Source organism: Labrus bergylta, chromosome 11 (assembly GCF_963930695.1).
Source record: "Labrus bergylta chromosome 11, fLabBer1.1, whole genome shotgun sequence".
Classification (NCBI taxonomy): Eukaryota; Metazoa; Chordata; class Actinopteri; order Labriformes; family Labridae; genus Labrus; species Labrus bergylta.
This window is the reverse complement of record NC_089205.1, coordinates 15,636,227-15,747,784: the sequence shown is the minus strand read 5'-3', so window position 1 is coordinate 15,747,784 and position 111,558 is coordinate 15,636,227. Positions and strand designations below refer to the sequence as shown.

At 39.8% G+C, this 111,558-nt stretch overlaps 5 protein-coding genes and 1 long non-coding RNA gene across 8 annotated transcripts; 3 read left to right on the top strand and 3 right to left on the bottom strand.

Annotated features, from left to right (window-relative positions):
- Positions 1–3,106: 3,106 nt before the first annotated feature.
- On the top strand, positions 3,107–7,421 carry cryba1a (crystallin, beta A1a). The gene is made up of 6 exons (XM_020639382.3): positions 3,107–3,398; positions 4,427–4,493; positions 4,661–4,779; positions 5,824–5,965; positions 6,298–6,440; positions 6,856–7,421. The coding sequence occupies exons 2-6, from the start codon at positions 4,455–4,457 to the stop codon at positions 7,001–7,003; spliced, it is 591 nt and encodes a 196-aa protein (XP_020495038.1). The 5' UTR covers positions 3,107–3,398; positions 4,427–4,454; the 3' UTR covers positions 7,004–7,421.
- Positions 7,422–8,956: 1,535 nt separating this feature from the next.
- On the top strand, positions 8,957–27,333 carry cpda (carboxypeptidase D, a). 2 transcript variants are annotated; one of them, XM_020639310.3, is made up of 21 exons: positions 8,957–9,764; positions 10,816–11,063; positions 15,094–15,236; positions 15,377–15,546; positions 15,980–16,389; positions 16,515–16,706; positions 17,539–17,706; positions 17,929–18,038; positions 18,256–18,358; positions 18,858–19,000; positions 19,089–19,258; positions 19,366–19,668; positions 19,860–20,055; positions 20,239–20,374; positions 20,537–20,683; positions 21,455–21,547; positions 21,682–21,743; positions 22,370–22,501; positions 22,669–22,854; positions 24,936–25,038; positions 25,245–27,333. In XM_020639310.3, exons 1-21 carry the CDS (start codon positions 9,115–9,117, stop codon positions 25,469–25,471), a joined length of 4,092 nt encoding a protein of 1,363 aa, XP_020494966.2. In that variant the 5' UTR covers positions 8,957–9,114; the 3' UTR covers positions 25,472–27,333. The 2 variants fall into 2 exon arrangements, with proteins under 2 accessions (XP_020494966.2, XP_020494965.2); XM_020639309.3 differs by having other exon boundaries at positions 21,679–21,743.
- Positions 27,334–29,775: 2,442 nt separating this feature from the next.
- Positions 29,776–49,310, top strand: gosr1 (golgi SNAP receptor complex member 1). Its single transcript, XM_020639391.3, has 9 exons — positions 29,776–29,916; positions 30,381–30,492; positions 32,713–32,800; positions 33,876–33,983; positions 34,104–34,195; positions 38,213–38,287; positions 46,129–46,158; positions 48,336–48,418; positions 48,709–49,310. Exons 1-9 carry the CDS (start codon positions 29,883–29,885, stop codon positions 48,831–48,833), a joined length of 747 nt encoding a protein of 248 aa, XP_020495047.1. The 5' UTR covers positions 29,776–29,882; the 3' UTR covers positions 48,834–49,310.
- Positions 49,311–52,027: 2,717 nt separating this feature from the next.
- On the bottom strand, positions 52,028–68,626 carry trarg1a (trafficking regulator of GLUT4 (SLC2A4) 1a). The gene is made up of 3 exons (XM_020639307.2): positions 67,623–68,626; positions 54,835–54,961; positions 52,028–54,190 (listed from the first exon to the last, which is right to left on the bottom strand). The coding sequence occupies exons 1-3, from the start codon at positions 68,037–68,039 to the stop codon at positions 54,183–54,185; spliced, it is 552 nt and encodes a 183-aa protein (XP_020494963.1). The 5' UTR covers positions 68,040–68,626; the 3' UTR covers positions 52,028–54,182.
- Positions 68,627–70,838: 2,212 nt separating this feature from the next.
- aipl1 (aryl hydrocarbon receptor interacting protein-like 1) lies at positions 70,839–87,039 on the bottom strand. Of its 2 annotated transcripts, none has more exons than XM_065960744.1 (6): positions 86,931–87,039; positions 74,765–74,944; positions 73,013–73,201; positions 72,661–72,837; positions 72,138–72,279; positions 70,839–71,742 (listed from the first exon to the last, which is right to left on the bottom strand). In XM_065960744.1, exons 1-6 carry the CDS (start codon positions 86,961–86,963, stop codon positions 71,543–71,545), a joined length of 921 nt encoding a protein of 306 aa, XP_065816816.1. In that variant the 5' UTR covers positions 86,964–87,039; the 3' UTR covers positions 70,839–71,542. The 2 variants fall into 2 exon arrangements, with proteins under 2 accessions (XP_065816816.1, XP_020495042.1); XM_020639386.3 differs by lacking the exon at positions 86,931–87,039 and adding an exon at positions 76,930–77,153.
- Positions 87,040–91,126: 4,087 nt separating this feature from the next.
- On the bottom strand, positions 91,127–107,562 carry LOC136180530 (uncharacterized). The gene is made up of 3 exons (XR_010667150.1): positions 106,718–107,562; positions 105,888–106,000; positions 91,127–97,703 (listed from the first exon to the last, which is right to left on the bottom strand). It is a non-coding gene; the product is annotated as an uncharacterized lncRNA (long non-coding RNA).
- Positions 107,563–111,558: the final 3,996 nt, after the last annotated feature.

Genomic DNA, 111,558 nt, shown 5'->3' with positions numbered 1-111,558 from the left:
AAAAGATATAAGATCAAAGAGAAAAGAAGAAATATGTCATTAAGCAAAAATATTGAAACAAAATATATTAGAATATATTATCCTCAAATTTGGCAATTAAAGATTAATAATCTGCTCTGAGTGCCTGTCAGTATTATAGTGCTCTTAAATCCCTGACCTCACAGTCACAGTCACAATTCCTGACAGACACAGATTTACTTATTGGTTTTGCTGAGTCAAAATTGATTTCTTTTAATAACATCCCCCTCTAGAACGTCTTCCCAAGGAATTTAGGCTCACAGTTTTCTGTATGTGTGTGGCACAGCCCCTAGCTGCCCTGGCAACTACTAGTAGGGGTGCTGTAGTGGCTAAATCAAACCATAACACACCTTAACACTTCAGCCAATTTTAACTGAGATGCTTTAGACATATTGTAACTTATCAATTATTCTAATATTCTTATCTACTAATTTTCACAAGATCATCTAGAAATTGACACACTTTTGTGTGTCATCTGTTTAAGTATGGTAAGAGACGTTATGATATTCCAAAACTCTGCAAGCAGCAGCATGTATATATAAAAATAATTGGTCCAAGAATGGATCCTTGGGGAACACCACATGTTATTATTCTATGCTCAGATTCATAATTACTGAAGAACACAAAATAGTCCCTGTAATGGAAGTAGGATTTGAACCAGTTCAGTACCAGAAAGTTCTACCCATCATTCCAGTATGTCAAGTAATATGTTAATTGTGTCAAAAGCAGCATTGAAATTCAGTTAAACTAAAACTTTGACTTTTTGAACTCTTCAAATTCTACATGAGTACATAGATGCACAGTTGACATAACTTTTTTTTAACCCACAAATGGAATTAGAGCCCATTTGTCTTGTGGTCCAGATTTTTTAAGTAAAAAAAAGATGCAAACTGTGTTGATGTTTCACTTCTAGGTTATAGATGCAAAGTCTCTCTTTATAAATCTTGGAGTCTACAGGCTCTCTACTGAGCTGTAGCTAATATGGCTTTCCTCAAGGGCGCCTTTTTCTTATCAGACAATACCCTCTTCATGGGGGCAATGTTTTTAATAACACGTATAACTCTGCAAGATACTCATTGTAAGAATAAACAAGGTCATTGACAGGGGCTGAAGGCAAAGCTGGTGTGGGTTTAAAGCCTTTGTTGAATAATACACTGGTGTATTAATTAATGAAGTATTTTTTGGTTACCTCTGTTTTGGTTCTGCAGGTGTCAGAAGGGATACTAAATAAATCACATTAATGATCTAAAAGAGCCACATCCTCCACTACTACTTCAGACATGTTTAGACCATTAGTAATAGTTAGACCTGAAGTATGCCCCTTATTACGCTTACATGTTAAGAAAGTTCAAAATTGACCATGAAATGTAAAAGTTCTTTAGTGTTTGCATCTTTGGGGTCTGAATATCAAAGTCATTTACTATGACCACAAAGTAAGAATCAATGCACACAGCAGAAATGAGACGAGCAAAATCAGCAATAAAATGTGTATTTTATTTTGGGGGCTGTATGTAATGGTTATATATATTGCACAACAGGAAGACCGAAGTGTAACAAATTTCAAAGAGACATACTTTTCATATGATAACGATGATAATCGTTATAATAATAATGATGTTTGCTCTGGTACACATTATTAAATGATATAGGTAGGATGTAAGGTATGAATATATTTTCATAGATTGCTTAAACCTGTGTCACTGATTTGAATGCTTGCAAAACAAATTGTAGACAAATTCCATGATAACATAGTGGCTTCTGTCTGCTGTAGTTTAATGACTATAATGCAGATGTAAGATGATGGTGGAAGGTCTGTGGGCAAATACGCACAGTCTGAACTTTTAATTGAGTTATTCGAGCGTAGAAGAAAAATCCCTGCAGCAAATGTCATCTTTTGTTTTTGCTAATACAGAAAACAAGAACAAGATATCTGACATCTGAGCTATTTTAGACATAAAGAGCAGACACAGTAAGAAGAACAGAGACAAATAGATCAGTATCTCTTTTATTCTTTAGCCACAAAGAAAAAGAAACATACTTTACATACAAGAATTGTGCACCCCTACGGCTCAGTTTGAAACTTCTAGAGGAATGATTCTCAAATTTTCTGTGTTACCACCACCATATAGTATAACCCTATATTCTTGCACGTGTTAGCAATACATGCTCCTGGAACTTGTGTAGAAAAGCCATATCAGGATTTTACATGACTTCTTCAAGTTTTTCTCCCCTAAGACAACACTTCAATTTGTTTCCAAAGTGAAAATGACATATATTGAATAATTTATTTTCACATTTGCAAGTCATTCATTTGGGAAGAGGTAGATCAAAGGTTGTTCAATCATCATCCAACATCAACAACAACAAAACTTAATAGATTTAGTCATTTAATTTTCCATTATCTAAGGAAGTGTGGCTTTATAATGAGAAATTCATTTTGGACTTTTTTGTTGTACGGCTTCGTGAACTGCTTTAAAAACTCTAAACTTTACAGTAGGCTTGAGCGAAGAGCTTTGAATACTGACATTTTGAATCAAGGCGAGAAACAAGTGGGGATCACAGCTTTTGCTTAATTCTTGATAATCGACATTTCTTTACATACCAAAAAAAGAAGGGAATTTTAGGTCTACAAAGAGAGTTTAAGCTCACCAATACACCAATTGTTCCTGTTTAAATAGATTCTGTGTGAATGTGTTGGTTCCTTTGTACGCCCTGAATGTATGTGTGACGGCAGACTTTGCATGTCCGTCTCTGTGCATGACTGTGCATGTGCATGGCTGAGCATGTTGTGCACACATACTCACTCTGGAAGGAGAGTGAAGGAGATGCGTTGCCGGATCGAGGAAGCCATGACATTCAGTTTGTACACAGAGAGCCCAGCTCAGGGTGGAAACACCTTGGTAAGTAGTTTATTTTAGTACTAAATCAGCATGTTTATTTGACAGTCATTTTCAGTGTCTTTAATGATCAAGATGTTAAACAACAACAAAGAAGGCACAATATTTCAGTTTGTATTCAGACACTTTGAATGTGTTTCCATGTTTGTCTTTCCCTTTCCTTATGTGCAATGATCTGTTTCCTGGGCTAGGCTGTGCCAGGACTGGTGATCCAGCCCACTGGTCATGGACCATTTGTAACTTGTGCTTATCTACACTGGGCACGGTGCCCTCCATCCAGTCCCCCTGCAGCAAGCTAAAACCCAGAAGCTCAGAGCCGAACAATGACTGAAGCAGCAATGTGCTGACTCCTGCCCGGACCCACAGGCCCAGCTGCTTTTCAGCACCAGCATGTATAAATAGGTCCGTTGAGTCTGGGGTCAGGACGTCGTTTTTGTGGAGCCCCCCTGTGAGCACTGCACTGCTATTCTTTGGGGCGGTCAGGTAAGCCCTCCATCTGAATCTCATTCATCCTATAGATGTGTGCAGACCATTGTGGCTTTACATTATTGTGTCTTTTGTTCTTGTATTTTCTGCTGAGCCACTTGAATGTATGAACTGAGTTCAGATATGCAAATGCTAGACAGACTGACCTAGCATAGGAAGACAAAACAGCTTTGTGCCTCCATCATCGGCATGTGTGAGCGTACAGGGAGAAAGGTTTCCAACCCAAACATACTACATGTAAAGAAAAGTGTTCTTACATGTAGGTCAAGATCTTCTCTAATGCTGTATTAACAAAGTGCATTCCATAAGTGAGGATATAGAGTATAATAGCACAGGGGCGTTTAACTATGCATCGCTTGGCTTCAGATATTCAGAATACTTTGGACTGATATTATTTGGAGCCATTAATATTTGGCTGATTATCTTTGTCTAGATTGATAAAGCAAGTAGCTCAGACTCATACATTCCAACAAAGCAAATTTCAACAGGCTCCTAAATTCACTGGTTGATCATTAATGGAAATATACAAATACATGCACAAAATACAAAGTGCCGTAGATGGTCAGCAGTTAAGCGTACTCTGTGCCAGCTTGGACACAGACAAGTTGTAGACAAGTTTCAGAACTAGTTGTGTTGTTGGAGTCAAATGATCTCTTGTTTCTTATTACACTTTTCTTCTAAATACTGATCGTTAAAGTGTTGTGTAAAAGCAACATCACATTGTAGGGAGTGTTGCTGTCAGAATGACTGTGATTTTCTTTTCAATCAGCCTGAGACTTCTTCCTAATTACAACTGAGCTGAAATACAGTACCACCTCACTCCCTCCTATACGTAATTGATTGATTTATTGACAACAGGAAACACTGAATATATGCCTCCCACATGGATATTGATAACAAACATTTGCTCATTAAGACATGATCCAGCTTGCTTGGAGTTGTCGCAAGGCTGCGTTAGAACTGTGACCTTTAATAAGTCTTTGATTATGAATATAAATATGATTCCCTCACTCTCTACTCTGCAGGTAAATCAGTTTTGAGATCAACTGTAGTATGGCTCTAAATAATCCCAACCCACTGGGACCATGGAAGGTGAGTGGGATGGACTTGAGGATGCTTAACAAAAGAATAGTATATTTTTAATCTTAAATTCCTGCCTGGCCTGATGACGTCAATGATGTGTGTGTGTCTGTACACACATCAGTGTGGGAGCGTGGCATGTGCATACTACATGTATGCATTTGTGTGCTCTTCTCTAGATCACAGTGTATGACCAGGAGAACTTCCAGGGGAAGCGTCTGGAGTTCACTTCTGCCTGCCAGAACATCATGGAGTGTGGAGTCAACAACATCCGCTCTGTGAAGGTGGAGTGTGGAGCGTAAGTCAAACAAAGAACTATATTAAGGAACACTTTATAAATATGTTAATAAATTCAATATTTATTTGACTAAAGAATACAATTGTTCTGCCAAAATAGGCTCAAATAAACTATTAATGATGATTGAATTTAACCAATCAGTCAATAAAATTTTCCACCATGACTGGATGGGCCGAGAAAGATGGACAGAGGGAGAGACAGAAATAGATGGAAAGACAGACATTCAGACAGGGAGACAAGAACATAGGAAAAAGTACAAACAGCAACAACAATAATAACAGATAAGTAAGACTGCAAGATGCAAGCCGGCATCCACAACAACAATCCACATGAACTAGCTAGGAGAGCTGGGTGTGTCAAGTCCCCCGACAGTCTAAGCTTGGGGCAACATAAATGGCAGCTGGTCCAAGTCTGAACCAGCTCTAACTATAAGCTTTATCAAAAAATACATTTATAAACCAACTCTTAAAAATTGAGAGAGTGTCTGCCTGATTGGAATATAAATCCAAAGGAGATGGGCCTGCATGATAACTGGAGGCTATACCTCCCATACTACATTCAGAGACTTGGTAGGACTGTATTCTAGGAGCATAATGTTGTTGAGGTGTGCTATGGCACTATGAGCCTTTTACAGTAAGATATGGTGGTATCTGACCATTGAGAGCTTTAAGGATTTTAAATTCTGTTTTGGATTTTACCGGAAGTTAGTTCAGAGAAGCTAATATGGGAGATATTACATTTTCCTGGTTCTTGTTACTGTAGAACATATCATACTGCAGCATTTTGGAACAGCTGTAGAGTCTTTAGAGACTCAATAGAGAAGCATTTTTATCGATAATTGAAGTGATTTACCATTTAACACCTCAAATGCAGTGTATATGTAATACATATTTGTAATAAATAAAGATATGTAATAAAGATCTCTCCTATTCACAAAGAAAAATAAATACTAGGCCTTATATAGCAGGTTTAGGTACGTGCAAACTGGCTGTTTTTCCAGAGTCCTAATGGCTGTGTTAATGTCCCTCTATGTCTGTGATACAGCTGGGCAGGATATGAGCACTCCAGCTTCTGTGGACAGCAGTTTGTGTTGGAGAGAGGAGAGTATCCTCACTGGGAGTCATGGAGCGGCAGCAACGCCTACCACATCGAGAGGATGATGTCTTTCAGACCCATCTGCTCTGCTGTGAGTCTCCCCCTCCAAACTGTTTCCTGCTGTCTGACTTCTGATGTGTCTCACAAAAACATTCAGAGTTAAAATGTTCTAAATTTAGAGCCAACAAAGTACCTCAAGATAATAATAGACTTTAGTGCAACATGATCTTAAATGCAATACAAGTATTTGGATATCTCAGACAAATGAGATAAATTTGGTTAAAATTCTGTATCCTTTTTCCTGACTGGAATGCTTCCTTTTAATTCTCTGAGCTTTGCAAAAATGTTTGCTCTAACTGGTTTCTACAATACTAAAACATACAGTTGATGTTTGTCTTGTCATTTTGTATGCTGTGTACACAGAACCACAAGGAGTCTAAGATGGTTTTGTTTGAGAAGGAGAACTTCATGGGACGGCAGTGGGAGATAAACGATGATTACCCCTCTCTGCAGGCCATGGGCTGGGGCAACAACGAGATTGGATCAATGCAAATCCAGAGTGGCTCGTAAGTCCCATCTTCTGAATCAACATGGAGTGATTTTCAAAGGCTTCTGCCATTTCATTAACAATTGAGCTAAATGTAAACACCATAGAGCTCATAGTATACAATTATGTGTAAAATGTGTTTCGATACACATGAATATGTTGAGACTTTACACACTTTTGTTAAATTATAAAACTGTACTTTAAACTTCAAACATGTACAATATGCAGACAGAGAAACCATAACATAAATATTTGTCACTAAATAGCCTCAATTGATTGATATTTAGGCCTACAGCTTATTTCTTCTTGCATTTATTTTGAATCTTGCCTATTTTAAACCTAAATGCATTTAATATCATGCAGGCAACACACCCATTACCATGTAAACCACAGGCAGTATTTATCATTAATCACTGTTTCTTCTCTTCCCCAAGCTGGGTGTGCTACCAGTTTCCTGGCTACCGTGGTTACCAGTACATCATGGAGTGTGATCGTCATGGCGGCGAGTACAAACATTACAGAGAGTGGGGCTCCCATGCTCAGTCCTTCCAGGTGCAGTCGCTGCGTCGGATCCAGCAATGAGACCTGCAGCCTTCTCTCCAAACCTCCCGCTCTTTACCTCCTTCACATCCTCCACCACCACCTCCTCCTCCTTCTTCCTCCACCCAATCATTCCAAGCTTTAGCCAGCTGTATCAGATCTTAACCTACTAAGGCTGATGCTCCCTGGTGCTTCACAATTAAGATGTTTGCAGCACTTCTGTTTTGTTCTGTTGCCAAATGAGAAACAAAGAGAAAAAGCAACCGAAGAGAAGCCCCTGACTGATGCCCCACTGAGGAGAGAAGAAGAGGATGTTAAAGGCTATGTGTTGGCAAGGCAGTCATGTCACAGAGTCAGTGCTCCTCATATTTGTGGGTAAACATGGTGTGACCAGTGATCAATAAAGAGGGAACAGGCAACATGAAATAAACAGACAAACAAGAGTCTGTTGCTCTACTCATTGCTGATCAGTTGTGATTTATTCTTTGCTTGAGAGGTTTTATGATATAGGACACACACACATGCTTCACTTTTCTATTGGAGCCATTAGCTGTTATATTTTCATATATGAAAGTCATGCACACATTATGATCAACGTTTAGTCTGAGGTACTGGTTAATTATTGAAATAGTCTTGTAGTTTTCTAGTTTGAAAATCGTTAGTATATTTTAACAGATGCAGCATATAATTGATGAAAATGATGATCAAATTTGATTTAAATATTTTCACAAAAGTAGTGAAAGGGACTAGACACGGATTGAAAGCACTGATAAGAAAACATTTTCTGATGATTTTAAAATGTTTGTTTAGAGATACATTACATTCTGCATTATTTAGAGCTAACATATTTTTGGTAGCAAGTCTTTAAATAACAAAAAATACTCCAAACTTAAATCATTCAAGTGGTGTTAGAGGGTGGCATTGGGTAATATCAGTAAACTCGAGGGAAAAGGGTTCATTATGGTTAAAATCATTATAAAACTCTTCCTTATGACTCAATTAAAAAAAAAGGTTTTTAATAATGTGTAGGACATGTAATGTATACTTTGAGTAATGCAACATTAAATGGTTGGAAAAGCTCTACCCTGAGAAAAATGGTTAACGTCTAAATCAAACAGCTCAGATCATGAGGCTTTCCAGAGGATTTGAGTCATAAAACAAATATTCAGCAAATCTGACGAGTGAGTGTACAGTCTCAACCAGTCAGCTGCTTTCCCTTGACAAATAGTCCCTGGTTTGTTTAAACAAGGCTTTTTCATTTATTTACTTCCATTAAGTACATATAATGTGGCATTGCACAGCTCAGGTAAGCCAATTAAAACAAGGCAGTCTTAGATACACATGACACTGACAGAAAACTCTGATATCAGAGACCAGAGATTTATGAATATACAAATAAAGAAACAATTACAAAACTGAGGTTTATTTTTTTCCCCTGGCCTATTTAAAGGTGTACTATGTAGATTTGGTAGTGCAATTTGAAAGTTGGAGAAGTGAAACAATTCTATGCTTTATTTTCTGAACTAAATACACAAACTTTATTCAAAGGAAAAAATGGGCCCCTGGAACACTGTTTGGGGCTAAAAGCTACCAGGAGAGTAACAGTTTCACTGTTGCAGGCCCTCCACCATAACTTCTCGCATAGCATTTTATCTTCAAACAGTGTTTCAGGGACCAAATTTTCATCCGAGGACAGAATCTGTAAATTTCACCAACTTTCACATTTCTCTACCAAAACTCCACAGTGCACCTTTAAATCAGCCTACTATTTTTAATTCAAAGTAATTTAATGTCAAACACATTTAGATGGTTGTCCTAGGAATTTGTCATATTCAGATTGACTAAGGTATCGACAAAGGTCCATCTTGGGATGGATCCGTGTTAATGGCAGAAAATCGGTCAAAAAAAACAAAAAAAACAATCCAAAGTGGAACTCCTTGGATCCACCTTAAATATTTACGTCATCATGTTGCCCCGCCCCTCGTGAGGTGAACGGAAATAGATGCAAACAGGCAGGCCAGACTATCTCTGACAGCGAAAAAACCGTCTGTCGCTGGGGAGAAAAAACACTCATGAATTACTAGACCCTGTTTATTTGTTGTTGTCGTTTAGTGTAAAAGTCACGAATGGTGTCGAAGTAGAAGATAATCAACATGGTACACGCCTGGCAGCATTTCTTGACGACGCCGAAACTACGGGTGTCACTTTTCGTCTCTCTTTTCTTTCTTCTTGTCTCCCTTGGTGACGCCAGGACCCGCCGGAAACGAAGCGTCACCCCTTCAACGGAGGAAATAGTAGAAACTTACAGCAAATACTACAATTATGTTGAACTAACTGGACGGTTACAATCCCTAGCCCGGAGCTACCCTCACATAGCTGCCCTGTCTAGTGTTGGTCAGTCTGTGGAGGGCAGGGAGCTCTGGGTGATGCGGATCACCAAGGACCCCAACGCTGACGCACCGGGGAGACCAAAATTCAAGTACGTGGGGAACATGCACGGAGACGAAACCGTGTCCAGGCAGGTGTTGGTGTACCTAGTGGAGTACCTGCTGACTAAATTTGGGGAGGAACCGCGTGTTACTGAGCTCGTGGACACCACAGATATTTATATTATGCCCAGCATGAACCCTGACGGCTTTGAGAAGTCTAAAGAGGGGGACTGCAGCGGTGAAAACGGGGGTCGAAACAATGCCAAAGACATGGACCTCAACAGACATTTTCCTGACCAGTACGACGAGACGACTACCAGCCCAGATAAAACCCCCGAGGTTATGGCTGTCATCAGATGGATCCTGGAGAAAAAGTGAGTCTCCCTGGTCCTTCCAATAAACGCACTATGCAGGGTCTCCTCCCTCACAGTCCCGGCACCCACTATCCTCCCCTGTTTGACGACGTGTTGCCCTGAACACAGGCTGGAATGACTCCAGGCAACTTCACCCCAAACATGTTGATGTACATCAACAAACGGTGTGTGGGGAGAATAACAAAAGGGAATCATTTCTGTGCAGGGACACTACAGTGAGCTGAACTGAAATGACTAGTTACTTTATTTATTATTTAATTTAAGAAGCAACTACTTTGAGAATGTATTTTTGTATGCACATTTGCGCATTTAAAGGTGCACATTTCAAGTGAAGGCATTGCAGACCACTGACTGCTTTATGCTATTAGTCCTTGACACACGTCGACACACCCAGTCTGTATTGTATTAAAACTACTTATTAGCTGCAGCCCTAACTTGAGGCTCACATTAATAGATGAATAACTCAGTTTACCCTTTACATTTGTCTCTGTTGGTGCACTCATGTGGCTCATAGTAAAGTCAGCTAGAACTGCTCTCCTGGGACTCCATAGTGCTATGATGTGTCAGACTGAGGTTCTCTTGGAAGACTATAGTTCAACCCTGCGTGCACACAAATATTCAGCCCACTGAAGTGTCTCTGTCTGCACAAATCCAGGACTTATGTGTGAAAGGGGCGTCACATTTCTTTACAGTATTAATTTTGTTAAACCCAACTGCAGTGTTCTTTCTTCATAATTTCTTTGAAAGCTAGGAGAACAATTATTTACCATAATGATGTAAAAAAAACACTCACATACACGATGCACATTGAAGAAGGCCATTTTTCACTCACCATACTGTCTCTGAAGACTTCTTTGCAGCAAAGCATTCTAAAATGATTATAAGCCTATTATTAAGCCCAGACTGCTTGATGTTGTCGAACCACACAGGCATCTCCCAAATTTAGAATCTATTTTTTGCTCAGTCCCCTACCTGCTTTAGCTTTGAAGAAACAATCTCAATGTGTTTAATTTAGCGGTCCTCTCTCTAAAACGTGCCTTTGTCTCCCCAGATTCGTGCTGTCAGGCAACCTGCACGGCGGCACTGTAGTTGCCAGTTACCCTTTTGATGACTCAGCCTCGCACCAGCGACAGGGTCATTACAGCCAGTCAGCAGATGACAGTCTGTTTCGCCACTTGGCCTTGGTGTATTCACAGCATCATGATGTGATGAAAACCGGTCAACCAAACTGTCCTGATGCAATGGAAGAAACTTTTAAAGACGGCATCACCAATGGGGCGCAGTGGTATGACGTACCTGGTAAGAGGAACTCATTTTCATTGTTTTTAAGGCCTAAATCAGTGACTGAGGACCGATTCATGTATTTAGAAGCTTTGTTGTGTCTTTAAATGAAGACATACGGATGTGGGTTTGAACCTGTTCAAGGAAACTCACAAATAAGTGTTGCGAAAATAATTCTCTCTTGGTGTTGCAACACATAAGCTATTGTGATGGAAAGATTTTCTTCCACAATACAAATCAGTCTCTGCTGATTTCAAAATGCCGAATTTACTTCACAATGCAGCCTGATCACTGTTCATACCAAAGCTGCTTAGCGGCAGAATCAAGTAGACGTATTCTTTCATATAATAAGCCCAGTAAAAAGGCAATGTAAAGCAAAGTTCAGTGGTACTATGGGTATTATTACATTTCATATTGCAGGCAGACACACACCATCATTTTTAGTCTCACACTTGTCAGTTATTGAAACTCTAAGTAGGGTGGCCTGATTTTTAGGTTGGCCAGGTGTCAAAATGCTGAAAAACTGTAAGCACTTAAGCTCAGAGTGTTAGTCTGCCAGAGCTTGCATTTACTGAAAATGTTAGAGCAGCACAACGTGTGCCATGATAGCACCCTGCTTTCCCTCTGACCAATTCTGTATACACACATGTTCATTGATAAAGTGTCTCTTAGCACCGAAATCCAAAGATTTTTTTTAAACCATGAACTGCTCTTCATTCAGGTTAAGTTGTAAACAGCTCCGGTCCTTGTAACAAAGGCAGAAACTTGAGCAGCATACTGTCTGCTTTTCTTTTGTAGCTCTGACGGGGGTGGGGGGGAGGTTGTGATATTTGCAGCATCAGGTTACTACACCGTTGTCGTAGCTGGCATTTTCCTCATGTCAGATCCTCTGCTTGTCTTATTGTAAGCGTGTTGTTTCACAGGGTATCATAACACGCTTCTCTTTTATGTGTGTTAGACTTTAAGCCTGACCCTTACCTGATTTCTTCCATTTGTCCCTTTTATACTGGAAATTATGACATTACCTTTCACACTTGTTACCACCTGAAGGAATATAGAACTATAAATTATGACCAATGCCATGAGCTCACTTTCTTCCCTAAATGACAGAACAAGTTAGCTTGTTCTTGTGCTGATCTTCTTGTGTTGAATTGTTACCAAAATGTAGAAATACTGACTACTGAATGCTATTTGCACCCCTATTTGCAAACTCATAAAGCTTGTGTACAGGCAGAAAAAGGTTCAGTACTATTAAAGCTCTTAGAGCAAGACAGGCTTTGTATCTGATAAAGACAGACTGCAGAAGGTAAACCAGGTGAATGGACAATGCTCATGTCTGTCAGACTTGTCTCATTGCTCTGAGTGGACAAAAGGTCAGTGCTGCTAAAACTGGGCTAATGGCAGATGACCGAATCGGTCAGGACTTTGTGTGTCATAATGAGAGGCCCAGGCAAAGAGCCAGCACAAGGAGTCAGGAACAGATGCTTTTTTGTTTGGCAGTGAGGGCTTGAAATAATAATTCAGCATGAAATGTTATGTTGACTCTTAATCTCATGACACAGTCTAGCTGCGGAGCAATGTGACCTTTACTTTTGAACTGTAGATTTCTTTGATTTAAAAAAAAATGCAAATTGTGTTGTGAAAACTTTTTCTTGCTCTTTGACTCTGAAGACGTCCACTTTGTTTCCACAATATTTCATTGCCTTGAAGTTTTAACTGTTTAAAGGTCATTTAAACTGCAGACTTATTATTGCAATCTGATATATCTTTATAGATACACCTGACTGTGTTTAAAGATGCAAGAGAGCAAGGTCTAGAGGAGGGTTTTACAGACATGCAGTCCTATTGCTGTGATAATGTGAGACCCTGGATGTTCGTGAGAGCATATAGCAACACTTTCATCATGCTATGTCTTTGTAACATGCTTTAAGTTATATGATAGTTATTTTCATAAACAGCTTTCTCTAATCAGTGTTTCCCCTAGGTTTACAGCGTTAGGGGGGTGGGGACGAGCTGACATGCCGACACGACGACACAAACACTTGAAGGAATCTATTTCCCTGATTTCCGACTCTATCCACTATCCTATCCCTACAATAAAAGCACAAAAAGCCCAAAAATAAATCTTAAAAAATAAATAAATAAATAAATACATCTCTATATATATATATATATATATATATATATATATATGTATATTTAATATTATTTTTTATTTTTTATTTTTTTTACTTAACCTCCAGGGGGGGCGTTGGGGGGGCGGGCCGCCCAATATAATGGTAGGGGAAACACTGCTAATAATCAGTCTCAATGTCTGTTTTGAACATATGGCAGGTGTTGTTTGCACCACTGTTCCCTGCACAGCATGTTCTGCAACTTGATCTAACTGTGGCTCTATTGTCTGGCCAGTGATTTCCTGCTAAGTTCAGTGTGTGTCATTGGATCCGGGACATGGGCAGGATATTTAAAGTTGGGCGTGTGTGTGTGTGTGTTTGCCTTGTTCCTCAGCACAGGAGTTGTGTTTACTTTAGGGCAATGCTATTTGATAGAGTTTAAAGTACTTAAAAGTCACTTAGCACAGAGTGACGCTTGTGACCCGGAGAGAACAATTTAACGTTGACTACCAGTGGTAGACAGTCATTATGACAGTGGTCCACTGTCAAGATGTTAAGGCCAGGCCTAGATTTCCACACAGTAGACTAGGGTTTGTTTGCTCAACACTAGCAGGGGGCATTTTCCAACGGCTAAGTTGGGTTTGGTTAACATAGCGCCCTGATGACTCTGTCGAGGTTGAAACCATTAACGAATTACCTTGACACATCTATACACACCACCTTTTTTCAAGACGAGCTCAGAGGACAGGGTCCCTAGTGTCCTGTTTGTTTGCACCCACCATAGCATGGATGGATTACTTATATAATGAAGAAGCTCCTCCTGTTTTCTCAGACCTTAGTGAAATCAAAGAGTATAAACACTAAAAACTCAGCTGCTGTGACAGTGCTTTTTTATTTTTTTAATGTCTTCTTCTAAGTTTCCAGTTTCCAGTGAAAGCGCCCCTGCAATGATTCACAGAATTGAACAGCTGTGGTTTGACGATGGATGAATTAGAGAACTGCGTGTGCTCAGAGCCAAGGAGTTTACCACACCACAGCTTGCAGATTTTCTTCTTCATTTTTAAGCGATGCATTGTAGTTTCTGTACTGCATTTCCTTCTGTTTCACGAGTGAGTCAGTAATATGATTCTCAGGAGGATCTTATCATCAGGCGACCTCATGAGATTTTGTAAGAAGGGCTGAGGGATGGTCAATGCAATCAAAAAATTGAATCACATATATGACAATTCAAGTAATACTTGAATGTTGACCCTGTAAAGAAAACAGACATATATGTCTATATGTCAAGAAATATTCTTGGAGCGTTCATAGGAGTGTGCTCACACTATTGTTTATCAGTGGTGGTGTTTCATATCCTCCTTATTCTTCTGACCGGTGGGAGTCCTGTCGCTTTGCTGAAGTTATTTGTCAGTGTTTGTTTGATGAGCTCTTTCTTTTTGACTGCTACAAAGTAGCTATTGGTGGCTGCTTCATTGGGTTCCTTCCTGTGGCTGCTTAGCAGGCAGTCATGGCAACCCTCAAGCTGGGGAGGCTCTGGCTGCCTGCTGTGGCTCCACTGGGTTGGTCGGCCGGACAGCCTGCCATCCTGTGTCTTTCTGTTTGCCTTACTGAGGGGGGTTAGGTCGGCTAGCAAACTGCAGATGTCATGGCTTGATGCCACATTAAACACAATCTTTAAACGGAGGCACTGAGGAGTCAAAGAAAGGTGCAGGCCTTTCCTGGCTTAAGGTCTTTTTCTGTTAGTCCAGAGGCATGGCACATATGGGGGCCGCATTATGGGGCGCAGTGTAGGTTTTACACATGACTTCATAATTACGGTATGTGATTGACAAAAAAAAATGTCTGGCCTTACACCTCTCTTTTATAAAATATAGGTTTTAAAGGCCTTTGCCATTTTCACGACTTGTTTATTAAATTGCCCGTCTGTTGTCCAGGAGGGATGCAGGACTATAACTACCTCTACGGAAACTGTCTGGAAATCACCATGGAGCTAAGCTGTTGCAAATACCCACCTGCCTCTGCGCTCCAAAAGGAATGGGATCTGAACAGGGAATCTCTACTAGCCTACATTGAACAGGTAGGTTGATTTGAATAAGGAAACTCTGATTGTTCTTTATGTAAGAGTATAATGCCGTAATCAAAGCCTGCCTGATGTATTCAACATGTACTTTCTTCAGTTAATCTGTCCTTCTTAATTTAAATTCCCCTATCTTGCAGGTCCATATAGGGGTCCATGGCTATGTGAAAGAGGCCGTCAATGGCACTGCTCTCCCCAATGTCAGCATTGTAGTGGAAAGCATCCGCCACAACCTGACCACAGGAAATTATGGGGAGTACTACCGCCTCCTGCTCCCAGGAACATACAACGTCACAGCTGTGGCCTCGGGGTGAGACATACCATGAAATCACCCAGGCATAGCAGGTTTTCAGTTCAGAGTTTATGCATTCAATCAAATCATAAATTATAGTGCTTGATGCCTGTTGATCTTTGCTCACAACAATATAAAAATGTTACCTGGCTTTTTGACTAAAAAAACTAAATAGCTCAGTATCCATGTCACTCAGTTTTCCCCACAAGTGCTGCACTAAAGAAAGCAAAACAAAAGTGATTCCCCCTTGTGGTTAAAGAGTAACTCGTAGTTATTGAAATGAGAAAAACGTGTTTCTCAATTTCATAGTGCATTTACTTCCTCGTAGAGAGAAAAAAAAAAAGCTACACTAACCAGTTTTACCTTGCAGCATCTTTAGCTTTTAGTTTTGTCACTTCCTGGTTCAGTTCAAGGCGTGAAGTACAATACGTGTTCTGTCTTGTTTGCCCAGATACACACCAATGACGGTGCAGGGAGTCCAGGTCATGGAGGGCAAAGCCACAGAACTGAACTTCACTTTGGCATCAGTGGCCAGTGAGGCGGCAGGCAGCACAACTACCACCACATCCTCCATCACACCCACAAAAGATCTAGAAATCTCCACCACCGCCACCACCACATCTACCCACTCCTCTACCTCGACCCAGACCAATCACAGCCCTCCAGTGAAACCAAATGAAAAGGAGCCCATCCAGCCCATGGAATTTCGTCACCATAACTATGCAGACATGGAGCTATTCTTACGCAAGTACAGCAGCGAGTTCCCCTCTATTGTCCATCTTCACTCAGTTGGACGCTCCGTGGAAAACCGCGAGCTTTACGTCATGGTCATCTCCGATAACCCCACTGTCCATGAGCATGGTATGTCTTACACAGTTATTTGAAGAACTAACAGAGACATATATATCATTTTGTTTATGTTTTGTTAAAACTTTATCCATATGAAATATTCAATCTGACTTTCATTCTTTTTGCATCTCTGTCAGGTGAGCCAGAGTTCAAGTATATCGCTAACATGCACGGTAATGAAGTGGTGGGCCGAGAGTTAATGCTCAACCTCATTGAGTACCTGTGCCATAACTATGGCACTGACCAGGAGGTCACACAGCTGGTCAACAATACCCGCATTCACATCATGCCTTCTATGAACCCTGATGGTTACGAGGTTGCCAATGAAGGTAAGGGAAAGAGACACACATTCAGTACATTCACATGTTCACTTAAGTGTGGCCACAATAATAGCTTGATTAGGCCATGCAATTTGACTAATGCATCTTCCAAATATATAAGCATCAGAGGAGAGTTGATTTATTGACAGAAGTATGTATGCCTCCACTGTATTATGTCACTATATGCTCCCTTTCAGCTAGTTACTATTGGACCTTCTTCTGGTTTCCCTATTGTGTCACATACCAAACAATCCGCCTTGTCTGGCTTCCACATTTTACTGCATTCCATTTAATTCAATATGTTTAACTCCTTCAGCTGACACAACATAAACTGTGTGTCCTTGTCTGTCCAAAAATGGGTGGTTATCACTTTAGCATTTGCCATGTTGATGCCTTTGTCTTGTTACCCGGGTTCTTCTATGCATTTATGCTGCCCGACTTTCGAGTTAGAGCCTGGTGCAGGAAATGTGGAGCATGCGCAAGTATTTATTTAGAAAACAATAGAGTAAAGCCCCCTGAATACTATTAAAATACCACCTTTAACATTGGGGCATGTATTTTTTTTAGAATACAAGAGGTCACGTTTAACACAAGTTAAATGTATGTCTTTGGATAAATGGGGTTCAATCTTGCAATCGTGCACCATCTTGCTGTTCTTTCCAATAGAAAAGTATCACAAAGCATTTTCTCTTTCTACTCGTGATGGTACATGTTGTCGATAGCTGCTGAAATCTAACAAGAAGTAGACATGAGGTTTGGCTGTGTTTTTTTTGCCTCTTCTAGCAGATTAAAAATGAATATGTATTCCAACAACCAATTTTAAGCAATTATTTCCTCACAGGTGAAGTTAAGGGCTACAGAGGGCGCAACAACAGCAACAATTTTGACCTTAACCGCAACTTCCCCGACCAGTTTGTCATCATCACTGAGCCCAGACAGCCAGAGACAATAGCTGTGATGAACTGGCTGAAGAGCATCCCCTTCGTCCTGTCAGCAAACCTCCATGGAGGTACAGACCTACTGTGAACTCTTAGTGCCAATGATAGCAGTCTTAAGTGTCACAGCTACTTTTTGATATTTTGATGGTTACTTATTTTTTGTTAAATCACTTGTAAATATTATGAGATGAAAAAGTTTGGTTTTGAAGTTTATGCTCCATCTTTAGTGGATTACTGCGAGAGACCCAGTTTACACTGATTTGCTCTGCCTTATCTTTGTGTTGTTAAATGAGGTTCCTTGGTGGTCAACTATCCCTATGATGATGACAAGAAAGGGTGGAGTGAATTGAGCCTGTCCCCAGATGACAAAGTCTTTCAGCAGGTGTCCAGAGCATACTCACAGGTAAATCCACACTGTTTCTGTTGGATCTCTTTCAGTGCTGGGATAATTTCTGTATTTGGTTTCATGGTGTCATTGAAAACACAATAAATCCAAATGTGGAGTTAGGACTGTAAAAGACGCTGGCCTTTTTGCAAAGTCTGTAAAGCGATGATGATTGAAAAGTGGAATACAATAGTACTCATTGTTGAGCTTTCCTTTGTGTGTGATTTTCATGCAGGAGAATCCTGTGATGCACACTGGACACCCTTGTGAGGACCTGTACCCTGATGAATATTTTAAGGATGGCATCACCAATGGCGCCAATTGGTACAATGTTCCTGGTATGCACCCTTCTCATTCATTTCTTTCACAACAAAAATTACCCCAAGAACCTTGTTATATTTAACACTTTTAGTTGATTTGCATAGCCTTGAAAAGATTATTTTTTATTAAGCACCCACATCTGTAACATTTTCTTTTAATGCCTCAAAGAATTAAGATGTATATAAATTGATATTTATATTTTTTGTTGTTGTAAAATGTAATCAGTCTATTTGTTTACAAAAGACTATTCTCTCTAAAAAAAGTAATTACGCTACCTCAGTTTATGGCGTCTTCGATAAAGTACAGAATATTGCACCACTCTGCCTTGATAACCATGAGGGGGTGAAATGCTGGAAGCAAAACAGACTGCACTTTCCTTTATGATTATCATTTGTTTCTCCAAACAAAGGATTATGACTTTAGAGATCCTTTACCCACTTGAACCTCCTTCTTATGGCTTTAAATAAAGCTCTCATGTTTGAGACGGAGATGAAAGAGCACTTTTTTTTCCTCCAGGTGGCATGCAGGACTGGAACTACTTAAATACCAATTGTTTTGAGGTGACCATCGAGCTGGGCTGTGTGAAGTACCCCATGGCCAAAGAGCTGCCGAAGTACTGGGAACAAAACCGACGAGCCTTGCTTCAGTTTATACACCAGGTTAGTTATCATTAATCTTTACATTATCCAGAGCTTTACTATACTCAGCATTGCATCACCTCATCTATTTGATAATATCTGTCTGAAGGTCCACATTGGAGTCAAAGGCACAGTGTCTGACATCAGCGACGGTGAAGGAATTCCCAATGCCACCATAAGTGTGGAAGACATAGACCACAACATCAGCACAGCTCGTACTGGAGACTACTGGAGGCTGCTGGCACCAGGAACTTACTACATCACTGCCTCCGCCCATGGGTGAGATTTTGATTTCAGAAGGAACAAAAAACTTTTCCTGTTTCTAACTCTTTGAAAATGTGTTCCCTTATTTCCAGTGTTTCTTACTTTGACTTTCTGTTGTCCAGTTATAAATCCTTGAGGACCTACGCCAGTGTCTCCGGGGATGGAGTAGAGGTGGTGGATTTCAGATTGACACGTATACACTCGGACCCTAATGGCCACCCCTCTGAGGGACCCCAGCCCACACAGAACCCATCTGAGAAGGAGTTCCAGAGCTTAATCAAGGACCTCTCTCTAGGCCAGGGTTTGGAGCGGCTGATGATGAGCACAGCCACCGAGAGCAGCTTCCGCTACAGACGTTACAAAGAGCTTTCAGGCTTCATGAGAGGCCTCACTTTGAACTTTCCCAAAATAACTTCTTTACAAAGGTGGGCAGGTTTTATCTTCCGAATGTATCTGAACCAGGCTGCATCATTTCCTACTGAAGATACATAAATATTTGATGTCACACCTTCATACTTCTCCACCTTTTTTACTAAATGTAATGTTTTCCTGTTATGCTAAAATCATTTACTTTAAATAGTGACCAGTATTTTTTTTTATTTTCTTCTGTGTCCAGTTTGGGTCAAAGTATAGAATTCAGAACCATTTGGGCTCTGGAAATCTCCAACAGGCCAGCGGAGTCTGAGCCATCCGAGCCCAAGCTGCGCTTTGTAGCAGGGATCCATGGCAATGCGCCAGTGGGCACAGAGCTGCTGCTGGAGTTTGCTGCCTTCCTGTGTATCAACTACGGCAAGAACCCAGCCATCACCAGGGTGTGTATTCCCCTCAGAAAATATCATGTGTGTGGGCTGCACGTGCTGTGTCCATCATGAATTGACCTTTACTTTTAAAAAAGGCTGTATATTTTTCAATTAGAAATACACAGACGTCTTTCTCTGAGCGCAAGAACCAGTTCAGGTCAGGTAGGTCAGTAACTTTTAATTTCCCTCTTCCAGCTGATCAATGAGACCCGGATTGTCATCGTGCCGTCTATCAACCCAGACGGACGCGAGTTAGCTATTGAGAAGCAGTGCACATCCACTCAGGGCTTAAGCAACGCTCATGGAAAGGACCTGGACACAGATTTCTTCGGTCAGTTGTATCAATATGTGTTTGTGACAGACACTGGATAAGGATAAGAGAAGATTCAATCAGCTCTTGAGAATGTTACAAATAAATGTCTTAGCTTTTACAGCTTACACTAAAAAAAACAAACGAATTTCCTGTCCACCATTTGTTTTCTACCTGTTTTAGGCAATGCATCTCAGCGAGTGGTGGAGGCCCAGCCAGAGACCAGAGCCATGATGGACTTGATTCTAGACAAAGGCTACACTCTCTCTGTAGCTCTCGACGGAGGCTCCCTGGTTGCTACCTATCCTTATGACAAGCCTGTGCAGACCGGTAACACCGCAATGCAGAAAACTGCTTTCTGTTTGAATTAAGTTTGCCTTGTGCAATTTCACATGTTGAATATTATATGTATTAAGATTTAAGGGTATTTGATTGAAATGGAACCGATTTTAACACATCACACATTTGATGTTAGGAGTGGTGATATTTGTAATACGTTTGCCAGTCTAGCTGTATATCCAGCACACAAGTCCAGAGCAGTTGATCTTGAATGTATAACCTCAAACTGCACCTACAGTAAATTATTTATTGACTACCTTTTTTGAGTTTTTGTGGCATTTCATGAGCTCCCAAGAGGATGCATCCCTTTAAGTGGGACACTTCATTCATATTTTTGTAACATGAAGCCAGAATATGAACTTTGTAAACACACTCACTGTGCAGTGGGCACATTTTATTGAACTATTGGCGATTAAATGAAATTTGTTAAATGAAAGTTTTGGACCCAGGAGCTCAAGCGACAAAGACTCTTAGGTCTTTTCTTTAGCACCACCTACAGGAAGAATTTAGGTATTTTTAGCCCTGATTGCTTGGCTATAATATTAGTTCCTGTCAGTAGGGACTTGTGTTCTTGTTTTCAAACACTACACACAATGCCAGGATGCTACTTGTGGGGCTGTAGAATTTATATTTATTACATAAAACCTTAAGAAATGAAGTCACAATACTAATGTTGTTTCCTCTCAGCAGTTATTGATGTTTAATACTTCTTGATATTGCTTATACTTTACTGAGTGTTTCTTCTTTTCTTCATATTTCCAGTTGAAAATGAGGGAACATTGAAGTACTTGGCCAGTGTGTATGCCATTAACCACCCCAAGATGCACCTGGGGGACACTGGATGTTCAAATAATGGTCAGATTTTAGAATTTAAGCACCTTTGATGAAGCTTCAATAATCCTGTTATCATGAAACTTTTTGATATACACAATTTTTGTAGCAGATTACAGAGGTTTACAGCTTAAAGACATTTCTCTGTTGCTCAGTAGGCAACATCCCAGATGGAGTTATGAGGGCAGCAGAGAGACAAAGTCACATGGGGAGCATGAAGGTAAGTCTCTCCAATTTTTAGTGGGGTTTGTTTGTTTGCAAAATGTTTAGTATTGACAGCTTGACAAACAGTTCTAAAATGCTCGATGCTAACTTGGAGATGTTTGTTAATTCAAATGAGAAGTTAAGAAAAGCAAGTGCTATATCAGAGCATGATCCAGCCCATCTTACTGTACTGTTCCACCTGCTTCTTTTATTATGTTGCCTGTAAAAGACAAGGCCAAACTCAAACGCACCACAACCACAGCTGCCAGAATAATCGGTCTCCCCACACTCAACCTAACAGAACAACATCCACTGAACACTCACCTCACCCCACTTCCCTCAAGACAAAGGTACAGAGCAATGGGGTGCAGAAAGGCATGCCTTGGGAGGAGCCTGATCCCTGCGGTTATAGCGGCCCTAAACAAAAGGCCTCGCTGAACAGGCCAGAGTGGGAACTCTTGACTTTGTGTCTTTCTCTGTTTGTGCCATACTCTGTTTTCTGACTGTTCTTTGGTGGGACTTGTCTGATTGGACAGTAACGGTGCTGTGGAAAAGAATTTCCCCTTGAGGACAATAAAGTCTAAAGCCTAATAGAAGGCTGTGTGCCCCAGTCATGTTTCATGTGTCTATATGATGTTTCAGGACTTCAGTATGGACTTTGGCCACTGTCCTGAAATCACAGTGTACACTGGTTGCTGTTTTTACCCTCCTGCTGAACAGCTGGCCACACTTTGGGCCGAGAATAAGAAGGCTCTTCTCAGCATGCTGGTCGAGGTACGATGCTTAATGTTATCAAAACAATATAGAGACATTTAGCTTTTCTACATACAGTATAGATTTTGAACACTTGTTACTTGTAGTATTTCTGTAAGGTGTTTAAGATGATCATTTTACCCATGATCATATAGCCTAAAAGTTCCCTCCATGTCTACCCCATCCAGGTCCATAAAGGGGTGCGTGGCGTGGTGAGGGACAGAAGTGGAAAGCCTATTGTTGGGGCGATCATTGTACTGAATGGAGGAGTGAGAGTCTTTACTCGAGAGGGTGGATACTTCCGTGCACTGCTGGCTCCTGGTACCCACAACATTGAAGCTGTTGCCGATGGCTACCAACAACATCGTCAAGAGGTACACAGCTTTACTGTTTACATAACCTGTACTATGCTGGCCAGAAATGTACTGGCTTTGAGGAAGATGGCCACAATAGAATAGCGATGACAACAAGTAAACAAAACAAATGTGATTTATATTTTACATTGTGTTTTTTTTTTTATTTACCTGAGATTGTATTTAGACTTGTCCTTTAAACAAAGTTGATATCAGGTCATGACAATGTTGAAGCTTTGAAACAAGAATATCACATTGATGACAATACTGTGTAAATCAAGAGTTCTACAATATTTACTTCTGAATATTTTATACAAGTGTGGAACGCTCAGCTTTGCCCCTGTTGCAACAACCCATGCTTTGTCAAACGGCTGATGAGAATACATAAAAAAGATTCACATTTGTCTAAATGACTTAAGTGGTCGCTTGTCTTTTAAATAATTGTACTGAGGACCTTAGATACACACCCTTATTTAAAAGTCATTACTCACATAATTTTGCTTTTATAGTTTACTTGAAGAGAATTGATTGAAACCTTTGGAATCTTTTTTTTTTTGTTTGAAAGAATGAAATATAACTTCAGCTACATTACATTTCAAGAAAGACAACACAAATTAAATTAAGCATCAAGACACAGAAACAAAAATCAGGCTCATGTCATTGAAAGAGAGTCTGTTGGGGAACATCACTGTGGGCCCCCCTTACTGTCTATATTAATGAAAGGTGTAGCCCGGAGCACACAAAACCTCTCCAGCACCTCCACCTTCCCATCGGTCTGTTCTGAAATCTGAAGCGTTGGGTATGCCAGCTCTTTAAACAGATGTTCCTTAATGTTGCGGCCCAGCTCCACACTGTATGCTGTGAGCTTTCCGCATGGACTAACGAGCAGGGGATCCACCACAGAATGATATGTCTGCTGGTACTCTGGAACTGTGAAGCCGTGGATCAACAGAGGTCCTGCAGGCTGACTAGTCGAGGTCCTGTCTTCATTAGTGAGAACTGTGTCCCTGTGGGGCGGTTTGAGATCTGGAGGAACAGCAGTGTTTCTTTTATACCGGTCATCCAAGGGCTTCTGGGGGTCCACTTCATTCTGCTCGCACACAAAGTCCAAATGGCATGGTGGAGCAACCATGTACTTCCTCTCTTTAACAGTCTCCCCATATTTCTTAGGACATCTAATACTCTGCCTCAGGCCATAGGGACGCATTTCATTCCTCTGGAAGTTAGAGTGACATTAAGTTTAGATGTCTATAGAAGTTATTCTGTGTCTGTCTGTCTGTCTGTCAGAAAACAGCCAGCAAACCATAAAGATAAAGCAGAAGAGAGAGCAATTACAATCAAGACATGCACTTACTCTTTGGCAGCAGTTCTTTGGATGCATGTTTGTAAAACATCCCTGAATCTGGTCTGAAATCTTTTAACAGCTTTGGTTTTATCTGCATTTGAAAATGACACTGCATAAAAGAAAGACATTGTATTACTGTGACGAGAAATCAAACAGTTAACAAAAAACAAATCTCAGTTTTTGTGTGATTTACCTCTCAGACGAAAGCTTTTTTTGATTTTTTTTTTTTTTTATGAGCCAGTACCCATTTGCTATTTTAGACATTGATCACAACCTGCAGCACATTAAAGTAAGCAGTCACACCTGCAAATGAGGCTTGCTAATCAGGTGATTAACAGCCCCCATTACTGTCAGGAGCTTAAACACACGACTAAATGGATTTTGGAGCCATTTGGAGGAACAGCCAGAACGGATAAGAACATGAGGTAGAGCTTGAGGTTTTGTTTTTGTTGTTGCAATTTAACTGTAGTGAAAAGATAACTGCAAAAACTCCCTTTAAAAAAAAAAAACCCTTGTAAAAAAACAATTCAATTATTTACATTTTATTTAACTAACTAACACTAATCTAGTGCCTTTAACATGGGTTTTTTTCCCCATGACTGCAGCAGGGTATAAAAAGAACAGGAAATTGAATTATTCTGATACTTGATACATAATTTGAACTCTACCATTAGGAATGTTGCTGCTACCGAGTATTTAAATCTCTTAGTTTCAGGAAGGCATGGAGACTTCTAGACTCAGTTCTGTTGTGTTTCAGGTGGTGGTATTATCCTGTGAAGCTGCTAGCTCCATCATCATTGAGTTTGACATGGACAATAACATCTTTGGCCTGCCCAGGCAGTTTGTGGTGGCCAGTGCAGGTAAGGATGTTTATGAAAGACACTTTTGTAATACAAGAACTCTGCATAATTAAATTAGGGTCTAAGACTGTGTTCCAAGAAGTAGCGCCAACAACCTTTGAACAGTTAGCATGCTTTGTTAGTTTTAATGACTGAAGTCCTTTGAGAAAGTGCATGGATGAACATTTTTAAATCTTTAATTTGTTCTGTGTTCTTTCTCTTTGCAGCCGCCTCCATGACAGCTTTGGTGGTGACGGCATGCATCATCTGGTGTGTGTGCGCGGCCAAGTCCAACCGTCAGAAAGACGGATTCCACCGTCTGCGGCAGCACAGGGACGATTATGATGATGAGATCCGGCTCACCTCTATGGGCTCTAAGAAGTCACTGCTAGCTCACGAGTTTCAGGATGAGAGTGAGAGCGATGAGGAGACACTTTATGCCAACAAAATCTGAGGATCGTTGGGTTTTTCAGCTGTTGGTTGTTGTTTTTTATTCTGATCTCCCCCTTTCATTTAACCCCTGTTCAGTATGGAACAGGATGATTTGCCTCTTTTGAGAAATGAGTGCTAAAGACACTTTGTTCTATCACACCAACAAACTCTGTGATTCACCCACGCATCACTCAGTCAGTAGTGATACTCCAGTTAAAGAGTGTCCTGATTGTGTGAACTGAAGACCTGGCTTTCTTTACTGGAACAGAAGAAAGAGACAGAAGTAAGATGATTTAAAAACAAGGACAGAGTCATACATATTTTTGTCCACTGTGGCCTGCATCCGTCCTGGTTTTTGAGTCCAGCAGATTTTTAATTTCCGAGCCACATCCAAGTTATTTTATACCACTATCTGTCCTGCCCAGCTGAGGGATTCCTGCTGATAAGTCCAAATAAACTTTTCTTTGATGGGTGTGTAATGAACTCTGAATGGAAGTGCTAAATATCAAACTGTCTCCCCTCCAATATCATGCTTTTCTTTCAGTGCAGGATTGGAAATTAGAAATGTAATCTTGTATCTGAGGCAGCATTGCCACACTGAAATGTTTGAGCCTTTCGAGGAGACTGAATCCAATATTGTGCCTTGGTTTCTGTAAAGTCTACAGTCCACTCAGGCTGTAGTTTGTGACGGAGAGCAGCAGTACAGTGACTAGATAGCACTTGGTCATTCTGGAATGGTAATATGATCCATCCTGTACTCGGGTGGTAGGACAAGAGTTTAAAGTCTGCTGGGGTCCAACATTGCACTGCTTCCGTCCAGGCGACTCTGGGTTGGTCGGCTCAGTCGTTTCTGAGCTTTCCTGTGAGTAAAGTCATAACGAGAGCAAGCTTCTCAAAAAGCTTCGAATCATCAGGAAGAGCCTGTTACCAATGAAATGCTTGAATGAATCCCCCTTCTCCCTCCCAGGAGGTCACTCATGTTTGCATGGAGGTCACTTGCACTAAATAAAAAGAAAGGGTTGTCTCAAATCATTAGTCAGGAATAAAAAAAAAAATTACGAATCTCTAAAACCCTAATCATTAAAAGAATGTTTTTTTTTGTTTGTTAAAACTTTAGCTTTATTGTTGTGCAATCTGAAACTGTCTGTACATGGAAAGTAATCTAAATATCATGCATGTCAAATTCAATCTGTACCCTTTTTCTTTCTCATGATTTCTTACAATAAGGAATATGAATTCAGTTTCCATTTGAAGATGTTAAAATCCCCCCCCCCCCCCCCACTCAACATTGGTTTAAAGTTTAAGAATGATTCCTGGTTTGTCCGTCCATTCGTAATCATTGTCCAAAATGCTGATTAATGTCGCGCTAAGCATCCTCTATTAAATCACTGAAACTGCCAACACTCAAAATTGTCTTTTTCACATTAAACTGAATTAAAAAAGTTGCTCTAGATTATTAAAATCATGTCTCAAATTCAGAATGCTTTACATAATTTTCATGTGCAGTCGTATGAAATAATACACACTGGTTCATAATTTGTGTTGATTGCCACTAATGTTGAGAAGAGATTCTTTCCTTTTCCTTTAAAAAAATGCAGCTTTCGTCCGACCTGATATCTGTATAAAGAGACATTCTTTTTAAATTATTTTTCTGTCTCACACAGCTTCTTGTGGATGCCTGTATATGAAATCTGAGCGTGTGTCATGATCACACACGGTTGGTGTGGAAATTTTATAAACTGGAATGAGCTGTAAATAATGTTTGTCTAATGTGAATGGGGAAAAATAACTAAGAATGCACATGACAACACATTTAATCGAAACCTGTGTGTGATCTGAACAATTACTCATGATACACAATGAAATAAAACACCTCACAGCTTCTCGCTTCGTTCTTGTGTTGTGCTGCTCTTGTTTCAGACACATATTTAAAAGAGGCTGAATGAATGGATACATCTTAAAGGTACAAACAATATGGGTTAAAGAAGGAAAATCACTTGCTCTACATGTCTCAGCAAAGAATAACAAACGTCTTCACTCTAACCCCTTTGTATCCATTTTTAATTGCCAAAAATGAAGGTTCCTTGCAGTAGTTTAATTTAGAAATATTCATATTTTTTGAACTGGGTGTAAAATTTAGATTGGCTTCAAAATCTCTCTGAGGTCACCCATGCCACAATGTATTTTGTTTAAATTGTGGCAGCTGGGGAACCTGGGGGAGACTCTTAGAGTGTTGCGCCCGGAGGGTAGGCTCCAAAATGTCAGTAGCACTGGGTCCTAAAGGGATATTAGGGTGCAACCGATACAATGGCTTTTCCCTGATGTGTTGTTCAGAACTTATTATTTTACTGTCATGCCAAGTACACATCTTTTGTGAATACTCTGAGAAAATAGAAGACAATCCTTTCTGCTATTAGATTGAAGGCTTGAAGCTTGAGAAACAGCCTTTTTGTCAACTAATGTAGTAAATTGTGTCCTCTGCAACCAGTATTAAAATACAAGGAAGTTATAGCAGTTCTCCACCAGCTGGGGGCAGAGCAGTATAAAACAACTTAAGGTGGTAAATGAAGAAGACATCTGTCTCTTATACTTTTGAGTTACAGTGAAAAAGCAGAAGGTTGTATTCTGTTACAGCAGTTCGTTATCTTCGTTATCTGTGTGTGTGTGTGTGTGTGTGTGTGAGATAAGAAGTTTGCTTTGATCTAATTTGTTTTACTGTAATTCTTTGTTCATTTTCTGAAGAGTCACATTATATATGAGCTTTAATATACTGCATTTTCTTAAAAGCAATTATTCAACACATAATAAAAAGCCTAATCTAATTTCTAACCAGGTGTTACGGTGGTTATTGCGCTATGTACAAAGTCAATATTTCTCCAAGCACAGGCGGCACAGGTTCAAATCTGACCTGTGGCTCTTTTCCTGCAAGTCATTCCCCACTCTCTCTCTCTATCTCCCAATTTCTGACTCTATCCCCTGTTCTTTCTCTAAATAAAGGCATAAAGGCCCAAAACTAAGCCTTAAAAAAAAGTAGTTTGTTCTATATAAATGCATACAAAACACAAAGACATTTTATTTGAAAAACCAACAAGAATGATTTGATATTGCACATGTGAAATTGAGATTTTTTCAGGATATGCCACAGGCCATATGTACCACTGATAACAACGAATCCATCATGAGCTGTTCACTCAACTACACGTTTTATGATTCACCCTTAACAAATATATTTGAGAATCAGAATGAACAGAACTATATATAGGCTATGACTCTAGTTGTAAAGCTTGAGAGTTCCAGGAATGATATATAGTGAGATCATGACATCTAACTCACTCAGTGAATGAACTCAATAAGTATTGAGTGAGATGCCAACAGACTGCTCAAGAAGGCTGTGTCTGTTGTAGGCATGAAGCTTACCAGACTGGAAAAGGTAGCTGAGGCCAGAATACAGGCTAAACTGTTAACAATAATGGGCAACGTCTCCCACCTTCTCCACAACATGCTGGACAATCTGAGAAGTATGCAGAATGCTCATCCATCCATCACAATCAGTATGGTCCTTTACCTGGTCTTTTGTAAAGCGTCTGGAGATGTTATGAATTGGGGTTATACAATTAATGATTAATTTAATTGACGTATTTCTTAACATCAACCTGGCTGTAGGCCTATATGCTTCCACCGATGCCAAACCCACATACACTAAACTAGACACATTTTTTGCACCAACAACCAGATATATTTTACTTGAATGCCGAAACATTTGATATCTGACTATGACTTTGCATGAGGATCTAGCTAGGCCTATCTATCAATACAATTCCGCTAAACACTATGTTCCTGGTTGCTTCTGATGATGGGCTGGGCCAGGGGTGGGCAACTGGCGGCCCCCATCAACCCTCAACGTGGCCCTCAGGTCAATTTTTACACATCAGTTAATCAGGAACATGAAGAAAACATGACTAAATCTGCCATGAAATCATGAAAACCAGAAGTATGTCCATAATAATATTTGATCACTGGCACATGTTGAGTTAAACTGGAGACACAATTGACTGTAATCGTTTTTGTATACTACAATTTGGCCCTCTGGCAGTGAGAATTAAATTAATATGGCTCCTTGCTGTGACCAAAGTTGTCCAATACCTGGGCTGGGCAACTTATCTGACGGATCTGACAAGAAAAGTAAAGAAAGACAATAACTGATAATACTATTGCTGCTGTATCCGAATCAACAATGGTAGACAACAATACAATGTTCATGTTGTTTATGAAGCCGATGTGTTCTTTTCATGTGTTTGGCCTACATACAGTCTATTGGTTGGTACACCGTCGTGGTGGGAGATCCAGGTGGTGTGCTGCCTGAAAGGCTGAGTGACGTCTTCCCCTGACACGTGACGCAACCCGGAACTTGGTGACGTCCCAGAACAACAAAGATGGCAGGAATAGGAGGCAGTAACTACTGGGAAGGTAAGGGAGCAATATTTGACACGACAAACAGTCACCAGTAGAAGCACAGACCACAGCCCATATTTTGACATTTAATTTGCCAGTGTTTCCCGTCGTATTCGTCTCGTACACCCGCGTTTAAAACTCGTTACGTGTCTTTACAACGACGAGCTTCACACACGCTAGCTAACAACGCATCGCTAAGTTAACGTTACTCCCTTCAGCTTTTAAAACAAAACGTGACATCTGCTGCACACCTCACATGTCCATCGTGCCAGATGTCAAAATCATTTAGATGGTGATTAGTTAACACCGGTAATCTTTCATGTTGTCATAAGTTAGCTCGTTCAGGTTATCAAGGGTTCAGGTTAATCATGTAGCCATCGCCTCTGCTTTACAACAACAACAACAACAAAAAACAAAACACACACATGTAATTATGAATGCCGAAGTGTTAAATGTATTCGTGTGTGTCTGCGTCACAGATCTGCGAAAGCAGGCCAGACAGCTGGAGAATGAACTGGACCTGAAGTTGGTCTCCTTCAGTAAGCTGTGCACCAGCTACAGCAGCTCTAGGGATGGACGTCGAGGAGACACGTAAGATCATACTTTACGTCACGCCTCCACTGTACACAGTATAGAATAGAATATAGAATATAGAATAGAATAGATTAGAATAGAATTACTTTATTGATCCAAAACTGGGAAATTGTGGTGTTACAGCAGAAGGTTATCCAAACACACAATATGAGTAAAAAACACAATGTTAGCAAATCTAAACACAATATAATATTAACTACAAAGTAAACAAGTACTAAAAGATATCAAAAATAAGAATGTGAATATATACAACCAGGATTTCACTAAGCATTACTAGTCTTAAATAGGAAGATTAAATATGGATAAGATTGAATGTAAATGTGCTAAAACAGAGTTGTAAATGGACAGTGTTGACATAAGTTGAAGTGCATGAGTGCAGACATATTATAAGCAGAAGCTATACAATGTAACGGCGAGTAGACAGCCAATTGAAGTGAACATGAGTGCAGGGATGATTTGTAAATTTAAACATGTGCAGAACAGATTACAGTATGGAGAGACAGATATTATCATGATGACAGTTCTCTGCTCGCATGAGGTGAGCTGTTGTACAGAGTCATGGCCTTCGGTAAGAAAGATTTCCTGTATCTGTCCTTGTGACAGCGGAGTTGTATCAGTCTGTTGGAGAAGCTGCTCCGCTGTTTGTCCAGTAGGGTGTGCAGAGGGTGTAAAACCGTATTAGACAAAATAATGAGTAGGTTATCAGTCATGCAAGTCACAGGGTATTTTGAAGTAGAAAGAAAGATAGCCTGACTGAAAACTGCACAGATACCTCACGACAGGTCAAACCACTTGTAACTACTGCTGTACTTGGTGCAGGGACCTGTAGAGGATTTGATAGGGGCAGGTGCTCATATTCACAAATAGGCTTTTTTTTTTTGATGAAACATATACCCCTGGGATGGTATATTGTTGTGACACTGTTAAAATAACAGCGAAATGATATGTATTAGAACAAAGCCATGACTGAGAGGAAGCAATACAGTACATGACAGTTAAATAGTTATACATGCACATAGTGTATAAGAGCTGTTTCTGGAGTACAGAGTGTGTAGAACTGTTTTTTTAAGTGTCATTTTTACTTTGGCTCACTGCTAATACAGGTAGAAACCCTTTCTCAAAGGAGGAGGAGAAGAACTATTTTTTTTTGTGCCTTTAATATTGAGATGGTACAGTGGATAGAATCACTTTAACAGTGATGGGGAAATTAAAAAAATGACGCATTGGTCAAGTAACTATTACTATGTGGCAACTATTTAGTTTCATATAATAACACATGCTACAATACTAGAGCTTTGATAGCATTATACATTGTAGCTACACTTTCAAAAAAACAACACATGAATTATGTATTATACACTGGTTCATTGTTTTATTGATTTCAGATTTTAACTGTTAAGTTGCATCCCATAATCAACAGAAGCTCAAGCCCCTTATTTGTCTTTATGCACCTAACTGGGTACATCAATGTAGGAGGACTGGGGCCTAAGTGGGATGTGTCGTAACCTAGGTGTGATGGTTTAAGTGGTTATTTTAGAGCTAAAATAACCATGAAACTAATACAGTTTAATCTGACACTGCCTTGATATGATACCTTTCTGTGTACTACACAACAGGAAACAGAACTTCATTGGAATTTGGATCAATGATCTCATAAAACATACCATATACGTCACCTGTATAATAAGAGACAATCTCTAGTGGAGCATAACCCAGGTTTTAAGTGGCCTGATCTGTAGTGGTCTGTGGGCCTGGGAAAGTAGAAACAGGAAAGTGTTGGCTGTAGGAAGGAAGTGTTATGAACAATGCATTGAAGCTATACCAGTTACACAGTGTTGTTCAACAGTTACAAAATCCAATGGATAGATAAATATGAAGGAGAACTCCCTATAGAGATCTTATTCTTGAAACACTAGCACCTTTGTTTCTTTGGGTAATCAATGCTTAATCTATGTTAATTCTATAGCTTTGAGATTTAGCACACAATCAATATGATATTAAGGGGGTGTCAACTATGAAAAAGGATTGCAGTAGTAGTAAAGTAGTGCTGGTTCGATGCTCCATGCGAGAAACTTGTGATGGCTTAGTGAATTTACTCTGTCATAGTAAGTACATTACACATTTTTTTCTTTTTTTTAAATAAATGAATTACAAACAAAAGGCTTTAAGTCTGTCATCTTTCTAATTGCTCTTTGTTCTTTATTTTTCCTCATGAAGGTCAGACACCACCCCCTTGCTAAACAACTCCACCCAGGACAGGATGTTTGACACCATGTCAGTGGAGATTGAACAACTTCTGTCCAAAGTGAGTAAATTGTCATGGGCCAGTGGCTGTGGAAAAGCAGAGAGTCTTTAGAAAACAGCAGTGCTGCTTTATTTCAAGGCTCTTGTCTTTTAAGATGGAAGAGGGGACTGCAGGGTTCCACACAGGGCCTATACTACCAAGCGAGTTCAACATACCAAGTATATCTTCTGGTTATCTGGCCTAACTGATGCTTTACAACCGTGTTCACGTAAAAGAGGCAGCGTTTGCGTCATGTAATCTATCAGGCCGACGGTAACAAACAGTGCGGCATGGAGCCAATAAAAAACTGATATGAGAATACAGTTCAAAGCGATAAATAGACGTAATGAATGTAGGCTAATTTATTATTATGTAAAATTATATGGGAAAGACAGCGTTTTTGTCTGGTACAAAACACACTTAATAATAACGCATACAAATAATATTATTCACTTTTGATCATGAAGGGTACAATGCATTCACCCTAAGGTGTGCTGTATCATAAATCTTGAATTTACCTGAGTGTCATTTGGATTCTGTGCGGGATCCACCATATCTTTTTATCTGAAGGTTTACCTGGCGTCTTTTCTGTCCATCATTCACTCATTTTCTCATGAGTCTCATTCAGTCAAGCTCAGGATTGATTTTAAAATACTTCTGACTCTGTTTAAGGCATTAAATGGACTTGCCCCCGCCTACCTCTCAGAACTCCTATCCCCATATAAACTGGTGAGAGATCTTAGGTCATCTGCACAAAACCTTCTGTCACTGCCTAGATTGAGGACAAGGTGCAATGGGGATCGGGCCTTTTCTATTGCAGGACCAAAACTATGGAACTCTTTGCCCCCAGACATCCGTCTCTCTCCCACTTTTGGTGTTTTTAAAACTCGCCTTAAAACATATTTTTACTCAATTGCTTTTAATGTTCAATAACCTGTTTTTGTTTTTGTTTTTTAATTGTTGTTATTCTTGTCTGTTACTTTTTAATGCTTTGTTTCTGCAATGTTCAGCACTTTGGAGCAATCAATGTTGTGTTTAAAGTGCTGTATAAATAAAGTTGATTTGATTTGATTTGATTTTCTAAACTCTCTTCCAGCTGACTGGAGTTAATGACAAGATGGCGGAGTATACCAACGCCTCGGGAACAACTTCTATCAACGCTGCACTTATGCACACGCTCCAGAGACACAGAGACATCCTACAGGTTTGCCTTCTTAATCTTCTTTAGGTTATACACTCTTTCATTTATTTCTGTTGTGTAAAACCCCTTTGAACACCTTTTCTTCCTTTACCTCCTTAATTGTTTTCACCTGTTTGTATGCAGGATTACACACATGAATTCCACAAAACCAAAGGCAACTTCTTGGCCATCCGGGAAAGAGAAGACCTGCTCGGGTCTGTCAGGAAAGACATCGAGTGAGTATAAAGTCGGAACACTTTATGATTTCTTTTGCTATACAGCCAGTGTACCAGCATATGTATACAGCTTTCCAAAATTGGTCTAAATGTGAAAATATTTATAGCTTATCAAATATATTGACCGGCAAAGGCACAGTTAATGTGTTGGCAGAATCAGAATTCCTCTATTAATCCCAGGGGGATATTCAATAGAGCCAGCGCACTTTCTGAGTGTGTCACGGGAAACTGTACATGGTGCTGCATACAAAACAAACAATATGGTCATGTGATGCATTGCTTGTGTTTGATCTGGGCTGTGGCATTAATCACAGTACTTCCATATCGTCGGCCGTATTCCTCAGAGGGAGAGTTGAACCTTGACTTCCAGCTGGCATTCTCTTGAAAAATGTTTGCCATTAAACCTGAGATAATTCATTGCCTATTTGGCCTTGCATTGAGAAAGTGTGTCCTCTCCGCAGATTGGCTCAGTCGTGACTGAGTGTATTGAAATGAGATGGAGGCTCCCCCAGACCATGACTCTTGTCGTTTTTTTGTAATGGCTTATTGATCTGTAAGACGCAGCGGTGAACATACAGTGTGCTCTGCAGGATTCCTATTGATCCCCTTCCATCAAACTAATACGCAGATAGTCTTCAGATGCTTCATGGACGCTCCGTTGGTCTTGCAGTCACTTTATAGCATAACTTTGTCACTATCGGTGTTAGTTTCAAACTCCTTTGTTTGGTGCACATCTATATAATTAAAGGATATTACTACCAAAACAGATATGCAACCAGACATGACACAGAAAACTTAATAAAACAAAATAAAATATAACTTAAAGGGAAGATTAGATTGTCATGGTTAAGAAATGTGTTCCTTAAATCTTTTGGACAGGGACATTTTTCCCATTTCCCACATTTAACCATTAAAGCACACGTCTAGTTCAACCTAGGTTGTTGGTACTTCTATTACTAAATAAGTTTTTTTTTTGTTCTTTTAAATCAATCCTTCTTGGCTTTTACCAATGAAATACAATCTGTGTAAAAGCCATTGATCAACCTGTCCACGTATGATTTCAGGGATTTAAATACATACATACAGACAGCACACATCATGGTTGAGTGACCTGCTGCCCCTTTGCCCACATTGTATAGTAGTCCCTCTTTGGCACTAAGGATTTATTTATTATAACCCCACATTACTTTAATAACTGTTGTTGTTTGTATTCTTTACTTTCTTTTCTAAAAGGCTGAGCTTACAACTTTGTTCCTAAACAGCATTCTCTATACGCTTATTACAAATAAGAGCTTAAGATGTTTTATGTCTTATACCATTATTTTTTGTATTCTTCGAATTAATTTGTCTTAAAACTAGTTTGATCAATGCACCTCTAAGCCATTACAGTCTGATGATTATTTGAGTTGACAAACCGGCAATTTTATTTTAACACCCTGTGAGGTCAGCGCTACATGCTACAGTTCACTCCATCTTCTCATTAAATCCCAGTGTTAAGTAGTGCCACTGACCCTACTAACAGGCTCAGTGCTGATGAATGTAATGCATCTAAATGAGCCTAAGTTGTTGACCTGGTGTTCAGCCTAACAATGACTAATGTGCCCAGGGCGTCTAATGAGGGAACCATCTGAGCTAACAAGTAGACTAAAAGTCACGCAAACACTGCTGCTGCCCCTTTGGCTGACCTTCACTTAGACCTGGGGTCATGCTTTACATGCAACTATTTCTTTTGAGCAATTCCCCTCTTACCTTCTTCATTGATGTTTTGCTTGGGACGTTATAAGAAAGGACTTAAAAATGTATTAAAGCAACTGAAACAGCCTGAAGTCTAGCTACCTATTTTTAAGACTTAAATGTGGAGCCTGTCCTGTTCCTGACTTAGTTAGTGATGGATGTTTATGCAGCATCTAAACCTTTGAACAATTTTGTCATCTAGAGGGCAGTAGAGATCTTGAGTATGGTGTAATCCTGGGGCTGTTCACTGTACATTTTCATGTGTATCACTGTTGTTTACGCTGCGCACACACAAAATCCATACTGATTAAAAGAAATAGTGCGCACTGTCTCATTTGTACCAACACCTAAATTAGGAAAATGACACCCTATCAAACACTGTATCAATATCTTTCACTTGGTCAGCAAAACATACACACGCGCAAACACACACACAGCTGCATTCATAATAATAGTAGCGCAGAGCCCCCCCCCCCCCGCTCCTGTTTGATTCTAAATGTCAGCAACAAAAATGACAGCCAGTCTGTGATTTACATTGGTGCCCTTTTAAAAAGCCTTGCTGGAGTGATGAAGCTGGCTGTCAGCACAGTCAATTGTTGCCCCACAGATGCATCAGTACTGCTGGTGGTGTGGCCAGTTCATGCTCAAGGCAGCCACTTTGGCATGCGTACTGAATATAGTATTCCCATTCAGAGGCTTTTGATGGCACACATGGGAAAGGAGCAGGCACATTTCTTCTTGGGCTGCTCACTGTTAGCTTGGTTGGGTTCGATTTTTATGGTATATTCCCCCCCCCCCCTCCCCTTTCTCCTCTGCTGTTTTGCTTGTTGTCGCCCGAACAGAGACTTGGGCTGTGTTAAATGACCAGAATCCCAGGAGAGCAATTGGAGCCAGCTGTTACAGGATGCTAATGGCTGGAGTAGCATCAAGCCAAAGAAAATGGGTGTTATAGATTCACTGTTTGAGCGGTATAACAACCAACCCATCATCTTAGACTGCTTTGCTACCAGATTGCTGAGATTGCTCGTAAACCTTGGACTGTATGCTATAAGTGTGTGAATGGAAGCAGTGGTCTCTGACCGGATAAAAGTAGTGTTAGAATTGTGAGCTAGAATTTATTAATCAAAATTCTATAAACCGTTATATACTCCAACCCTTAAGAGTAAAGTTGGACCTTTCCCACTGCCCAGACACATGTTTGAAGTTGGATCATTATGACATGTATGTTTCTGCTCGACAGGATGACTATCACTGACCCTCCTAGTTGTGACCAAAAAGAATGCAACACTTGTTTCACTCCTACCACTCCTACCACTCCTCCTGCTCATGCTTTCAACCAATTGATAGGAATCTGTGTTTTGCTGGTGTATATTTCCTGTGTTAAGTTACTGCTAATGCAAACTGAAGATTTCCTGCTGCTTGCTTCACATCAAAAGCTTTCCATTGGTAAACCACAAGATGGCTATTACTCTAAAGCACATAGGGCGGAAGCTGTTGTATTGGCGTCAATGGATAGTAGATAAAATATGCATACACAGAAGTTTTATCAATGCTCTTTATCTGAGGAGCAGATTAAAAAATCACATAGAAAAGCAGTTGACACAATGAACTTGTGAGATAACAGATGACAGATGATGTTATTCTACTTTTCTCTAGTCCCTCAAGTAAACAACTTTTATATGCGAGGGGAGGAGTCAGCTGGCCGTCCCGACGATATAAACAAACTGAAGACAGGACTCGGAAAACTCTGAAAACATCACAGACAGTGGGACTCGGGTGTCACACTCATTGTAGACAGTCATTACTCACAGAGTTATTTTCAGAGGATATATTTGATTTCTATTACATGTAAGTGTGAAAAATCGCATTTAAAGCCTTTAACCATCCCAATAGGTCAGAAGGGATTTCAAAGAGCTTGCTTGTGCAAAAACTGAACAGGTGAGGAGGGAAAAAAGACTGATATGGTGATTCAATTACTATTCAGATATCTCATCTCTGACCAACTCATCCTCATGGCCTATGTCCTGAAATGAAGAGAATCACTAGTGATAGACTCTTATAGCCACAGCAAACGTTCCGCCTGAAGATGGTTAACATTCAGCTCGTTGTTAGGGGCTCTAAAGACTTGACTTGAAGGGTTTCCAAGATACAGCTGGGAAGTTTGGATATCTTTATGTTTTGAATGACTGGATAACTCATTTCTTGAATGCAGTGGTTGTCGTTATGGTCATTGGTCATAGTGACAGTTTTGTTTTGACAAATTTTTCTGTTTCCCCTTTTCAGGACATACAAGAGTGGCTCCGGGGTCAACAACAGAAGAACAGAGCTGTTTCTTAAGGAACATGACCACCTGAGAAAGTAAGTTTAAATTTGGTGCCACTTTTGAAGATTTAAAGCCTTCAAAGATATTTCCTAGTGAGCTTTTGTATGTCAATCCCATCAGATATTCAGATTACAACATACTTTCCGTACATCATAGCTGGGATAACAATAACATGTGGTATTTTGATGGTGGGTTGGACGAACACTGGAGGAGCTTACTATGGTTACAGATGCTTCTTTTGTAACCCTAGATTGGACATCTGTTTCCATCACTCAATGTGCATTCATTAATCCAGAGTTTGTAGTGTAATTCATGATAGAGAAAAATGGAGGCCACTTCTGAGTGCTTTTTTTGTCATTCAAGTGAAGAACATCAGACTTCATTGTCTTGCCACATTATACCAAATAAGTAAATTCTTTACACAGGTATTGTGCTGAAATAACATAACTTGGTAACTTTGAGCTGTGAAAAGTTGAGCAGACTTTTCATCATGACACAGTAGGTCAAACCATATTCTGCCAGAAACCTCATTAGTGTCCCACTATCACTTGGCTGACTCAAACTCTACAGAACAGCATGAGCGAGTAAAGTTTGTGAAATGTGTGTATGCGTGTACCTGCCTATGTGTGTTTGTGAGAGAAAGGTGTGAGAGGTACCCTGTGTGGAAAGTAAAAATGGATGTCAGCACAGCAGGGCAAACACTATGAAACACACCCTCAGATGAAACACCAATAACCCACATCAGAGCTTTTAACATGGCTGAGGCTTGATAATGATTTCTGCAAATCCAAAGCAGTCTGATTGGTTCTCTTTTGCAGAATGTTTGTTTCCTGTATCAGCTACTCAAAGGAATAATGCCTCAATTATTCCCCATCAAAGACCTCTTTATTCATTACAAACACTCAGTTTTTCCTCCATCATGGCTGGTGTTTGGCTAAGACTGACGTGTATACAGGAGGAAAACCCCACAAAATAAACATTAATAACCAAAAAGAGAAAGTTCTAAACCCACAAACCCACAGCAGTGTTTGATGGTTCTGAGATTTCTAAGATATATGACATATTATGTTATGTAACATAAGCTTTGCTAGAGTCTTTTTTTTACATGCAGTATACAGTAAGTGCACTGGTAGGGAAATGAACATTCATAAGCCGACAATTTTGTCTTTTTTTTGTATCTGTTTTGTTGCTCTTGCGGCCGTAACAAATCATGGAATGATAGTGTGCATATTGTTGATGTGTGGATACAACCTCATAAGAGTTTAAGACAAATATGTTTAATTAGATTTATTGTGGGGATTCCTTCATTGATAGATGATAATCATCTTACAAATCGTGTCACATCATACTGAAAGTAGAGGAATGTCCTTTAACTCTTAACTGGACACAAGAAGGTTAAGTGTAAACATCGAAGGTTCTTTTGTCACCCAATGTCATTCTGATGAACCAATTAGATCTGCCTGATTCTTCTTCTGTATTTTGCTTTTAGTTACAATTATGAACCCAATTTGGTCCATGGCTTAATGTAACATCACATGAAGAATGATTCAAATGCTTTCCAGGCATTACGGGGGATACCATCTACTGTAAGTGTGTGAATAATAGAGAACAGGTGCAGCATGAACAGAATCTCTAAGTGAAGGGTCAGGACTCAGAGAAAAGAGGTTTACATGGAGAGTGATGGAGCTGCAGAGTGCTAACACTGCACCTACACCTCTGAAGTCAATGAATTAGTGAAGCTCACAGGTAATTGCATAAATATTATAATGTAGCTCTGGAGAATATTCAATCGTTTGAAGTTGCTTTGTGATATTCAATGTTACACGACAAGGAAAGAGCTTAAAATAGTTAGTAGATTCCTTAAAGCAGTGAAAGAAGCCCAGAAAAAGCCCAACATGTGGTTACTTTTATCTGCTTTGTGCTCTCTTCCAATATCTTGGCATGACTGAGGAAAAGTGAAATTGTTTTCAAGAAGTCCTTGGATAGGACCATCTCCTTCTTCATTTATAAAAACTGTGCAAACTGAAAACTGATGATGAAATAATCTAAGAAATGTGAGTTCAGAACGGAATTGGCACATTGTTCAGAGCCTCCTCCAGTTTGCTGCAGCCTCTTACCATCTAAACCCACGCCCATGCCAATCAAATTGATCAGGATAATAGAATTATCTTATAAAGCCACAACCCATATTAGAGGGCTTTCCCAGGCCATTGACAAAGATGGGAATAGAGGGGAAAGAGGAGATTGGAGATGAGGATCAGGTTGCGGTTGATTGATCCTATTAGAGCCATAAAACAATAAGAGGGCCCAAATAAGAAAGGGTTGCAATGTGGCTAAAGCAATCATCCCAAGTCGTACTAAAGAGGGGTGCGGGGGATACTTAATGAAGAGGAGAGATTTTGGTTAAAATGCTATCTCTCATGAATGAGGAGGTTTCATTTGTAATGTAAACTATTATTATTTTTAAAATGTAGTCGTCAGCCAAAGATATAGAGTTTTGTATGTTTGCCATCATGGCACCAGCATTGCCAAATTGATCTGCCCCGAATAATTACTTCCTGACAAAATTTCAGCAACCAAACCAAACAACTATGTTCAAGCAATGCAAATGAGTGTTCCTGAAGTCTTGTGAGCCGACATTCATTCTTAACAGAACGCAATGAGACAGACTGAGAAGGATTATATTAAAGATATCATCTTCCACATCAGTCACACCTGCTAGTGTGCCTACACATTAGATTTGAAAAGCTGTCATTGCAGTAGTCCTTGTTGAATGAAAGTAACTCTTAAAGACGCTTCAGGACAGTGATTTATGTTGCCAGCAGTGTTGAGAAGGGAGGGCGGCTCCTGCTCTCTGAGATTCACAGCAATTTTCTCATGCATTTAGAGTTCATGATAGTTTTCAACTTGTTACTGCAGCCTGTTTTTCTGACCTTGCAACCACAGAAACTACTGTGAAGAAAATGAGAGGAAGCTGCTTCTTGATTAGCAGTAATAAACCGATCAATGATCAGAAAAAGCTTTGGAGTTAAGTCCAACATCAAATTTTGATCATCCAACTCGTAGCAAAATGGGCTTTTTCAATACTATTTAGACAGATTTGCTATTTTATCCATGTATTACCTCTACATTTAACCTGATCAACATACAAAGTGTAAAGCAGCAGCTCATCAATTTCATCTTGTAGACTAGAACTCAATAACTGTCTGCAAGGCCTTTTTGATAATAAACATTATTTAACTATAACTTGATGCTGTTAAATAATAAGAGCTAATAGTTCAACTTATCTCTTCCTCCATGCATCCTCTTTTATTTCTACATTCGATTTTCCATCTCTCCCTGCAACAAAGGCGTGTTCATGAATAAACTAGAGGGGAGGGAGGGAAAGGTCCATTAAGGGTTCATGTGGGAAAAGCTATAATGGGAGTGGTCACTCAAAGAAAGACTTCCTGTCGAACAGATATGTCCTTTCTTCAACACAGCAATGGTGTCAGTTCAAGGCAAGGCGTCTTTAAACCTCCCATTGACACTTGCATTGCATAATAATGCATGGTTCAAAACCTCCCAGGATGTCTTATCTCTTTCTGTAATGTTCCTTTGGAAATTGGAAATGATGCTTTTAGCTTGTAATAGCATAGACATTCTAAATGTTTCTCTTAAGAGTTGGGTGCTTTCTGGATTACATTCATTAAGTTTAAAGTTAGTTTTCTCTGAGTGCGGTCTAACAAGACCAGAGTGAACAACTGAAAGGGGGGAGAAGATGAGTTGTTTTTCACTTCTTCATTTTAAGAAGCACATTTATCAAAAAATCTAACACCATTGTTTTTTTGTTTATGCATTGAGCTTTTACTCTCCTCATCCTTGGTTGAGGGCCCCTGCTTTGAGTCCGCCTGACCCTTATCCACCCTTAAGATTTTTCAATCTGAGATGCCTGTTCCCCGCAATGCTAATGTAATCAGCACAGGAGAGCTCTGAGGGTTCTGGGTTAAGTGCTTGTGCTCTCTCTTTCTTTTACCGGATGTATCCAGTTAAGATCCACAATTCAGTTTTGAAAGTTTAGTTGTTCGTTCACAGGCTAGTCCAACGAGAATTGAGGCATTTTTGGGGCACTTCATGTCTGTTTTGTTCCTGGGTAGTCATCAAGATTGTCTGCTTTAAAAATGCTGGATCAAATCACCTACACGACCCAGCTTTAGTTGTTTGTCAACAATATTCACTGTCATAAAATTCAAGATCATTGGTTTGTACAAACTCCCAAGTGTGTCTTATATTCCTTGTTTTTCATCCCTTACATCAGAGCCTTCTTTCTTTTACTAGGTTTTATGTAAATCGCACATGAAGGGTGGTTACATGCGTTCATGTAACTAATGTAATCATCTCATTGAGTGATGCAATGTGTGAGGTGTGTTGAGTATGTAGCAGAGCGTTCTGTATCAGCTCTGAGCTTTGATTTGTGACCACTTTTCCTCTTTGCTGCTGCTGCTGCAGTTTGCTTTCTATAACTGCTGCCAAGATTAGCAAGACTGTTTCCTCAGCAAAGTAATTAACGTATCAGTTTACCTGGCTGATTCTGTTGCCTCATCTTGATCTAAAGCCAATCTGGCAGAGCATTGCTCTCAAAAGGTTGCTTTAAAGTATTTCCTTTCAGAATACAACTTGAATAGTATTCGAGTTGATGAATCAGCGGACAAGAAAGGCGTTTTAATTTCAGTTAATCTTTGTTGTACTTAAGGCTTAAGTGATATCTGCTCAGCTCCGCTAACGCAGGGATCGTTTTGACTTCCTTTGTTGAATGAGAATGCAGATGTCTCTGGGTTTATGCCTGTGAATGGAAAGAGATAGCAAGAAAGCATGTGGGCAGGACTGGCTGGTTGATTCATCACACCGGGAAAGGCAATTAGCTTTAAGCTAACGAGCGATTTAATGACTGCAGCGAAACACCACTGACCCGGGGAAATGGAAGGCATGCATGCACTCAGATCTGAAACCACAGAAGGCCATATATACTTGAATGTGATGGCACAATCAACCTCACCACTACCGCTGTGTTTTGATGATGGATGGTGCAAGGCATAAATCTTTTGGCCCATCTCGTAGCATGCATATAAAAATCCCAGGAATCAAGGCTCACTTCAGCACACTACCACTCTCCCTATTCACTCTTCAGCTCATGATTTATAAGAGTGCAGGCCATCGGTGACAGACAGTTAAGGTGCATTTTTCTCTGTCTGTCATTTATCCACCGGGTTGGTTTTGATCATTTAAGTTCGGTGTCATTTAGCTGTCCGTTTTTAGTACCTTACTTTTCCTTTCCTAGATCTACTGCCGCTGTGTGCCGAAATAATCAAATAAGAAATATTACAGTTTGTGGGATTTTTCAAAATGACTGAATAAGTAAAAAGTCTGGAGCATTCTCCTATTTTTTCTTATAGACTGCACGATCCACTGCGCTTTGCATCACAACATCCTGTTCCTCTATCAGTCTCTGCTGCACCCTCCAGCTTCAATCAATTTGTGCCAAACTTGCCTGCCAGCCTTCGAAGGGGAATTTTGTGCTGCTTGCGATACCATTTCACAAACTTAGTTTTGATTCAAGAAAAATATGTAATCACAAAGCACTACCAAATAACCGACTGGTGCTTGTTTGCTGAGCTATGATCCAAGAACAAAAGGCTGCCTGGTCCACATCGTGACTGTGCAATGTCCATGAAGTGTCTGCTCTAATGGGCAACACATTTGAGATGGTTTAAGATTTCATGAATCCAATGACATGTGTTATTTGTTATCAAAAAGAGGAATGAATACAATTATTTATCAGTTGGAAATTTCCTTTGACTGAACAAATAAGATTGAGTTACAGTCATGATTAAGTTTTCAACAATAACAGCCATCCATTACATTTGCTATAGTCATGTCTTTTTGGTCCACCAGCAGAGTGAAGAACCCTAAGATTACAGGTCATTAGCAGGACCAGTGTGAGAGTAATTGGTTCAATATATAACCTAGAAAATGGTCCATCCTCTGAGAGATCACTTGGTTCATAATGCCTGGTCATATAAGTGACTGTGGACCAGAATCAAATTATTTAGAACCTATAGATGGTACTTCATGGTTTTACAAGAATAATAAAATATTTGTTCTGCCTGTTGGAGGCTTTGACTTTTGAGCTTTGCTGCTCCGCCTCAATATTAACAAATTAGCTTTTCTTTTGTGATTATAAGTCATTCCTTTGATTCATCACTTTGTGAACTGCATATTTGAAACTCCTTAGAGGGCGGCCTAGCATCTGTTTCATGGAAAGCAGACTGTTGGCTCAGCACACACATTGCCAACATGCACATGCAGATCCTCATGGTTGGTTTCACCCCTCCATGAAAAAGAAACAAAAAAGAGTCCAGTGAATTTAAGGTGACCTACAGACACTTCTGTAGATGTTAAAATCATGACACCCAAGTCCAAGGTTAAGGGAACTCTGACAGAATATAGAAACATCTTACATAGAGGATTTAGAGGATTGTAGCCAGTTCAAAACAATTAACTGGAGACTTGAATAGAACAGTTCCAAGTTTGATCTTAAAAGCAATACCCATCTACTGTGTACAACATATACACAGAGCCACTATGGCATTGGTTTTGGACTGCTGTTTTTAAAGCTTTGGGACTGGAACATGGATATTTGTAAATCCTGGATACTCGACCAAAAGATGTCTCCTGTTTAGTCCAATAGATCTCACCTGGTGCTTAAGAACCATTTTCTTGGCAGAGCTTGGTAAAAGCCATCAGCCGGGGTAAAGGTCTGTTGCTTGTTCTTGTTGGGGATGGTTCACCTGCAATACCATATAATGCTGAATTCAGTCCACGAATATGTGATATTACTTCAATTTATTTCTATTCTAGCTTTAGTTTTTTTCAAACTTTGTCCAATTGAGAAGTAGTGAATGTCACGACTAAACTTGTTATAATTGACTCCCTTGTGGATTCTAGTGAAGTTCTGCCATGAAGTTAGAAAAATGATTTGCATTATCAGAAGCTGACATCAAAGTAGGACCCAGGCAAATAAGAGTTAACCCTGTGATTTACCTTTAAGCCTAAAAGTTGGGTCTCCATTGAGATAACATTGAGGTTTAAAAAGGGATTTGGGTAGAAGCTGTAGATGTGTTTTGAGGTGGATACAAATCAAGAAGGAATCTATGAAGGACCTTCCCTCTCCTGATACTTTGGTTAGACTCTGTAGATTGGTAAAGAGCTTAAAAGAAACCGCATATTGAGCATGAGAGCGAGGGTGTGGCTGCTGTCAAATTGAATGTTGAGCTCTGAAACACAATCCCTGTTGTTTTGTTTGCTTGGCTTCAATTTAGTTCTCTGGAACATTATCCAAATTGATTCCAATTATGGAATAAAACCACTGACAGCATTGTTGTTTATGAGCAACCGGAGACACAAAACTGATGAAACGGCTTCCGAGGTTTGTGTGATTGTTTGTACTTCTAATAGTCTCTGCAGAGCAAAAACAAGCATGTGACACTGAATGACGCTACGCAGAAAATGAAGCTATGAGATCTTCTCGGGGAATCCTTCCTTGGTTACAAAGTCCGGAAGTCCTTTTTCTGTGGGAATCATCCTAGAGAACGAGTTGAACTGATCAAAGGACCTAATTGTCAAGCCTCTTTTGCAGACATTAGACGACATGAGATGTTTGACATGATAGTGTGAATATTTAAATTACATGAAGCTGTGTTTTGCCAGACTGGTTGTTGTATGAATGTTGTTTTAGCACTAGCTCCTGTTTTAGTACCGCTGCGATACATAATGTCGATAACTAACCTCTCGTTTCTTTTCCTCCCTGCCTCCCTCCCTCCCTCCCTCCCTGCTATAGTTCGGACAGAGTGATGGATGACACAATAAGGTGAGACATATTTTCTGTCCTGCATACGTAAGTCCACATGTACATATGTGACAGCCCTCTCCCCTTCTTTTCCATTGTGTTGTCTATAGCTGCTCTCCTGACTCAACACCATCAGTGTGAGTGCAGGAATGAACCTTAACACGGCCTGCACACCTCAGGTCTAACAGGCTTTAGCTACAGTGGAGAATGAGTAAGGACATCATAACTTTCTTTGCTGAAACTTTTAACCAATGAACTTGTCAATTATTTTGCTCCTTGTGTATTCACTGACTGGACGAGTTTGATGCTTATCAAAGCCTCAGAAGTGAGAGTTCTGCTGGTCATACAAAATCTCACATACATAAATTAATGACAGTCACTTTGGTAACCCTAGTTCCCAGAAATCTGTCTCCCTCTGCACTGATTTGCTGGTCATCTATTTCTCACCACTCCTCACTGCTATTCAGGCCTAAACACATGATGAACATGTTGTTTTTATATTTACCCAAATTACCCACCTTCCTTTGCTCTCATATTATTTAGTGGTCTTTTCTGCACATTTACTTTTCCATTTTTGTGTCTGCATCTCGTAATCTCTATTTACAGGAGATTGGCTTGAAAATGATCAGACTTTTTTTATCTACTGCATATGTCCACATTAAAAAAAAAAAAAAAAAAATTCTATTGCATGTAGGAGCGAGTTGTTAATTATGCAGCACCTTTATATTGTGCACTGCGCTGTGTTCATGTAAATAGGTACTTTTCCGGATTGTGATTAAAGAGTTTGTAGATTAAGAATTTATTTCACTTTAAAGGCATTTTCATGATTTGAGACCTCCTTCAGTTATTTTTATTTTTTTTAACTACGATCACTGATTTCACCACTGAGTGTTCAGGTACATCTCTATCCTTTAGCTCTTATTCTCATGAGCTGGAGTCAGCAGTCAGTTTCTTCCTGACTGAGGAGAACATGAACCTGAAAACACTGCTCCAAGCCAAGACTGCGGACTTTCAGGACACACACACACACACACACACACACACACACACACACACACACACACACACACACACACACACACACACACACACACACACACACACACACACACACACACACACACACACACACACACACACACACACACACACACACACACACACGCTTGCACTCATCAGAACTGTTTCTGACCTGCCTCTCGGGCTCTGTCTCTCTGAGATGGGAGTGATTGCTTACTGCTAGTCTCCCTGCAGTTCATGAGAGCCATAATGCTACTCGCAGTGGAGAAAAGCAACAACTGTTCTACTGAATTAACACTAGATTAATGTCTATTTGATCTTTTTTTCTATTTGAATTTCGTTTTCAGAGCTGATCAAATTCCCAGTTGTGAATGGATCCATAGCTGTTATTGATTATTGTGTGTAAAAGAGGCAACAAAAATTAAACGTAGTTCCTGAAACCTTTGAGATCATCACAGCAATGCACCCCCCCCCCCCCCCCTCAAACCAGCATGATTTCATTCTGTGCTGCGTTCAGGTGCCGTCCTATCCATTCAATACCTGTTTTTAATCTTTTCACGAGGTTGTTCAACTTTCCAAAATGATGTATCACTGACCTATATTTTCTTCAATGTAAACTGTTGTTTGAATGGAAGTGCGAATATGAATTTTGCTTTCGTTTGAATGATCAATACGGATTATATTTAAGATTCAGTTATCTTTTTTCATCAGGCTAAAGATTTGACTTGATACCTGATTTTGATTCATTTGTCTGTTTTGGACTTGGTAAAGTTCACCACAATGAAATGAACAGAAGCAAAGTTCGTTAAAAATAAATAGAACAAGATAAAAAACCAGGTTTGTTTATTTTATCATTACTTCTTTGTTTGCCTATTAAATAATTACCTAGGTTTGTCTGAAAAAATAACAAGGACCAACAACTCGACTTAATCTCTACTTCAAATGTGAGGTGCGTTTGATAAGAATCTACAGGTATTTTTCCTCTTTCCCTTTCTGTCGTGGATCTGTTGTCCTTCGTTTTAACACTTTATGCTTCCTCTCAAACTGGATGCTCATTTCTCCCAAAAACACCTCTGATCTGCAAATGAATATCTAATTCATGGTGGACTCTGACTGACTACAACCACATCGAGTGTATCTTCAATTTTGAACTACTTTCTCTCTTTCTTTCTCTTTAGTATTGCAATGGCGACCAAGGAGAACATGACATCCCAGAGGGGCTATCTGAAGTCCATACAAAGCCGGGTCAACACCTTGGCCAGTATCCTTTATGCCACATTATGTTCATGATGCAGAAAACAGAGCGGGAACAGAAGGACACCTGGTATCAAAACATTAAGAGCGTATGAATGAATGGCTGTTTGATCGGAGGACAGATTTTCACTTCAGTGGAGATGTTTTTTTTTGTTATTGAATCATATTCTTCTTTAAACACTTGTCACTATGAAACATGTACAAATAGATCCCTAAAAGGCAAACATTTCCTTTCCTATTGGGTCAAAAATGTACAATCTTAAATATTTAGAATTTCCCTTAACCTTACTTTCCCAGACCGTTTCCCGACCATCAATAATCTCATCCAGCGAATCAACCTGCGGAAAAGACGGGACTCCCTCATCCTGGGTGCAGTGGTCGGCGTCTGCACCATCCTCCTTCTGCTTTATGCTTTTCACTGAAGGATCGGACCTCGTGGAATCTTTGGGGAAAAAAAAAAAAAAAAAGGAGCAGGATCGATATACTCTTTTGTAGCGTGGTACCCTCTGGAGACTGAGCTCAGAGGTTGGAGGACCCTGGAGACCTCCCTGAGCAGAAGGACTTTCAGTCTGTCCAGTTCATAGGCGAGAACAAATATCACCAACATGAACTACTGAACTTGTATTTACAGGTGGGACTACAAGGAAATGCTGGTGGTTGAGTGCTCATCGGCCAAATGTGAGAGTGAAGATGAAGAAGTACAACTAAGACATGATTTTAAAGAAATTCTATTATTAATTCGAAGCTGAGGGAAGTTTTGAGCAGACTGTGAAAATGTGTGATGCATTTTGTTTTTCACAGGTGGAAGGATTTGAGTTGAGTGGTCCTATTTTAAATGATGGAGTGGGATGGATAGTACATTCTGTAAAATGTGAAATAATAAATTATTCATATCAGTATGTGCAGCAGAGTGTGTGACATAACTAGACACTGAACCTTTAGACATATTTTTATTCACTAAATATACAAGATCAACTCTATGGAGGACTGCATGGCCCCCCCCGCATTTCTGAGAAGGCCTTGTCAAAAGAACTATAATCTTTACTACATTTCTATAACTTAAAAAACTCTAGCTGTTTTTGTCTTTTAAGACAAATAAACCCACGAGGTCCTTCTCTGAGTTCAAACTAAGGACAATGTGAATTAAGGTTCGAGCTTCAAACTTCTGAGCTTTGATGGAATTGACACACGATAAATAAGGAAAAAATGAATCTGCAGCCACTCTGATTATTGTCTAATTGTAAAGCAAATTTTTTTAAACTGAGTTTTCCTGCAGGCTCTTTGTGGTTAAAATAGGTTAATTGCTTATCCTGTTGTAATATTCAGTAAACTTAATATACCTTTAGGTTTTGGACTGCTGCTTGGAGGAAAGAAACAGACAGGTACAGTATGTGATGTATGGCCCTTGGAAATGATAAAACAAACATTTTGAGATGAAGACGAACTGTGAAAGTCTTTTTAAACATAACATAGAGCAAATAATTCATCATTGAAATTAAGGATTCCTTCACATGTTTACAATCATATCTGCTGTCCCAATCATCGTCAGAAAAAATAAATTGTTATAACAACAGAAAGTCGGCTAACAAAGGGGTTGTAGTTTGGCACTAAGAGGACAGAGTTCATCCATGTTGTTTTTTTGTCACATTTGCTAAGTGACAAAGAATGAGTTAAAAGCTAGCTGAAATTTCAGTTTTTCGATTTGCTCACTTATCTCATAGGATTCATTCATGTACATCACTATCAGACTGTAGAGAGTTGTGTTGCAGAGTTATATGGCTCTTTTTAAAGATTCTTATTGGATGAAAAAACAGCCGATTCTAGGTTTTTATTGAAGAAGAAGAAAAACACTACTTTGATGACTGGTTTATGAACATGCTGCATTTTCCTAGCCCAGTGTACCTGGCAGAGCCCACGCAGCTCTTTTTGATTGAGATCCTCCTGGAACACAAATTGACGAGTGATATTGAAAGCTTGAGCTGAATCGCTCATGTGAGATGGAAAGGATTGCAGCTCGTGTTTGCATCGTTAAAAGCAGATTGTTGTCGGCGGTGTGGGAATCTGAGAAACAATGTGTTTTTTTGTCTCAGCCTCAGACTGACACTGGACTTGAATACAAATCAAAGCAACTCACTGAAATGGACTGAGGAGGATATATTTAGGTGTTTTGTCCTCGTTCCCTCTCTTTGATGCTTTTCTCACGAAGAAAACACTAAAAGCAAACACAAACTGGCTAGACTGCAGCTTTTAAATGTCCTTTTTTCTTGTGTTCCAGCAATTGCACAAGCATTTCCATCCTTCCCTGAATACCTCACTTCCTTTTGAAGGGAAATCCTGTGCTGAAGTCTAAATTTGGAGCAAAATGTGTACCCGCACACGGCAAAGGTGCTGAATGTGTTGGACTCCTGAATATTTCAGCCACTCAAACTGAACGCCGCCCAAGCAGAAGTAAGCACCAGAGTCGCTCACTTAGAAAGTTCACACTACAGTTACTTCTGACAAACTCAGGTGTGTGTGTGTGTGTGTGTGTGTGTGTGTGTGTTCACGGCAGGTGAAATGTTTGAGACAAATCTTGCTCTGAAGAAATCAGATGGGTATTTTAATAATAGTATATATTAAAATGCAAGTGCAGGGAGGCTCCATTGTCTAGTGACATAACAGCCTCTATCTCTTTTCTCAACAGATGTTTATTAATGTTTTTTGGTGAATAACAGAACCTGGAAAAAGCTCTGTCCTTGAGATGTGGAAGAAGGATTTTGATCTTTTAGTGGTGTAGTTGTGTAAGAAATGCTTCAGGCCATTAGTCTGCAGTTGGTGTAGGTGTGGGAGGCAACATTTGTCAAGAATTCCTTGTTTTGCTTTTGTCCAGGCCCATTTATAACCTGCAGTCATGGGTGCCATGATAAATGGTGTTTATGGTCTTTGAGACACAGTTGTGGATCAGGAGCTGCTGTATGTACAGGGTTCAGGTATGATCTAAACAACAACTTTACAATGTAGTGCAATACAATACTGCAGCTTTACTGCAGAGTGAAATTAATCTGAGTCAACACTAAACACTACACATAAAATACTACTTTTATTTTTTTAATCCCTTGCAACTTCACAAGTAAACGTATTATTGTTCCCACTTCCTGTAGAGGTGTGACGAATCCAGTTTTCTTTTGTAGCGCCATAATGATGTTTGCATACTTGATTGCATCCCTCATAAATTCACAGTTTGAGTCTAAAGTGGCTCATTAGTGATATTTTACTCATTTTTTTTAGCAAATATTGCGAGAACTGTGTGTGCAACTTTGCTCAGAGTATTATTCGTCGTCCGTTCAGGATGAACTGTAATCACCCTTGAGCACTTCTAGCTTTTCATCTTGCCCCATCATCGAGTAAAAGGTTGTCTAGGGTTAAAGTTTAAATGACACTCCTCATCAGCTTCAGCTGTACCTTGTATTTAGGGCTTGTTTGCAAATGTTAGCTTGCCTAAATGCTAAAACTTAGATGACGAACATATAAAGCATCACAAACAGAGCCAGCATGGCTGAAGTGTCTTCACGGCACCTCTTCTAAAATAATTTCTGCCTGTCGGTAAACAAATGAGTGCATCATCCAAAGGCCAAACTTGGACCATGCATGGTAACATTTATTTCAAGACATGCTAAATGTACACCACAGAGATGAAAACTGGCACATACAATATAGTGGAAAATGAACACGTCAATATTTAGGGATGAAAAGATGGTTTGAAGTGTTTTCACAGACAGAGCAGAGCTTACAGGTTAGACATCTGGCTCCATGACAAAAGAGACAAAAACATATGTTATCTTGTATGTTAAAGCAGTAGCATCCACTCTGTGATCAGAGCGGATGAACCATTTCATCACTTTGTTAAGTATGTATATTCCCACTACAGTTTGGTAGTAAACACTTTGGAGTTTTGCTGCTTTCTGATGTTGGGATTAAGAAAGTCATCTTTTTATTCATGAATTATTATTTTTTAGAAATATGAATTAGAATGAAGATAACCCATTTAGCACAAATCATTGAGGTTACAGTGCTGACGCTAAACATGACTGCAGATTTAGACTTACAGTGATTATTTTCACTTTACAGCTTAGTGATATCACTTTTGGTGCATATTATACATTTCTCTTCACTTGTACGAGCCCTTATACAAAAAAAAGAATCGTGTCACTTTTTATGCCTTGCACGAGAAGTTGCTCAAGTTATTCTTGATTCAAGTAAAGTAAAGCAATAATGCCCGAAGAAAACCTTTTAAAAAGACGCCACGTGATCTAACAGTGATGTAACCTGTGCTTGTAGCATGAGCCTGCACGGTGTCCATATAACAGTCCTGCTTAGTGACAGGCAATGTGATACTTTGAAGTCTCCTTCGATAAAGTGACAAATACAGACAATCTGTCGTGCTGTGATTTAAAAAAAGAAAGATTATTTAAATGCTTTTGTTATTTCTCAGGTCAAAACCAGAGGCCTGATCATTTTCAACAAAATAAATATGTGTGTATTGGGCCTGTTTGGCACGTAGCATGCGTACATATTGCATATATATATATTTTCCAATATAAATACATTTGATACCATTACAAGAGAGGGAGACAGTGAAACTATGGCATGAAACAGTCACTGTATAACAATGGAAACACGGCAAATGGAGGAATATATATTTAAAATGAGTTTAACAGTACGGGCAAAAAAACAACAAAAAAAACTGAAGGACAGCAGACATCTAAACACATGTTGTGGTTGATAAATAAATCATTAATGTTGTGACGGGAAATAAAGAGTTGAAAGATTTTGAGAGGTTTGCCATGCGTTTCAGTCTCTGCCAGAGCAAGGCAAGGTTGAAGAGACTTGAGACATACAAAAAGGGAACTGGGGTTAGACGACACTTCTCACACATTCAACAGTGGCTGAACTCACATAATGTACACAAATCACTCTTCCATGTGCAAACGTTTCAGTTTCTCCAGACGTGTAATAACAGTCAGAACAAAGGAAGGCAGGATTTTGGTTATCTACATTCAGGCATGCGGTTGGTCTCCTTTTTTTTTAGATTCAAAAAATCATAATCAATAACAGAATCAAAATTGTGTTCCTTGTCCTTTCTCCACAAAGCTTGAAGTTTCCACTGATGCTGACAGAGCAGCTATTTGTCACAACAAACCCAGCAACACTTTGCATACAAACATTTTATAAAATGTACATCTATATATATATATATATATCCATATATTTATATTTCAAATATATTCGTAGCTGTATATGTTTTGAATGCAAGAGGTTCAGTGGAGAATAATATGAGGATTATTTGCAGCCGTCTGAAGGTTGAAGTCCAAACCCTAAATTCTTTTTTAAAGCAGCTCCATCCCAGACAAAGAAAGTGTCTATTTGCTCTTTGCTCCAATCGTCCTCTTCATTTTAAGAAGTTCGAAATCCCACAAAGACACAATTTTGAGTCCTCCACATTCAATTCTGCATTTTCTTTTTTCCTCTGTTTTTAACCGGAACAATTCTACATCAGGTTTTTCGTCAAGCAATTGTTACTGGATTCTAATGCATGCATCTCTGAATGTTTTTTCTTTTGTTTACTTGCTGCAGTACCTACTGTCATGAGTTTCCTATTTTTCTCGCATTCTGTGTGGTTGTATAAATAAGGAATTGTACTTTTATTTTATTTTTATTTTTTTGAATGAGCATTTTGCCCCCGTGTTGCATCCGTGTTCTGACTTTGACAGTAGGTTTCTTCCTCGCCGTGACTAGATTACTGCAAGAGAAAGAAGAAGAGAAGAGTGGCACCGTTAGAGAACATCAGGTTGTACCCAAAGACATCTTCAACTCTCCATCAGATTCACTATTTTGACTGGAAATGTCAAAGACACTGAGAGGTAGGGGAGCTTGTGCACAGTCAGCCCACCACAGCCACTGCAGTGCTAAATCAATCTAAACACACACACCCACACACACACACACACACAGGGCTTCGAAATGTGCTGAGGTTGAATATAGAAAAACACACAACTCATGCATGTGAGGTAGTGTTATGTATCACACTGTAATTGTAATGCAGTAGGTTCCCTTTGTAGTCTTGTTAAAGCCCTGTGTGTGTGTATGTGTGTGTGTGTGTGTGTGTGTGTGTGTGTGTGTGTGTGTGTGCGCGCACGTGAAAAAAATACCTTACATACATCATTTTAAGCAAAAAAAAACAAAAAACCATGTTCTACAAACGTATGCTAAATTATAATATAAGGTCATTAAAACGCTACCGTACACTGTATGGTAATGTGAGTCATTATCAAATATTGAAAATAGCAGTTTTAACTTGAAATACAAAACACATGTAGTCTACAGAAGAAGTGTCATTTGTATCATTGTATTCTGATATTTGTCTGTTTTTCTTTGTTTCCACACCTGACATTGAGATACCGACGACGATGGTGACTATGCCCAGCACGATGGCGACGATACTGAGCAGGCGAGCCAGCCGCCCCAGCCTCCGGGCCCCGTCAATGTCCCCCACCTGGAGACTGTTTCTGGACTGGAGGCACACAAAAGCACAAGGTATTAGCACAAGGAACATCTGGCAGATAATGTCAATCAAGGTGTGTGTGCCAAGAATAAGGTCATTATTACACAGACATAAAAATGGGATTCTGGCAAAGAAAACACACATTTCTCTAAACCAGAGCATGAGATCAAAAAAAAATTGGTAAATACATATTTCTGTTATTCCTTTAAATTCATGGTACAAATCAGCTATTGGAGCAAAATAGATTTAAATGAGACCCTCTGTCATTATCATATGTCTGATTAGATGGTAGAATATTTCCACAAATCCTTGACACAAGCCAAGCCAAATTGACGCAATGGGGTTGCCAAAACTAGTACATTTACAGTTTGTTTTGTACATAGACCAGAGAGATTTCCTTTCACAACAGCTTGACTCTCTCCAGCAACTCTCTGACAGATATACTTAGAAATATTCATCTGGAGGTGCTCTGTTAATCAAAAGCCAAGTTATTTTGAAGGAGAAATGACACACATGCAGAGAGCTCGATAAGGAAAAAATGTAAAGCCATTTATTCCAAGCTTTGAATGATGAAAAGGTCTATTGCAAATTGACAGACTGAGATTGATTGAAGGATGTGACTTAAAGAGCCAATAGGATGGAGAAGGTGAGAGTTGCAGTGTGAAGGTGTTGTAGATCAACCTAATGTTGTTTGTATATTGCTTTATGTATGGAGACAGGATGATTTATGCATATGTGCATGACAAATGGGAAGGCTCTACCAAGAATTGCTTTCAGTCCCAAAACAACATTAAATGATTGATGTTAAAATAGTCTTAGAAACCTTGTTTTCTATTTAACTTTGAGGGCTGTCAGCTTGTGATACTGGTAAACACATTCCACATATAGCCAGGGCAGCTGTGGCTCGGGGGTAAAGTTGATTGTCTCTGATTTGATAGGTTGGTGGTTTGATCCCCAGCTTCCACAGTCTACATATCAAAGTGTCCCTGGACAGAACACTAAACCCCAAGTTGCAGTGCATGTGTGTTAATGTGATGAGTATTGATGGACAGTTGGGCACTAAGCAGTCCCTGCCATCAGATTGATTGATCGGTGTGTGTGTGTGTGTGTGTGTGTGAGAGGGTGAATGGGACTATAGCCATTACTTTCAAACACAAAACAAAAACTGTTTAATTCACAACATCTGGATGGCAGTAGCTCAGTCTGACATGAGTTGGGAACCGGAGGATCGCCTGTTTAAGTCCCGGGGGACTAAAGTATGGATGTTGGTCTTGTTGCTGGAGAGTTGCCAGGTCACTCCCCGAGTGCTGCTGAGATGCCCTTGAGCAACTCACTAAATCCCCAACTGCTCTGGCCCTCTTGCATGTGCAGCCCCTCACTCTGACATCTCTCCATTAATGCATGTCCATATAGGTCCTGTTTGTGTGTGTATTTTGTACCTGTGTGTGTGAGTCTCTAAATAGGCGAATATAGACCAGAACTTCCCTTCGCTGATTAATTAAGTATGTCAAATAAAAAATATAAAAATGTTGTCATTAATTTTGACATTGAAGAAAGACTAAATGTAATACTGATTTCTTTTGTGGGGTCAAAAGTAATTTCAAATGTTTTTTTAAACTCTTTGGAATATATGATACTGCCTGTAAAACCTCTTTTTTTTCATCATTCTACTAAAATAAATGAAGGACATATTAAGTGACGCTGATTTTGCTTTTATGCTTAAAGAAGCTGGTTTTCTATATTTTACTTGTTGTTGGGATTTCCACGGTCAGATCAACGTACACAGTGAATTCATTCTACTCACATCTATAAAAACAAACATTAACATATACAGCATATTCTTCAGCTCCCAACAATGTCTGCACTGACCTTTATTGTGATGAACGTGGGTGCTGTAGTTTATTTTGAGTCAATACAATAAAGCCACCCTTAATACTAACTCAACAAATGGCCTCAAGTAGTCCCAGTTTTTCCCATTGTGTAACATTTGTTTTTAAACTACAGATGTTTAAGAACGTACTGAGTAATTTTCAGGAAAATTAAAATCTGTTTAGTAAAAGATGGTTGTTTATGACAACTAAAGCAACTTGTTTAAGAACAAGTTGCTTTAGTCCTCAAATGGCTTTGCTAAATATGTGAATCATATAGAAAGAAATCTGCCTGTTTGTTGATATATTCTGGTTCAGAAATTATTTATATGTATACAACAGACCATTGTACTGTATACATATGTAGGTGACAACACACAGGGAAGGAAAATCAACATGTTTTTAGGAGCCAGGTCAGTGATTCAAATAGAGTGTCTACAGGTGGTTAAGTGATGTATAGTGTTGTACTAGAGCCATGGGCCAATATTATATTAATAAGAATCTATAACTTGTCCCAGCTTAACACTAAGGTAGTCTGAGAAGTACAAACCAAAAAGAGTCATATTTTCTTTCTACACAAACCAGCAATAACAGGTTTAATTGTGGTAAGGAACATTGGACAGGGGAGAGCTTCAAAAACACCGCCTGTCTGCTCGGGTGATTTCCAATTCCTGCTGTCTCGCTCTGGTTGTGTGGCTCTATGCATTCATCACGCAGAGTGAAAACACTGCAGTCTGCTGAAAGTGTGATGGTGTTGATTATGTTTGTGTGGCAACTCACTTCGCCAAACAAAACTATTTTGAATCCTGCAGGACATCTAACCTTCTGCCAGATCAGGGATTTTCAAATCAGATGCAACATGCGAGGAGATCAAAATTGTCCCAGAATTCTTTCATGATAGAAATATAAAATCAGGTGTTTCTGTGGCTGGTCCACTCACTAGATCTCAATCCAGAGCTACTCGGGCTCAGCGAACTTTAACAGCTGTTAAAAGTACTGCAGTCAGCCTGCATCAACTACTGTGAGCTGGTTTACACCAGTGCTCTGATCCATGTCCCAGTAACACTGTTTAGAAATTGGACTCAGAAGGGTAAACACTTTTTTTTTAAAAAGGTGCCATTTATACCCTCTGTTACACAGAGTCTTACATAAAAAAGAGAGAGAAGGTGAAATAGTGTTCATATAACAAAGCTTCTGTTCTTGTCTCAAACCGTCAGTGCAATAAGGCCAGTAATGTGTTGCAGTGTGATTGCGGCATCTTTTACATTGGGAGCTGTCCGTGGTGCTGAAACTGTCTGTTTAACCAGACAGTGGGTGCATCCGAATTGCCAAGTACCTACTCAATCTTTCAGTAGGCAGTAGGCAGTAGACAGTACCTACTATCCGTGCTGTATACTGTTTAGTACCTACTATTCAGTAGGCAGATATTTGTTCCTACTGCGTCTGATTCATTCAGTATGGAAGTGACGTCATTTACGTTACCAGAACCGTCCGCATCCACCCATTTTTTTTTGTTGGTTTTTTTGTTTAGCATTATTCAAGAGGAGTAATGCGCATATACAGTCAGGTAAAAAAAAAACAATAAATCAAAGTAAAAAAACAGATTAAATAACTAAATAACATACAGTACATGAAGGAAAATACAAACGAAAGACAGTAATATACAGAATATAAAGTAAAATAAACCAATAAAGACGCATTTAAATAGTGAAATCATTATTTAAATAGAGAGGGAAAGGTTTATGATAATGCAGACATTTGTTATATTTTCTGTTGTTAATTAAAAGTAACGATTTCTGTAGGGACTTTAAATTAAGATTAAATTAATCCACGTTCGTTTGTTTTGATTTGGAGGCGGACGCGAAGTGACGATTTACGTTTAATTTCGCACAGCATTGTGGGTGGTAAAATACAATTCATTTCCTGAAAGCACGCATCTGATCCATACTGCATAAAACCCTGAAGTTAGTATCAATGCTGAAATGTTCAGTATACTGAGGTGGAGACAAAAAATGCATACTGAATGACCACGAAAGTTCAGTATACTGAAACTCTCTACTGAATAGTACGTACTGCCTACTGAACTGTGGCTATTCGGAAAGCGCCCCTGTGTTCAGCACAGCAGGAAATAGACTCATCTGATATTAAATCACAGTTACACTGTCCATGGTGCTGAAGTTAAGTTAATGGTCACATGTCCTGAAATTAAAGTACAAAATATATATTATAAAAAATAAATATAGCCTTATACAGTATGGCATATGATAAGCAAGTACGACTGTACAAAGACAACACTGTATAATGATTAGCCTCTTACAATTACAATAACTTATCTCTTTATGAGAGGAATACAATGGTACAAAAGATTACACAAGGCACAGGTGTATTAGGATAGGATATGAAGGGGAGGCGTTGGTGAAATTTTATATTTGCTTTGAATGTATTAGTTCCTCATTTAAACACATTTATTTTTAAGTCAGTATTTCATACATTCCTCTTTAAATATCATCACAGAGACGGAAGGGACTCCCAAGTAATCCATCCCAATTGATTACAGAAAGAAATAATCCAAGCAACACATATGAGATCACAATAAATTGTGTGTGTCTTCTTGACTGGCTCACTCAATCAATATTCAGGGTGCAGAGTCAGGGTTGCCTCCAAGTGAGATAAGATTACACTGCAGAGGGAGAGAGAGAGGGAGAGAGGGAAGGAGGGAGAGAGACAGAGGGAGAGAGAGGGAGAGAGAGGGAGAGAGAGAGAGAGAGACCTCCCTCCCTCTTTCATGCTTTCCTTCAGTGACTTTATCCTCTAACCCTCCCATGAGCCTCTCTGTCTCCAGGCTGTCTGTGGTGTAGATCCCACAGATCCCAGACTGTTCCAATGAACCAGGTGCTTTTAAACAGAGACTTGTCTCAGAAGTTCTTTAAAATGAGCAATAATATGAAAAATGTTTTACGTGTTTGAGAACATAATGAAGAATTCAAAATGGGTTGTGCCGTAAGATATGAAAAGAAAAAAAATGGAGCCTGAATGAATATGGCTTTTTATATCCAATTGATCTGTACAGAACAAGAGTGTCTACTAATGTATTTAATTCTAAAGCATGTAGGCTATAAGATATGTAATTCTTATATTTGTCTTTGTCTGTATTTGCCTATGTTTTTTCCAACATGATGTAAGGCTTTCAACAGAAATAGTACTAAACTAAATCTGTTACAATACATTTGATCTGAACTGCTTGTTGGTGAGATTTTACTTGGTTTTCAGACATATTAGGGTTTGTCATGTGGCATGGCAAGTGTCTGAAATAGATTTAAGGTCCAATTACAGTAAGTCAGCATAATTTATTCAGTAGTTTGTAAATCATTCTATAACGAGGCCTTCAATCTCAGGACTTTTAACTGACGAATGTTAATAATAACTGAAAGGTAACTCAAAGAGTAAAATACTGAAAACTGTTTTTTAAATGACAAACAGTGTGTTTGTTACAATCTCAATCTGACTTCAGACACACAAGCTAAATCAATGCCCATGTCAATCTGGGCTCCTGACAGTAAAAGAAGAGATAGTTTCTCTTTAACACATGCTTCAGCTTCTCACTTTCAGGTCTGCAGTGTGAGGCTGTGGTACTGACACAGTCCCAGTGGAGCCTGTTATTGATCTGGACTCACGTCACAGAGAAAAGCAACATCAGCACCTTCAATCAATGTACGTTCCTTTCAGAAAACATGGCATATGTAGCCTGCTTATTCCGACACATTAATGATGAAATAATAGACTTACGAAATTAGGTAATTAGGTTTTATCTCCTGTAAAGATACAAAAATAAAGAGAAATAATTGCAGACACATAGTGGGGTGGGCTTTGTCATTTTAATTTTAGTCCTTTTTATTTTGGGCTTTTGCTCTCATTAGTTTTTTTTTTTTTTTTAGAGGTGTTCAGAACGATGGTGGTGGAGGCCTGTGGTGGTTGGCTCATGACCTTCCTGTCTTTTGTTCTTTTTGGCCGGTTTTTCACTTCTCTTTTGATTTGTTTCTTTCATTGTTTATCTTTATTTTGGTTAAGGGGACATTTCTTACTTTTTGTGGCATCTTAATACGTTCTGGTCTCCAATTTTCTGAGCCTTTGGGTTCAATTTTTGTTGTGTTTAGGAGACCGTAACACAAACACACACACACACACACACACACACACACACACACACACACACACACACACACACACACACACTACTCTGTCTCTTTGTACTTCATGTGTTCAGCATAGGGTGGTGAAGTAAGTCAGTGAGTGCTCTCCTTCTCCCTTGTCATTAAATAATAATGGAGGCCAGCAGCAGCAGCAGCCTGGTGGAGGGGGACAGTGTACAACCAGGAGCTTTGTGTTGTTCTGTTCTGTACTATTTGGATCAAATTACAGTTTTTTATTTCCATTTACACCTATTACTTCCTTTCAGAAGTTACGTTTTTCTTAATTTGATATCACCTTCTTTTGTGTACAGATAATCATCTAAATGCACACAAATTAAAACACATATTTTTTCAAAATTGAGGAATGAGGATAATTCAGATAGCAATAATATGTTTAAAGAAGGAGAGAGAACAAGGCTGTTGTTGGGACTCAGAGTCACTTGGCTTAAACCACTTTGGTCTCAGGTGTAAGGAGCATCGCAGCCTCTAACAGCTAACAGGGCTTTCAGACCGAGCCTTGTTACACTAGAATCTCCATTAAAATTGCAAAGCACTCAACGTGGTCAGATGATCAAATCTGTCAGATCGCAGAGCTCTCATTCTTGGAACTTTAAAATGCATCGTCTCTGCTGCTGCGGCAGCTTATAAATTTTAATTGCATTGGTTAGCATCAGAACTAAAAACAAGTGTTAGCACTAGAACAACACAAGGCTTTGATGGTGTAAACCTGTTCCAAGTTTTACAATCTAGTTCATGGCTCAGTGCACTTTTAACAAGAAACATGCAGATATCAGTGATGGGTTTACCCAAACATCTACAAAGTAGTGGCTGTCCTGTCCACTCTTGGCTGATTACAACCTTTACTAAATAGGTATCAGAATGATACAGGACAGATAGCTGTAACTACCAATCAGACACCTCGCTATCTCAACACCAATAGTGCCAGTTTTGGTGTAACCTCGAGCCTTTTTACAACTTGGGCTTAGCAAGCTAACATTTGCTTAATAACACTATTCTGAGGCAAATTTGAATGTTACATGCTTAAGCCAGGTATTCAGAAAAATGGATAATACAACCTGAATAAATCAACACATCATAATTATATATTATATAGTAAATAAACAATAACTTGATTTATTCTTGCTATCATTGTTTGATTAAACAAATAAATATAACAGATGATACCCTTCCCCACACCCAACACCCCTCCCCCATGTTGCTCTACTGCCACCACTTGTATCTGCAATATGACGTTGTTAGCTTCTATATTTCCCTTTTAGGCAAAGTGAAAATAAAATGTTATTAGTTCACTACCAGAACACGAACAGTTTCTACTTTTCTTTTTGGATAAGTTTAATATTATTGGAAACACAGTATGATCGCTCTCCCCCATACCTACTGCATAAGATTGCTAATAAGAAGTCATTTTCCTACACACACACACACACACACACATGCACAAAAACACACACACACACACACACACACACACACACAAACCCATCCATTCAGTGCAGCAATGCAAGCCCATATTTCACAGGCAAATCTGCTGAGCATGCAATAACGCTCCTGCAGTTTGGGGCCTTCCCATTACTGGGATAGGCTGGTGTGGGCAGTAAAAAGCCCTGCCTCTCCAATCCACATAATTGACTGCACACATTCCATGTTTGCCAGCCACAAGCCTTCCCCACCACAGCAGATCTCACTGATCTGTGGCGGCAGCCAGCTGGAAGTCGGCTTTTAGGTGGTCCTGCTGCTGGAAGTGGTGGTGGGTGATGATGGATGTAACTTTTGGCCGCTATGTTGTTAGCAATGCACCATCTGCTAGTAGAGAAAGATGCTAATTCTTTTACATGGCTGTATGAGGGAGAATATACTTGATGGTACTTCATTTGGGTCTTTACAGGATTAAAACACAGAAAAGGGTTGCTACATACAAGTTCAAGTATATGCTGCTGGGCATAACTAGTGTGAAGATTATGTGTCACCAATACCATAAAGGAAAAAAAGCAACACTATCAATACCTCAGACTGGATGTAAGCCAATCCTTATTTTGACTCACTTGCCTCTTGAGAACACTGGAACAGCTTGAAACACACATGCTTCATTAGCCCCTTTAATTTAAAGACAACCTATAACCACACTATCATTTGTGTCCTGACAGATGTTAATGTAACGTTAACTTATTTTGTCTCTATACTGAAGGAAATATTTACTTTTTAATGCTTTTTTATCTGGTTATGAAAAAGACTGAAATGAATGCTGATGCCTCAATATGAACTACGAAAAGCAAACAAGACCATTAGATGAGCTATTTCTATACAATTAGTTTTAATATCTGAAACTGCTGCTACAGAGTAGGTGTCAGACGAAATGATCAACGAAACAGTGAACATTTTTCTCAGCAAAGGGGTCTGAAAACCAAAAAAAAATGATCCAAAATTTACTGAATGCACCTATCAAACTGTGACACACTCATTATCTATGTAACCACTGCTAACTCAATATTTTCATCTCTGCCATTACACAGGTTCAAAAAAGCAACATGTGCATCATTTTTACTAGTCCTCTGACCTCCCCTCCACCACACCATCCACGCATAGCATCTCAACATGAGTTAAGCACCAACTTTTTTTTTTCTGTTGAACTTCCTAAAAGTATCCATTTCACATGGGCGAGGAGATTATGAGCACTTAGCCAGCAGCTTCCACTCTGATGCTACATCTTGTGGTACCAACCACATTACTTTTGCTTCATTTGTTCACAATGTAAGTGTTGTTTAAACCTCTATGTTCCTGCTATGGGGCTCACTTGCACTTATCTGACATCAGTGCGGTATCTGATTCAATTCCTTTCTAATCCAGTGATAGGAACTACTTTATTGCCATTTTCCGTTTCTCTCGCATCCATCTGCCCTTGTAGTGATCTTCTTTACGAGGGCCCATATTCGCTTTCCACATACACCCAGGAATGAGAGAGGATGTTGATAGCTGTCGCAGCGTTGGCCAACTGCTGCTATCTGCCCTCTGCAGAGAAACTAAATTGACTTCTCTAGCCTTCTATTGAGTTAGTGGCCGGCTCCAGTTTCTCCCTCCTTCACTTTTCTTATGCCCTCTGTCAAAGCCTTCTCTCTCTCGCTCTCTCTCTCTCTCTCTCTCTCTCTCTCTCTCACTCTGTGTGCCATTAGCAAGCGGCTGACTTGTGAATATCAGTGGGTTCCTGATGATGGCTTGCTGAGGCTGTCTTGTGGATACTGCCTGATATTCCCCTTGGTGTGTAGAGCCCACAGGAGTGATATTAGAGAAGTAATGGGCTCACTGCATCGCCTGTGTGTTGGTTCTCAGTCGACTTCAGTGCTGGCTGTGGTATAGTTTCAGAAATAAAGTGGGCTGAAAAACACAAGGAGCTATGCCAAAAGCAGCTAAGCTGTCATTGAAGTTAAAATCCTGACACAACACAGCTACTACTGATGCCACTTTAAGACTGCTGGTAGAATACTGCCAACTGCTTCATGCACAGTTCAGTCTGAAGCTGTGTTTATGTGTCCTTGCTCCAACACACATATATTTGTGGCAGACTTTGTTTTGTTCGGCAGTCACTTATTTTCCTGAGCTCGTAATATATAAAAACGTATTTAAGAAATATCACACAAAAGGGCGTGATGTTTTACTGAATATCAGGACAACTGCGATTATCTTTGTCTGAATCATGGGTCGAAGATAATCACAGCAGTGCTGATATTCAGCACAACATCTCGACCTCGAGTGTGATATTGCTTTTATACAAATGTTATAAAAGCAGAAAATAGTGGTACAAAGTAAAAATCAACAACAGACCAACTCACCAACTAACTCATCTAGCCTACGATCAAATCACAGCAGTCCTGATATTTTGTACATCACATCCTCTCGTGTGATATTATTTAATATACGGGTACATTATAATGTAAAATAAGTTTACAGAATTTACAAATGGTATTCTCATGTTTACATGTAACATGTTTTTTTTTTATATAACAGTGACAGAAATATGCTTAATATACCTCTGCTGTTTTCCTTATGTTTGCCTTGAGCTTAGTCGTCCTAGCCTCTGATTGGACAGTTCAGTGGCATGTGGCGAGTAAGAATGCAGTCCTGTTGTTGTTGTTGTTGTTGTTGTTGTTGTTGTTGTTGTTGTTGTTTTGAAGCAGCTGAAGTGTGTTAAAAGGTGTTGTCCTGCTTTTTCTTACAGCAAACAGACAGACAATAACAATAACAAAAGGCTTGTGTTCTATGATATTTAAAAAAAAATAGCATTTTCTCTTCCGTAATAGCATCGGCACTTTTACTATAAATTCAGCCCAAAACCTTCTTTGACCTGGACTGAAGCACAAACCCACTGAAGGAGTTCAAGTGAATAAAAATTGCAGGGCCAGGAAAGATAAAGGCTCTTTGTATTATTCAGCAGGGGATTTGACCCTGATGTACAGTTTCATTACTTCAGTGGACAAGCACACGAATGCAAAGGCGTTTGTCACGCTGGGTGTGAGTCTGCTAAAGACTTTTTTTATACTGAAGATTAAAGTAATTACAATTCAAGAGTGCTGGATTCCTGACCTGCCAGCCTTGGATAAAGCCATGCTGCTATATTACATTATGTATAAGAACTGCATGTCTGTGCACCATCTCCATCTCTCTGAGTTCCCGTGTGTGCAGCAACCTCACACGTACAGTAAATATCAGAATACAGTACCTGACAGATAACTTTCTAAACTATTTAACTATTTATAACCTCCTTAGATAAATGCTGACTACTTTGTTTTTCCTAATACAACTAGTCAGCATTTATTTACATGTTTTCTTTGTTACTTCCTAATTTCCACCAGTAAGTAAAGAAACGAGTGGGGTGGGAGGAGGAACGCTGGTGTATTAAAGAACACTTCTGACTGGCTGTTACAGCATTTTTTGAACTAGCAGAATGTTTTATTGCACAAGCACGAGAACAAGAACAATTCAATTCTACTATCAATGTGTTTTGTACCTTTGCCGCAATATCGCTTGCATATTGTGCAAGCTTTGATGTTTCTTTACGGTAATAGACAATGGGTTTAAAACTGAAGCGGGGGTTACCATCGATAACATACATGTAGCCAGCAACTAAATCCTGCTATATTTAAGTTTGCAATAACATACTGTCAACTTTATTGTCAACTTTATCACCAGGGATGCACAATACATTCAAATGCGTCACTGCAATATAAACAGGCACAATAAACACATTGTCAGGGACGCTATTTTATTTACACAAGCCACGTGCATTCACACTCAGCATGTGAACAAGGACTGTGTGTTCAAAATAATAATTATGACTAAACTAATATTCATAGTTTTCCTCAAATCACACACACCATGTTTTTGTTTTTAAACAGGCTCTTAATATCACCTCTTCATGTCAGTGATATTAACACGCAGCCTTCAATAACCTCTCTGCCAGGTTACATTTTCTCTCTTTCTGTGTTTAAATAAATGTAGCCCCCCCCCCCCGGCTGACAGAAATGCAGTGGTTAGTGCACGCGCCCAATGTACAGAGACTGTGGTCCTCCAGGCGGGCAGTCTGGGTTGTAATCTGACATAGGGTCCTTTCCCGCATATCATTCTCCCCTCTCTCTTGTAAAAAGCCCCCAAATAAACCTTTAAAGCCCCCCCCAAAATGACATGTGATTTTTATATTTGAAACTGATGCAGCTTCAGGCACTGATATTGATCTAAATCAATATCCATATCCACACAAGCAGACCAAGAAAAGTCTCATTTCTGAAAGGCTACTTTAATAATGAAATGCAAAAAGATCAATGAGTGGCTAATTTGACAACTGATCAAATAAAAACACCAATTTTATTTGTCTCAACTGTCTTTTAAAAGGTGGAGATTTTCTGCTTTTTGGCTTTTTTAAAACCTGTAGATCAGTCTTGAATTTTGACTGTCAGCCAGACAATTTAGTTTATGCAATGTGCAATTTGACATATTTTATATATTTTTCCAATTCTTATTTTCGAAATGTAAAAATATGTAATTGTTTAGAATGAAAATATTCATAAAGGATGGATGTCCACATTTCAAGTACTTGGATGGCCATCGTTTTAGGAATCTTTCTATGAAATGTCACCATCGATATTTTCAAATATCACATTCAAATGTCGCACGCTATGGACTTCACATTTACTATAGGGTATAATAATCCATGAAAGATCACTTCAGAGATAAACAAATCGTTTTTAAAAGCATATTGTTGTATTGTTCTCCATCCTCACTGGAGATTTCTGAAGCAGGTTGTATGCAGCCTTAAAGTCTGACATGTTCTCACAGGCTTCATCTCCATCAAAAGTATGACATGATATTTCTTTATTTTTACAAAACACAGTCAATTTCCAAAGCTTCTTATTTCTTTGTCAGACACCAGAGCATCCAGCACTGAGATGAACATGTTCACAGATCACCACCAGGTTTAGTTTTCTTATTGCCAATCATTTTGACTGTTCCATTTTCTCCTGCTCCACCTTTTGCTCCATGATTTTCCCCTTTTCACTCTTCAGTTTGTTTACAAGGAGACTTCAACAAATAAGTGACACTCACCATGATGGAGTAGACCAGTGCCACGATGCTGACGGGCCACACGGGGAAGAAGCAGGACAGGATGACGAGGATGAGGTAATCCTTGGGTTTGGGGGTCTCCTGCACGGTGGCGTTCCCGGTGGAGGAGCGGCTCAGGCTGGCCTTGGAGGGGGACAAGGGGCCGGAGGCGGCCAGCTGCCCGGCGGAGCCTGACCTCAACGCCATGCTGTGGCCGTTCTGGTCGGCCTCCAGGCCCCGGTCGGTGTCCATGTTGACGGTGAAGGAAGTGGACATCTTCATCCCGTTCCCACCGGGCTCTGTGGTCAGCGCGAGGAGCTTCTCCGTCTCGTGGGAGTCTGCAGGCTGGGTTCCTCCTCCACCACCACCACCCTCACCCAGGTTAGATTTCAGGAAGTCGGTGTCCGTGTTGATGGCCATGTTAAAGTTCCAGATTTAACAACCTATATCAGCAAATAGTTTTTTTTTTTTTTTTTTGTAATTATTTAAAATAGATCAAATGCTATGAGAACGTGATATCCCATAATACAGCCGAATTAAACTTTCAAAACTATTCTGTTGAGATGTGGTGAAGTTTGATTTATGATCTGAGTCTCCAGACGAGGTGTGGTGGAGGAAGAAAACAAGATAATTTTTAAAGCGTAGTAGTTTAAAACTCTAAAAGAAAAGGCTAAATTGTGTAAGCAGTGTGCTTCCTCTAATAATCATTCTTCTTCTTGAATTAATTTCCTTCTTCATCTGTCATATCCAAAGAGTGGCTGTGATCAGAAAGCCTCCCCTCTGCTCTGATACATCCAGGTACACTCGATTCAGTTTGAGAAGCTCCTGTCTTCATCCAAGACTCGAAACCACTTTCCCTTTCAATCTGTCTGTAAATGAAGAATAGTCTGAACGCTTCTCCTCCCTTTCCTCAATATAAAGAAGGATGAAGTGAAACGTCTCCCTTACAGCAGAGCATCTAATGAGCCACTTTCTCCTCCCCTTCTCTTCTTCTGTTTTCACGCTGCAGCAGCACACAGACAGTACTCAACCACTCAACTTTGGACCAGTGTCAAGTTACCCAGATTAGAACAGAGCACTTCCGGTGACAAAAGTAAAAATTAGAGCTTTTATATTAGTTGTAAGTGAAGCTAAGGCTTCAATTTATTTAACCTGATGTAGCCCTCTTTAAGCTCATCTCACATACATTTGCTGTCACAGGGCCACAGCCCTGATACATATTGACCAGGAACATTTAGTCCATAAAATATATTAAAATATTTTTTTCACAACAAAATCTGTTTGTATTCTGGATAAACTTTATTGTCCCATCGAGTGGAATTTGTTGTGGATAACAGTGCCACCCAAAGCTGCAATAATAGTTGTAAAATGTTTTATTTTTTTTAAATCAAGGAACAAATGAGACAAAGAAAATCAAGGCAGTCTATACCAACACAGGGTTACATGTTCAAAATGGGCTGAAAGTTACGTGGACAACTTATATAGCCTCTTCCCTGTAACACTGCACTCTCCTCTTCAATACAAGGAAGATTACATTTATAAGCAAGATAAGTTAAGAAGCACTAATTCTCCAGGATAGCAATAAGGGAAGAAAATAAAAGCAGCAAGGTAAAACCAGACAAAATACTTTAATTTATACATCATAATAATCACATACATAATTTATGCTCATTAGATATTAGCAAGTAAAATACAAAAAACAACCTTTCTGCCAAAGCAAAGATCAAATAGCCTACCAACAAATTGAACGTTAATACACTTATTTTGAAATAGCGACTGCAGGTATTTCCGGTAATAATATCTGCCTAACTTGACGGACCTCATGCCGGCGCAGGACAGTCTGGCGCGTAGCCTCCTTCTCCCCCCCCCCCTCCCCCCTCCTCCCTTTCTTCCCCTCTCCTCCACACCAGCACCAGAGGTTTATGGAGGAGAGCCAGCCGAGGATTGTGCTGCTATGCAGAATTTGCATTACATCCACTGTGTTTACTCTTTCTAACTGCGTTTTTGAAACAGCACTTTGGATATTCAGATGTCAAGATTTAAAAAAGAAAAAACGTTTGACCACATTCAAAAAGAGAAAAATTGACCAATAATATATTGTTAATTTCGTCCTAAACCACTTGTTTACTCCCAGCAGATCTGCAGTAGTAAAGGTGCTTGTAAAGGGCGGGATGCTACAGCCTTAATGTTTAATCACGAAGCTTCATGGGCTTTTTTCCCTTTGATCTGCACTTATTGATTTCTCTCATCATTAGACTGGTGCATTAGCGTCAGTCTCATTTCCCAGAGTGGCTGCTGCACTGCACTGGGGCCTGTGCTAGTGATGGTGGGGGGATTCCCTGAATGATACTGAGCTGTGAGTATGATGTCACACTATTTGTCTCTTATTTTAAGACAGAACACAGACATAAGAGCAGTCAAATGTTTTTTTTTTAGTGCTTTCCACAGATGTGTAAGTCCAAACTCCCCCTTTGCTGCATTTTGTCCCTCTATTCTTTATAGCGAACCTTTCACAATAAAGGTCTCTTAAAGATGTGTAGAAAAGGATGAAAGGAAGGACACATGCCACCAAAGATCATTTTATTTTTACGAGCCCTTCGACTTCTCCGGAAAATGAAAGTGCTGCTCGGGGCTCTGGATGATTACTACAACATGGTTCATGAGCAGCAGAAATATAATTATGGTCAGAGCTCTACCTTGTGGAAGGGCAATGTGCTTACACGACTTTGAGGAGTTACCTTCTGTTCATAACACTGACGGTCATTAAAAATGTTTATAAACATTGTAGCCTCTTCCTCAGTCCCTTTTACATCAGAAACACAAGAAAAACATAATTTCATGGAATCTTTTAATCCAGCTGATGTTGAGATGTTTCAGTCTCGAGCAAAGCAAATCACTGACAGATATTTTCCCACAATATGGCCCTAAATGAGAAAAGAGGAACCCTCTCCCCGAATGTGTCCCCAAGTGACCCATGGCAACACCAAAAGAGTTGTCTAGTACTGTCATTTCCAATTTTTATTATCTCCCCTATCCTTTTTCATATAATGGAGACTATCTCAGAAATAGTAAGTTCCTAACAGAATAAATCTTTCATCGCTTCTCTCCCCTTTTCATTTTCTTCGTGTGTTAAAAGAAACCACATTCAGAAAGCACAACAATAATACCCTTCACTGGTTAGAAACATCTGAGGACAACAAAAACAAAGAAAGGCTTGCATCAAATGCACCAGCTTTTACTTATGCCCGGAAACATCACAGAGACACAATAAAGCCTTCTGAAATGAAAACACAAACACAAGCATTGCTTTTATTTCAGTCAATTTACATCATTGACTGTGCATGAACAGTGTCATTCATAAAGTTTCATCAAACACATTTTAGTCAACACCATATGCTCTCCATGATGCTCCATGCAGGCCATTTTGAAAAGAACCAGTCACGTTCTTTGAGCTTAATTGATCTTTTGAGTACTTACTCTTTCTTTAACCATAAGCACAGTCTTGCTACACACTAGAATATATTATAGACAAACAACAGGTTTACCACTTGAGCAATTAAAAATAGGATAAATTAGGTCAATTTTTACTATCATAGATCGAATAAATACAGCTAATTATGGAGAAGGCGGGATTGTGTTACTTCCTGATTGGGAAAACAACAACAACCTCTCTTATCTTTTACATTGCTTACCCTCCTTCTTTTACATTATTTCTTTTTTATATTGTTTTCCGTTGGTTTGTTTTGTTTCGTATTCTTTGTTAAGTGCCTTTGAGTATTTAGAAAAGCACAATAAAAGTCTAATATATTATTATTATTCTACACTTCTGGGAGCATCTTCTGTTCAAGTCGATGATTTAATAACTTAACTCTTTGGTTGCCCGTCACTCCTGATTGTCAAAACTCTACATTAGTGTCTTCAATTTAAAACATGCCCTTGTACGTGTCCCTGTCCTCCTGGTTCTTCTCCTCCATGCGCATGGTCAGCACAGCCAGATTCTTCTTCACGGCCTTCTTCATGCTGGGGTCGAGGTCCAGCACCCTGCTGAAGTCCTGCTGGGCCTCCGCTTCATTCCACACCTCCAGGTGGGCCTTACCTCGCAGGTAGAAGGCCTTCACTACACCTGGAAACAAATACACTTCCATATCTGACAGCAGCACAATCATCATGATGTGAATCATTCAGGAGCCTTTTGAAACCGTGTTACATTTACTGTACATGTGCATCCATGAACACATACTAGTGTAGACTGTGCATGCACCAATTATTTAGGGTCAGACTTTTATAGGCACATGAAGCATGCATTTACAGCTACCATAAAAAATGCTCAGTGAAAACATACTCAGCATGTTAGAGTGAATAAGCCGTGAGGCTGTAATGCTAACACAGCATGACAGTGATTCACACTCACATATCAACCGCCTGAAACGTGATAATTTACTGAGCGAATGAGATTCCTCGGCTTTAAAAGCGTCTCCTTGCTGTAGAGCCACACTTGTACTGTTAACGGGGGCAAACCTGGGTGCTGATTGATGATGTCACTGGTGTGTTCAATGACCTCGTAGTACTCCTCCATGCGCAGCAGACACTGGCAGTAGTTGAGCGTTAAGGTGTTGGCCATCTTCTCCAGCTTCAGCCACTGGACCTCCCATGCTTTCTTCTGTAGAGGAAAGAAGATCGTCCATGATCAACACCCTTTACACCACTGCCTTTCCTAAGACTTTGAATGGTGTTTTTCATTTTTGGTGTTTCCAGAGGCAAAGAAATAATACAAAGAAAACAACACCAGTGCACACTATGCACGAATAATCACAGTTGAAAAATTACAGTTTTGTAACTGTTGCATATGTAGTACATTCACAGAAATATAAAATACATGCACACAGTGGGCTCTATTTTTGAGCATGGATCTGCACGTTGGAGCTTTGTACATTATTTCATATAAGTGATTGAATGTTTTTTTCAGTTAGGGTGTGTGCTGGGTCTTCTGGGAAGTGTGTCAGCTAAACACTTGTTTAAAATACTCATTTGACATAGTGACCTTGGTCTGCACATTCTTTATGCAGATGATGGCTTCCTTGTACTTTTGTGTGGCCTCTTGGTAGTGTCCTTGTTTGTAGAGTTTGTTCCCCTGTCCGTGCAGCACAGGCACCACCTTCAGCCTCTCCTCATCACTCAGAGCCCACGACTCCCTGTTGTACTCACTGGGCTGCTGCACCTGTCAGTCACACACCTATGTGAGTAATTTGCTGAGTTGACTTAAAACACTTTTAATATAGCATTGAACTATGCTGGTGCACTAAATTACACTATTGTATAACACCAAACTGAAATATACATGTGTTGATTTATAGATCACACAGACTCATGTGGTCATGTCTGTTCTGTCTCACCCTGAGCAGCTCCAGGACAAAGTAGAGAGGCTTCGGTTCCTTCATCAGCTCGTCCAGGTCATCGTAGCCGAGGCTGTGGTAGGCGAACATGTTGGCCATACCACATGTGTGGATGTGCCAGTCCACCGGGTCTTTGCCCTCCGTGATGCGCCTCATACTCTTTGATACAAGTGGGTACACACCAGTGTGCTGGAGGGGAGAGCAGTTAACAAGACTACATTATGAGGATTATTCAGATTTGCAAAAAATGTTGACCAACTTGCCTTGAATGCCTTAGTAAGCTAAGTCTGTAATAGTCTCTAATTTCTCAAATGTCAGGAATTGTAACTTAACTGTCTGTTGAGCATCTCCTGGATTCAATCAGTCAATTAATAAACCTTTATGTATACTCCAGAGCTCATTGAAGGGCAAACCACCTTTACAATCATATCAAGTCAATATCAAAGCAAGTACAGGACAGACTACAGAGCGCCACATGAGCCAGAAGATAGTTGGATAAAAGGTCATTGAAATCACCATTAGTTATTTTGATATGTAGATGAAGTCAATCAAAACATAAAATAAGATGTGACTAGAACTCTTTAAAAGCAGAAAAAGACATGGTGTGTATGGAATTGGTGCATTTATTATCCTCTTTTTTTAAGGTGTCTTTTAATTCAGTTTAAAAAAGCCAGATAATAATCTTAATATAATTTTGAAACTATTTAACGTCACCTCAAGTATTTTCCCTTAGTTTAACGAGGCAAGTCTGCCCTCTACTGGGTGTTAGTGATACTGCATTGCTTTACTCATCTGAGTGCGAGGTGCAGCCGTGTTGTTCAGAGGGGCAAATAAATGCTGTAAGCCCCATCTAACCTAATCAGAGAGGAGGGGAGGCAGTGGTGCTGATTCAGCAGGAATCAGAGCCGATTAGGAAAAAGTGAGGCTGCTGCAGATTAACGACAGCATGCCTGAACCCATCTGTCTCTGACACACACAAACACACACACACACACACACACACACACACACACACACACACACACACACACACACACACACACACGGTCACAGAAACACAGATAAGGCATGACACATTACATAAGAAACACATACATCAACATATATTCGAGGACGTGTTTGTGGTAGGTTGCATGTATCTTACTGTGTATTTGAATATTATATCTGTACGGCAGCTTTCATGACAGGAAGGGGTCACAAAGAAGCATCATTTAGTGCCACAAAATATGACTTACAAAGAAACATTAAGGACATTTTTAAAGTGAACCTAATTTAAAAGTGACTCAGACTGAGGCAGAGTTTTTAATTAACAACATCTGTTCAGTTATTCTATGCAGTTGTCTTTACTTTAGGTAACCTGTTGAACCTGTTTTTAAAACGTCGAAAACGCCTAACTGCTTTCTCTGCAAGTCCTGTGAGGCTCATTAATGCCTTTGTTATATCTGGCAACTCATGTTCACTTTTTTATTTCATTACAGAGAGGTCTCAAGGAGAAGCGTGGGCTTATTGTGCTTCATATTTAAAACTGGAGCACAAAAACATTTGTCCTGTTCTGCTGTTTAGTTACTTAAAATTGAAAGCAGCCTATCACATCCACACCTGCAGCGTGATGTCACTCTGTGTAGAGTAGAGCTTTTTACTGACAGACTTTAATAAAATGCGCTTAAAAACAAACAAATAAGAAACCTAGGTAACACAACAACAAATAAAAACACAAAGCAGCTGAAACTACTGCAAACTAAATTCACCCACAATGGTGTCGCACCAGAATTCAGCCACTTCCCCGATCCTCATAGAGGCCAGCAGAGTCTCCCAGACGTCCAGTTTGAACATGTTGCCGATCACAATCTCCATGGGTGTCCCCGCCACTTTGCTGTCATCTATCACTGTGCGATCATCGTCACACAACTGGGTGCGGAAGTGGAACGTTACCTGGGGGGGGAAAGAACTATGTTGAGGAATAACATGAAGTGTGCTCGTTAAGAATAGGACCATTGTGAGCTTTTAAACTTAGCTCAAACTCAGCTTAATTATAGGAACTAGAAAGTCCACATGCATGGATGGTGAAATTCAGATGATCATTGAGGACATAAAGTCTTTTTGCATGAGAAAAAAGTTGGTGTCAAGTCAAAACTGACTTTTTTAACGGGACTAAACACACAACAGTCTCAATTAAAACGTTATGTCATGAACTTCACACTGTGCAGTTATTCAACAGTGCAGACCTTCGCACACACACACACACACACACACACACACACACACACACACACGCACACACACACACACAGAAACACACACACAAACAGGATGGAGGACAGACATGCCAAGGCTGTCTTGCGCAACGTCAGAGGAAAGTCGAACAATTCAGAGAAGTGTGAACACCTTGGGAAAAAAATCTGCTCTTTCTAGAGGATCTCCTATAAAAACCACCTCCAGCACAAGCTAGGCGTGATAAATGGAAACATGATAACACCAAATGCCTTTGGCAACCCATCACTTGATGCATTAAGGAAACCTCTGTACCAGTTAGATATTCAAAGTGTGCACTCTCCTTGAATTTGAAGCTATTTTCTTAATTCAAGAGTCATTTTAGCATGAACGCATGAAGGACTTGATTATTGTCTGTTCACACTGCACACTGTGTCTACCTTCTACACTGCAAGCTTTATGTACTCAACCATCATCTGCCATGTTCCTGCACAACTGTGCAGCTGTTAGATACACTTATGTTCTTATCTGCCAAAGGACTGCAGATGAAAACTAGCTTTAAGTTACCTCTGGCACAATGCATCAAATGGTAACATGTAGGCTATGTTTAATTTGAATATGGTCCCTTTACAAATAAAATACATTAAATTATTTTGCATATTAAGTACGTATAATAATCATTTTTTTCCTTATTTTAATTGTTTTCATAGTTTGTTTTATTTTCATGTTAAATGACACTTTACGTAATCATGTTTACAAGCTTTCTACAAGCTTTCTACTTTTTTATTACACAGCTGCTCTGATTTTGCACCAAAAAATGCCAAATTCCTTTCATTGGGAAATTTACCAAAAACTTGGTCCTGATTCTGAATTATAAAAAAAGTTGATCACACAAAGTAGTAGGGGCGTTCTGTCTTGAAAACTAATCTCACTCAACAATAGATAATAATTATTTTGGTTACTCACCACACCTGAATGAATGATGTCCTTTATCAGCCTCTACTGGATACTTATAGGAATTGCAGCAACAGATAAACCCTGTTTTAAACTGAAACCGTTTCAGATTGGCACAACCAACCCCAAAATGAAATCCATAGATCTTCAGTAAGGAAGCCATGCATATTTAACAAAAGCCCTTCATATGAAATGTTTAGTCATGCTTTACAACAGGCTTTCAATAAGCTGCTACTTATTGCTCCATTAAGTCTAGGGATACTCAAGGAGATACAACATTTTGCTTTTATTTGATCTAATGTATGACAAAAACCCTGCAAAGTTTACAATTTAGTCAATGACATGTTTTTTAGACAGAGGGTATGGTTGTATATTAGATTTAAACGTTGCTCTTCCTTGTCTCTGCAGGTCATGTGATGCTGCGCACAGGAGGCTATAATTAATAACCATATACTAATATATTTATAGAATTCTCCTATAAGATTCATAACTTTAAAAAATACTGTGCGAGGGAACTCTATTAATCAATTTGAACTGGCCTAAAAGATTCACCATTCAAAGCTGCTATAATTATCCATATTCTTTCATTAGATTTATTTTTTACTGAAAGTGGGATGTAAAGTCAAAGTTTTTTTTTTCACTGATAAGTCCATCATAGATCACAACGAAGTTAGTTTAATTAAAAATACAGCAAAAACTGATTTAATTTACAGCTCTTATGATGTTATACATGTATTGATGGTCCTCTTTACCTTTGCCCCAGTGATGAGTTTTGGGATGTCTCCGGTGCCTCCATGCAGGATAGTTTTCCTTATTCCCTCTGAGCCCAGCAGCAAAGTATCCTGTATGTCTGTCATCTTTTTTTTTACTGTTGTTTAATCTTCATTGATCACCTTCAATAACTGCTTTTAAATGAAATGGGCCTGTGTGTCTGATATGAGGTGTTCAACATGTGTAAATGGGTATGGATTACTTGGAGGTGTTGCTCAAATGGATTAGTTTAGGCAGGGATAATAAGATTAGAAACTTCTCCTCCTCTCCTTATGCTTCATCTTCTCTTTGTTACTTTGTGTGTCAATAGTTGTCACGAGCAATCTGCCAGAGAACTAACAGACCCAGAAACATCCAGAAAGACAGACAAAAACACAGAGTAATCGGGGCAATATAATAGATTCACTTGTTTCTTAAGGAGTGCCTTTTGTTTTGTCCTATACATGTTGATGTGTTGAACTACCATTACACAAGAAGGGGAAGTAAAGTCTGTGTGTGTAAGAGAGAGAGAAACAAATAAGAGGGAGAGTAAAAAAGAGGGGGAAAAAAAAGATCCGTGTGAGTAGGACATGTTTTCCATTCCAGAGGAAATTTCCTGGATTTATGTGGATGTGGGGATATGAACAACATGGAGAATACTAAGAAACGGTGCAGCAGACAATAACTGCGCGGACTCCTTGACCTTGTGTATAAAACATCTGTCTCCCATCTGGGGCGAGAGTGTGTGTGCGCGCACGCGTGTGTTTGACAGAGGGAGTGAGCAATCCAAATCTCCTGTGGAGTTTTGCTAACAAAGTCTGCAAGCAGTTTGAGAGGCAATTATTGTCCAACATCACCCAGTGTTAATGCCTTATTCTGGACTAATTGCACAAATGGAAAGCCCTATAACTGAGCCTTGGCAACGCTCACAATTGTGTAACTTTACAGCTTTGTGTTTGGTCTGTGAATGTGGAGGGAGAAATGCGTATTTCACCATGGGTTTATCAGGCAAGGCTGCTGCCTTATCTCTATTTGAATAAGGCCTCTTTATCCTTGGGAAGTGCTGCAACATACTATCACGTTTGCCTTTGTATCCACTGAAGGGACATACAGGATTGGGCAACAGTTTGGAAAGTAAATGGCAGCTGCCAAAGCACAGGTATGGGACAGATTGTATGCCCCCTTGTGGACAAGGATTGTATTACATCAGGAGTTAGTCTCCTCTTGATCATAGGGCCTGGTTAATAAGTGTTGTTAACATCGATCTGTAAATTCATTCTAGACTTTTTTTTTTTAACTACATGTGATATTTTGTGACATAAAAACTTCAGTTAACTGGCCTTTAAACACACATTGTATCTTAAAAGTGTAGAAAATAAAATAGAAAATGTTAGGTTGCAAAGTTATTAGCATGCTAAGGTGGTGGTTTATGCATAATTTACTTAAAATATACTTAGAACATTAAAAAAGGTTAACTGTTTTTCCGCTGTTTCTTCCTCTTTCACCCTTCTCTGTGGAAACGCCTGGCATTATGGCGGCACGCTTATCTTTGATGACAGGTTTGTGTTGCTAGTTACAGCCTTACACATCATTATCATATTTGTGCGTTGAAGACAAAACCAAACGTAAAATCATTAGGCAAAATAAAATAAAAAATGTCTGACCTTTTTTGGTCATTTAAAGAAGTTTGTGTCAAGATATTATTTGGGGTCATTTGAAGACATATAAGTGTTCTCGCCTCTGATCATTTCTCCTGTCCAGCTAACTTGTCGGAGACATAATAGTCAGCGGTGTGTGTTGGAACTCATTCTTTGTCTCAGAGGAGTGACTCATTATGCCTGCGTCACACCGCCTACACTTCCCTCTATGCGTGTCTGGGTGCATTTGTGTGTGTGCAGAGGTGCATGCATATAAGAATTTGTACAGCCTGGCGTGGGAAATCCAGTGCGCCTGTTTGCTGAACTGCATGCAAAACACGCACTTTCACAACAGGTTCAGCTACAAGCAAGAAGGTACACCCCGGCCTCCATCCCATTTAGCCCTGCTGGAAACCCGCTGCTGATGCATTAGTTCCACTTTAAGCAAGTCATACTCTATTTCTGGAAAGTATAGTCATGGATTTCCTGGGGAGGAGCTGCTCCCTGTGTGAAGCCATTCATTCATATACATAAAGCACGGGGGAGGGCTCCTTCCATGACGCACGACATGCACATAGCATAATGTTTATGAATGTGTAAACCTTTTGCTCCTCCGCTGTGGAATCGGGGCACAGCAAAGGCGTGAGTGAGCAGATATTCATCTCTCTCAGTCAGACTGACATGCAGAGCTGACCTTGCAGATCTAAAAGGAAGAGGCTCATGCAGTAAGAACAGTGTGGGGGGTCACTGTGTAAGGATGGGAGTATGATCTCACAACATTTATTTGGCATCGTAGCTTCTTAGTATTAAGCAGACTGAAGATTTAAAATGAGCATGATAAACATTATTAGTTTAAAAAGTGACTTTTGACTTGCCCACAGTATTCGTACAGTTAGTAACATTAGCAACACTTTGCTTGCAACCTGACAGAGATTTTAACTTTCAAAATGTGTGCTTTGTTTTGGGAACTAGATTCACCCTATTATAATCTGTCAATATTTCATTGGATTTAATGCTAATTGGATGTAATGACAGAAGCGTCATTATATCACATTTCATTTTTTTTAAGGTTTATTTTTTGGCTTATCGTTCCTTTATTTTATAGACAGGACAGTGGATAGAGTCAGAAATCAGGGACAGAGAGCGAGGGGAATGACATGCGGGAAAGGAGTCACGGGTCGGATTTTAACCCGGGCCCGCCTGCTTGGTGGACCACAGCCTCCCGAAATGGGGTGTGCGCACCAACCACTAGGCAACCGGTGCCTCATATTTCATTTTGAATGTTTAATAACCACTATCTTAGGTCACCTACTGGATGCATTTAATCTTCCTCCTCTTTATATCTTTATTCTGGACTAAAGACAAAAGCATAGATTCTGCACACCCTCCCATTTTTTTAAAATTATGAACCACACACACACACACACACACACACACACACACACACACACACACACGTATATAATGTGGATAACAGAATTTCAAACATCTTCAGTAAGACATTTAACTGGTTAAGGATCCCCTGACTAAGTTATGCCATGACTTTTTGTTTTCTGTTATCTAGGATGTTTTTTACTTGAGCTAGACATCACTATGAAATGCTACTGTGTGCACACATACACTGTACTCGCAACTTAAACATTCAATCCAGGAAAAACTTACTGGGAAGGTATGACTAACACTAAGCAATCTGAAAAAACTGCCCCCAAATGATTGCGAACAATTAAAGCATGCTTTAAAAATTCTTTCTAACACATAGTTACAAATTAACTCTCGAGTAGTCGTTTCAAGACTCAAATTCACAACAAACATACGTTTACCAGATGTTGTTTGCTATGTGAGTCTGGGTTTAATGGAATCTCAGCCTTTAGCTCAGGAAAACAATAACTCAATACATGCTGTTCACGTAATGCAAACTAGGATGCTAAGCTAGTTGATGTAATTAAAAAAAAACTGCTCTCAACTTAACATGGAACAAATATCAATTATACTGATCAGTCCTGATAATCTCTGTGTTTCCTTTGTAAATTTCAGATTCTCCCACAACCCACACCTGTACACAATGTCACAGCTCTTGTCACACTTAAAGGGATACTTCACCCATTTGCATTAAGCTTTGTATCATTAGAAACCTGGTAGCATTTTTGAATGGTCGTGCATCTCTTCCTCATTTTCCCCTGAGATGGGAAATGTTTGTATTTCTGAGTCTGAAAAGGAGCTTCCAGTGACGCAAAATGACGATTTTTGCATCAGTGGAAGCTGTTCTGTTTAGCCGGGTGAAACTACAACGCTAGTTCCTCATATTTTTGACCACTGAAGCTACAGACCAATCACAGATCAGTGGGTGGGAACTCACTCCCAGAATCGAAACTTAACGTCTGCCATATTGCTTGGTAGCTATGCTAACAGGCTCTATGGAGAAAGCTGATAATGGCGAAGACGGCTGCTGCAGACAGGCAGGTCTTGTCTTCTGGCTGCTGCGGCTGCCGTTACCGGCCAGCAACCGTCTAGTAGCTATATTGCTATATTGCTGGCCGCCCGGGCCATCTCTAGCTGGGGCTGACTGGTAGTGTTGGTGCTCTTGCTGTTTGCCTATGTACACAGACATAGAGTCTGTTTTCTGCCAGGAATTTCCAAGATACCAATTCCTTCTGGAAGAAATCTCTGAATCAGTTGAGGAAATGGCCGTATGTGTTGAAGTAAATATGTCTGTAAATGTTTTTATTACTATATTTCTACTGCTATATTGTATATTTTGGAGAAACTGTAATGATCTAATTTCCCTCTGGGATTAATAAAGTATTTCTGATTCTGATTCGGACCTTAGTGGGAGTGGCCTGCGGTGCTGTGCATTCTGGGATTTGGTGTCTTTCATCCACATGAGCCAAAAAGACACTTTCTGCCTTTTCACGGCCAAGAAGGCACCAACTTCAAAATGTATTTCACATTTCTACTACATATATGACCCAATGTCAACACAGATTCATGTTTCAACGGGTGAAGTATCCCTTTAAGGACTACGTAGTGGTCATAAAGTGTGGAATAAATAGGCTACTGTAATGACTTCAGCTGCTATAGTCTTCATGAAATTATAAATGATCAGTTACTGATACTGCCTTATATGACTCTTATGCTTGATCAGAAAAACATATGGTACTCACCTCAACTCAACCGTTGTTGGTACATGCACAAGCGCTCGTAAATCCAGTGGCGTTAAGGTGATGATTTGTGTAATCGCTGTTATACTAAATACCTATCATTATTGTGCCATTAGTCAGTCAATGACAGCTCAGTTTGTTGTAAAACATTTTGCACAAAACAAACAGTGGGAAAACGTTCACTTTCAGAGTCAGTTCAGCAATAGTTACTGTGCATTTGAAGCTTTTTGATGAAAACTTGTTTGTGAAGTCCCATGAGTCTTTGCACTTATTTACAAGTGAGTACATATGCAAAAACATTTTGATATTTGCAGATTAGGTGAATCAGGGTCTGACATAACTTATGAATGAAGTGCTTTGGCAGAGTAACTGTTCTAGGGTCACCTAACTATATATTTCATAGTATAAACTATAACCAACTAAACAAGAAAAGTTACTCCATGTTTTTCATCTACTCCTTCAGATGAGGAAGTGAGTTTTGTATGATTTCCAGACCATCTTTCATATTTCCTACAAAGATTTTGAGAGGATAAGCGAGATGGCAGCCGTTCAGTCAGGCCAGTCGTATCCCCGGGCCCATGGATTTCATCTCTGGATCTTCTATTCGAACTGTGTGTATGCCTTATTTATCAAAGTGGCCAAAATGGAGGAAAGCTGTGCAAACAACCTTTATTCATAGATTACAGATGTGGAATTTGAACACCCGCTTGCCCAAGCTCCTGACAATGCAAAGTTATGCTTAAATGAGCCTCATCTGGTCTTTATTCATACCTTTAGTATTACTTTAGTATTCATCACAGGATCATAGAGGTGTTCTTCATTGTGTTTCCTACCCTTGTAAAGTTCCACTAGCACATATTTCTGAGTTTAAATTTCCCTGCAGGCCACAGATCTGAAAAGATTGTATAACAAATGGCAGTCTCCCAACTTTGTCTTACAAAGTTTTGCTGTGAGTCAACAACACAATGACGATGTTGTTCTACGGCTGGATTAGCACAGGGACAGACAAAAACAGAGCAGAATGACAAATATATGTTTTTAAGCATCTATCTACTTCAGAAAAGCCTGGGTTGAGGCTATGCAGGGAAATGCCCTTTACTCTCCTTTTATTGTTAAAATCAAGTCTAGTCATGCAGTAACACACAGCTCTGACATGTAAAGCGATCAGTGATGAAAAGCCCAAGAATAAAAGGTCAGAGGTGACACTCTATGCTCTGTAAACCTCTACAAGAGGGGACTTTTGACCCTGCAATACCTCTTCTGACCAGTAGGAGAAGTGCTGGATAACTCATTAACTGTGTATGTGTGTGTGTGCTGTAGCTGTCCTGACAAGCAAAACCCTCAGTAACAGCCTGCACTGGAGCGCTATGAAGTCAGTGTATTAGGACAGGCGAGAAGTTTCTGGAATGACACATTAGCTCACATTAGCTGTGGGCTTAAGCACACATCAGCTGCTGCTCTTAAATTACCCTCACTGTGTGCTTATTGCAGCCTCTGTGAAAGGATATTATAAATACACTAACTTATTACTTCCTCTTACATTCTATGGCCTTTAATCTTTTAGTCTGTGCACAAGGATCTGCATTGTTGTGTCCTGATTTTCATGGCTCCGTCCTAGCTGCTGGCCTTTGGCTGCGTGGCTCTTCCCCCCGACCGGGCCCCTGCCGACTTGCTCTCTGCCTGGCCCCGACCTTTAGCTACATACCAGAACACATAGCAGCCGGGACAAAGGGCAAATGCACACGACACTTAAACACACACATAGAGCACACACGTATAGACACACAGCTTATGCTAGCATTAATTGTAAAGGTGGCACAGGAAATATTGGCTCGAGGTCTGTTATGTGCAACAGTGAAGGAACAATAACATGAAGTGAGACACACAGCCACATCCAGGGACCTGCTAAATATATCTAGGGATCTAAATATGTACATAATTATAATTGATTATTTCTTAAGATTTCAGTATTCAGTGATGGTTTAAGTCCCAATAAAAAACAACAATAATAACAGTTTCAATTCAATCTCCAGAGTGTATGCAACCTATGAATTCTATGAAGTGATTGCAGTGTTAAAACAAAAACTGAGGTATATTGTCAACTGGTTAAACTTAGACAACTGCTTCGGAAAAAAGGAGCCTTTATGATGTTAAATTATTAGAGTAAAAAAAAAGTACTGAGTCTGTCCACCAGAAGCTGCTCCAATTAAGTCAGATGTCTGACGAAGGGCGAGGCCCCGAAACGTTACATGATATAAGGTGTGAGTGCAAGGTTTTGGTGTCTGGGTTTTCAGTTTTTCCAGTCTTCAGAGTTAGAGGCAGTATTGCAGAGATGAGGTCTTTGAGGTGGGGGTTTGAATATTGAAGTGTTGCACAAAAATCTGGACACAAGATTAATACAGTGAAACAGACGTTTTCAAAGATGCTTCAAAAAAAGGAAAAACTTAATAACAGTCCATAAATCATCATATCTACATCTTTACATCTCAGTCTTCAAATCTTGAATTCAAAAGAAGAGAGAATGCACACCTGAAGATCTAACCCCACAAATCTCAGTGCTGTTACATTCTCTGTGTAAGTGGAAACCTACAGTCTAGGATTGATGAGACACTGACGAAGATCAGCTAATCCTCCTATGACAATGTTATAATCTAAGAGAGCTGATTGACCTCATAGACCACTCAGATGTAAACCTGTTGTTAGCTTTCAACATCTAATAAGAAGTCCATCTCTCTCTCTCTCCCTCCCTCACTGTCATTAAAAAATCTATACACTGATAATAAAACTAACATTATTTAACGGGAGTTTTTTATCAAATAAAAAAGGCAAAAGTTGACTCCTTCACTCTACTGAGATAAATTAATCTTGGTATAATACACGTATGTTAATTTAATAGCATTTCTGCTTCAGTGGCATGTTAACAAAAACAGATTCCTTTGACAGTTCTTTTATAAAGCATTCAAAGACAGAAACAATACAAGCAACTCCATTATTTGCAGACACAAACACTTTCAACACTGGATGCTTATACCAACTGCATGACATCACATTTCTTTCTTTTTTTCAAGATTGGCGTTTATGCCTTTATCTCAGATAGGACCGTGAATAGCATAGGAAACCAGGAAGAGAGAGAAGGGATTAACATGTGGGAAAGGAGCCAAGGGACAGAGTCATGATCTCTTAAATGATCTTACCTTTGATGTAATAGTTTAATATGCATTATTTCAAAATAGCAGATGTGTCATAGGTATACGTCACATTTTAAATTAAGAAATAGAATTTAGTAAATTATATATTTTTATATACATATGTACAGTACTGTTGCCAGGCAGCTTGGTTATTTTGAATGAATTTAAATTATGGACCTGCTCCAGCTTTCGGTTTCAATCTCTCTTATATTATTGTCTTTTCCTTTCTGTATTTTTTTCGGTACTAAATACCATGACGTCATCCGATTACAAAATCCCTGTGCCTGTGGCACTGCCATCATTACTCATTGTTTGAAATAGTCCTGCGCTGTGATCAAGCATTGCCACTGTGCTGTATTGACCTTTTCTGCCGGGCCAGTGGGGATGGGAGAAAGGGGAAGTGAAATATTGAATGTGATTGAAGTGCAGCCAACAGAGAGCGACAGGATCAACCTGAGTATTTCCCCCAACAAGCTGGTCTAATCTGTTGGTTTGACCAGGTCAAGGGATTAAACGAGTGCTGTCCAGCCGCCATCCTGTCTGACCTCATTGCACTTAACCTGGGCCAGACTTTAAGACGAATCATCTACCTGTTGAAAAGCTATTGGATTAAAGTCCAAAAAGATGCAGGAGGTCTGCAAAGACAGTGTCAATTTGGATTACTGTGAATTACCTGTATCTATTTATAATGATGAAATGACCAATGTCTCATTGTATACAACAGATAGTTTTGACTAAGACCAATTTTAAAGGACATTCATTATAGATTATAGAGTACAAATGGTGTTTTGACTTAGAACAGTGATTGCATAATTAGTGGAAATATAAAAATAAATGTACATTATACAAAGTAGGCCATCTGTGGTAACAAAACCAAAAGTAGAAAGAGGGAAAGGAGATGTTTTGAATGGCTTTGCAACAGTATCAATCAATCAATCTTTATCTGTATAGCACCAATTCACAACAAATGTGATTTTAAGACTCTTTACTTTAAAAGAGCAGGTAGTAGACCTCACTCTTTGTTATATTAACTACTAAGACTCATCATAAATGTGGTACAGCTTTTTTCCTTGCAGAACTTGTCCTATGTCCTGGTGTTCTCTTTCGTATTGACACATACTCTCCACCAAGCAACATATTACATGTAGGCCCATAGTTCTGTCAAGTGGGAATATTGTCTGTTCGTGTATACTAGCTTAGTAGAGAGATATTCTGTTCACTTAGAGAACCATAGTTACAATGTAACCTAGTTTTTCTGACTGTCTCTTAACAGTCAAACATAGCGTACCACTCACTATGAATCTTTGCCATGAAAATGGAAATGCTGTTTTGAAAACCTGCAGTATATGGCTTTGTCTGACAACAACCAATTGGCAGCCAGTACAGGCAGTAAATATAACAATTCTAATCGTCTCTTTTGTTGATGATGGTCTTATTTGCTTTGGCAGTTCATGTGTTTCAGGTTCTCAGGTTATTTTTTCATTCTGTTTCAGAACTAGCTAAAAGCTCCCAACAATTTGTTTATTTCAGTGTACTTACATATGCAGCTTGTAGAACTGCTTTACAATGGCAATATCACACTCAAGGCTGTGCTGTTGTGCTGAATTTCAGCCTTATGTCCAGACCAAATTACAGCCTTGCTGATATTCAGGAAACTAGAACCCCTTCTTGTATGGTACTGTATGGTGTGAAGAATGCAACCTGCTGATTGACTCCTGCACCTTTTAGTTTAAACTCATCACCCTGAGACACACACTGTGGTTCCTTAAAAGGAGGACAGGCTGTATTGCTTTGCAGATCTGGAGCTAAACCAAGTTATGTGAATAATGCATAGATACCAGCCTTACAGTATCACAGTCCACTGTTACTCTCTGCATGAATGAACACAAACCCAGTGAACTCAGAAGCCTCGGCTTCCACTCCCGGGAGAGATCATCCACTCAAAAGAACTATTTCAAACGCAATGTCATCTCCTAAGCAAGGACAACCACTGTAATAGGAAGACGGCAGGAAACCTTACCGGTGAGCACGCCCTTGTGGGAGACAGCATCATCTGAAGGGCTTTAATATGGACCGTGTGCTCTCTGGGGGCTGGACGAGCCTGAGCTGGTCCTGGTCTTCGTGAGCAACTATTGACAATTTCCTCAAGTATGCGTGAGATGCACACAGAGAGGGAACACGCCCTGATTCTACACACACACACACACACACACATTTTCCATTCCATCGAGAGGTTGACGCAGGCAGCTGAAATGAAAGGTCAGCATGCTGTCAGAGACACACATACAGTACACATACTCCTTCATCAATATCTATCTATCTATCTATCTATCTATCTGTTTATCTATCTATCTATCTATCTATCTATCTATCTATCTATCTATCTGTTTATCTATCTATCTATCTATCTGTTTATTTATCTATATATCATCTATCTATCTATCTAGCTATCTGTCTATCTATCTATCTATCTATCTATCTGTTTATCTGTTTATCTATCTATATATCATCTATCTATCTATCTATCTATCTATCTATCTATCTATCTATCTATCTATATATCATCTATCTATCTATCTGTTTATCTATCTATCTATCTATCTATCTATATATCTATCTATATATCATCTATCTATCTATCTATCTATCTATCTAACTATCTATCTATCTATCTATCTATCTATATATCTATCTATATATCATCTATCTATCTATCTATCTATCTATATATCTATCTATATATCATCTATCTATCTATCTATCTATCTATATATCTATCTATCTATCTATCTATCTATCTATATATCATCTATCTATCTATCTGTTTATCTATCTATCTATCTATCTATCTATCTATCTATCTATCTACAATACTAATAAAAGCTTTGTTCTTAGTTGCTTCTGATCATTGGCACGTCCAGAGGATGAAACCAGAGGATGAGTTTAGCCTTTAAGGTTTCACTTGAGTAAAATAAGAGCTTGTAGCTGAATGTTTGATGATTCCTTGCAGAAAGTTGTACCAGGAAAAAATGTTAAATGTGAGGACTGATTGGATGAGTGACCTGCATACTGTTTGTGTCCTGTCATGTGCTGTTGGGCTTTCTTGTAGATGCAGTCTCTATGCTGTAAGGACAGTAGTAAACTAGTTTAGCATAGAGACAGGAAAAGGGGGGGAAACAGCTAGCCTGGCTCAAAGAATGGTTGAAAAAACTACTATTGTCGCTGTAACTCACAAAACAATATGTTATATTGCTGTTTTATATTGAAAGTCAGTAGTGTTTTTTTAATATTTTCCCCGCAGTTTTTTTTTTTTTTTTTTTACAGCTATCAGCTGGTTTGTTTAGCATAAAGATTTGTAACCTGGAAAGCGATAGCTTGGCTTGGGTAAAAAAAAAAAAAAAAAAATTAATTGATGCTGTTAGTTAACGTATTAATATATTATATAAATGTATCTTATCTGTTCACAGTTAGTGTATAGTGGGTTATATACAGGATCATGTCTTGGCTTGGTGTAGCAACTTCCTGAAGCCATAACCATGAGGTTGGTAGACAACCAGCAGATGCTCCGCAGTGGTAACAATATTCTCATTTAACTTGTGGTGGTATCAAATATATTTCCCAAAATGTCCCAAAACTATTTCCCTAATCTTATAATGTCTTGTCACCTACTTGAGTTTAAGTTATACTCCAGCTACAGTAACCTATCAGTGAAATATGAGCCAGTGTGTTAAAGTACAGCCAAACAGTGTTTGTCTGTTTATAAGTAAATGTGACCACAGTATGCAGGTCTCTATTACAAGCTGAACTGTATTCCAAAAAAGAGCCAATGTTTGTTCCTGTCTAATAAGCAAAGATAGCTTGGAAATGCTAGACGGCCCTGCGATCACCAGTCTCTCTCTGCCTCTCTCTCTTACAAGGGATTAAGTTGTCAGGTTACATTGAACCCTGAGTGCCCTCCATCCAGACAAAACCGTCTTAAGGTGCAGGCCGTCCGGTTATTTATATCTGTGTTGGGTAAGCCTGCACTCTCTGCAGCCCACTCCAGCTCATAGACATGTATGGACCTCTGTGTGTCCTGCTTCATTACATGGACAAATCAGTAGTTGTGCATGTATTTCCACCTGCTTCACTGTAAATATGTTTCTGTTTGAAGTGGGAGTGAGTATGTGCATCAGCCAGTTAGAGGCATTTAACAAGATTGTCTAGTCACTACTGGTCAGACTTTACAGTTACATAGGCCTACTGTAAAAGGCCTTCTCTGAAGAGCACGCACACACGCACACACACACACACACACACACACACACACACACACACACACACACACACACAAAGTGAATTAGGAGTGTGGGGGGCAGGCAGCAGATTGTCGATACTATCCTACATCCCACTCTAACTGTCTCACTTTTTTACTTTCTCTCTCTTTCGCCTCTCAGCCCACCTATCTGGATCTCCCGTCTATTTTAAGCGCTCGATGCCGGCCAAGTATCGGCTGCAATGTTCAGAACAGATCACGGGTAGAGGCCCCTGTGAGACAGGATGCTTTCTGGCTTAAGCACAGTAGTAAGTGGGTGTAGGCTACTTTGTGTAAGCTTTCAATCCTTGGCTGTACTTTGATTTCCAAGCTGATTTTAAACCTTTTTGCAACACATTTAAGGTCATTATTGTCTTTGATTTAGCAATATTTGACATAATCAGCATTGAAATTCAGATTTTCTTTCAATTCCAACCTAAACTTTTCCTTCTTACTTTTTTTTTTACTCTTCTTTTGTTGGAATTGTCCCCATGTTTCCTCATACAGACAACCGTTGCCAGTAATGTGCTCCTTCCTGTATACTTAAGCTCTTTATATGATTTATATTTATATGTGTCCATTACTGTGAGTTATGACTCTTTAAAGACAGTTACTGACTGTTTCAATAAATTGCTTTATTCACTGTTCATTTATCAAAGCTGGGTAGCCCCCCATAAAACATCTGCATGAAACCAAACAGAAGACCGGGCTTATAAATCCCCAACATTAAAAGCTAGAGTGAAGAGAAAAAACAGGACTCACCACATTTCAGCAGCTTACACATCTATAATGAATTTTATTAGAATAGCAAAGAAAACCATTTGGAGTCTTTCTGTTTATTTCGATCATTTTTGGTAATATTACTTCAAGATGAACTATGATGGGGGGATTTAACACAGCAATCCTTTTCTTTTGTGTCAGTGTACTATAGTTATATTTTCAGTTGTATTATCAGTGTGTTAAACCTTTACAACCAGAAATCATATTTGGATTCATGATGACTTACAATTGGTCAATTCCTTGCAGCGTTATTCTTTTTTTAAAATGATGAGTCTGCAAATGGGAACTCATGCTTTTGGGATGAGGTATCAACGGCTCCAAACAAAGATATCAAACAACTTATAGAATGTCTGGAAAATGTTTTAACATAACAAACCATGGCTCTGTGAATTGAAGCATGTTAGTTGCATGTCTTCGGTTTATGGGAAGGCTAGGAATGATGCATTTGCATTTTAACTTATGTGAGTATCAGTAGTTTAACTTTCAAAGACTGCAGCTGTTGTCCAGACACTGTGATAAGTGCTGTGGGTGGTGCAATGGCCTCTGAAATTGTAGTAAAAACAGCTTCGCTTACCACAGTGTACCTCAATGTCAGCTGAAAAATATATTTCTCGTTCCAGACTACTATTGCACTGCCACTGGTATTAAAGACTCCCCTGCTTTTCTGTGTAAGAGTTGCCTCAGTGTCAGAGTGTGATGGGACGTGCATTTTTATAAGAGCATTGTGTTTTCATGGACTGACTGTGCACTCTCTACCTAAATTGTCAAAGCATGACAGATTTAAGCACAGGTTGGCTGAATACACTCACATGGATTTTAAATAAAATAAAGAAGCTGTCACAAGACTTTTCATACACCACACCAGGCTGCATTTGCAACTACATACAGTACAGCTAGCTTACTGTGTTTATAGCGTTCATACCTGTGACTCTTTAATGTGACAGCTGTAGGTACTGCATGTTTGCTGTTACAGCCTACTATAACTCTCATACACACTCACATGTGATTTTATTTGAACACAAGTTAAGCCAATATGAAGAACTAACTGATTTTATTGTGTTTGTATTCATATGCAAACCCTTAATGCAACGATGCAAATCTGAAGGATTAGTTAACGTCAGCAGAAACGACAATACAAAATATGACTTTTTACTGCACTTGAAGCTTTTATTAGTTGTCCACTAGCATTGTTTTGTTGTTATTGTTTGTTTTGTTAAATCTATTATCTAATATATCTTCATGTTCGACAATGAATGTGTCTCAGACATGTTTTTGGACTGCATAAACACCATGGGAAATGATTGAAATACTGTCCAGGAAAAGGTAGGCCAAGGAAAAAAATGCCCATACTTGACAGCAAGAATATTCACAAAGTTTGAACAAAAGTATAAAATATATACTTGTTTGAAAAATGTAATTTATAATACACAAATATGTAAATATCCAACTTGGTAGCCCTTACGTTTAATATTACACAATCCAAAACGCTTAAATCACACACCTTCACAATCTGATGAACGGATTGATCATGCTTAATTTATTTCTTGCAGTCAGATCACATGTATGTTGATAAGTGCATTAGTGTGATGAGTGTGTGTCTGTCTCATCTCCTCATTTAGCTCCTGCTTGCTTTAAAACCTCAAGATGCACTTTTTCACTTCGAGGCTAAAGGTCGCAGAGGATTGTAGGAGCACGCTGCGCCACGGCCTGCGGTTGCGTCACCGCCAGTATTGAGTCAGGTGCAGTCCCAAGGATCTCGCTGCCAGCTGCCGTCGAGGCAGGGATAATCTGCCTAAGCAGCTTTCACATGATTTTACCCACGGAGAAGAATTTAGGGGAGGTTTGTAAACCTCTTCAGTCTTGGCCTTGGAGCTTTGACTTAAGAGTTGAACAAGGGCCGGACAGCAGACACTAGACTTCAGACTCAATAAAGAAAATAAAGTCACTTTGCTTATTGCATTCATTCTTCATTTATCCATTCACACACTAAAGCACACAAAAACCCTGGTAAATTATCTAAAAGTCTAAGATATGTGCGTCTTTTCCATTAGCGCTTTGGTCTCAGACTTTCTATTTCAAAGTATTCAAAGACACATTGTCTCTCACTCCATTAGCCATTACACTGAAAGCACCAGAGAAGTCATAAGAAAATAGATCAGATCGTTTTTGTATATCCTGACGGAGAATGTCTACTTCTGATGAAAAGGAGAGTGAGATTCATCTCTTAAAAACACTGCTGCCTTGACCTTCTCTGTTAGGGCCTGATGAACTTTAACAGATGAAGTTAATCTACTATCAGCGAGGGGTCAAAGTCAACTGGTTGATGTCTATACATGCTGTGCAGAGATGGGACTGGTATTACATGAACTAAAGGGCAACGGCAACCCAATCCTCAGAGGAAAGACTGTGTCAGAGAGTCTTCAGCATACACGCAAAGCTCTGACTTCTGGCATTTAATGGCACTGCAGGTCAAACTTTACATTTTTTTGGTAATAGAAAAACCCCAAACTTAATCATGCTGGTCTAAAAATATTATAACCAATTAAATTCACAATTATTCATGTTTGAATTGACAATACAGTTGTTGGGATAGCATAGAGCTAATGCTTACCATGATACGCAACAAAACTGAGAAAGGTTTGACAAGTAAAACCTTAAAAATGTTACAAGGTGGCTTTATATCTTCAAAGCGACCCTTGATGGATTCAACACCTACATAGCTAAAACAGATTACAGCCTGCTGAGATGTTGGTGAGCTAACAAACTCTCAGCAGATGCTGGCCTGATGTTCATTAGAAGACTGTGAAAGAAATACAAGTTTACCATTTGTACACATTATAAGCTGAACAAGAGCTAACTTTAATTTAAGGACATTTGCCCTTTTGCATTGCACGTATTGTGAAAAACACAGGTTAGAATAATAACAATAATTGGTCCCGATTAGGTCCCACAAATACTTACAGTGCTTTTTTATAATGTAATTCAATTTATTCACTATAACACATTAACAACATTCAACATTGTTGAAAAAAAATGCCACTGTGCAGGACAGAAATTAATCTTTAACAAAAAAAACCTACAACAATAAATCCATTAGTACATAATGTGTGAACTTAGTGAGCACATAACTGCACCACTATGGTACAGTACTAGTCTTCTTATATTCAGGTGCAGTATATTGCTTTAAGGGCTCGCTTAAGCTCGTATGTGGTTAAATGGTAATGTTAGCTGTTGCCTCGTGTAGCTAACGAGTACTTGTGTTGTGATATGTGTTGTTGTAACTTGTATATAGCCTTATTTCCCTGATGTTCATTTTATTTTCCTTTTTTGGACAGATACTCTTAATTTCAACCATTTACAACCTTGAACCAAGCAGTATGTAACATTAGAACAGCATTTGAGCTCCCACCCCATGGCATGACTTCAGAGGAAAATGGCAGCTAAGTGAACACATTCAATTGGGAAAACTCCCAAAAACTGAACATAGGATGAACACAAAATCTGTTTTTATTTTCTTCAAATTTAACAAATTTGTTTTACAATTTAAGACTGAAGGGAAACTTTACAGCCCTGAATCCAACTTTGGACTCTTCCAACTCACCAAGAAGTTCTAAAATGTGCAATATAATGAATGATGATAATGAATGTTGTATGACTGATGGTGTTTGGTTTGATTCGGTGCTCCTTTAATGACGCTACTCCGTCTTTCTGTTTTCAGCAGCTGATGATTGTTCACCTCCTTCTGAGATGCCTCTCTGCTTGCTCACCTTTCACAGCTGGCACAGCAGCTGGCAGACACAGGTACACAGCACCTGTGTCTGGTGTCACGGGCATGGCACATCTGGATATGAAAGAAGAGGGAGAAGTGTGGATTTATTCACATACACACATGTATTTAAATATATTAAAGCAAAAAGAAAAACAGTTCCTTCCAGTTGGGTCATCTTACTAAGGATGCTTCTCCTTAAATACCTTCCTTCCTCTAACAATCTCTTAATGCACTCACAAGAGATTCCCTTGGAGCGGATCAAGGCGGCGAGTCACTGACCTGAAACTAACCTACAGAACACACAAGGTCAAGGTGTGACCCTTATATCCAGTGTTGTGGTGTGTAAAGTACTGGCAATGCTGCCTGAAGAGGATGTACAGGAGAGAGTGGTATAATCCCTGTCTGTGTTCCCCTTCATACGTGGGTGTTAATGTCACTGGAGTGAGGGAGGGTTAGATGTGGAGGATTGGGAGAGTTAAAGGACAGACGGGTAAAGGGAAGCCGACAAGATCATAAGGAGATTGAGACACAGGCAGGAAAGCCAGGAGGCAGTCCACGTTAAGGGTGGATGAAAAAGAAGACAATGTGCTTATGCTGAATTCTAGCTTCTATCTGGGGTGTTACGTTAGAGCTCGAGGAGTGAGGGAAAGAAACAGAGAGCATGTGTGCGAGGGAGAGAGAATAAGCCGTGGCATCTGGTTTTGTTAAGGCCCCAGAACATTCCTTCCCTCTGTTCAGCTCTGGCTGGCAGCTTTTAAAGGGACATGCTGGCTCTTATATCCGGATCTGGGCATTGCCCTCTCTCTTGAAGTTTTGGTTTACGACTGCTGAGGGTCACAGTTAAGATGTCCATGTCTCTTTTTATGTGCTCTAGAGAAAAGTCTTTATGACACACAGGAGAAAAAGCAGACACATGGCGATGACAGAACACTTTAGTATTTAGTATTATTTGCTAATTTCTTATTAAAGTATTTCTGCTCTAGCAATAAGATTTCCCTACCAATGATCAAAATCAATAAAAAACAATTTACACACAAAGCTCAGCGTTTTTCTTTTCTTCCTTATTTAAACTGGATTCACCCCTTCAATTTTTTATCTTCATCTTCAACTACTGATCTATGAAGCCTCTATGTCCTCTTAACTACATCAGAGTTTTGTGTTCCAACAATGAAGGCTTACCTTTCAAGGGAAATGTCACTGGAGAGGTGGATTATTTTTTTCACAAACAGGGAGTCTAATTTCAAGTCTGGAGTGTGTAAATAAAAGTCTTAAATGTCACCGTTGATGCTTGACTTTACATGTTTTTTTTTCTACGATGTAAACCAGGTGAAACCTGGAAATGTGCTGACACCATACAACAACATGATATAACATAGGACTGAATACAAACCGCACAGCGATGAAGTTGTCAGAAGTGAGTCCCCAGGATGCTATGTTTTTGTTACATGATACAGCAGGTGTCATGGTATGATTCTCAACACATGAACATGCCGCAGAAGTAACATGGTTTTCATTCAGTGTCGTGACTTTTTTCAAATGATTTGATTCTGGAGTTGTCCTCGTGTCACTCTCGGAGATGGACGGCTCTTCAGTGCAGGAAAGGGCCGACCACAACAGTTCTTCAGCTGGCAGCTTTAGCTGGTACATGAGGACATAAAGCTTGCCAGTGAAGAACTGCTGTAGGTCTGCCAACAAGAGTGTACAACACACCATAACCTGCAGGAGAATATGAGGAACCATCAGCTTGCTGCTTCCTTTGATGCTAACTGAAGCTAACAGGTTGATGTTGAAGCAAAAGAGATCTAAAAACACTGAACTTCCTTAGAGCTCCTTAATACGGCAGCAATTCTCGAAATTCCCAGTGAGTCACAAAATGTGCATTTCAAAAACGCTTTGTGGCCATAAAAGGAAATGAATGGCAATCTTTAATTCTTAAATTTGAGGTTGTTCTTTGCAGATTTAGTATTTTTGGACCCCATGAAAAGCAACCATCAATTGTGTTCCATCTTTAGGCTCTTTCCCATTTGCTTAAACATTTGGTTTTGTTGTTTGGCACGCAAACAAACACACAGTCCTTTTTCCAGGGCTTGCTCTGAGTGGTTCTTGTGGGAGAGAGGTGAGGAGGAGGAGGAGGTACAGAGAAAGATACCGAAGGAGGAAAAACTTTATAACATTCCTTTGTCCTGTATTTGTGAATACTGCGGTTTACTGTGTCTTAAAATGTGCATGCACGTAAACAAACAAGCTGCATGCGCGTACAGGCAATAAGCTAGCCTACCATTGTTGTATTCTCCCTGCTCTATATTTTTGTTGCAATAATTGAATACAGACATCTTTGCTAGCTAGATAGCCTTCCCTTTGGTTATAGCCTGCAACTCCTGATGGAAAACAGCTCCTATCCAGTGGGCAGTTCAGCTTTTCAGCAGCTGCACGGGCCTAATTGGAGGAATTTACCTTTCAATTAAGACCCTCCCACTCCATTTGGTGTGCAACGGCTTCACCAACAAGTCAAGTATTTTGTTATTTCACCTTGAGAATACCCACAAAAGTCCGTCTGTATGAGTGTCAGATCAAAACATTCTGGCAAAAGAACGAAGCCCTCGAGTAAATACACGTCTGACCAATCTGGTCCATCATCTTTTGCTATGAAATACTTTTGAAAACTTTAATCATGTCCCAATTAAGTGTTGGATATTAAACCTGACATGAAAACACTTTCTGTGATGCACCACTTTAACATTCCCTTTCTGCCGGCCACTGTGTAATACTCACAAGTAGCCCAGGATTTCTCTTGCCTGGCATTCGTTCAGCTGGCCTGACTTCAACTATTGCAGTCAGTCAGTCTGAAAAGCCTTCCCCTCGCAGCATATTCTTTCACAGTTCAAGGACAGGACTTTGGGCAAACTAACTCCCAGCAGCTCTCCGAACCCAGCAACCCCTGGAAACTCAACGAACCCCACGATGCTAACGCTCTGGACAGCAGAGGTACACACACACACACACACACACACACTCTCTCTCTCAATGTGACCCTCTTCCACAGGGAAAAGGAATTGTGAATGGGCAGTGAGCCTTGATCTTCTACTGAATCCAGACGGATCCTTTGTGGGTGTGTAATACTGGTGATGAGATCCAGGGCAAAGGCTTCCCTTTGTGGGTACATTTGTAAAGAGGCACCTGATAGCTCCTTTGGGCTTTGTTAACATTAAGGAGATTAGTTTCTTCTTTTTATTTAAACAGGGTAGTAGATCTTTTTTTTTAGATTTATTTTTGGGCTTTTTTTTTTTTTTTTACTTTATTTGAAAGGACAGTGGATAGAGTAGAAAACCGGGAAGAGAGAGTAGAGGGGTCACATGCAGGAAATGAGCCACAGGTCCCGAGCTGCCTGCTACAGCCTCCATACATGGGGCGCAAGCTAACCGCTATGCCATCTCTGCATCAGATCACTTTTTTTACAGAGAGATGGGTAAAGAGAGAAGAAAAAGAGAAAAAGAAAGGGATGATGAAAAGAGAACAGCAGACACGAACAAGGTCAAAGACCACCACGAGTACAATAAAACAAACTGGTGACCGTGATATAACCCCAAAGCCTTCCTCTGGCCAAATAACACAACCTAAAGTTACTTGACTGTTCATTAAAATAAATCAGTAAACTAATCCATGCTAGCATAAACATCTGCTATACACTGAAGAATCTGAGTAGTAACTTGAAATGTAAGATGGCTTTTCAAGGAACACAAACAAAGAAACAAAGAAACAAAGACACCTTATTACCATGTTTTTAACCTATCTCTACTTTGCATATGTGTTCATTTTTATGTGCATCATGTGGAACCATTTTCATGTTTGGGGCCTCTGTGAGTCCCCCTGGAACATCGCATAAAATGCATGAATTGTATTAAAATGTGATTAAGACAAACCTGTTTTCTATACTGTCCAGACACGCAAGGCTGAGGGTGAAATTGAAAGAAACAGAAGAATGAGCATCAAGAGGTGCAAACCAAAAAAATATTTTATGAAATTAATTTACATCCTCATTATACAGCAATTATATCCATTGGTTAGTTTTTCCACAAAGCATGAAAATTAAGTCGTGCCCTTGGCAAATTAAAGACGACAGAGAGCAGCAGCTTTCTCCTCCTGAATGAAATTTTCATCCTTTATTATTACTTTGCTGTGTTCTTTCCCTGCTCATGATACGTGCACACCACTAGCACACACACACAGTCGAACACACAGAGGCCATCCCAGAGTTGAGAACACAGTGTACCAGAGGAGTGATTTATTACACAGAGCTGACGATTCCCGGGACAATTACAGCCAGCCTAAGCAACAGGCTGAAATGGCTTCTGAGAGTGTGTGCACACACACAAACACAAGAACGCACAAGAAGCACATACAGTGCATATGTAGAGGAGGGATTCACAAGTGATGACCTAAGTTGTGGAGGATGAGGCCTACTGTCACCAAATTGAGTCATTATAAGAAGGTCAAAAGAGTAACAACCCTTGCATTTGATTGTGTTTCAGGTATTTTCCGCGGTTCCTGTGGAGTTAATCTCCAAAACCTAGTTTTTTTATTCTAAAAAATTACAAAAACTAAGTAATCAGGTAGATGACACTTTTATTAGTTTGAGCTGTAATGGTCTAAAGAAAAGGTTATGTAATTGCTTGGACATGATTTAAAAAACACAAGTAGGATGGTGATTATAATAAATATCTGAGTACTTTCCAGTTCCTGTTTCATCCTGCTAATATGAGTTCCTGTTCTTCCTGCATCATGACACAGCTAAAAACTAACACTGGTATACCACCACACAAAGATTAAAGCCAGATTGCATGCCGCACATAGATGTAAGGCTAATACCACAATACAGCATAGTTGTTTTCTGTATGGGCAAGATAATCTTACGTATAGGCTTGCTGTGTTATGAGGATGAAAACAGCTTTGCAATAGATTCTAGCAAGCCTCTTATCTATCCTCCAAAGGCATCAACAATATCCCTTTCATAAGCAGCATCACCAAGCCCCTCGTCTTTTTTTGGTATCGCAGAAATCTAAAATATTTTTCCTTGACAGCCGCAAGCCTGGCAGAACAGCAAATGTTGGTTTTATTACAGCAACCTCATGGCACACCCAAAAGACATTTGTTGAATACGAGCAGAACAATTGCACAATTTAAGGTTCAGTTTGTGCCAATTAAACTGATCCACATTAAACCGAAAAAATGACAATTAATTCATGAAATGTTTTTTTTTCTTTAACATTTGGAGTGGATCAAGTCGTCTGGGATCCGGACTTGGGAGTTTAGATAACATTAATTTTAATAAGATTTATCTTTTCTGCTTCCTTCCACAAATACAATCAAAACATGTTTGAAATGTAATTTCCTTAAAATGACTTTACCAGTGACTTAGAATCTGAAAAATTAAACTCTGAAGATAGTTGGCAATTTCTCGCTTATGCAACATTTTCCGAGTGCATGGTTCTTATATCTGATTTATGGCAAAATATCTACAGAGTTATTCTAACCCGGAAAGTTTTGAGAGAAGCCTCAGTCAGCTGATCCTTCTCTTAATTTACCACTGCTTTCCTCCTGCAGCTTTGAATGGAATTAGTGAGAAGAAAGGGAATACATTTCAGGACACATACATTAACATGGACACACTTACACAAGCAAACATTGCTGAAAAGCAAATCCCCTTTGAGAGGCATGCTAACACCAGCACCCTGTCAGGGTACGCTCATCACTTTTGCTGCATGCTTCTTCTCCTCAAGTGACTTAGATATGGGGGACAGGCTGGAAGTAACTGAGTGATAAAGCTTGAAGAATAATGTGTTTGCATGAGGTATGTGTGTGAGCAAATGTATGCATGCATGGGGAGATGAGGAAGGGAAAAAAAGCCCACGCCCTGTTTTATAGAAGCACGGAAGGCTCGTTCCTCTGCACGCACACTCTCACGCCATGTGAATTATGAAATGCAGCTTTTCAGTGCTGACAGAAAATGAGCCAGCGAGTACACATGAACCCTCTGAATGTACGTCATGTTCTATAGTGTAAAATCTCTATGTGCCTACGGCTATTATTTGTCTGGTTATGAATTATTGATTCAGCAACATTGGGGGAACAACTTCCCGTTGTGGAAAACAATGATGCACATTTTCTTTAATTTAAAAAAAGTGACTGAAGTGTGTTAGCTTAAAAAGGCTAATGAGACCCCTGTTAGATGTTTTGTTTAGTAGAGCTATTTAGTAATGTCCCAGAATGCATCAAGCAGAAGTTCTCTTCGAATATGGGGGCCAAGCTGGAGGGGTTGGGGGATGCAGGGAAAGACAGCAGCAAGGGTGTGGCACAGGCAACCCTGCACAAACAAATGACTCAGCAACACGCACACACATGCACCATTGTATCTCGACAAGACATTTTTACCATTAAAAATACAACAACCATACTGCATTCATTTCCCTCACACTTTTTTTTAGCATTTTTGCAGCAACTGGTTGATCCAGTGAGCACAGTTTGTAAAGGCACTTGATTTCCCTCAAATGAATGCAAGTTATTTGCTCAAGGAAGAGGTCAACTGGCAGGAAGTCAGCAGGCAGGTGGGAAAGAGGAAGAGGAAACGGTCCTTCCAGTTAAGTCCCGCACAGCATCTAGCAGGATTTTACACACGGCATCTGGAGCCAGGAATGCATGGGAAAAATATAAGTGTACACGCCTGTGTGTGTGTGTGTCTCTGTTGCGTGTGTGTGCTTGTGTGTGAAGAAAAGCAGACGGGGTGCTATCTGCCTCTGTGATGTCACAACGTGAGAAGCAGACATCCTGGGCCCGGGTGTTCCCACAATGCACAGATGAGAAAATGACGCAGCATGACTCTGAAACTGTAGATTAGTGTCTGTGTGTGTGTGTTTGTGAATAAGCTCCCTGTGAAGGACTCGACGATCAAATCATCCTTTTGGAAAATGTAACAGGAGGGAACGAGAAAACTGTTGAGACGGTGGGATACAGAGACAGAGGAGTGGAAGTCGGGGTGTGAACGCTGAGTATAGAGGCCCAACATAAAGAAAAGATTTGTGTGCTTCCTCCAGCTGTCATCTCCCTTCCTACCGCTGGGAAGAAGTGTGTCAAAGAGTACATTGTTCGCTCTATGTATGTATCACTTTGTGTCTGGCTACGTGCCCGAGTAGTCCCCACGAATACAGCGTCCTCCCTGCTTCTTCTTCTCTCTCTCTCTTTTAGAAAATATAAAGACAGAGAAATATATATATCCCCCCTCCCCCCCAGCTCCCTTTTAAGTAGCAGTTTAGTTTGCATGCTTTAAGACAGGAAATGCCTCTAGGTCAAATAAATGAGAAGTGGCAGCAGCCCATGCGTGTTTCCAATCCCCAGAATCTTCTTGGATTCATCTCTTCACCCCAACCATCCAAAGCTACAGATGGGGACAAAAAGACGTGCCATCTGTTTACGTGAACAATGTCATGTTCTTCAGAAAGATTTCAATGATATAAATGAAAACCAATGGTTGACTATAAGGCAGAGTATTAGGCTCAATGTTTAAAACAATTTACAGAACATTGCTATATCATCCAAGACTAATCAACTGCCATCAATGCCCTCAACTTTTTTCATAGCTAAGGAGAGGTCCAGATTCATTCAGATAGTAGATGTTAGCTGAAACAATTATCACAGAATGATTATATGTTATTTACCTTGTCTTTTATTAAGTGTATCCCTAGGGACAACACAGCCCTTCGCAAACATACGTCAAATAACACACCCAGCAGATACGAAAAAAGTTAGGAGTTGTCTTTCACCCGTTGAATGTAAGTCTCATATACACTCAGTCTTCTTTTATCTCCTTTTTGGTCTCTACCATTTTCTGAGGGAATTTTTGAATCCGCTTCTAAGTTGTGAATTCAGCAGCTCGTAGTCTGTCAGGTCGGTTTGACTGAAAGTTTAGGTGAGACAGCATTTCCATTATGGCAACTGCCATTGACGGGCTTCCAAAGCCTGCTAACAGATGGGTGACATCCCTCAGGCTTCGTCCATTAACATTTACAGTCTATGGTTTCGATGCTAACGTGGGCGGGTCCCGACACAACATTGATGTTGTAATTTGTTTTAAGGGTGGCTGGTTTTGTGAGCTTAATTTCTAATTAGATTGAAAGGGATTAAGAGCCTCTCGTCTATTGTGTGGAGAGAAGATAAAAATGATAAGCTGATGACATTTTGGTTCGTCAATGTAAAACTGCGGCAAGTGGAGGTCAACTGCCATCACTCCCCACTGAACTGTGTGTGTGTGCGTGTGTGTGTGTGTGAGGAGGGGGCACAGTCGGGGTTTGTTAAGTTTAAAAAAAATAAAAAACACAAAATGAATGATTATGTAAGTATCTGAGTGAGTGTATTTCTTGCCGTTCTGGCCCCAGCTGTACCCAAATGGCCTGAGAGCACAGTGTGCTAAGCGAACAAAGACGTTCAACCTGAGTTACTGAGCTGGAAGAACACTGCAGTCTGACACACATAATAATACAAATCCACATTTCATCTATAGCAGTCACGCCCTATATAATTATAGGCCTCTTATATTACACTATACAGGTGTTTACTGTATACTTTAGACATGATGTAATGTTAGCACCATGCCGCTTTTATTATAGAATAAAGCTTGTTGCTGAACCAAACAGCTTGGATCTTAATGTTTCCATTTGAAAAGCTGAAACGTTTGTTTTAAATATTTTAATCTAATTGTTTGCATATTGCATATTGAATTCCTGTAATTTCACCAATTGTCCCAGCCTCTTTGAAGATTCTCCTCTCCCTATCCTTACTCCTTTGCCTGTCCATTGCCCTTTTCTATCTGCCGTTTCCCCTTCCCCACTATCACATCTTTACACACCCATCTCTCATACGCTTCATTACCCTCTCTTCTTCTGCCCCCCCCCCCCCAAGCTTTCATTTTCCTCCATCTTCCTCCCCCCCCCCCTGCATGATACATTTTATCCTTCACTATCATCTTCCCTGCACCACCCTCAATTTATCCCTTTCTCTCCTCCTTATCCTTTTCCGCTCACTCTGTGTCTTTAGGTTGGTCAGTTCAGCAAGGCCGAGTTACATTCCTGGGATGCCTGCTACATATGGTCTACATTCCAGCCGGTTTGCAGAGAGGCCCACTGCTCCTCACTGCTGGCCCTGCAGAGACAAGCCCAAAGCTGAGCATGCTACAGCCTAAATGTATCCAACAAATCAAAAACGGAGCATACAATCATCTAATATTTACCTCTATTTATTTGTATACAGGCTGTTTTATGTTCTTCCTTTACATCCGTTTCCACCATCTATCTGCATGCATATGCAAATCCTACAAGTCCAAAAGTGTGAAAATGAATATAATTTATTAACACTACCTGTACAGACTCACATGTATGAGGGATTAACAGCAAAGGAAATCATCTAATGGCTTGAATACTGTCCAGTCCGGTAGCGCTATGTGAAAAAAGTGAAACGAGCCCTGCATGAAAGTTTATACTTGCCATTACCACTCGACCAAGCTATTGCAGGATAAGACACTAATCTCGTTGAAAATATAACTTTTTCAGTGGGAATGCACAAACAGTGCAGCATATGTTGTAGATATGAGTGTGAGGCTGGTCTGGTAAACCGCACACAGCCTTACTGAGTAGTGAGACGCTCTTTCCTAAAGACGCAGTGGCAATATAACGTGGGATACAGTTGGAATACAGTTAGCGCCGCATCACTAAACACTATATCCACGCCAGGCTGCCCACACCCACGCGTCCCTGGTCTGTACATTTGTGCACATGTAGGCACTGACAGAGAGTGGATCTGTCTCTACATCAGACGGTAGCATACACACACCTACGTACAGCATGGCATCACCTTGTCTTAGCTGCAGACACACACCCTTTCATCCCACACACCATTTGTGTAATTCTTAACCTACTACTCTGTGGGAGAAAATATATCCAGGAAAAAGTGTCAAATAAACCTTTAATAGTATAAAATTAGCCTAAGCCAGTCAAAGGTAGCCTTCAGAGGCTGCCTGGGTGTGGCAAAAAAAAAAAAAATTGTGCAACCTCACTGCAGCTACCGCATTTCCACCGCAGATTCCTCTCTCCTCTGTGATTGGCCATCAATAAAAGTCAATGTTCAACACTGCCCGGATAAAACAAGTATCTCTAAGGGCTGGTCTTTCAGAAGCTGAAGTTAGCAGAAGAGGTAGAGGAGATGACTCATCACATGAGACATTTTTATATATTCCTTGGTTCTGATCAACGTCATTAACTCTGACGCAGCAAAACGCTTCCAGATCTTTCCGTGGTAAGTTAAGCAAAAGGCCCGTTAGTCAAACTTAACCCTTCCCAATTAGCTGACTCGCAAGCATGCACACAATTGCATGAAATATGGTGAACACACACACACACGCAAAATGATAAATGCTTTCATATGCATTGAAAATAAAGACTTCCAGAATGACGTCTGGACATTTGAGTCTAGATTAGAAGGCGCGGTGACACTAACTTGCGGCACAAAACATCACTTTCCAGTCTGTCTTCCCTCTTTTCATGCCCTTTTGTGTGATTGTGTCTGGGGAGTGGCCAAATGGATGTCACTGATGGACGCCTGTATTAAACACACATCTAGCCACGCAGAGATAACAACTGCTGGCTGACCACTAACACGCCCGTGCACCCAGTGTCAATCCAATGTAGCTAAACAATCAGAGCAAAGACAAAGCAAACACTCCAACAAGACGATAGAGTGGAGAAGGAGAGAAAGAGGGCAGGAGAAAGGCACAACAGCATTTGAACTGTAGGAATTGTAAAGTAATACTTCAGAAAGCAACAGTAATTGAAGCAGGAACACAGCTGCTTTTTTTTTTTACTTAACTCATGTGACACTGCAAACATTCCTTCACTGGATGACAGCTAAAATCACGATGAGTAATTCAACAATAACAATTATTTCACACCCTTTTGGATTACCAAGTATATAACCCTCATAATGCGTCAGTGTAACCAACGACAATGAGGCCTTGTAAATGCATTATTACCCTTGCTAAACTAGTTCCAACACAGCCCTTCCTTCTTAGAGGGTGGTTGGGACATTTTTCCTGCAAAGAATAATTCTCCTTGAACATTCAAACGGTGGCATGCTAATAATCCACGTGTGTCAAGTGGCCTCGGACTCTGACCGCCCGGCCTGCAGCATCATGTATAATTCACCATTCATCCTGAAAGGGGGGGATAATTACTGCAGGCCGGGCACTCTTGAGGAAAAAGTAGGCAGTGGGGTGAGCTGAGCTAACGAGCAAATCTAGAGCATCTCCTGCCTGAGAAAAGTGCATCATGTAGGAATTATAGAAGGAGCAGAGGGGGGGAAAAAAAAGAGGTTATTACTTTTGTGATTTCACCAAATAGGCTTTTCAGCAGTGGGGAGGCCCTCGGAAAATGAGCAGCAACGGGAACTCTAACCCCTTTCCCTAAATCCTAGAAAGCTACAATCTGGAAAGATAAAATGCAAGTCATTGGCGAACAGAAAAGGCCATGAATTGCAAAATTCAGGTTATCCATCAGGAGACGACAAGATCTGATCAGTTCTGTTCATCTGATGTAGATGGGATGCAGGTGGGGGAGAAAAAAAAACTGTGCAGCAAGTTCTAATTAGATCACAAGATTGAAGGCTGTTTTCCAAAGAATTTGAGCTTGGATCCTGAACTTTTGAGAAGTTATATTTTGACCCATATGTTGAGATCTTCAAACCAGGGGTTGCATAAGCAATGGTTGGAGAGTCCTGCACACAGCGCCTATATGGTTATATAACCCAGGCCAGGAGAATCCATAGAAAATGGAGGGCAGAGTACATAAACGGCCTTAACTTGCAACAGGTTGATGGGAACACCCAAAGAGCAATACCAGTACAAAAAGGTGAAGCGAAAAAACAAGACAAGGCAAATTGACATTAAATTGAGATGTAAAAACTACAATATGCACAACAATGTGTAACATTAATATACGATGCTATGGTCCATGTCGTGGTACAAACAGGCCCACCTTCCTTATACAGCTGACTGTTATACTGATTCCACAGGACGACTTAAACACAGCCTCACTTACCTCCACCTATTAACACCTCGGAGGATTCATGGAAGTAGCTCCTGAACGCGATCCAGATCCAAAGTAGGTTAAAAGATGAGAGGATCTCCAGTAGCTGAAGGCACCTGGTGATTCTAAGAGGGGGAAACAGCAGAAGACAAGCTTGAAAGGGGAAATGAATGACGCGGAGGGAGAGACAGAGAGAGAGAGAGAGAGACAGCGAGAGAGAGAGAGAGAGAGAGAGAGAGGAGGGGGAGGAGGAGGTGGGGGCAACTCTCTACATCCATGTTGCGCTACAAAGGGTGGGGCCTTGAGGAATTCACTCTATCTGCTTTCCCTTCAACTTTAAGCTTTTCTTAATTAGAGGGTCAGCCTGCCCGTGCACTCAATTATGACTTTGAGTTCTAATGGTATAGGCCTATGCACATCAGAAGAGTGAGTAATGACTCCTCGATATTCTTTGACAAGTCTTACGCTCTGCTGTTATATTGACCCAACTCTTACATTGCGCTGTTTCCTATAGCTGGATCAATATGCATTCAACGCCCAACCGCTTGAATTGATAAAGACACACCCGCCCCTTCCCTTTCTTAATGTTCTCGCTCTGTATCATCAAACATATTTGATACAGGCCTCATCCAACTGACACAACACCTCGAGTGGCCTATCATATTATTCCGCCACTTCTGTTTGTAGGCACATTACACCTTAATAACGCGATAAAACAGGATAAAACGCATTTGGGAGAACGCCGAAGCACACTCTCCTCTGTAGCCTTTAAATGTCACCTCCGCTGAAAAAAAAAAAAAAAAAAAAAAGTTTGCAAAAATGTATTAGACAGTCGCACTTACTTTGGTTCAGGTAAATCCATCGACTCCATCGAGCCACTTCAAATATCAAATGTCAAATGTGCGTGGTTTTGGCCGTGCTATGAGCAGATTTGAGGATTATTTAGATCTGGTCGGACTGTTTCCCCCACGCCCAGTTTGCCTGTGGCATTCAGCAGGGCTGGCTACTGTAAAGTTGCCACGTCCGTTACATTTAACAGACTTATGAAACCAAACAGACCTGCCCAACATTAAAAAAAAAATCACACGACGTAGGGCTACTTCATTCTGCGTAATAGTCCTGTTAGTTAGGCTACTGCGAGGGATTTACATCAAAAGGTGCGCACACCAAGAAGGCGATACGTTTGTTATGTAATATGTTCCTGGATGAAAAGGACAGAGCAGTCTTTAAAGCCTGTTTGTAGCTTAAAGAGTCTCAGTCCTCTCGAGCAGAAACAATCGATTTTGTAATATTTGTCAGAGCTGAAGCTTCAGAGAAACCCTCAGCCACACCTTAACTCTCAATCTTTTTTCTCTGACAGCTCCAGAGGTTTCGACGAGAAGCAAAGCCCACCAAATTCACCCTTAAAAGAGTGTCGCTTCGTGTCTCGTGAACTCCGGTGTTTACGCATAAACCTCTTAAAAAAAAAAAAAAAAATGAAATAAAGAAAACGGTCCAGTCGTAGTATCCGGTGTTTCGGTCCCACCCCGTGCTGCTCGTTACTCCTCGGGGCTCCTCTTCCCCGGTCTCTCTCTCTCTCTCCGGTCCAACTCTCCTCTTCAAACCGGCTTCTCACTCCGATCAGCTGGCAGTGACGTGACGTTGACACTCTCGACCGGCCAATCATAAACGAACCGGAAAAAAATCACTGCTGACGCCCACTCCATACGCACGATGACGATCAGGTGAGTACGCGAATGATTTCGCAGAAGTCTGTGAGAAACAAGGCGGGGCTAGAAAAAGTGACCTATGGGCCAACATCCGCCCATGGGAGGCGTTTTATCCTCTGGCCTATTAGGTGATAGGAAGTATGGTGTGTGAAGTGTTAGGAACTTTTCTACACCAGAAGGGTGTTTGATTAGATTTTATAGGCCTAAATAACCATTTTTCAAGCAGTGAAGGGCCTCGACTTAAGCCTATAGGACCACTTTTTCTGCCTTTAAAGGCAGCAGTCAACATTTTATAAGCTTCTATTACATGTCAAGTGTAGGAATTTATATGTAATCAAGTCAGTTAATATTATTGGTTAGGCCGGAAATTGAATATTTTTCAGAGGGCTTTAATTGCCTATCTGTCCAAATATTTTATTATCAAAGTTAACCCAAACAGGAAAAAGCCCTCACACTGTTATTTTGTCCTATTTGCGAGGCCTTTTTTAAGACAGTAATTACATTCTCGGCGGCAGTAGCTCAGTCTGTAGGGAAATGGAGGGTCGCCGGTTCAAGTCCTGGCACGGACCAAGTCCGGACGTTGGTCTGGTAGCTGGAGAGGTGCCAGTCCACTTCCTGAGCACTGCCGAGGTGCCCTTGAGCAAGGCCCTGAACCCCAAAACTGCTCTGGAGCGCTCGCTGTGGGCAGCCCCCTCACTCTGAGACCTCTCCATTAATGCATGTCCATAGGATCCTGTTTGTGCATGTGTGTGTATTTCTGCCTATGGGTGTGTTCATGTTCATCAGACAGAGTGTAAAATTGAATTTCCCCTCACGGGATTAATAAAGGATAAATTATTATTATGAAAATGTTACATTTACATTTAAGACCAGAAATGGTCAAATGCTGATGCTTATGCCTAAATTTATAATCTATAGCCTTGTAGGCCTCTCAGGTCGGCCACTTACCCAGAGGCCCGCTTCAAATCAAAGGGTGGCAAAACTTCAGCATGGGCTACTCTCCTATGAAACAACTCTCCATATAACATTAGGGCAACTATCATTACTTTTGGATCTAATCATAAAACTCAATTATACCTAATTTCTGTTTTCTTTTAGTGTCTTCTATTTTCACAACTGTTTAAATAATCAACTATATTATTACTATGGGTTAAAGATATAACGGGCACAGTGCTGATTCAGACTGTGCAGCTGTCCTGTTTAATACAGCAAATGCAAATAATTAATCTCACCATTAAATAATAAAAAATGGTATTAGATTCAGTGATTTTGTGTAATGCGGTACCACCAGATCCACTTGTACTTAATGGCTCTTTATTCTACACAGTTATCAGGGTTATCATAGTGTTTCTAACCACTCAAATATATGAGGCACTGAAATGGTACTTTACCAAAGAGAATTTCACTTAAAGCTGAAGTATGTATTCCTTAACCAAAATGTAATGTCTGTCTGCCTACATAAAGATACGTCACCCCCATCTCTCAGTATCTTTTTAGTATTAACACAATACAAATCCATTGCCTCCTTAGGAGAGTCCATGTTGATTCTCAAAATGGGCTAACCCCTCAGCCTTTTTTCACTATTGAGTTGTGCATCTTTTAAAAGGAAACTTAGAATTCCTGTGGTTTTTAGTGGAGTAAGAATTGAGTCTTACTACCAAGTGAGTGATTGCACGTCTTGTGGACAGAAACCTCAATTGGAGGCTTTCTCGTTGAAGTCACTGTAATTCCACATTTGGAAAAGAGGAATGGAATGAACTGCAGTTCCCTTCGAACCAGTGGAGAAAAATGTCCATTTATGTGCCAGCAGTGAAGGAAACTCTGACGACTCAAGGTGAAACAAAATCCTTGTGATGCAATTTGCATGATGAGATTGTTGTTGAGAAGGTTAGTTGAGTTTGGGTACTAAATGTGACATCAACAGCTGGTCAAATGTATCTGACTTGAAGACACCAACAGCACATTTGTGTGTAAATATTTTTCTTATTGTCAATAGAGTTGGACTTTCAGGTAAACATTTCAACAGGAACTGTTAGTTTGCAGGAGTTTTACCTATAACCATCTTTCAGTCACTGTCCGGACTACTGGAATGCTGACTCTTCTTTGCTGATGCTGATGATTGATGCCGAGTACTGCATAATTGAAGAAATCTGGTCTCCTCAAACCACTGTAGTGCTGCATCAGAGGATCAAATATTTGGTTATTTTTTAAAAGACTACTTTCATCTCGTAGCTTTAGCATTTTAACAATGTTTTATATGTGCCATTAGAGCTTTTTGCCAGAGAGCGCTTCTTCTTTTACAAAGGAGAAACCTGTTTGTGTCCCATGTGCAGCCAGAAGTCAACATTGAAAAGTGTTAGCCTAATTTTCCTTTCCTAAACCTCAAGTAGGTATGAGCACTAACGACACAAGTTTATGTAAGTTGGGGTTTTGATAGGTTAAAGTATACAAATTCAAGTCACCGTCGTGAGATTCCTGTTCATTTGAACCATCCATTCATCCTGTGTTCTTCTCACTGAGGTTTTTACTTTATACTACATTGACAGAATTTCTAAAAGGCTTCCTTGGTTCAGGCCAAGCAGCCACCACCGGTGTTCAAAAATGAAGCTGATGCAGAAATGCAGAATCCTGTAGTACGTTGTGTAACTGCTGGCTGCAGAAGCACCCGAAGTCACATTCACACAAATCCAAAAAAAGGCAATTTTTACAGCAGAGATTAACATGTTTACAGCCTGGTTCAAAAACTGAAATTGGTCTGATTAGCTCATGTCTCTATTGGCACACTCTGTACAGGGGTTGAATTGTTTGATAACTCATCTGTTTTGATTTTATGAAGGATAAGCGTGATTCACAATAAGACCGAAGCTTACCTGATTGACGGGCGGGCGTGTCGAAATTGAGTTTAAATGGAAAACATATCAATCAGAGGCACGGAGAGGTGAAGTTACGAAGAACACAAGCAACAACCAGTCAACCCTTTTGTTGTTACATTTTAAACACAGACTAACACAATGCCACCTCAGCACTGGGACACATCTTGCATCCCTTGCCTCAATTTATGTTGATGCATTCACAAGGCAGGGTAGGAATGCGCCACAGGCTCGCATCTCTCAAGAAACCAATGTCCTCTTAGCATTCTTACATCATGTGTCTAGTGCTGATGGTGAGATGATGACGGAAACTGTCGTTCTTTTTTTTCTAATTTTTCTGTTTACTGAAATTCATCAGAAACAGTGAAGCTTCCAGTGTATTTCTTAGAGATGATATATTTACACACACACACACACACACACACACACACACACACACACATCCTTGCTGCAGATCTGCTTCGAGAAGCTTCAGTAAAAAGACATCAAGAAAGCAACAAGCCCTCGTAAACAAATACTGGCCATTACATGTGTAATCACTGGTGTTTATATGAGTTAATCATGGCTAAGGCATCTTTAGAAAGGGGAAAACACTTGAGATTGAAGGAAAGATGTTGGATTTGGTGGTATTTTCCCTTTAAGATAGAGATCCTGATCAATGCTTTTCTAATGAATGCAGCGTGGACATTTGTGAGGTTAGCTCTACACCGTAACAACATTTATGTGATTTTATACTTGGGTACTTACCCTATGTTTAGTTAGTAATTGTTGAAAAAAAAAGATTATTTCAAGATTGAAATCTTGAGTAATGTATAAATTCCTGTGCAAAGGGCAAGTTATAATAGAATTGAGTTTAACTATGTCAAGCTATGTTATTCGTGTATGCTCAGACTAAGATTATAGACCAATGCTGTAGACAGAAGGTCTTTTATACATTTTTGATTTAGGGCATGACTGAGAAACCATACCCTTAACCCCACCATCTCTGGTTATGAATCTAACATACCCTGCATGTTAGATTCACTTGTATTTTACTTGGGGATGAAAAGGATTCATGTGGGTCTTCTACAATCAAATGTCATTGTTTCGCAGTGGGAAAAAGTT

Coding starts and splice junctions, on each gene's coding strand:
- cryba1a (XM_020639382.3), top strand. CDS start 4,455: ATGGCTCTAAATAATCCCAACCCACTGGGACCATGGAAG. Junction 4,780..5,823: donor GTGAAGGTGGAGTGTGGAGC/GTAAGTCAAACA, acceptor TCTGTGATACAG/CTGGGCAGGATATGAGCACT. Junction 6,441..6,855: donor ATGCAAATCCAGAGTGGCTC/GTAAGTCCCATC, acceptor CTCTTCCCCAAG/CTGGGTGTGCTACCAGTTTC.
- cpda (XM_020639309.3), top strand. CDS start 9,115: ATGGTACACGCCTGGCAGCATTTCTTGACGACGCCGAAACTACGGGTG. Junction 16,390..16,514: donor CCCCACTGTCCATGAGCATG/GTATGTCTTACA, acceptor CATCTCTGTCAG/GTGAGCCAGAGTTCAAGTAT. Junction 25,039..25,244: donor GTTTGTGGTGGCCAGTGCAG/GTAAGGATGTTT, acceptor TTCTCTTTGCAG/CCGCCTCCATGACAGCTTTG.
- gosr1 (XM_020639391.3), top strand. CDS start 29,883: ATGGCAGGAATAGGAGGCAGTAACTACTGGGAAG. Junction 29,917..30,380: donor AGGCAGTAACTACTGGGAAG/GTAAGGGAGCAA, acceptor TCTGCGTCACAG/ATCTGCGAAAGCAGGCCAGA. Junction 48,419..48,708: donor CCGGGTCAACACCTTGGCCA/GTATCCTTTATG, acceptor TTACTTTCCCAG/ACCGTTTCCCGACCATCAAT.
- trarg1a (XM_020639307.2), bottom strand. CDS start 68,039: ATGGCCATCAACACGGACACCGACTTCCTGAAATCTAACCTGGGTGAG. Junction 54,962..67,622: donor CACTGGTCTACTCCATCATG/GTGAGTGTCACT, acceptor GTGTGCCTCCAG/TCCAGAAACAGTCTCCAGGT.
- aipl1 (XM_020639386.3), bottom strand. CDS start 77,034: ATGACAGACATACAGGATACTTTGCTGCTGGGCTCAGAGGGAATAAGG. Junction 73,202..74,764: donor AATTCTGGTGCGACACCATT/GTGGGTGAATTT, acceptor TCTCCCCTCCAG/CACACTGGTGTGTACCCACT. Junction 71,743..72,137: donor CATCATCAATCAGCACCCAG/GTTTGCCCCCGT, acceptor ATTTGTTTCCAG/GTGTAGTGAAGGCCTTCTAC.